This window comes from Salvelinus fontinalis, chromosome 33, assembly GCF_029448725.1.
Source record: "Salvelinus fontinalis isolate EN_2023a chromosome 33, ASM2944872v1, whole genome shotgun sequence".
NCBI classification, from domain to species: domain Eukaryota; kingdom Metazoa; phylum Chordata; class Actinopteri; order Salmoniformes; family Salmonidae; genus Salvelinus; species Salvelinus fontinalis.
Window position 1 is genome coordinate 26,045,570 of NC_074697.1, and position 144,179 is coordinate 26,189,748.

The 144,179-nt window shown below is 43.0% G+C and overlaps 3 protein-coding genes across 7 annotated transcripts; 2 read left to right on the forward strand and 1 right to left on the reverse strand.

Annotated features, from left to right (window-relative positions):
- Positions 1-12,625: 12,625 nt before the first annotated feature.
- Positions 12,626-46,996, forward strand: LOC129831879 (Friend leukemia integration 1 transcription factor-like). 4 transcript variants are annotated; one of them, XM_055895426.1, is made up of 10 exons: positions 12,626-12,763; positions 15,282-15,370; positions 23,369-23,580; positions 23,942-24,096; positions 24,853-25,056; positions 31,952-32,020; positions 40,458-40,517; positions 42,343-42,402; positions 42,550-42,597; positions 44,415-46,996. In XM_055895426.1, exons 2-10 carry the CDS (start codon positions 15,326-15,328, stop codon positions 44,942-44,944), a joined length of 1,383 nt encoding a protein of 460 aa, XP_055751401.1. In that variant the 5' UTR covers positions 12,626-12,763; positions 15,282-15,325; the 3' UTR covers positions 44,945-46,996. The 4 variants fall into 4 exon arrangements, with proteins under 4 accessions (XP_055751401.1, XP_055751400.1, XP_055751403.1 ...); XM_055895425.1 differs by having other exon boundaries at positions 12,627-12,763; positions 23,939-24,096; XM_055895428.1 differs by lacking the exons at positions 12,626-12,763; positions 15,282-15,370 and adding an exon at positions 19,399-19,605.
- A 12,164-nt stretch (positions 46,997-59,160) lies between these two features.
- On the reverse strand, positions 59,161-62,105 carry LOC129831529 (ATP-sensitive inward rectifier potassium channel 1-like). The gene has a single exon (XM_055894893.1). The coding sequence runs from the start codon at positions 62,103-62,105 to the stop codon at positions 61,005-61,007; it is 1,101 nt and encodes a 366-aa protein (XP_055750868.1). The 3' UTR covers positions 59,161-61,004.
- Positions 62,106-75,855: 13,750 nt separating this feature from the next.
- Positions 75,856-113,949, forward strand: LOC129831881 (G protein-activated inward rectifier potassium channel 4-like). Of its 2 annotated transcripts, XM_055895430.1 has the most exons (5): positions 75,856-76,381; positions 87,652-87,734; positions 92,362-93,235; positions 99,069-99,355; positions 112,032-112,121. In XM_055895430.1, exons 2-4 carry the CDS (start codon positions 87,672-87,674, stop codon positions 99,326-99,328), a joined length of 1,197 nt encoding a protein of 398 aa, XP_055751405.1. In that variant the 5' UTR covers positions 75,856-76,381; positions 87,652-87,671; the 3' UTR covers positions 99,329-99,355; positions 112,032-112,121. The 2 variants fall into 2 exon arrangements, with proteins under 2 accessions (XP_055751405.1, XP_055751404.1); XM_055895429.1 differs by lacking the exon at positions 99,069-99,355 and having other exon boundaries at positions 75,994-76,381; positions 112,032-113,949.
- The last annotated feature ends 30,230 nt before the right edge of the window (positions 113,950-144,179 follow it).

Sequence of the window (144,179 nt, forward strand, 5' to 3'; positions counted from 1 at the left end):
GACGGCGGTTCACAGGGCGAAGATCGGGGCGCATTGTTAGAATTTGTCTGCCTCTACCAGCAGTTCTATTGGCCAATGTGCAATAGCTGGAGAATAAACTGGATTAGCTCCGTTCGAGACTATCCTACCAACGGGACATTAAAAACTGTAATTTCTTATGTTTCACCGAGTTGTGGCTGTACGATGGATGACATAGATAATATGCAGTTGGCTGGGTTTTCCGTGCATCAGCAGGACAGAACAGCTATGTCCAGGAAGATGAGGGGTGGTGGTGTTTGTCTATTTGTCAATAACAGCTGGTGAGCGATGCCGAATATTAAGGAAGTCTCAAGGTATTGCTCGCCTGAGGTAGAGTACTTCATGATAAGCTGGAGACCACACAATCTACCAAGAGAGTTTTCTTCTATATTATTATTAGCCGTCTATTTACCACTACAAACCGATGCTGGCATAAAGACTGCACTCAACCAGCTGTATAAGGACATAAGCAAACAAGAAAATGCTCAACCAGAAGCGGTGCTCTAAATCGCCAGGGACTTTAATGCAGGCAAACTTCTATCAGCATGTCACATGTGCAACTAGAAGGGGAAAAAACTAGGCCACCTTCACTCCACGCACAGAGACGCATACAAAGCTCTCCCTCGCCATCAAAATCTGACCATAATTCTATCCTCCTGACTCTTGCTTACAGGCAAAAACTAAATCAGGAAATACCAGTGACTCGCTCAATACGGATGTGGTCAGATGACGCGGATGCTACAGGACTGTTTTGCTTGCCCAAACTGGAATATGGCATTGGCATTGAGGAGTATACCACCACAGTCACCGGCTTCATCAATAAGTACATCGACGACGTCGTCCCCACAGTGACCGTACATACATATCCCAACCAGAAGCTGTGGATTACAGGCAACATCTGCATCGAGCTAAAGGCTAGAGCTACCGCTTTCAAGGAGCGGGACACTGATCCGGACGCTTATAAGAAATCCTGCTATACCCTCCGATGAACCATCAAACAAGCAAAGCGTCATTACAGGTCTAAGATTGAATCCTACTACACCGGCTATGACACTCATTGGATGTGGCAGGACTTGCAAACTATTACGGACTACAAAGGGGAACTCAGCCGCGAGCTGCCCATTGACATGAGCCTACGAGACAGGCTAAATGCCTTTTATGCTGGCTTTGAAGCAAGCAACACTGAATCATGCACAAGAGCAATAGCTGTTCTGGACGACTGTGTGTGATCACTCTCGCCGTAGCCGATTTGAGCAAGACCTTTAAATAAGTCAACATTCACAAGGCCGCGGGGCCAGACGGATTACCAGGATTTGAACTCAGAGCATGCGCGGACCATCTCAATCGCACTCCACACTGCCCTTTCCCACCTGGACAAAAGAAACACCTATGTGAGAATTCTGTTCATTGACTAGAGCTCAGCGTTCAACAACATAGTGCCCACAAAGCTTATCATTAAGCTAAGGACCCTAGGACTAAACACCTCCCTCTGCAACTGTATCCTGGACTTCCTGATGGGCCACCCCCAGGTGGTAAGGGTAGGCAACAACACACCTGCCACGCTGATCCTCAACATGGGGGCCCCTCATGGGTGCATGCTTAGTCCACTCCTGTACTCCCTGTTCACCCACGACTGTGTGGCCAAGCACGACTCCAACACCATCATTAAGTTTGCTGATGACACAACGGTGGTAGGCCTGATCACCGACAACAATGAGACAGCCTATAGATAGGAGGTCAGAGACCTGGCAGTGTGGTGCCAGGACAACAACCTCTCCCTCAACGTGAGCAAGACAAAGGAGATGATCGTGGACTACAGGAAAAGGAGGGCCAAACACACCCCCGTTCACATTGACAGGGCTGTAGTGGAGCGGTGGAGAGTTTCAAGTTCTTTGGAGTCCACATCACCAACAAACTATCATGGTCCAAACATACCAAGAAAGTCGTGAAGTGGGCACGACAATACCTTTTCCCCCTCAGGAGACTGTAAAGATTTGGCATGGGTCGCCAGATGTTCAAAAATTTCTCCAGCTGCACCATCGAGAGCATCCTGACCGGTTGCATCACCACCTTGTATTGCAACTGCTCGGCATCCGACCATAAGGCGCTACAGAGGGTAGTGCGTACAGCCCAGTACATCACTGGGGCCAAGCTTCCTGCCATCCAGGACCTACTGTATATACCAAGCAGTGTCAGAGGAAGGCCCAAAGAATTCTCAATGACTCCAGTTACCCAAGTCAGACTGTTCTCTCTGCTACCGCACAGCAAGGGGTAACGTAGCGCCAAGTCTAGGTCCAAAAGGCTTCTTAACATTTTCTACCCCCAAGCCATAAGACTGCTGAACAATTCATCAAATGGCCACCTAGACTATTTACGTTGACCCCCCCCCCCCCCTCCTCTCCTTTGTTTTTTCACTGCTGCTACTCGCTGTGTATTATCTGTGCATAGTCACTTTACCCCTACCTACATGCACAAATTACCTCGACTAATCTAAACCCTGCACATTAACTCTGTGCTGGTACCCCCTGTACATAGCCTTGTTATTTTATTGTGTTACTTTTGATTTCATTTTTACTCTATTTTATTTAGTAAATATTTTCCTAACTCTATTTCTTGAACTGCATTGTTGGTTAAGGGCTTGTAAGTAAGCATTTCATGGTAAGATCTACACCTGTTGTATTCGGCGCATGTGACTTGATTTGATGGGATGTTAATAGCCTAATTAAATCCAGAACCACACCTGTGGGGGAGTACCTGTTTTCAATATACTTTGTATCCCTCATTTACTCAAGTGTTTCCATTGTTTTAGCAGTTACTTGTATTTTGTAGGTAATTGCCTTGTCGAGTCTTGCCTAGTCTTCTAAATGCTATATTCGCAACTGCATGTATATTCAGTTCCCCATTTCCCAACAGTATGTCATAACACTGACTGTCAAGAACACCTGTGACAGAACTCTCTGGACATGTTTGGTCCTCACCTCTAACCCAATGTCTTTCCTATTGGTATTTGAACAGATCCAGTAAAATTTGATTATTCTCTGCTGTCAATCATATCAGTTGTCAGTTTGCCTAAATTATTCAACGTCTAAATGTTTTGGAAGTTGGTGCGTGTTGAACAAGTTTGATGTTTGTTCCAATTCATTGCAGTCAATTTCTGTATTCCTTTTAATGGTCCTCTGGTTACTAGCTTACTAATGGTGAATAGACTTACATGAGGTTCTCAGTCTGTTCCAAAGCTCAACTGTGCCCTCTATCAGTGGAACACCACACTACAGCCATTTCCCGGCCAGTTCTCTCAGTAGCATGGTAAAGTGCAGGTCGGTTTCAAGTGGCAGATTACATATGAATAAACGTGTTTTTCATAAGACCTGCTCAAGCTGAGATAATGACTTTGATTCAGGCATTTTCTAATTTGGAGTCTATTTATCTTTCCCAAAAACAATTTACACCAAATGACTGAAGTGGATATGTAATCAAGCACTGTGCTGAATACATTGTCTTTACGTACACAAAGCCCATTATAATAACTAGTATGGCCACCTACTGGCTTCAACGTATCCTGCAGTCAGACCCAGAGAACAGCACCATATGTTAACACTTTATTCAACAGATACACATCTGATGACAGTGACACTGTCTCTTTAAGAGGCATTGAGGAATGCAGGGGTTTTGCCCAGGCGTTTGGGGCACTGCCCTTACAATTGCACACAAACACAACCTCTCTATCTCACTCTCAATTCAATTCAAAGGGATTTATTTCCATTGGAAACACATGTTTACATTGCCAAAACAAGTGAAATAGATAATAAACAAAAGTGAAATAAACAGCAAACAACACGCTTAAAAGTATCAAAGGAATAGACATTTCAAATCTTATATTATGGCTATGTACAGTGTTCTAACAATGTGCAAATAGTTGAAGTACAAAAGGGAAAACAAATCTACATAAATATGAGGTTTTTTTACAATGGTGTTTGTTCTTCAATGGTTGCCCTTTTCTTGTGGTAACAGGTCACAAATCTTGCTGCTGTGATGGCACACTGTGGTACTTCGCCTAATGGATATGGCAGTTGATGGGTGTGGGTCTGTGTAATTTGAGGGAAATATGTGTCTCTAATATGGTCATACATTTGGCAGGAGGTTAGGAATTGTAGCTCGGTTTCCACATTATTTTGTGGACAGTGGGCACATAGCTTTCTTCTCTTGAGAGTCTGGCCTGCCTACGGCGGCCTCTCTCAATAGCAAGGCAATACTCATTGAGTCTGTACATAGTCAAAGCTTTCCTTAATTTTGGGTCACAGTTATCAGGTATGCTGCCACTGTGTACTCTCTGTTTAGGATCAAATATCATTCCAGTTTGCTCTGTTTTTTGGTTGAACCTTTTACTGAAGTGGGCTAAATCAGGTTCAATTTTGAGTTTGCATCCCAATATTATACTTTATATACATTATAGAAGATTGAAATATAACAAAACTGTTTGACATAGAAGCACTGGATTTTCAGGCAAACAAAAAATATATAAAACATGTTCCACCCATGAGCCCACTTGGGTCAATCACAGTGGTCAGGTATTCTGCAACTGTGTATTCTCTGTTCAGGGCCATATAGCATTTCAGTTTGCTCTATTCTTTGGTTGGGTCTTTCCAGTGTGTCAAATAACTATCTTTGTGTTGTCTCATGATTTGGTTGGGTCTAATTGTGTTGCTGTCCTGGGGCTCTGTGAGGTATGTTTGTGATCAGAGCCCTAGGACCATCTTGCTGAAAGGACTCTACTCTAGGTCTGTCTCTCCCTATGTGATTGCTTTGTTATGGAAGGTTTTTGAATCGCTTCCCTTTCAGTTGGATGTTGATCATTCCTATCATTCCTGGTTGGTGAGTGGACCCCAGACCTCACAACCATAAAGGGCAATGGGTTCTATAACTGATTTAAGTAATTTTAGCCAGATCTTAATTGGGATGTCAAATTTTATGTTCCTTTTTATGTTTAGAAGGCCTTCTTGCCTTGTCTCTCAGATCGTTCACAGCTTTGTGGAAGTTACCTGTGGTGCTGATGTTTTGGCTGAGGGAGGTGAAGTTTTTGTGTGCTCCAAGGCAACGATGTCTAGATGGAATTTGTATTTCTCTCTCTCTCCTCTTTGAAGTTTTTGAGCCCTGTCCTCTGGAAGGATGTGTGTTGTTGTTGCGGCTGATTTTCATTTCACTCCAGCGTTTTGGAAAAACAATGCCCGGCCCTCTTGTCTGGCTTGGCATCAGTAAACTGCACCGTCTGTTTCCCCGTTCACACTTTTTTTGTGCTGAGAGAGAGAGAGAGAGAGAGAGAGAGAGAGAGAGAGAGGAGAGAGAGAGAGAGAGAGAGAGAGAGAGAGAGAGTGAGAGAGAGAGAGAGAGAGAGAGAGAGAGAGAGGAGAGAGAGAGGAGAGAGGAGAGAGAGAGAGAGAGAGGAGAGAGAGAGAGAGAGGAGAGAGAGAGAGAGAGAGAGAGAGAGAGAGAGAGAGAGAGAGAGAGAGAGAGAGAGAGAGAGAGAGAGAGAGAGAGAGAGAGAGAGAGAGAGAGAGATCAAATACAGTGAGTTATGTTGAAGTTGATTAAGATACCTCATTTCAGCACTTGACTTGTTTTTGTTGTAGAATACATCTCTAAAGAATATGCCAATCGCTACATTGTGATTTCTCAAACAGAAGACGTGTCTGTGTTTTGGGGTATAATAAGTGAAAGGATATAGGCTTAGTAGCTAAGGAAATAATAATGTTTTATCAAGTCTCCTGCAGATCTGCCAATGAAACTAAACATATTGTTCATATATATAAATCTTCTCTTCAACATGCCTTGTAAGATGTTTAAGACACAGAGCTAGCTAAATTGCTCTAGCTTGGACCAGAGAGCCCTCTAGTGGTCTGAGGTTGAATGACTCCTAAAGGAAGGGGATCAATAGTGGGTTCCTTTATTAGATCCAGATTTGACTGTCTGAAGGCACAGATGAATGATTTTTGTAGTCTGGTGAACAGCCCACATCGAGAGAGTTCAGGCTGTCAGACATGTCTGGGGGGGACAGGGGCCTCAAAGTAAATGCCTGAGAATGTATGGCACGGTAAACCTGAGAGCCCTACTGCCTTCAGCCGCCTTCCAGGGAACAACACAAGTCTTATGGAGCAAAGCAGCTAGATCAAAATTAGAGGTGACAGCATATTCATTTCATTCTGTGTTTTTCTTTAAGGGCTTTTTAAATGCTGTTGAATGATGAGCGGTCAGTAGATTTATAGTCCAGGGATGATTTAGGCTTTCTAAATGGCACTACTCTCTACTGCTCGCTCCTTCTTTTTTTCATGGAGTATAGGCATTTTTGAAGGCTTTATTCCATTCCCATGTAGTTTTTACAAGGATGAATCCCCTTGTGTTTTACTATTTTGAGTAAGTGTGTAAAGTGAACAGCACCTTGGTTCCCATGTGCAGTAAGGAAGAATGGCAGCCTTCTTTACACTTTTATACTCACACAGAGAAACATAAACACACAGGGTAAGTACTATTTGATTACAAGTGGGATACACGTTTAAGGTGTGGTGAGACAATGGTAAGGCATGTAATCACCACACACACACACACCCTTTCAGTGATTTTCATTAAAAGCACACCAGAACATATTGTGTATAATGAGAGCATGTATTTTGTTCTCGACACCAAAGCATCATAGGTCCTCTCCCAAAGTGCTGTCTGAAAGATAACCCTCTGGGCAGCAGCCAGCGAGGCCTTCATATAAAGGACTTCTCATTTCTCCATGAGGTCAAAGAGGGTGTATTATTGATACTCTCAGAGCGTGATGAGTGGCAACACATCAGGGATGCCATTACCTTCAGAAATGTTTGCCTCGGGAAAGGACTGCAGCGCTTTAATTTAATACTTCCCCTGCAAATTATTATGACACACGCGAGCGTGTCTCTGATTACACAGGGTGGGATTGATGGGGGCATTTTCCTCTCGTCGTCTATGAATTTATATTACATCCCATGAATCTGGAGCATTGTTCTTCTAGACATTAATCTGTAACAGTCTTTTATGAAAAGAGGATTGATGAGACTTATATAGGCGTTATAGTCTTCTCTACTCATAGTCTATAGGCCCCCCTCCACCCACTCCCTCCTTACCCCCCTCCTAGTACCAGAACTCTCTTCCCCAGAAGTCACGGTTTTAAAGTTTGGGTCTTTGGGTTTAACTACACTGCATCTGGGCTTGACGGGGGCTAGCGTGAAAAGATGTCAAATTCCGCCCTGCCTTGCCGTGCCTGGTGCCACGCTCCAATTTTCTCTGCCCCTGAGGAGTTAGCTCCCATTGCAGCCCTGTTTCTATCTCAATATCCAGATCATCTCTCCTGGTAGCTCCTCCAACTAAATAAATAACGAATTACAGTTCAGAGTCAGTAAGGGGCTTCATTTACTCCAGTCGATGTAATCAGAGATGTCTGTACGACGTTGCTGCCACAAAGTCCTAAATACAACTGTTTTGGTGGAATCCCAGGAGAGGGTGTGGAACTCTGGAACAGCCCATGATGTTAACACCAGTCAGAGGGCCTGCCAGTGGAATGGAGATGTGGCACAGACCTGAATGCATACATGTTTTTTATAGAGCAAGACAGAGAGAATGGCTAGAGCCAAGAGATACAAAGAAAACTAAAGTCTAGCTACGGTAATAATTACAAATATGCAGATCATGTAGCTGTAACACCAAAACTAGCTTACAAGTGAAAATCTAATCAATGGTACCTGTGAGGTTTTTTTCTTTTTTTTTCTTTCTGACGTTAGATTGGAAGGCAGATTGGATGGCATCTCTCTGATTCAGAATCAGATGAGCATTACTATAGGTCTTCTTTTTTGAGAACCATTGCTTTTACTGTGTCACATAGGCAATGCAATCAATCCAAAACAATCCAAATGTTCCCCCTTCTTTCACAACCCCATCCCAAACATACCCCTTACGGCCCCACCCCATCCCCAACCTCGGTCAACACATGAACTCAGCAAAAAAATAAACGTCCCTTCTTCAGGACCCTGTCTTTCAAAGATATTTCGTAAAAATCCAAATAACTTAATGATCTTCATTGTAAAGGGTTTAAACACTGTTTCGCATGCTTGTTCAATGAACCATAAACAATTAATGAACATGCACCTGTGGAACGGTCGTTAAGACACTAACAGCTTACAGACAGTAGGCAATTCAGGTCACAGTTATGAAAAATTAGAACACTAAAGAGGCCTTTCTACTGACTCTGAAAAACATCATAAGAAAGATGCCCAGGGTCCCTGCTCATCTGCATGAACGTGCTTTAGGCACGCTGCAAGGAGGCATGAGGCCTGCAGATGTGGCCAGGGCAATAAATTGCAATGTTCGTACTGTGAGACGCCTAAGACAGCGCTATAAGGAGACAGAACGGACAGCTGATTGTCCTCACAGTGGCAGACCACGTGTAACAACACCTGCACAGGATTGGTACATCCGAACATCACACCTGCAGGACAGGTACAGGTACAGGATGGCAACAACAACTGCTCGAATTACACCAGGAACACACAATCCCTCCATCAGTGCTCAGACTGTCCGCAATAGATTGAGAAAGGCTGGACTGAGGGCTTGTAGGCCTGTTGTAAGGCAGGTCCTCACCAGACATCACCGGCAACAACGTTGCCTATAGGCACAAACCCACCGTCGCTGGATCAAACAGGATTGGCAAAAAGTGCTCTTCACTGATGAGTCGCGGTTTTGTCTCACCAGGGGTGAGGGTCGGATTCGTGTTTATTGTCGAAGGAATGAGCGTTACACCGAGGCCTGTGCTCTGGAGCGGGATCGATTTGGAAGTGGAGGGTCCGTCATGGTCTGGGGCGGTGTGTCACAGCATCATCGGACTGAGCTTGTTGTCATTGCAGTCAATCTCAACTCTGTGCGTTACAGGGAAGACATCCTCCTCCCTCATGTGGTACCCTTCCAGCAGGCTCATCCTAACATGACCCTTCTGCATGACAATGCCACCAGCCATACTGCTCGTTCTGTGTGTGATTTCCTGCAAGACAGGAATGTCAGGGTTCTGCCATGGCCAGCGAAGAGCCCGGAACTCAATCCCATTGAGCAGGTCTGGGACCTGTTGGATCGGAGGGTAAGGGCTAGGGCCATTCCGCCCAGAAATGTCCGGGAACTTGCAGATGCTTTGGTGGAAGAGTGGGGTAACATCTCACAGCAAGAACTGGCAAATCTGGTGCAGTCCATGAGGAGGAGATGCACTGCAGTACTTAATGCAGCTGGTGGCCACAACAGATACTGACTGTTACTTTTGATTTTGACACTCCCCCCCCCCCCCCCCCCCCCCCCCCCCCTTTGTTCAGGGACACATTATTCCATTTCTGTTAGTCACATATCTGTGGAACTTGTTCAGTTTATGTCTCAGTTGTTTGAATCTTATGTTCATACAAATATTCACACATGTTAAGTTTGCTGAAAATAAACTCAGTTGACAGTGAGAGGACGTTTCTTTTTTTGCTGAGTTTAATATAGAAAACACACACAGAAGAAAATTAATTTAAAAAAAATAACAAACCAACACTACAATTAAATAAAAAGTACACACAGTAAGATTTATGGCCAGTATAACAACATCAAGAAAGCAATTTTATCCCACACTTGCACCATCTCAAGGAATTCAGAGATTTCTGAAGCAGAAACTTTCCACGTTTCCAGAATAGTATTTTGGCTTTATGCACGCGGGCAGTGGATAACTCCAACATAACCACATCCTGAAAGTTTACAAACCATTTCCTTATATGAAGGTCATGTGGTGGCAACCAGCGCTGAACAACAGGTCTTTTGACTGCAATCAACCCAGCCAGGCAAACTTCCCATTGTTTCTCATTCAGTTACATACCTGAAACTACATCTCCAGCACCACCCCAACATCAACATACACTGAGTATAACAAACATTAGAAACACCTTCCTAATATTGAGTTGCAGGCTCAATTCTTTGGGCCATGGACTCTACAAGGTGTCTATCTTTTTTACTACAAAACATAGAAACGCACAATTTTCACATATGTTGATGTTAGGGTGGTGCTGGACATGATGAATATGAAGTTGAAAATGTTTGAATTGTCCTTTAAAGTAACAGAGGAATTTGTTCAAGGGTTTCTAATCCCAGAGGTGCAACATTGCGAGATTTTGGGGAACGCTTGTGAAACAGACCAAACAGACCAGGCCTGGGTTTGGGGTTTGAGAAGTCAATGAGAGAAGTGAAAAAAAATTCTTAGTTGTAAATTTTCTCTCTATCTAAAGGCAGAAGCTAGATTCGAGCCAGTGTCTTAAGTAGTTGAGCATGTTATTACTCCAACCTCGTGAAAGAGACAAACTGACACGTTTTCATTTTTGTCAAAAACAACTTTATATTGAAGTAGTGCCTTTGATTTGACAGCCTGCCCATGCGCAGTCAGTCACGAAACGACCGTTACACCTGACGACGTGTTTCTATGCATGAGTTTAGCTAGCTAACTTTACATCGCCCAGAAGTGTGACCTGGGATTTCTATTGGAGAAGCAGTTTTAGCCTATCTTCATACTGTACTGACTTTGTTCATACTGTACTGTCTTTGGTTACAAATGTATCAATCATATCAGAGAGAATAGATCACCTTTTCCTCCAAAATTCATAAACCTCAGGACCATCTCAAATCATATGTTTATATGTGCCAAGTGTCCTGTTGAGGGAAGATAGGTCACAATTTGAGCTTGGAGCCTGTTTTGCATTAAATCTTACCAGTGGTGTCCATTACAACCTATGACAGAGCTTAAAACAAATGAATTGATGATTTGAGTTCTTTGATAAGTGAAATATATTCTTCCAGACATTCTCTCAATCAATAGCCTCTTTATCAATAGCCAAATCCTTTACCCATGTTTTAAAAATTGAAATATCTGTCTGCATTAGTAATTGAAGATGAGAGTAAATAACTGATACAAAACCTCTGGATGGGAATGTAAAAATCCACTCTATCAGAGGGTACCTATTGGTCTTCTAAAAAGGAAAATAAAGTTACCATATTGGCTATAAACTGTCCCGCTATAACAGTAGCATCAGTCATGAATGCCATTACCCATTTCTGTGATTAGGTTGACTTATATTGCAGATTTCAAAATGTCAAAGTTCCTCACCATTTTAACTGGAACTCCTATAGGTAGACTAGTCAGTCCACTGTTTTCATTTCCTGGTGTCCTGCTAGGATGCTCTTGGATGTGTATGCGTCACCAACTTTACAATGTTGAAGTCATGTGTATGTTTTGTGGGCTTCGTTTGTTAATGATCTGTATGGTTCCACACTTCAGTTATCTGTTACAAAATCAACAGATGCTCAACAGATTATCTTAAAAGAAGGCTACTGGAATATGACTGTAGCCTGTCATGGAACAGAAGGAAACAGTATTGAGCAGTTGAGAACATTGTCAGTTAACGGATGTTAGAATTTCCGGTCATTGTTCTGTAGAAGCATAATCATGTAGCAACTGATGCTATTTTTAATAGGAACACCTTGACCACATCAGTGCACACCAGCCATGGTAATACAATAATCTACCAGCTTTGACCCATAGGCCTAGGCTACAACATGTATCCATTACAGAGTATTGATGCATGGGTTAGGTTTTGTGCAAAACTTATGTAGATAACTGAAAGCTTCTCAATTTCACTTTGGTTGTCCTGCGTTAAACGATGACCTTAATGAGGCTGTAAAATCCTATGCTTGGGCAACTTTTCTCACTGTGAATTGCCCAACATCCTTTGAGGGACTCTTGGGTGGAGGATAAGGGCACTGTGTAGGAAATGAAGTTACTGAACTGAGTGGGGTCAACTGAACAGGAAAAACAAACTCACTGGAGACACGTGTCTCTGTCAGGAGGCCACGAAGCGCGGATCCTGCTATGGCTGCAATTATTCATGCGGGAATTATCACAAGAATATCTGCATTGTTGGAGACATTTCAAACTAAAATAAGAGAAATATATATATTTTTTAAAGGTTTTACATTTAATTCAATCGGACTGTACTGTTATAAATACGTAAAGGGAAATATAACTTATTCCATCATTCCATCTGTTATCACTTTCTGTGTTTGAAAATAACACATTATGTTTAACAACAGAAACTGTTTCATATGGTTGATATCAATAATATCTCATTTGTGCTTTCAAGGTTGACATGATATTGCTTTTGATAAAGCATTTTGTTTAAGTTTTGTACAAAAGTTCATTCGATTTCCTGTTGTATTCATAACGTAAACAAAGCCTACATGGACAGGTGTGTAGAAATGCCTATTTATTTTGTCCTAAAAACACTTGGTGGCCGTCAATATCCCACGAAAGGGCTGCAGAAGGACATTAGGCCCTATTATTTTTCCAATTTAAAGGTACCTCTCACTATTTGCCTTTTTTATGGTGCTGTTCCTATTTCCTATAAGATTTCCCTTATTTCATGGTTCATTTGACTTGCAACTCCGGCTCCCTCTCACACTAAACCCAAGGGGAGGTTTTTCACTCACTTCCCATTGGTTGCCGGCTGGCGGCTCTCATCACAGTAACATTCCCATTCATACACCCTGCGCTCCATACACCTTCTCAAAATAACTTACTGTCATCCATGGTAACGACTTTGAATAGACGGGACAAATTATTTAAATTGGGGAATAATTAAACTGAAATAATAGACGACTGACAACATAACGACAGGTGAGTGAGGAAATTACATTTGCAAGATTGCGACTCGTAGGCTATTCTAACCAGCCACAAACCTATGTGTATGCTGTGTGTTTGGTGACCATAAATCAAGTCCACTGTTTTGTTACTAATTCTGGATTAATGTAGCCTGCCTTTTCATAAAACTATCTAATTTATCAAGATTCAATGCCAGTCTGCTTTCCATTTAGATTAAACAAATGTTTTGCAGGCTATCATCTGATAAAAATTAAATTTAGTTTATTTTTCGTTTACAAGTCATGTTTGTTTTCGAAATGTGTTTTAGTTTATCCTAATATAACTCGTTGTCATGGTTGCTTGATGAGTGAAAACTGTGGTTAGAAAAAAAGTGCAAAGATGAGGGGAAATCAGTTCGTTCTCATGTATGATGGATAACAGCAAGCTCTCGTGCAAGGTAATATGCTTAAAATGTAACACTAGAGGCTTCCAGTCCACGGGCTGTCTCAGAGGAAAGTCACTGCAGTTATTCAACAGTCCTCCTGAGCCGCGACTCGGCTAATTGGCTACATATGCGGAATTCTATGCTCTTTCACCATTTAGAAATTGGATGCATTTGGGAAACTTTATGAAGCGAGCCTAACGTTTGCCTACAGGAGCTGAAAATACGAAACATATTGGTCCGCTACAATTATAAATCGTGCCATGATCATAAGCCCCTTGGATAATGTATCAGTATACGTTGCTGAGGCAGAAATTCAATAACCAAAACATTTCAGCCAAACGTGAAAGGATTCTATAAAATATGTGACTGTGGGCCTATAAAATATATGATCAGACACTAGTCAGTCCGTGTGTTTTACATGTATTTATTTGTTTAGAGATTGCTATAACATGAATTCTGGATGTGTAGTGGTCCATTAGTTTTCATCGTATTTCGAAAATGTAATTATTTTGAACATAATGCCGCTGTGGATTTGGGGGCCCTGCACAATGTATTGTAGGCCTATAGTGACAAGTTCTACTTTACAATGACAGTGAATGTCTCCTGTCAGTGGATGTGAGTCGAAATGAATGAGTCTTTGGCCGCAATCTTTGCACTGACAATAAAAAGTTCGTTTTCATTATCCACTCGTTCTGGAGACCAGTGTTTGTCTCAGTGTAATTTGCTTGATGTTAGGAATGTTAAATGCTGCATGTGCCAGCCTTCTTGATAATTGCACACTGAGGGAACTGCTAAAGACACCGTCCTCGAGCTGCCCTTTCACCCTAGACTTTGTAAACTGCACTTATTAAAGCGAAAAGTGTTTCAATATGTGGTAAGCTTTAGGGAGAAACGTGATGGGGGTTGGGGTTGGGGCTCTGCTGCCCTGCTTTCTCCACATGAGTTGTCTATCGAGAAAGTTAAAGTCAGTCAACCATGGTAGTGGTTCTGGCCATCATGAACAGTGGTATCATGCATGAGAATATGTGATTGGTTGTTAGATTATCATTGCGCCACCAAATATGTGACGAAGGAAACAACACGGCAAGGACGGTCACATGTCTGAATGAATCAAGTCTGTGTCCAATAACTTAGTGGGGCCTATGAACCAAATCTGACCCTATTCCTTATTTCAGTGGAAGTGGTTGCACGGAATGGAACGCAATTCACAAAACCGCAAGGTGCTCGTGCGCGCTCCTGAGATCTCTGTCTAGCTGTGGTTATTGAAAATGTTTTCAATAATTTACCCTGATATCACAACAGCATGAACAATAGCAAAAGGCTTCCGAAAGAAAAAAGTTTTCAAATTGTTTATTTAATTGAAACCACAATATGTGGTCTGAGGCTTTGAGTCTTGGCTAAAAGTCTATATAAATAAATAATTTTACATGAGGGCGAATTGAAAAAATATCTAAACAAAACTCATTTGATAACAACCAGAGGGCAGAAAACTGGACTGTTAGCCTGAAGGGAATATTTTCAGGAGATCACAGCCATTGAAAATGCACAAAAGTTTGCATATTTAATTTAACATAAAAAATGAACTAGCAAAAGAGTCAAAGAAGTATGAGTTAATTGATGAATGAAGCTTGAATGCTGGCTGTGTGGATGCTAGTCCATTATGAAGAGAGGTTGTTGATGGTCGAATGCATTGCTGAACGAGTGGGCAGGAAAGTTTGTTATTCCAGTGTTACGTCTAGCCCGCTGTAGCTCTTTTACCAATAGGAAGCGGAGTCGTTCTTCCACCAATCAGACATAGCTATCATAGCTATTTAGACGTGACATATTGGCATGACATAACATGTATTATTTCCCACACTATAGGCTTTATTTGTCATTACATTGTCATTACATAATGAATTATTTTCATATGTATTGAACCACAATTGATGATCAATATGCACAATATTATAAGTATTATTATGCACAATATTAGCATATTATGAATATATTTTACTCATCTATTTATTTGTGTTGTTATAATTATTTTAATGCATTGTTATTTTGGAATATATTTCACTTTTTCAGTTTTTCCCTTTTTTTGTGCTAATATTCCTCTCCTCTCCCCAGAGCCCGTTGAACACTGTTGAAGACCTCTCGGCCCTCTCGGTTCTATGAACATGTTTCAGACCGTGCCTGACACTTCGTCTTACGTCAAGGTAAGACAACATCGTCTCTTCGAGCAGGTCATTTTGGTGGACGTTCTGGGTCGTCCCTAATTTTATATTCATGAGGATATTTTGCGAATAATTTGCATCTGCTTGTCATTTTTAAAATCTCTATCGGTATGCCTACCCTACGCCTAATATGAGAGGTATCAATAGGTATCATATCAATTAAATCTTGGCACAATTGCCTCTCTCTATTCCATTGTTGTTATCATGTTATAACCGTTCTGCAGAATAGTCCTGTATTCAAACATTGTATGGTAGTCTACTGTATAATGTGATTCTGTTAATCTGTCTGGACATCAAGACTGATTTAATCTCTTTGCCTTCAGTGCGGGACCGGTATAGCGCATTATTATATTCGACATCATGCAGTTTTTGTTCTCTCTCCGCCACAGTCTCAAAGAATGTAAACAAAGCAAATAGTGGACATCTGGTTTTCACGTTTAAAACTCTGTGCATTGAATCACATGGTACAGCGTGTAATTCTTGCAAGCGGACAATATATTGGCCTTGGGACGATTTGTTTGAAACGACATATGCATTCCCATTGTTAATCTTATATCCTACATTAAACTGCACAATCTTGGACATGCCATAATCTGACTTTAGGAAACTATCAGTGTACGTGCAGTCGTCATGTTTTATGGGAATGTGTTGTGTGAGTGTATATACCTTGTCATTGTTCTGCCTGTTGAGTGCTCATCATAACACATTAACATTTCCGCAGGCTATTATGTGAGTCAGGCTGTTTTAAAATAATATTGGAAATGTGATGCCATATCTTTCATAGATCATTGGTTGAAGACCAATTGCATATAGGCGGAGCATGTATGCTTATGAAAATGAACAATTGTGCTTAGTCAAGCCATTCATAATATCTTTATAATCCAAATATTCCAAGAGTGACTTGTTATGTTTTGGCGACTTATTTGCCTTTGCATATAAGGGCTCTTTTCATACAGTCATAACGTTTGTAGCGCTCTGCAGAAATACTTAATTTTCACTGGCCACATTGCTTGAGTCCTCTGAACAATCTCCGATTTGTTTTGGGAGACTTGAACAGCAAGGAATGTTTGAGGAGAGAATGTGTTTTGAAATTACCCTTTCTGCTCCCTAAATAAGACAAAACGGCAATGACTAGGAAACCAATCCAAGAACCTGTGCAAAGTACTCTTTGGTTAACCACTGAATGCTTAAGATTCCTTAAGCAACCCACATTTCAGACAAAGTAGGTCAGGTCAATGAATATCGCATTGCCCTCGTTTTAATCGAAACCTTCATTTAATTATTCTGCATTTCGGGGCAAGATATTGGTTAGAATGTGAACCAGGCACGCCTCAAGGCACATTTTAAATAAATATGCTGCTTCATTCAAGCGAATCCATGGTCTAGCATTTGTTTTGTTTGGTTAAGGCCAGGCGAGACTCGAGCTCTCCAATAAAAATAAATCTCAAATTAATTATGGCCCCGAGCAAGGGACCAGACAGTTAGGTCTTGTATGCTGCAGTCCCCGCTTTTCGCCCTGAGTATTTTACTAGTTTTTTTTATTTTTGCCGAGAGAGGGAAGGGGCTTACCAGAACTCTGAAGTCTAATGAACAATCTTACATGGCCTATCCATATCTATGGCTATGCAGGCATAGTGGTTAAAATAATAGGCCAAAAAGGTTTGTCACATAAATTAATTTATAGAAGTGGTTTTTAGTAGGCCTAACGTTAGTTTGTTTGGTCTTTTATGAATTAATATTTGTTCACGAATAATATAAACCAAGGCCTCTTTCAGTAGGCTAATCATCTTGACTAATAATGATGATGATACCTATAATAATACCGGCATAATCATCGCCGTTATAATTTACTCTTGGGTCATTTGGTTACATTATGGAGATGTTTAGGCCTATATAGGCTATTCTTGCGCACTTGTAAGCAAGTGCAGTTGTGAAGTGCTGTAAATTCACGATGAGCAAAAGGGCAACAATTTAAAAACTGAAACTAACCTAAGTAGTATCCACCCACTTCTTGTATTGTCCAATGGAGGAGCTATGGCTTCCCACAGCTCCTGGTAAGAAATGTCTGGCTGTCAAGTTTCAGCGTCAAGCCAGATGTTCTGTGGTTCGCTGTATAAACCAACTTGCATCTGTTTATTGGCCTCCGAAAATGTTTGTTACCACTGTATTCATTATGGCCTTGGCGGGTCCCGGGGTAGCTTTTCTCTCTTAGCATAAACCTGCATGTTTCGTGCGTAATGGCGTGAGTAATTTGATTAGCGATAGCCTAGCTCTTACTTAGTCTTTAGTTTTTTTGTGTGATTTGCCTCGGTTACTGTGCCTCTATGACCAACTCAATCAATATTGCCAGGTGATTTCAGAGTTTGGTCACATTATTCCACAAGTAACCTCAGGTGTCAACAAATCACACAAGATTGTGTTAGCGTTCTACGGGTTATTAGGCATATTGGAAATAGGCCTACTTATATGGTCCATAAAATGACAGTCGTTCACTATTAGGCATACTAGTCAATAGGCTACTTAAAATAATAAACATCTATTATTTTCTAAAAGTTAAGCCGTACCATTGCCCTCTGCTATTGCAAACGGGTCTAACATGGATGGAATCTATAATGAATATTATACCATTACATCATTCGCCCTACTTTTATTTTGAACGAAAATTAACGAAATCCAATACAAAACCAAAACAGTGGAATGTTGAATAAGAAAAAGGTACGGCAACTAAATAGTTAAACAAGGTGTCTCCCTTAATTACACGAAGCTGAACTGGCCTCAGGCAGGAGAAGCCTTGACCCCAAGCAGGATCCAGATGTGGTGGTCTCGAGGGGGCCTCTCCCGCAACAGACCCCCAAGTCGAGAGCAGACAGGCCGGTCCGTCTGTCAGTCGCAGCGGCGCAGGCTCGGTTTGGCCGCTCTGTGGCCTTGCCGCTCCCTCAGGCAGAGCCCTATTGGTCTGGTCACGTTCAGAGCTGGCTCCATGTCTAGCATCTGCGCTGAAATTGTGTCTGAATTGATGAGGGCAATTTCCAAAGGTAGAGGAAAAATGTTTGGGGGTGGGGACAGGGGATGTTTGTCCATGGCTCCAGTAACCTAAGGAAGAAAGTAGTTCAACTATAGCCTAGGCCTAATAATAAATTAATAATAATAATAATAATAATAATAGAAGCCTATGATAATGTAATAACATGTAATAGCAATGTAATAACATCTAATGGGAGTAGGTATACTTCATCATTACATTAATGAAAACCACACACGTTTATTCATGAACTAAACTCCAAACATATTAAGAGAGGGGGTTCCCCTTTGCAATATTTGGAAATATAAGCCTACAATCCATCATAATTCCCTACTGTGTTGGATAGCAGACGCACACGTGTAGAGCGGACCTTGATCTGGGGCGCTGCGTGCTTGGATGTTATTAATGGTGTTTCAGGAAAACGTCACTGAGGCTGGGAAGGCTATAACAAAGAGCATCAACCCTTGCCACAGGTAGTTCAAGTTCGTATTCCTCTTGGTTTGATTTACAGTTCATTTCGTCAGCACTCTCGAGGAAAACATCTGTCTGCTTTGAAAGTGAAACTCTATTTTATGTCTCCATCTCGCAGTGGAAACGCGAATATAAGATGTTAAAAGAGCAGGGGATGAATTAGGCTAAAGTAAAATCAAGAAAAAAATGGACGCATTGCATTAAAAGCAATGAGGAGATTATAAAACATTATGGAATCACATAACAGTCTATACCAGTTTAAATTATTACTTTTTCATTGGCAAATGAATTTAACATAATACATGTATATTGATGGAATTGTTGAAACAAACTCATTCGCCAGTGTCTGTGACGTTTGTATAAAAAATGACACAAATGCAGCCTACATCAACATATGCATAACGCTGGCAACCATTCTGTAAATTTTTCAGAGTAAAAACATTAACAGCGGGGGGAACACGCAATTGTTTTCCCTGCTTATCTCTTTGGGACAAGTATCCTGCTTTTTGGAGCTGCAATGAAGGCAGGGCTTGCAGTGACACACATAGCTTCCTTCTCAAAAGCGGTGACTTCACTTCCCAAATGTAGAGAAAAAAAACCATCCGGTTAACTGTCTCTTTCTCTCTGCGACATATCGGGGGCTGGAATTAATTCAGGAGCGTGTCATGTTTGGAATATTGTTGGGGTTCGCTGAAAATTGCGCAAAATGGACGGAACTATTAAGGTAAGGGTGGAAGACTGGGTGTACGAATTTGTGAGAGCTTTGCTTTTCGGAGTTGCGCCTCCTTTTATCATGAGTTGCTATGTCTGTGAGCAGTAGCCTACAATGTTGGGCAATGAACGGCTTTTTATTTTGCTCCGAAAGCGGTAACCAGATGTCCTTATTTTTTCGTCTTTATCCCGAAGTTGCCCTTTCCTTTAGGAAACTTTGAAAGGGAAAATAAGCTTTGGTTGGATAAGAAACGTTTAGACTCGATATATGCTTTCAATGTTGGAACGAGCGCGTAGATGCACATCTGCAAATCAACAAAGTGCTAATTTTATTCAGTGGAAAGTATGTATTATATAACAAATTGGAGAACAATTATTTGTCTCCAGTTGAAATAGTGTTGGCTAGGGATTACGCAATATGTAGGCGATATATGGCTGTGCGGTTAGATGAACGTGCGTTTCTTTGTAAGGTATGGTGTGTCAAAGATGTGGCTACGCAATTGTGGTGGCACGGTGCCCGGGGATCCTCTCACAGTTCATGGTTGAAAACGTTACTGATGGTGTTTTGGTGGCGTTTATTATTCAGGCTGTACAAGGAAGTAGAATCCATGCGTAAAACCATAGCTTTTTAACGCATATTTTCCGTTGTAAAACGAGTGTTGAACACACATTTTTAATAGCCTTATCAATAGCCAAAATGTAATTTGGAAATATCACGGAGTGATTTAGAAGCGAAAACTGCGCATCTCCTTCTTGTCATTCATGAATAACAAAAGGCTCACAGTCTTACCTGGGTAGTTATACTTAAATTGAACACAAAAGGTCATTCATAATAGGGAGCGCGCATATTTTAGTCTTGAGGGACGGGTATTTAAGCGCGGTCCTCCATGTATTGAATTTCCAGATGCATGGCCATGCAGATGTTTGATGGTTAGGTCACTGCATTTCGCACCACGGTATTGTGTCTGGACTTTGAGTAGACATAGCCGATTGTCAAATATAGTTATTCTGCTCTTATTTCTAACTAACTGGACTATTATAATACCCATGGAAACGTATCGTTCTGCCAATGTGTTTTCTTTGGATGTTAAAATAAGCGGGGTTGTGGGGTTGAAGTGGCGGCTGGGTGTGGTGTAAGTTTTGGAACAGTATAAGCGTTGACTGCACAGAAAAATTGAATTTATATTAAATCATTTTCACCTGATTGGTTTGTGATTGATTGTTTAATACACAAACATGCACAAATAGAAACATTTAGGCCTTGTGAAATGATTGTTAATATTTTGCTAAATTGTGATGATGTATAACAATGATGACTATATAACAATAATATAACAACAATAATGACTATATTATTATGAATGTATCAGGACTGTGCATGTATCCGTGTGTATATTTGATTGACTACAAACTGTATTCAGACTTTACTCATCAAAAGGGGGGGGGGGGGGGGGGGGGGGGGTTATCGAGCCATGAGAGCTTCCTGTTCTGCACAATCTGGTTTCCTGACAGGTTTCCCTTTCCTCCTCAAACAAAGGGCAGGAATGCCTCCTGAATCGCATGCTGATGCGTGTGTGTGGAGGACACAATAGACGTGTGCAGTCTGGATGGAAGTGGTGTACTGGATACTGGCACGCATCGTGAGGCATTTGTGAGCCAGGCCGTTTGGCTGTAAGGCATCTGTGGTGGCCCAGGCACGTGGCAACTTCCACTGTCACAGTTTCCCAAGAAGAGTTTAGGAAGACCTGTTAGTTTATGAATGAGGGTTGTGAACAACACTAACCTATGTTGAGTTGATAATGGCATCATATGGTACCACATAATTATTAATAAGTACTGTAAATCATTTAGGGAATGCAAGACTTGGAGTGCCTTTCTTTTTGTTCCCAGTGAATATTATTTTGTAGGCTACTTGAATAGCCTACGTGGGAAGGGATGTTAGCACAAGATGTTCAGGAGAGAAGAATGTAGATCAATGAATGTAGATAAATGAACTGTATCTCTGTCGCAACCTTACCATTGGCAGTGTGTGTGTTCCACATTGATACAGAACACACATTTCAAATAGACTCAGACTGGTGTGTTATATTGTCTGTTTGGAAGTGCATACACTCACATTATTTTTAAAACCTGTAATCTTGATAGGCACATGCTGATATGTCAGTGTAAATGTAACGTGCAACAGCCATAACAGCAGAGCTGCCCTTATCAGGAGACATTGAGACATTCCCTCACTGCTCTCAACATATCATCCCCAGACCAGGCTAGCTTCTGTATAGACTTCTCTGATAGGGCATATGGCTACCAGACTGCTAGTGTGCAGCTATGATGGTTTGACTGATGAAATCACTGGCACATCTGTCCAACTCTGAGGGCATTATCAGATGCTGTCACAAAGTATCATCCATCCAGCCCTCCCAATTAATGGCCTCAAAAGCTGTCACCTTGGTAAGTTTAGAACCGTTGGCACATCACAGACACATAGTCAGTGTTAGTGAATGTACATTGAAGCATTAGTTTGCTGGAATGCACTGTACTTACTGTATGTGAATATGCTGTATTATTCTGATTAGTGGTGAAGATAGAAATCCCCATCCCGAGATTAGACATCTCAGGAGATGAGTACACAGGCTGTAAACAGCAGACTGGCCACTGCATGTATCACTGCAACTCTGCTTCACTTTTTCACTTGTTAGGACTCATTGGCTCCGGTTAAGGGCTTGTAGTAAGTAAGCATTTCACCTGTTGTATTCGGCGCATGTAACAAATACAATTTGATTCGATTTTTGAAATCTAGCCTTTGTAGCCTTTTTGATCCATGTTTGCTATTTCGTGAACAGTCAGACGTGTTTTGATGCGTACATACAGTACTTTGTTCTTCGACGGTGGAAGAACTGTGCTAATGGCAAATCTTTGTCTTGATCTAGGATGTTATCTTTGAAAATATCTATAATCCCTCAGGATTACAGATATCTGTCTAATCTGTGACATCAGATGCTACCAGATCAGATGTGTGTCAGACATGAGCCTAATCCTTGAAACAGCTTAACTGTAATGACTCTAGATCAGTTTGTCTCTGTTGCTGCTGCTTTGTTTCACTAAAATGTGTCATTGGCAGATCTGAGGCAAGGTAGGCCTCACCAGCTCCTTCATTCATAGTAAACAGAAGTTTTAAAACTGATTTAGCTAAAAGGCTGCCACAGTCTATACAGGCAGAGCCGTTTACCTGTATATCTCATAAATAGTGTACATCTCTTTGGCTCTGTGTATAGGTTGTTGTATGTCAGATCATTGGAATAGCAAGTATTGTATTCCCATTAGCCCATATACATCTCTGGCAATGATAGATCTGATATATTTTCCATGCATCAGTTACCAGACATGAGACAGAACACGTGGACACAGACAGAGGAGAGTTCCAGTGGAGCTACTGTAGAACTGACCCCCTTGCTGTTCCTGTTGATTCTTCAGCTGCTGTTCCTTCTCTGTGGAAGGAAAACGCAGACTAGATCTTGTTGTGCGTAGTAGTCATCAGGACTTTAGTCATGTTTGAAGTCATGGTAACATCAACAGGAAGCTGTAGTTGCTACATGGGCCCAATCACTGTATACACAAACCACTTAGGATGCCAGATTGCGATATGACACATAACTGCACATAATTACTGTAAACAAAATGTATCTACAACAAGTGAGAGATTGAAGTTGTGAGATCACAGGTTCTCTCTGTTGTTCTAGAGGTGCCCCGCTATAACCTGTTCCTCCTTTGACCTGCAGGAGGCACTGTCAGTGGTGAGTGAAGACCAGTCCTTGTTTGAGCCTCCTTACGCTGCTGCTGCCCCTCTACCCAAGACAGACATGACTGCATCTGGCACACAGGACTACGTCCAGCCCCACAAAATCCACCCATTACCCCCTCAGCAAGAGTGGATTAACCAGCCAGTCCGAGTGAGCGTCAAGAGAGAGTATGACCACATCAATGGATCCAGGTATGTTCAGCAGTATGCACAGTCCATCTCACTAGACTCCAGCTCTTATGTCTTGTCGCTGTATATCTTTGTCTCTGCTGATTTGAGTTGATGTTCCCTAGATTAGTCTATATTCAAAAGGATAGTTGATCATAACAATTGCTTGTGCACAGTTAAATATGATTTTTGTCCACCTTCTACAGAAAGTGAGCTGTTCGTCTACCACTAACTCACCTGACACTTAAATTTCATTGGGCTATCTCAAGCTCTGCTCCATTGGCCCTGTGGTTGGTCTATATTGCAAACCATTTTCATCTGCTTAGAGCCAATATAAAGATGTCTTGTCTCTCGCTGACACTGACACTGTGTGTCTGTGCAGCAGGGAGTCCCCAGTGGACTGCAGTGTGGGGGGTAAATGCAATAAGCTGGTGGGTGGCAATGACACATCTCAGATGAGTTACGGAAGCTACATGGACGAGAAGAACGCTCCGCCCCCCAACATGACCACCAATGAGAGGAGAGTCATCGTCCCCGCAGGTAACAATGACTTCTATAATATAAACCACATGGTATTTCTTTATAATGAATGAAAATCACATGTTGTTTTTTCTTTATTTCCGATGTTATTAATTGCTCAATACCTAGACCTATAAGTACTATGACTTTACATTCCAGGCTGTGAGAAAGGTTTATTTCTTAGTCGTTTTTCTTCCTAGTCAAATGGAGGGCCTATAAACATGCTATTAATTGGCATACATTTTCTGATGTTGTAGAGATGTTTTTATTAGCCCCGGATGTATTTAGCTGGGTCACGGGTGAAGGCTCTTTGATGCTTTTGTTAGTAATGTTTTAGCTTGCTCATGGGAGTATGACTAAAACACAAGCAACAGAGGTCTGTTCAGTCAAAGAGCTCTTTACATTGGCAAATTGATTCACATATTACAGAGTATTATTTATGAGGGATAAATGCTTTGGGAAACACTCTCTGTCAGTCTTGGAAGAGATTGATGGTATATCAGATATACTGTAGAATAGATGCAGGTGTATGATTTCACTCCAACAAAGTATTACATAGGCTACACAATCTGGGAAAGGATGGGTCAGATACATTCATTGAAATATGGATGAATGAATAGCTAGATAAATAAACAAGTGAAAATAACGATTGGGTACATTAGCCATAATTTGGAAATAATTATGAGACCAAAACTTGAAATGCATTCTCAATCACAGTGAAAAGAGTAGATTGTCCCGTGCTGTATACACTGCCTCTGTCTTCTTGTATTTCTCCAGATCCGTCGCTGTGGTCTCAGGATCATGTCCGCCAGTGGCTAGAGTGGGCCGTCAAGGAGTACGGCTTGCTGGAGATGGACACGGCCATGTTCCAGAACACAGACGGCAAGGAGCTGTGTAAGATGAGCAAGGACGACTTCCTCCGACTGACCACCATGTACAACGCTGAAGTCCTGCTCTCTCATCTCAATTACCTCAGAGAAAGTAAGTTCTGGCAGCCATTTGAATTGATCTATACAGAACAAAAATATAAACACATCATGCGAAGTGTTGGTCCCATGTTTCAGGAGCTGAAATAAAAGATCAGAGAAATGAACGTATTTCTCTCAAATTTTGTGCACAAATTTGCTAACATCCCTGTTAGCGAGCATTTTTCATTTGCCAAGGTAATCCATCCACCTGACAGGTGTGGCATATCAAGAAGTTGATTAAACAGCATGATCATTACACAGGTGCACCTTTTTCTGGGGACAATGACAGGTCACTCTAAAATGTCCAGTATTGTCACACAACACGATGCTAGAGATGTCGCAAGTTTTGAGGGAACGTGCAATTGGCATGCTTTTTGTCAGAAATGTCCACCAGAGCTGTTGCCAGAGTATTGAATGTTCATTGCTCTACCGTAAGCTGTCTTGTTTTAGAGAATTTGGCAGTATGTCCAATCGGCCTCACATTCGCAGACGTCGTGTGGGCGAGCGTTTTGCTGATGTCAACGTTATGAACAACGTCTTCTCCCAAGTGGCTCAGTGGTCTTAAGGCACTGCATCTCAGTGCTAGAGGCGTCACTACAGACCCTGGTTCAATCCCGGGCTGTTTCACAACCGGCTGTGATCGGGGGGGTTTGGCCGGGGTAGGCCGTCATTGTAAATAAGAATTTGTTCTTAACTGACTTGCCTAGTTAAATAAAGGTTATGTATGTATATATATATATGAGCAGCTTGCCCCATGGTGGGGGTATGGGCAGGAATAAGCTACGGACTATGAACACAATTGTTTTTTATCGATGGCAATTTGAACGCACAGAGATATCGTGATGAGATCCTGACAATGCCTATTGGCATGCCATTCATCTGCTGCCATCACCTCGTTTTACCATGATAATGCACGGCCCCCTGTATATAATTCCTGAAAGCTTCAAATGTCTCAGTTCTTCCATGGCCTGGATACACACCAGACATGTCATCCATTGAGCATGTTTTGGATGTTCTGGATTGACGTGTACGACAGCATGTTCCATTTCCCGCCAATATCCAGCAGCTTCGCACAGCCATTGAAGAGGAGTGGGATAACATTCCACAGGCCACAATCAACAGCCTGATCAACTCTATTCGAAGGAGATGTGTCGCGCTGCATGAGGCAAATGGTGGTCACACCAGATACTGACTGGTTTTCTGATCCACACCCCTACCTTTTTTTAAGGTATTTACAGTATTTACAGATGCATATCTGTATTTCCAGTCATGTGAAATCCATAGGTTACATTGACTGATTTCCTTATATGAACTGTAACTTAGTAAAATATTCGAAATTGTTGCATGTTGCATTCATATATTTTTTCACTATATGTCAGTGATGGATCGTGGAGGTGTAGGACTCTAGTTTCTCAATGATCTTTATTCTCAGTGTGGTAACAAACAATGACAGAACAGAAGTTCTCTGTCTCTTCCATTAGCCAGTTTGTACTGCATTCTGACATTGACATACGTCCAATCTCGTTCACCTGGCCATGTGAGAATGCCAGAAAACGTGGTTTACCCGTTTTGAATGTTTTACATTGGTCTTTTGCCTGGATTGGTTTTTCATAAAGAGTAGAGGAGGCTTAAATAGCACAGACATTTCAGTCTCTGTTTCTCAGCGCATCGCCCCTGCTTTTGGATGTGAACAGAGTATGACGAACCAAGGGGAATTAAATGACTCACTGTGTTTTGTCACCATAGTCATCATGTTACAGTCGCCAGACAATGATACAGCCTTACTGGAAAACTGGACCCCATTTCTCCAAAAAGGGCACCCTGCAGGCCTTGGCACATACAGCCTTTGCAGCCATGAGGACTTAAGATTTTTTCCCTGTAGATAACCATCATCTCTGGACTGTAACCCGCTCTCCCTCCACTTAGGATTGCCTTATTCCACATAGGCCACAGAAAGATGAAGCCCAGGTGCATTGCCTCAGGAATCACACGAGCGAGTGAGGCCTATGTGTTCAGCAGAGCACAGGAAGTTTATCTGTAATATACAATGGAGGCAGCTTTGCTGATTAATTGGAAGGCCTTTTGTACATTACGGCCTAGCATGTTTTGGCAGCGAGACACGACTATAAAGAAACAAGGTTTTGCTGCACCAATATGCAAATGAAATCTATAAGCAAGATACCAGGAGGACACGCAGCATCTGGCATCTCGTACAGATTATCTGGACTGTGTACTGTTCTGTGCTGTAGAGTTCAGGATCTGGCATCTCGTACAGATTATCTGGACTGTGTACCGTTCTGTGCTGTAGAGTTCAGGATCTGGCATCTCGTACAGATTATCTGGACTGTGTACCGTTCTGTGCTGTAGAGTTCATGTTTTATAGACATCCACTGCATTTAATGGAGTTGGTGGATGGCCATCACAAAACATACTAAGCCATAATGTTGGAGGCCATCCATAACATCAGTTATTTCAGTAAACCAGTAAATATTTCCATGGATATCCCACCCTCTATGTATGACAGTTATCCTCTGCTGTTTGCACTGTACTGTATAGCAAGAATAGCAGCTGCAAAACGTCAGGACATGGAGAAGGGTGGAGCCCTAATGGTTGACTAATTTTAAAGTTTCTCCTAAAAATCATGATGGGTCTTGCTGTGATGTAATGGGAACTTTATTCTGTGGGTGTCAACAGTTTTCTCTGTGCTGTGCGTGGCGTCTGGGCCCAGGGAATGGGGATGGCTGCTGTGAGTATAACAGCCCCATTGTGTTACAATGCAGCATGGACTGGAGGCACTGTGTGTCTGACTGACCGCCGCTGGGCCCTCTTACTCTCCGCAGAGCAGTTTTCATTAGGAATGGTTGCCGCGGGACTTAGCCTGGCTTAGGCGTCCGGTACTGCGGCTCTACCCCCGCCACCATTCCTTTGATTTAGTTGTTGTGTGTTTTGGAAACAGAAGAGATGCTTCGGAATCCTCCGCTCGGGTATTGAAATTGCTTTGGACTCCTTCCCAAGCCAGGAGACAAATGCTCTCTCTTCGTCCCGTGCCTGGCTGACCAGTGGCAGGCCTTTTGAGAAATGAGCAGCATTAGGACGTATATTGACGCGGGGCGGTGAGCTCGCGTTGAGGTGGGAGGAACTGTGTTAGTAAATGCACGACGTCGGAAGAGGGTGGGGAGTTTCCAGGGTTTATCCTAACCTCAGGGCCGCAGATTTGAAACTGAAGCCGATCTCTTCCCCCTGCAGCACAAACAAACACAATCACAGACATGGAGCTAGCCCGTCCAGAACGCAGACCTCTGGCTTCACTCACGAGGAGAGGTGGAGCGGGGCTAAGCTCTCGGTTCCGATTCAGACACACATACACAAGGAGAGGGAGAAGCAGGCCCTGGAAGTTTTTAGTGATTACAGGCCGTCTGATGCCTCACCCTCTCCCGTCCACCGCCTCTCCACTCTCCTCCCAACTCCACCACGGTCTGTCCTCGACGAGCTGGAATCATTTCATACACATCTGTTTACATCATGTGTGTTACTTTGGGGTCTGTTTATTGAAACTCTGATTAACATTCTTCAGTGTCATTAAGCTTATTCACTGTAGGCCCGAGCAGGGCAGGGACATTTCCCCTCTCTGCGGCTATACGCTAAGAGTAACAACACATGCCTGTCTGTTATGTCTTAGTCATACATAGGGAGGAATATCATATAGAAGCTCATGCCAGCAAGGCATTCTGCACATATCTGAATCTCTGTCTCCAGCTGCGAACAGTAATAAGGGTGGTTGCCTGTGCATTATTTTGGCCCCATTGTTGGTCACTTATCCAGATTTTCTACGCGATGGCCTCCCATTCTCCAATGTGCTTTCAATTTGGGGCGCAATTTGAGAATTTGTTCAAATTAGTCTGTCAGGGAGGGACTGCGGACTGTTTGCTTTATTGCACCCATGTAGGTCGGTTTGATACCACATGTGCTGGAACGAACCAAGCACAGCACAGTGAAACCTCCAACAAGGAGAGACTGTATCCTCAGACACAGAGACAGGATAAAGGGGGCAGAGAGAGAAAAAGAGAGAATGAAAGAGTGGGAGTTTTTATTGAAGTGCGTGGAAATAGCCTGAAGTGGCTCTGATTGAGTGCCATAGAAGAATAGCTGCATTGCTTTCTTTCCCAGGTGTCCCTGCTCTGGTCTGGTCTGCTCTGTGTGGCTGACTGTGGCTGGAAGGATTTACAGAGTGATAAGTCTGGGCTCCCAGCCTCCCGGGCTGCCTCTGCTCCTGATCCTACTGCTGCTGCTGGTGCAGCCCATTCGAGTGTGGGGACATTCTCAAGCCCTCAATAGTTTATGCAGACCATAAACATCTGGGCTGAAGGCTGCAGAGGAAAAGGAGATCTGGAGTTCTCTCCTTCGCAGCAAGTTACTCCCAATCTCTCTCTCTCTCTCTCTCTCTCTCTCTCTCTCTCTCTCTCTCTCTCTCTCTCTCTCTCTCTCTCTCCTTCTCTTTTTAGGTTTTTATTGAGCTCCTCCTGCATTAGTTATTTCTATTGGCAGATTAGCACTGCAGTGTAGGGATTCAGAGGCCTGGCTGCCTCTGATGTTAGCTGTTAGGTACCATTACACAGCACCTCTGGTTGGTTTGGGTTAGTCAAGGAACTGGGCTAATGTAGTCTAATTACTGGGGTCTCCTAGGCCTCCTTTAAGGGGCAGTGGCCTCACCGCCCGGGTGGGTGCCCTTCAGATTGTTGATGGAGAGAAGGGTATATACATGTTTGAGGCGGTGTGGGACTTGAGAGGGGTTTGTTGATGGAGAAAAGGGTACACATGTGTGAGGGGGTAGCATAGATTTTAGCTTGGTAGGATCAACATCAGGCCAGGGCTCAGCAAAGGTCAATGACGTCTAACCATCTCAGAAGGATGTCTGTCAATATTATGGTGTGTCAAGATGGAGGATGGAGGGGCAGGAAGCGTTTTAGACTCATCATTTATAGAAAAGAAAGAAAACAACTGCTATTGGAGGTATTATGTAATAGAAGTACAGACTTTTGGCAGATGTGGCTCGGTTGGAGGAGGCTGAACATCAGCCAGTCATTCCACTGCGCAGTCAGATTACTGGGATGTGTTTTCGAGGGGGAAGAGCACGTCCAAATAAATACGCGGTTTAGCCAAACCTCCCTCGCCCAAAGTGTCAGTGTTGGCGCTCCCCATTTTCTCTTTCTCCCTCGCTCCCTCTCTCTCTCCCGTCCTTATAATAGCGGTCCCAGTGTTCTCTTTTGAATCTGTTTTCTCAGCAGCTCTGCCTGTCTGGGGCAGCCCCCATGTGGAACCCAGTAGGGCAGTAGTTAACCCTAACCCCGTCTCTCTCTCCCTACTACTTTTTACTATTCTCTCTCTCACCCTGGAGATGGGTCGGTGCCGTGCCTGCCCTTGGCGCTTACACTGAGAGTGTGGAATAATTTTTGTATGGGGAGCTGCGTTTGATTGCTGTGCAGGGACCCTGCCTCACACAATGCTTCCCCTGTTCACCAAGCCCCAGGTCCAAACCAGGGCCAGAGCCTTGGGGGTGGCGTGGGCTGGGGTTGTGCGGGTTGGGGTGGGGGTTAGAATATGTGTGTAAAGCCCCCCGCCTCCCTCCGCCAACCCGCCAAAAAAACAGACCCCAGGTCTGCATTGCTGTGGGCCCCCCCATTCCCCTCACCCTCCAAAATGAGCAAAGGCATCCTGCATTCCCAAGCTGTAGCCTATACTGTTATTCATCTCTCCGTCTCCTGCTCATTCAGAATAGCTCATAGAGTTCCTTCCTAACCAGCAACTCCCAATAGTAGTAGTCTTTGTCTTAAATGTTACACTCCCCATAGTAGTACTAGTACTGGTATTTTCCCAGTGCATTTTTGGTCTGTTTTTCCACTCTGATTTATGCGTCGGGGCAGCTAAAGTTAAGAGAGCATTTTGGTGCCGCCCAGGGTGCCTGTGTAAGCAGAGGAATGCAGAGCACAGTTCTGCTCCATAAGGTAAAATGAAAAGCTAGCCATTATGCTATTATAAATAGTCTTGGTTTCTGGACTTTAATAGTCAGGAGGTTTGTGGTGGAATTGTTGACTCAGCACAGCATTCCGAGTTCAAAGGATTACATATAAAAATATTGCTGGGTCGATTCTTTAATGGATAGAATGGATTGATTGTTTACAATGTACCATGGGCAGTTTTTAAGTATACTTTTAAGAGGCATCTCAAATTAAAGGAAATTGAGATCTACCTACACTAATCAAGGATCTTCTTACTGCCACCTACTGGGTATTGGCCAGTGTTACTACTCACAGTTAATATCATTGTACACTGCACACCAAACATTAGAAACACCTTCCTAATATTGAGTTGACTCCAATGCTTCTCATAGTTGTGTAAAGTTGTCTGGATATCCTTTGCGTGGCGGACCATTCTTGATATACCTTTATTGGAAATTATTGAGCGTGAAAAACCCTGCAGTGTTGCAGTTCTTGATGCACTCAAACCGGTGCGCCTGGCACCTACTGCCATACCCTGTTCAAAGGCACTTAAATCTTTTGTCTTACCCATTCACTCTTTGAATGGCACATATACAATCCATGTCTCAATTGTCTCAAGGCTTAAAACCGTTCTTTAACCTGTCTCATCTACCCTGATTGAAGTGGATTTAACAGGTGACAACAATAAGGGATCATAGCTTTTCACATGGATTCACCTGGTCAATCTATGACATGGAAATGTTTTGTACACTCGCTGTATAATGAATAATGAATCATTAAAATTCGTGACTTGAATTTCTATACTATATAACCTATTAGCCAGTATATTTTATTAATCTTGCCCTATGCACAGATAACTGTAAACTTTGAGATCATACAGCTCTGACGTTGTACCCATCTGGCGTGTTGCAGGTAGCTCCTCATTATCCTACAACACTCCATCTCACACGGACCAGTCTCCACGCCTGGCTGCCAAAGAAGGTAGGACAGCATTATCTTCCAAAACCTTACTGCTAATGTTAAATATGGGCAACAGTTTTCTATTTCAGAGGTGTTTTTATAGAGGACTATGTTTCCTTAATTGAAGAGAGCCAGGTATATTCTGAAAGAGTGAGAGAGAGAGAGCGAAAGAGAGAGAATGTGAGAGAGGACAAGAAAGAGTGTTCTCATTTAGCACGATTATTTAGCCAAAACAATAGAGCTGCAGCACGCGCCGCTCTGTCTGCCAGCCCCTCAGCGCACGGTGGTGTCAGTGTGAGTGCCAGTTCCCTCTCTGCTGCCACAGAGGAGAACCGGCCCAGGTCCTGGCAGCACCAAGTAGAGAGAACAGCTATTGACAGGTGTATCTTTTGTACAGGGGAATAATATCAGGCAGCGCTACCCCAGTCTGTGCTATTCATGGCCTACCTGCACATGGAGGAAAGCGAGGGCCACCTTACAATGGAAGGGAATTAGCAAAACAAAAGGCATGCCGTGGCTAACCTCCCCATCCACAGGGGGAGATAAAGGAGGATAGGGTGGGGGGCTCAGCGAGGTAGCACGTCTAAATAAGGTCATTTTTGTGGAGAGGTTTACTTAAAGGACAGGTGGTTCAGCCACAATGTAAACAGAGAGAAGGAGACAAAAAGGGAAATGAGTTGTTTTTGTTGTCACAACTTTGACTCAATCTAAGAGGGAACACGTGGTGGTAGGGAGGAACGTTTTTTTGCCGGTTGATGTGTGTATTTGTACAGGTTTTGGAGGGCAACTGTTACGCTGAGCGTTATAGGGCACTGTTCATTGTTTTAACATGTAGATTAGCGTTCTGTGTTGCTTGGTGTTGATGAGACATGTTCATTCTCTCTGATCAGATACACTGATCAGTCTGGAAGACAGGTTTTTTTGCAGACAGCTAAAATGTGACTTTATGGTCCATAAATAACTCTGAATGATTTTTACATAACTAGGCAAGTCAGTTAAGATCAAATTCTTATTTACAATGACGACCTACCCCGGCCAAACCCTAACCCAGACAACGCTAGGCCAATTGTGCGCCACCCTATGTGACTCCCAATCACGGCCGGTTGTGATACAGTTTGGAATCGAACCAGGGTCTGTAGTGACGCCTCTAGCACTGAGATGCAGTGCCTTAGACCGCTGTGCCACTCTGAGGAGACACTTTGTCAAAAGAGCATTTGCACTGACATTTATCAAATCAGATTTTATTTGTCACATGCTTCGTAAATGACAGGTGTGGACTAACAGTGAAATGCTTACTTACAGCCCTTCCCAGCAATGCAGAGGGAAAGAAAATTGAGAAATAATAGAAAAGTAAAACACATGATAATAATAAAAGTAATAATAGACACACAACTTGGCTATATACAAGGGGTACCATTACCGAGTCAATGTGCAGGGTTATGAGGTAAGTGAGGTAGATATGTACATGTACAGTGCATTTGGAAAGTATTCAGACCCCTTGACTTTTTCAACATTTTGTTACGTTACAGCCTTATTCTAAAATTGATTAAATAAAAACATGTCCTAATCAATCTACACACAATAGCCCATAATGACATCACAATAGCCCATAATGACATCACAATAGCCCATAATGACATCACAATACCCCATAATGGCAAAGCGAAAACAGGTTTTTAGAAACTTTTGCAAATGTATTACAAATAAAAAACAGAAATACCTTATTTAAGTAAGTATTCAGACCCTTTGCTATGAGACTTGAAATTGAGCTCAGGTGCATCCTGTTTCAATTGATCATCCTTGAGATGTTTCTACAACTTGATTGGAGTCCACCTGTGGTAAATTCAATTGATTGGGCATGATTTGGAAAGGCACACACCTGTCTATATAAGATCCCACAGTGGACAGTGCATGTCAGAGCAAAAACCAAGCCATGAGGTCTTAAATGAAAGAAGTTTGGAACCACCAATACTCTTCCTAGAGCTGTCCATCTGACCAAACTAAGCAATCGGGTGAGAAGGGCCTTGGTCAGGGAGATGACCAAGAACTCAATGGTCCCTCTGTCAGAGCTCCAGAGTTCCTCTGTGGGGATGGGAGAACCTTCCAGAAGAACAACCATCTCTGCAGCTCTACACCAATCAGGCCTTTATGGTAGAGTGGCCAGACGGAAGCCACTCCTCAGTAAAAGGCACATGACAGCTTGGAGTTTGCCAAAAGGCACCTAAAGAACTCTCAGACCTTGAGAATCAAGATTCTCTGGTCTGCTGAAACCAAGATTTAAGTCTTTGGCCTGAATGTCAAGCTTCACATTTGGAGGAAACCTGGCACCATTCCTACGGTGAAGCATGGTGGTGGCAGCATCATGCTGTGGGGATGTTTTTCAGCGGCAGGGACTGGGAGACTAGTCAGGATCGAGGGAAAAATGAACGGAGCAAAGTACAGAGAGAACCTTGATGAAAACCTGCTCCAGAGCGCTCAGGGCCTCAGACTGGGGCAAAGGTTCACCTATCAATAGGACAACGGCCCTAAGCACACAGCCAAGACAACGTAGGAGTGGTTTCGGGAAAAGTCTCAGAATGTTCTTGAGTGGCCCAGCCAGAGCCCAGACTTAAGCCCGATCAAACATCTCTGTAAAGGCCTGAAAATAGCTGTGCGGAGGTGCTCCCCATCCAACCTGACAGAACTTGAGAGGATCTGCAGAGAAGAATGGGAGAAACTCCCCAAATACAGTTGTGCCAAGCTTGTAGCATCATACCAAAAAAGACTTGAAGCTGTAATCGCTGCCAACGATGCTTCAACAAAGTACTGAGTAAAAGGTTGAATACTTATGTAAATGTTATATTTCAGTTTTTTATTTTTAATACATTTGCAAAAATTTCTAAAAACCTGTTTTTGCTTTGTCATTTTGGGGGTAGATTGATGAAGAGAAAAAAAACGATTTAATCAGTTTTAGAATAAGGCTGTAACATAACAAAATGTGGAAGAAGTCAAGGGGTCTGAATACTTTCCTAATGCACTGCAACAAGGAATAAAGTGACAGATAGTGAACAGTAGCAGCAGCATATGTTATGAGTCAAAAAAGTAATTGCAAAAAGGACCAATGCAGAGGTTGCTATTTGGTTAACTATTTAACTACATTTTTTTGCAGTCTTATGGCTTGGGGTAGAAGCTGTTCAGGATCCTGTTGGTTCCAGACTTGGTGTGTCAGACCCACCTAAGCCCGTGTTAGTGTCTGTGAGATGAAGTACATATCCTTTAGATGTGGACTGTGAAGTCACCGCCATATACAGTACATGAGAACAGGTTGCAATAACACTGATAGTCTGGCTCACAGGAAAAGGGCATATCTAGCTGGGAAGAGAGGAAGAGACTAGGCTGAGTTCCACTGTTCTCACCCTGGTTCATATCATCATGGGCGTGCTCGATAAGATACTTTATGTTTCTGTACGATTTTATTTTGGGTTTTCTAGACAATAGACATAGACAAAATACATGATCGATAAGATTCTGCAGTGTCACCTCTGACCCCTTCTTCCTGGTTCTCAGTGGCAGGTATTTGGACTGGCAGATCCAGCAGGTCAACTCCCCTCAACAACATTTCCCCAACACAGAGAAGTGGTTTCTATTATAGGCCACCATAATAACAGTGCTCCTTCTTCTCCTAATACAAACTCAGTCACAGCCCAAATACCATTAAAGCCTTTTGCTTCAAGAAATGCCCGTATTGAGACTTTTATCAACTTTCTATCGCCAGATGTTCACAGTCATATTCCTGTAGAAAAGGGTCACATACCATCTCAGCTCTCTCAGGGTATAGTAAGCACCGTTATTCAGCAGGAGACCTCCAAATCTTTTCCAGACTGTCTGATGTAAAAAGCAATGTTATGAATAAAAGTGAGCATATAAAACATGGAATGCAGCAGCCATGAAAAGTGTGTGTTCATGTGCTTGCTTGCATGTGTGTTGCGCTAAAGGGTACAGGGTGATAGTTTGGAGATTCAGTGATGTACCACATGGCTCCTCAGTGGTCACAGAGAGGGAAGCTTTAGCGATTGATGGGCTATTCTTTGTCTTTTATCTTTCCCTCTATGGCCTCCCAAGTGGAGGACTGCTGATTTACATTGGTTGTATAGCCAAGCATACATACAGTACTCTATCCATTGTATGTACATTGTGTCTGCTAAAGCTTGGCAGCTGCCTCTTCCTCATATAGTCAGCTCTTTTCCTTTCTCACACAGATGGCTTTTAAAGCACCTGTATAAAAAGCCCTGCTTTGTCTGAGTCTGTCTTTGGCTTAGACTGTGGGTTAAAAGCGGTCCATGACTATGCTTCTCTCTCGTTGGTGCTCAGCCCTTGTTTTGAATAGCTGGTCTGCAGTCAGGTCTCCCAGGAGGAGCAAGCATTGCACCACACCCCAGCCCAGAGTGGAAACTGGCTCTACTCAGAGAGGGCCTGGAAAAAGAGGGAGAGAGGCTCCGATGTGCCATACTTCTGGGGTGTCTGTTGAGTTTGCATGGCTGACTGTATTCCTGACGTGGTGTGCTCATCTGGACTCTGGTCGTCCTTCCCAGTCTGTCTGCCTGGCTTCCCCCTTTCCAATCATCTCTTCTCGTTTCCTCTCTTCTCCTTTCGTACCCTCTCCTCCCCTCTCGTCTCCTCTTCTGCCCTTGAGCAAGGCAGTTAACCCCCACAACAACTGCTCCCCGGTCGCAGATGAAGTGGATGTGGATTAAGGCAGCCCCCCGCAACTCTCTTATTCAGAGGGGTCGGGTTAAATGTGGAAGACACATTTAGTTTGAAATCATCCAGTTGACTAAGTATTCCCCTTTCCCTTCCTTCCCTTCCTTCCCTTCCCTCTCATCTCCTCACCTCTCGTCTCCTCTCGTCTACTCTGCTGAATGGTGCCCCACTTAGGTCTCATGTCCACCCCTGTCCTTCTGGTCTGACTCAGACCCTAATCGAATCAGGAATAGGAACTTCCCCACTGTCTATAGTGGTGAACCCTTAATATGAGGATATTTCAGGGATGTGACCCTCTCTCATGTCGAAAGGCTACATAGTGGAGCCGAGTGTAGTCTATCCAACCACCTCCTCCGCTCTTTATCAGACAGTAGCGGGATACAACGCCATTGTTTTCTTTTCACATTCCAACGTTGTGTTTCGTCTGTCTGGGTCTCTTGAGTTTCTCACTCTCTCTCTCTGCCTCTCTCTCTCTCTCTGTATCTGTCTCTCGCACTCTCTCTCTCGCTCCCCCTTCTGTTTGTGACCCTTCTCTTGGAAGGAGGTAGCCCCTGTGTGTTTTTTCACAGAGGAGGGGGGACGGAAGAGGGGAAAAAGGGCTAGTAAAACAAAGAGAGGTTGTCTGCAGGCAAGGCAAGCAGGAAACGCAACTCTCCGAGGACTCTCCCCCAGTCGTTGCTACTTGGCTATCCCACCAGCCCACTGCAGATTGGACCTGACAGCCTCTGCTGAGCGACGGCCGCCCAACTGTTATTCCTCTCTCACTCTCTCTCACTCTGTCTCTCTCTCTCACTCTCTCTTCTCTCACTCTCTCTCTGTCTTCTCTCGTCTCCCTCCCCCTCTTTCTCTACCACTCCACCCAGCTCCCTCCATCCTACCCCAGGCCGATCCGACAGAGAGAGAAAAGAGAGACACACTCTTTGTTTAATTCTTCCAGGTTCAGGCCCATTGAGCCAACTCTGGGGTTAATAGTTTAAAATGCAGAAAGAGTGAGATGTTCATAAGATTTATTTTTAGGGAAATGTTTCTGCTGAAGGACGGTTTTATAAAGCATAAACACACATGAGCAAAAGGAAATAAGTTGAAATAACATCCTGTGAAAGTGTGATTAAATACACCGTTTGTAATTATTTTTTTGCAGATATGTAATTTATGTTAGACAATAAAACATGTTCTAGTGACATTGCTTCTTAGAAAGCCTGATTTTTTTTCTATTACAGCTTTAAATCAAGTTTGTGGTTGAGAAGTACTCAACACTAAAGTAGATGTGCGTTTTGATTTATTCAATGTTGGTTGAAGTAAACCAGTGGAAGGTCTGCATTTCCAAATGTTTGTTTTATAAGAAATTACATGTTTCTGACCACAAGAGGGCAGTGTTGGATAATGTTTTGAGAAGCCATGACATAGCTCTCAACCAGTTGTAGATGCTGAGGTCACTGATGAGTCAGAGGGAGCTAGTGGTGTCAAGACCTCCTGTAATAAGTGGGTATCAGCATCACCACAGTCAAGCATGTTAAGTTCTAGCTGTCCCATCGGCTGCATATGTAGCGTGACAAACACACTATGATTTAGAGCCTTAAGTCTTCACGTTAGACACCTGCTGTGTCTCTTAACTGCATGTTGAGCTCAGCAGGGGCTTATATGAGCACCACTTATGTGACCAAACATAAAAACAGTGGTGACATTAAAAATATTAATGTAGTCATGATGGAAGACTAGTAGGACATTACATCAGCTATATGTAATATTAGTAAGACATTAAGTCAGCTATATGTAATATTAGTAGGACATTATATCAGCAATATGTAATATTAGTAAGACATTATATCAGCTATATGTAATATTAGTAAGACATTATATCAGCTATATGTAATATTAGTAAGACATTATATCAGCTATATGTAATATTAGTTGGACATTATATCAGCTATATGTAATATTAGTAGGAAATTATATCAGCTATATGTAATATTAGTAGGAAATTATATCAGCTATATGTAATATTAGTAAGACATTATATCAGCTATATGTAATATTAGTTGGACATTATATCAGCTATATGTAATATTAGGAAATTATATTAGCTATATGTAATATTAGTAAGACATTATATCAGCTATATGTAATATTAGTAAGACATTATATCAGCTATATGTAATATTAGTAAGACATTATATCAGCTATATGTAATATTAGGAAATTATATTAGCTATATGTAATATTAGTAAGACATTATATCAGCTATATGTAATATTAGTAAGACATTATATCAGCTTATGTAATATTAGTAAGACATTATATCAGTTTATGAATATTAGTAGGAAATTACATCTGTTTAATGTAATGTGTGTCTTGCTTCACTGGCTGTTATACGTCCTCCTGTCTAGTGACTCTCTGCATGTGGTACAGTCTTAGTCGGTAACAAAGCTAAATGTCACGGGTGCTATAGTCGTTGCCAGCCAAATGAAGGTGAAATTGCATCTACTTTCAATTTAGATGGGAATGTGCAGTACTGTTTTTGATGCCTTGATGGAGAAAATATGCATCCTATTTTATCTGCACGTCAATGAGATTGATTACAACTGGTAGCAATCCAGGTACCCAGACTGCATTCAACCAGTTGGGAACCTCACAAACGTAAGGCAATTCTTTCCAGTTGCAGCATCTTACAATCATCAACTACTAGATTGTCTATCGTTCTGTTTGTGTGTCAGTTTGTGTGTATTTTCCCCTCCCGTTTGTGGTCACCATGGTGCAACCTGCTCATGAAACTGTCATTTTATCGAAGACATCTTGTTGGTTCCTCTAGTTTTGAGACATAGTTGTATGTCAGATAAACCCACATCACCGTGGCCAGATATCCTGCTGCACAGGGTTTCTTGGACAGGGCTTGGATAGGCAGGCAAACCTTTTTATAGCCAGCTCTTGGCATCACTCCTCTGCCTTATTTCCGTGACAATCTTGTTGCTTGTTTAAAGCCAAGTTGTGTTCCTGAGATGGGTTCGCTTGAAGGTGGGGAGGTAGAGAGCACAGCCTAGAACATACACAGCCACAAACCAAAAAGAGACACTACCACATTTTATTTCAGGACTAGTGTATATTATGAGATGAAGTGGAGGGTTCATCTTCTCGAGCTAGAAACAGTTTATTTCCCACTCGTGTATAGGCTGCTTGGTTGTTTAACAAAACCGACTTGTGCGCAACCATGGGGCAAAAAAGATTGGGTTGGCCTAGATTGTTGACAACATGTAAACTATATTTAGTCTGCAAGGTTTGGGGGTGGGGGCGGTTTGGGGCGGGAGGGGTGTCGAGGGAGAGGTTGTTGTTTTATTCGGGTGGGGGGGTTTGAATGGTTGAGGGGCAGCTCTCACGGAACTGTAGGGGGATCTTGGATGGTTGATGGCCTGGCGGTTGGTAGCTTGGGCCGGTGACCGATAGGTCGCTGGTGGCTCACTGTTTTTGAAAATAAAAAATTAAACAAGATACACTGAGTTAAAACGAGCCACCTACGATTCACCACATGGCAGCTTCTTGTAACTGTTGCTAGCTATCTGACCATTCAGAGTCATAACACCCTACAGCCTTCTGCCTCATCGATGCGTGAGCATCATTTTTGTATACGATGTCAGCCAACCCATCTATAGGATATTAAATGTTAGGAAGTGCAGTAGAGTGTTTAATGTTGACAAATCTCTCTTTGTCGCTCTCTACTTCTCAGACCCCTCATATGATGCTGTACGACGGACTGGATGGTCGAACAATATGCACAGTGGAAAAGGTAAGCATGCGCTTTGCTTTACTGAGTCGCAGAAAGACTTGTAGCCTAGTCACACAAGGAATTAGGACATGGTCCGACCCATCATGCATCATCACATACAGTGCCTTCGGAAAGTATTGAGACCCCGTTACTTTTTCGTTACAGCCTTACGTTACAGCCTTATTGGATTAAATAAAACAATTTCCACAGCAATCTACACGCAATACCCCATAATGACAAAGGAAAAATACGTTTTTTAAAACTTTTTCTTATGCATTAAAAACAAAAAACAGAAAAACTTTATTAACATAAGTATTCAGACCCTTTGCTATGTGACTCTAAATTGAGCTCAGGTACACCCTGTTTCCATTGATCATCCTTGAGTTGTTTCTACAACTTGATTGGAGTCCACCTGTAGTAAATTCAATGGATTGGACATGATTTGGAAAGGCACAACCCTGTCTATAAGTTGACATCACATGTCAGAGCAAAAGTCCAGCCATGAGGTCGACGGAATTGTACTTAGAGCTCGAGACAGGATTATGTTGAGGCACAGATCTGGGGAAGGGTACCATTTCTGCAGCATTGAAAGTCCCCAAGAACACAGTGGGCTCCATCATTTTTAAATGGAAGAAGTTTGGAACCACCAAGACTTCCTAGAGCTGGCCGCCCGGCCAAACTGAGCAATCGGGGGAGAAGGGCTTTGGTCAGGGAGGTGACCACTCTGACAGAGCTCTACAGTTCCTCTGTGGAGATGGGAGAACCTTCCAGAAGGACAACCATCTCTGCAGCACTACACCAATTAGGCCTGTGTGGTAGAGTGGCCAGACAGAAGCCACTCCTCAGTAAAAAGCACATGACAGCCTGCATGGGGTTTGCCAAAAAGCACCTAAAGACTCTCAGACCATGAGCAACAAGATTCCCTGGTCTGATGAAACCAAGATTTTACTCTTTGGCCTGAATGCCAAGAATCACGTCTGGAGGAGACTTGGCACCATCCCTACGTTGAAGCATCGTGGTGGCAGCATCATGCTATGGGGATGTTTTTTTTAGTGACAGGGACTGGGAGACTAGTCAGGATCGAGGCAAAGATGAATGGAATAAAGTACAGAGAGATCCTTGATGAAAACCTGCTCCAGAGCGCTCAGGACCTCAGACTGGGGCAAAGGTTCACCTTCCAACAGGACAATGACCCTAAGCACACAGCCAATTCAACACAGGAGTGGCTTCGGGAAAAGTCTCTGAATGTCCTTGAGTGGCCCAGCCAAAGCTCGGACTTAAACCCGATCAAACATCTCTGGAGAGAACTGAAAATAGCTGTGCAGCAACTCTCCCCATCAAACCTGACAGAGGTTTAGAGGACCTGCAGAGAAGAATGGGAGAAACTCCCCAAATACAGTTGTGCCAAGCTTGTATTTTATAAATTAGCAAACATTTCTAAAAACTCGTTTTTGCTTTGTCATTATGGGATATTGTGTGTAGATTGATGATATACAATTTAATTTAATCAATTTTAGAAAAAGGCTGTAACCTAACGGAATGTGGAAAAAGTCAAGGGGTCTGAATACTTTCCGAATGCACTTTACATTCTTCCATAGCTCATAGAGAGACGTGTGAGAGCCCACTCAACCCAAGCACGCAAGGCAAACCACCAATGATTAAATCCTCAGTCGTCAACCCTGAAATCTGTGAGCTTTAAGAACTTACCCTAGCCACCAGTTACTGGCCTGTTTTCTTTGGAACGGGGCTGACATGCCATTAAGATGTGTACCGTGGTTTATCCATGACCGCCCAACTGGCTTTCTTCCCTCCTGTTTCTTTCCCCTCCCAACCCCTCCCTCTTCAGGCTCGCCGGTGGTCACACAGAACGTGTCCAAGTCCACTGAACAGCCCAGACCTCAGCCAGGTAATGTATTTCACCCTGCTCATTCCTTCCATCATGTGTGTGTGCTCCACTTAAGACAGCCGCAGTTGGTTACACCCATCTCACTAGGATGAGGATCAGCCTAATGTATAGTGATAGATACAGACTTACAGACCTCTCTCTCCACAGATCCTTACCAGATCCTGGGGCCCACCAGCAGTCGACTGGCCAACCCAGGTAGGTACAGGAGGATGTATGAGACCAATCATATATCAGATGTAAACTAAATTTCCCAACATACATTGCTTCATTATGGCCTTGGTGGATTTCTCTCTCAAAAAAATATTCTGCTGAGAATTGTGCACATTTGAATTCTACTTTACTGCATTATTCAGTAAGTACATTCGTGGCCAAACGTTTTGAGAATGACACAAATATTCATTTTCACAAAGTCTGCTGCCTCAGTTTGTATGATAGCAATTTGCATTTACTCCAGAATGTTATGAAGAGTGATCAGAGGAATTGCAATTAATTGCAAAGTCCCTCTTTGCCATGCAAATGAACTGAATCCCCCAAAAACATTTCCACTGCATTTCAGCCCTGCCACAAAAGGACCAGCTGACAACATGTCAGTGATTCTCTCATTAACACAGGTGTGAGTGTTGATGAGGACAAGGCTGGAGATCCCTCTGTCATGCTGATTGAGTTTGAATAACAGACTGGAAGCTTCAAAAGGAGGTTGGTGCTTGGAATCATTGTTCTTCCTCTGTCAGCCATGGTTACCTACAAGGAAACACGTGCCGTCATCATTGCTTTGCACAAAAAGGGCTTCACAGGCAAGGATATTGCTGCCATTAAGATTGCACCTAAATCAACCATTTATCGGATCATCAAGAACTTCAAGGAGAGCGGTTCAATTGTTGTGAAGAAGGCTTCAGGGCGCCCAAGAAAGTCCAACAAGCGCCAGGACCGTCTCCTAAAGTTGATTCAGCTGCGGGATCGGGTGACCACCAGTACAGAGCTTGCTCAGGAATGGCAGCAGGCAGGTGTGAGTGCATCTGCACGCACAGTGAGGCGAAGACTTTTGGAGGATGGCCTGGTGTCAAGAAGGGCAGCAAAGAAGCCACTTCTCTCCAGGAAAAACATCAGGGACAGACTGATATTCTGCAAAAGGTACAGGGATTGGACTGCTGAGGACTGGGGTAAAGTAATTTTCTCTGATGAATCCCCTTTCCGATTGTTTGGGGCATCCGGAAAAAAGCTTGTCCGGAGAAGACAAGGTGAGCGCTACCATCAGTCCTGTGTCATGCCAACAGTAAAGCATCCTGAGACCATTCATGTGTGGGGTTGCTTTTCAACCAAGGGAGTGGGCTCACTCACAATTTTGCCTAAGAACACAGCCATGAATGAAGAATGGTACCAACACATCCTCCGAGAGCAACTTCTCCCAACCATCCAGGAACAGTTTGGTGACGAACAATGCCTTTTCCAGCATGATGAAGCACCTTGCCATAAGGCAAACGTGATAACTAAGTGGCTCGGGGAACAAAAATTCTATATTTTGGGTCTATGGCCAGGACACTCCCCAGACCTTAATCCCATTGAGAACTTGTGGTCAATCCTCAAGAGGCGGGTGGACAAACAAAAAAAAACAAATTCTGACAAACTCCAAGCATTGATTATGCAAGAATGGGCTGCCATCAGTCAGGATGTTAATTGACAGCCTGCCAGGGTGGATTACAGAGGTCTTGAAAAAGAAGGGTCAACACTGCAAATATTGACTCTTTGCATCAACTTCATGTAATTGTCAATAAAAGCCTTAGACACTAATGAAATGCTTGTTATTATGCTTCAGTATTCCATAGTAATATCAGACAAAAATATCTAAAGACACTGAAGCAGCAAACTTTGTGAAAATTAATATTTGCGTCATTCTCAAAACTTTTGGCCACGACTGTACATAATGAGTTATGGGTGTTTGATCAATAGGCTGTTAGGTGTTCAGGGATAGAACAGCTGTTGATTTGACATATGTGTGTGTGTTTCCTGGTCAGGTTCAGGACAGATCCAGCTGTGGCAGTTCCTGCTGGAGCTCCTGTCAGACAGCACCAATGCCGGCTGCATCACCTGGGAGGGCACCAATGGAGAGTTCAAGATGACTGACCCTGACGAGGTGGCGAGGCGCTGGGGCGAGAGGAAGAGCAAGCCCAACATGAACTACGACAAGCTGAGCCGCGCCCTGCGCTACTACTACGACAAGAACATCATGACCAAGGTGCACGGCAAGCGCTACGCCTACAAGTTTGACTTCCATGGTATCGCTCAGGCCCTTCAGCCCCACCCCACCGAGTCCTCCATGTACAAGTACCCCTCGGACCTGGCATACGTGCCCTCCTACCATGCCCACCAGCAGAAGGTCAACTTCGTGTCCCCACATCCCCCCTCCATGCCCGTCACCTCTTCTAACTTCTTTGGACCCACTGCTCCGTACTGGAGCTCCCCTACAGGGGGCATCTACCCCAACCACAGTGTCCCCCGCCACCCCAACTCCCACGTGCCCTCCCACCTAGGCAGTTACTACTAAACCCCACTGCACCGTGACGTCTTCCCCAACCTTCTCTTCCCCCAACCAAACCCACCAGTGCTGATCTGAAACCACAATGAAACCAAACCAACTAAGACCGAGAGAAAGGGGGATTCTCCGCCTGGACCCAAAGTCTGCTCTTAACTGGCAAAATGAAGAAAGCTAACTGAAGAAAGCTAACTGAAGAAAGCTAACTGAAGAAAGCTAACTGAAGGAATGTTTGAAGGATTAAAAAAACTGGATGATCCAAATGGAGTACTACTTATTTACAAGACAAGAGACTGTTTCCATGTTTGTTTTGTTCAGTTTTTCAGTTTGTCTGTGTTTTTTGTGCCATGTGTCCCTTGAAAGCAGCACCCATGGGCCAGTTCACAGTGTCCCCAAAATCTAGACACGTTACCCACACAGACACAGCCTTATCGAGAGACCATAGAGGCTCTCATACCTACTTTGTGCCTGATCACAGACATGGACCCATTCTCTATGTGTCTCTTTCTACATTACCCTCATATGGTAAAGCTCCTGCCTTGTTCCTCGTTCCAGGCCTGTATGGGGTCTCAGATCAACATCATGTTCGTCTGTCTCATGTTCTGTTATCAGTCCGTCCGTCTGCTTCCGGTGTAGGTAGGGCTGTAGGTAGGGCTTCAAAGAAAAGGACTTCTCAGCACTGAATGAAAATGAAATGTTGGCAACTGGAATACGCCATTGATTCACACTTAACTTATCCTCCAAACTGGAAGTAGGCGAGTTGGAGACCAGAGTTGGAAGTGAAGCGCTGTAGCTATGTTTTCAGGGGGCCACACACCGGTTGGCTGTTGTTATAGGAACTATGCTGTTTGTCCTCTTCAGCCGTTGGTTCGTTGCATTTCCAGATGTTTTGTTGGACCAAGTCATTATTAATGTGAATGCCCTCTGGTCCATGGAACATATCCTCAATTTGACAATCACAGTTGTTTGTCTGTCCAGGCCAGTCAAGTGTCTCTGTGCATTCATACTGCACTGCCATTTCAAAACGTGCATTTTCAGATGTTTAAAGTTTGTTGTATGAAAGAAATAATTGTATTTAAACAGCTGAATATGGACTTGTTTCACTACTTCTTGAAAATAAATGGTTTACTAAATAAAGAACAAAACCAATAAAGTAAGAAAGGATGAAAACAGAGAAATCCTCAGATTCGCGAATGCTGTGCGTTCGTCAGACCTATTTTCTATTATTTTGTAAACATTGGTCAACTAGGCATTAAAGCAACTTACTGTATAAATTATGCAGAGTTATTTTCATATGTGACACAGTTTTAAAAAGTCAAGAGAATTAATACGAGTTGACCTCGGTCAAAAATGCAAACATTGTTAAGTCCGTTACTGATATATAGTATGTTCAACATTTTTAAACGTTTTATATCTGTACATTTGGGCAGTCCATTTTTACATGATTTTTATTTTATTTTATGAAATTCAATTTGTAATGTCCTCAGTGCCTTGGAGTGAACACAAGATTTGTTCTAGCTAGTTATTACCAAAAGCCACAAATGCCTGCTTGAATCATAATCCTATACTTATAGTCAATCTGTTATTCTGTATATACCATGATTATGGTTGCTTTCAATTCTAAAATAGGCCAACAATACTTGTAATGTCTCATATCATTAAGCCAACCACCCAGAAATTGCCAGCTTTTGTCTGTGCCTTTAAATTGGCCAGGTATATTATGCAAAAGAGCACAGACACCCCTTATATTCACAGCAAGCATCTCTATTAAGCTCCATTGCTTTAGATGTGTGAATTAAAGGGAATTTGTTAGATGTAGCATGAAGGTAATAATCTAAAATGTACCCTTTACATCCACCTCTCATAAACAGTCATGTTCAATGAAAGGGGAGCTGTGCTACTTCGTATATGCAATGTATTTTGGATATTAAATATATAAATGTAATTTTGCAGTTAACCATTTTATTATTATTGTAATTCCTGCCATGTATTAAGTACTAACTTTTGAAAAAGGGCTTTTGTATAGGAAAGAAATTTGACAAAATAAAAGTTTTTACTTCTGAACATTTTTACTTCTGTTGGTCCATTTTCTGCCAGAAAGTAGGATACTGTCACGCCCTGACCTTAGTTATCTTTGTTTTCTTTAGTATTTTGGTTAGGTCAGGGTGTGACGAGGGTGGTATGTGTGCTTTTGTCTATGTGATGTTGCATGTCTGCACTCGTTATTATTAGCTTCACGGTCATTTTGTTATTTTGTTAGTTTGTTTAAGTGTTCTTTCTTTATTAAAAGGAAGATGTATTATAATCACGCTGCACCTTGGTCTCCTTCGTATGACGAACGTGACAGATACTGATCTTTAGCTACTAGGCAAAGTTACAGCATCATGAAATCCATAATTTTTATATTTTTCCTTTTATCTCCATCACTATAAGACATCTAGTTAATGTGTCACCCTGTTTCAATCAATACTTAATCATCATTACTAGCAATTTTATCCAAAGTTTAACCCAATTTCATTCATTTTTATAATTTCAGTGTTATACAAAATTATTTGATGAGAAAATACATTTCCTGTGGAGAAGAGATTGTAACAGGAAATACTTTATTGGTTTCTCTGATGTTTCTTATATACTGTATAATGACAACACCCATCGACCCAAGTCCCAGTACCTGTGCTAACAATATCGGATGACTACTGGGCTTACTGGGGTGTTATGTAAGAGCTTCAGAAAAGTATGTTGTGATTTCTTCTCAACTTGAGAGGTACATGGATGGGAGGAGAGACCTTTGTCCTCTTGTTATCATAGAGGATGTCAAATGTGTGTTTATGATAACTGGGTTATTTACAGTAATGTATTCAGTGTACCCCATCAGCCTACGTACAATTGAGTCAAACAAAATGACAAAGCGTGCATGTGTGTGTGTGAGAGAGAGAGAGAGAGAGAGAGAGAGAGAGAGAGAGAGAGAGAGAGAGAGAGAGAGAGAGAGAGAGAGAGAGAGAGAGAGAGAGAGAGAGAGAGAGAGAGAGAGAGGAGAGAAACACTTTCCTATCCTATACTGTCATACTCATTTATCGATGTATCATGTCAGTCGGTCAAGCAACGCAGGGCTCATCAGGCTATAATTTTTTTAATGTGATGTCCATTGAAAGCCTTGATTATTTGCATGGATTTTAAACAGCTGTGAAATATTCTGTGAATGATAAAACATTTATTGTATGCCATTAAACAGAGAAGGCCACATCTATCACATCCATCCCATACCACCTTTAAAATCGACAATTGCAGTCATGCACATCACCACGAGCAAAAACACTTCACTGTCGCCACCATGTGGCTAGTACAGGCCAATGCAATTGACGAAGCAATTCACTGTGTAAATCAGCCTAGAACAGGAGTCTTTTTTTTCACGTCTTGTCTTATCACCAAGTGAATGATAATGTCAGGGAGAAGTAATTAACATTTTAAAGTGAATAGATTTGGTCGATAGTTTTTCATTATTTCCAAGACCCGTACTCGCGGATGCTTTTTCAAAGCCTACGTCAGAGACTCCAGTGAGTGTAATGAGCTCAATATTAGGAGTTGAGAAATAAAGTTAACATCATTAGAAAGAAGATATTCCCCTCTTAACTACTGTAGGTAATTTCATATAAACATACACAAAAATCACTTTTTATATATTTATACAGCACCAGTCAAAGGTTTGGACACACCTACTAATTCCATGGTTTTTCTTTATTTTACTATTTTCTACATTGTAGAATAATAGTAAAGACATCAAAACTATGAAATAACACATATGTATCATCATGTAGTAACCAAAAAAGTGTTAAACAAATCAAAATAAATTGTATATTTAGCCACACTTTGCCTTGATAACAGCTTTATACACTGTTGGCATTCTCTCAACCAACTTCATGAGGTAGTCATTTGGAATGCATTTCAATTAACAGGTGTGCCTTGTTAAAAGTTAAGTCCAATTTGTTTTCTTCTTATTGCGTTTGAGCCAATCCGTTGTGTTGTGACAAGGTAAGGGTGGTATATAGAACATAGCCCTATTTGGTAAAATACCAAGTCCATATTGTATCAAGAATAGTTCAAATAAGAAAAAAGAAACAACAGTCCCTCATTACTTTAAGATATGAAGGTCAGTCAATCTGGAAAATCTCAAGAACTTTTAACGTTTCTTCAAGCGCAGTCGCAAAAACCATCAAGCGCTATGATGAAACTGGCTCTCATGAGGACCGCCACAGGAAAGGAAGACCCAGAGTTACCTCAGTTGCAGAGGATGAATTCATTAGAGTTAACTGCACCTCAAATTGCAGACAAAATAAATGCTTCACGGAGTTCAAGTAACAGACACATCTCAACATCAACTGTTCAGAGGAGACAAATTGCTGCAAAGAGACCACTACTAAAGGACACAAATAATAATAAGAGACTTGCTTGGGCCAAGAAACACGAGCACTGGACATTAGACCGGTGGGAAGCTGTCCTTTTGTCTGATGAGTCCAAATTTGCGATTTTTTTCTTCCAAACACTGTGTCTTTGTGAGACGAAGAGTAGGTGAACGGATGATCTCTGCATGTGTGGTTCCCACCGTGAAGCATGGATGAGGAGGTGTGATAGTGTGGGGGTGCTTTGCTGGTGACACTGTCTGTGATTTATTTAGAATTCAAGACACACTTAACTAGCTTTGCTACCACAGCATTCTGCAGCAATATGCCATCCCATCTGGTTTGCGCTTAGTGGGACTATCATTTGTTTTTCAACAGGACAATGACCCAAAAAACACCTCCAGGCTGTGTAAGGGTTTTTGACCAAGGAGAGTGATGCATCAGATGACCTGGCCTCCACAATCACCCAACCTCAACCCAATTGAGAGGGTTTGGGATGAGTTGGACCAAAGAGTGAAGGAAAAGCAGCCAGCATATGTGGGAACTCCTTCAATACTGTTGGAAAAGCATTCCAAAATGGTGTAGCAGTGCAGACGTGTTTTGTTCGTCCTCTCGTCTACTTTTGTATTTTTCATCCTTTTTTTTGTATATATTTCAATTTTATTTTCAATCCCTTTTCCATTTTAAATCAATTATATCTTCCGGTAACCTGCCTCACCCGATGTGATACGGAACCGCAATTATTTTTTTTATTTTTTTATTTTTTTAGACATTATAGCCAGAACCACCTAGCCATCAAAGCTAACCAGCTAATTAGCTACTCGCCATTTAGTCATTGTTAGCCACTGCTAGCGGCCTTTACCTTCTGCACAGATACCAGCCCTTTCTTTTTTAGCCTGGATAATACTTGCCAGCCTACCAGTATCGGACTGTTTCTCTACTACAACGCCTGACTCCTGCCGTAAACCCTGGACCATTACTCCTGATCTTCACAGCTAGCTAGCTGCCACCGAGTGACCCAGTACCAAAGCTAGCCCTGAGCCAGGCCAGGCCCACCCCCCGGCCTACTCAGTTGTTCACCCGGACTCCACCCAAACATGGCTAGAATCCACTACTCCACCGGATCGTTGCCGTAAGCTCTGGAACTTGGCACCGGATCACCACTGCTATCGAGTGGCTATAGTGACTAAAGCCCCTGCCCCGAAGCTAGCACCAGTTAGCCATGAGCCAGGCGCATCTCCCGGCTAGCAAACTAAATTACCACAACTACAATACCTCTTTCGCCATCTGGCTTGGACCCTTTGTTGACACGGCGCCCCGCCGCACCACCACGACTGGTCTGCCGACGAATACTCCATCTGCTGTGCTTTCATCCGGCCTCTGTCGGACATCGGAGCAGACGCTTCTACTAGCCACGGGCTGCTAACTTTAAACGCTGTGTCGCCCGCATTCTAGCGTAGTAGCGACTACTCTGCGGCTTCCCTTTTCCATCTATTGCTGTCCCCTGGCCCCTATGATCACTTGGCTACATAGCTGATGCCTGCTGGACTGTACATTAATCAAGGTACTCCATTCTGTTTATTTTTGTTTATCTGTCGGCCCCAGCCCCGAACTCAGGCCCTATGTGTAGATAACCGACCCTCTCTGTCCATTCATTGCCATTTTACCTGTTGTTTTTGTCTTAGATGATTAGCTGTTGTTGTCTTACCCGTTGTTGTCTTAGCTAGCTCTCCCAATCAACACCTGTGATTGCTTTATGCCTCGCTTTATGTCTCTCTCAAATGTCAATATGCCTTGTATAATGTTGTTTAGGTTAGTTATCATTGTTTTAGTTTACAATGGAACCCCTAGTTCCACTCATCATACCTCTGATACCTCCTTTGTCCCGCATCCTACACATGCGGTGACCTCACCCAGTATAACCAGCATGTCCAGAGATGCAACCACTCTTATCATCACTCAGTGCCTGGGCCTATCTCCGCTGTACCCGCACCCCACCATACCCTTGTCTGCACATTATGCCCTGATCTATTCTACCACGCCCAGAAATCTGCTCCTTTTATTCTTTGTCCCCAACGCTCTAGACGACCAGTTTTGATAGCTTTTAGCCATATCCTCATCCTACTCATCCTACTCCTCCTCTGTTCCTCGGGTGATGTGGAGGTAAACCCAGGCCCTGCGTGTCCCCAGGCACCCTCATTTGTTGACTTCTGTGATCGAAAAAGCCTTGGTTTCATGCATGTTAACATCAAAAGCCTCCTCCCTAAGTGTGTTTAACTCACTGCTTTAGCACACTCTGCCAACCCTGATGTCCTTGCCGTGTCTGAATCCTGGCTTAGGAAGGCCACCAAAGATTCTGAGATTTCCATACCCAATTACAAAATGATCTGTCAAGATAGAACTGCCAAAATGGGAGGCGTTGCAATCTACTGCAGAGATAGTCTGCAAAGTTATGTCATACTTTCCATGTCTATGCCCAAACAGTTCGAAAGTCAATTTTTTTTAAATTAATCTCTCCAGAAATAAGTCTCTCACTGTTGCCGCCTGTTATTGACCCCCCTCCGCTCCCAGCTGTGCCCTGGACACCATATGTGAATTGATCGCCCACCATCAAGCTTCAGAGTTCATTCTGTTAGGTGACCTAAACTGGGATATGCTTAACTTCTCTGGGATATGTAGGACGGTAGCGTCCCACCTAATCAACAGCCAGTGAAATTGTAGGGCGCCAAATTCAAAACAACAGAAATCTCAAAATTAAAATTCCTCAAACATACAAGTATTGTACACCATTTTAAAGATAAACTTCTCGTTAATCCAGCCAAAGTGTCTGATTTCAAAAACGATTTACGGCGAAAGCACACCTTGCGATTATGTTAGCTCAGTACATAGCCACAGAAAAACAGCAATTTTTCCAGACAAAGAGAGGAGTAACAAAAAGCAGAAATAGAAGTTAAAACGAATCACTAACCTTTGATGATCTTCATCAGATGACACTCATAGGACTTCATGTTATGTTTGGATCGGTAAAGTTCATATTTATATCCAAAAATCGGAGTTTAGGTGGGACGCTACTGTCTCACTTGGCCGAAAGCCAGAGAAAATGCAGCGCGCCAAATTCAAATAAAATACTATAAAAATCAAACTTTCATTAAATCACACATGAAAGATACCAAATTAAAGCTACACATGTTGTGAATCCAGCCGACATGTCTGATTTCAAATAGGCTTTTCGGTGAAAGCACACCAAACGATTATGTTAGGTCAGTACATAGCCACAGAAAAACACAGCCATTTCCCCAGCCAAAGATAGGAGTCACAAAAAGCAGAAATAGAGATAAAATGAATCACTAACCTTTGATGATCTTCATCAGATGACACTCATAGGACATCATGTTACACAATACATGTATGTTTTGTTCGATAATGTGCCTATTTATATCCGCAAATCTCAGTTTACATTGGCGCCATGTTCAGAAATGCCTCCAAAATATCCGGAGAAATTGCAGAGAGCCATGTCAAATAACAGAAATACTCATCATAAACTTTGAAGAAAGATACATGTTTTACATAGAATTAAAGATACACTTGTTCTTAAAACCTTTTCTCAATAGGGGGGCGCCATTTCCACTTTGTAAAAATTTGTTCCCAAATTAAACTGCCTCGTACTCAATTCTTGCTCGTACAATATGCATATTATTATTACTATTGGATAGAAAACACTCTCTAGTTTCTAAAACCGTTTGAATTATATCTGTGAGTAAAACAGAACTCATTTTGCAGCAAATTTCCTGTCAGGAAGTGATAAATCTGAAATCGGGCACTCTGTTCCAGGGTCAGTTTATTAATTTGCATGTAATCTATGGGTCGACATGCACTGCATACGCCTTCCCCTAGATGTCAGTAAGCAGTGAGAATTGGAATGGGGTGTCTAGGTAGATCTGAGGCCGTACAAAAGCTCTTGGAACCGGGTGTGCAGTCTTTCAACGTTCGTCAGGGCGCAAGACAGACCTCAGGATTGCATTCTGAAAAGCTCTCGTTATAGGCGTTAGATATATCCGGCTCTGATTTTATTCGATATAGGTGTTAAAAACATCATAATGTAGTTATTTTAACCTGTCTAGGACTGGGGTGCCGCACCCCCCCCACCCCCACTGAAAAGGCAGAGCCGCGAAATTCAAAAAAAATATATTTTTTAAATATTTAACTTTCACACATTAAAGTCCAATACAGCTAATGAAAGACACAGATCTTGTGAATCCAGCCAACATGTCCGATTTTTAAAATGTTTTACAGGGAAGACACAATATGTAAAGATGTAAATCTATTAGCTAAATACATTAGCATAATCCACCATCTTTTCTTTGTCCACCAACACCAGTAGCTATCACCAATTCGGCTAAACTAAGATATTGATAGCCACTAACCAAGAAAAAAGCTCATCAGATGACAGTCTGATAACATATTTATGGTATAGGATAGGTTTTGTTAGAAAAATGTGCATATTTCAGGTAGATGTCATAGTTTACAATTGCACCCACCGTCACAAATGGACTAGAATAAATACAATGAGCAACGTGTTTACCTAACTACTAATCATCAAACATTTCGTAAAAATACACAGCATACTCTAATCGAAAGACACAGATCCTGTGAATACAGACAATATTTCAGACTTATAGCGAAAACACAATAAATCGTTATATTAGCACAGCACATGTGCAAACATTACACCAGCATTGATTCTAGCCAAAGAGAGCGATAACGTAAACATCGCCAAAATATATTAATTTTTTCACTAACCTTCTCAGAATTCTTCAGATGACACTCCTGTAACATCACATTACAACATACATATACAGTTTGTTCGAAAATGTGCATATTTAGCCACCAAAATCATGGTTAGACAATGAGAAAAGTAGCCCAGCTGGTCAGAAAATGTCCTGCGCCACATTAGACAGTGATCTAGTCGTATACATAAATACTCATAAACGTGACTAAAAAATACAGGGTGGACAGCGATTGATAGACAATTTAATTCTTAATACAATCGCGGAATTACATTTTTTAAATTATCCTTACTTTTCAATACAGTTTGCGCCAAGCGAAGCTACGTCAAACAAGATGGCGTCCTAAGCCATTAACATTTTTCGACAGAAACACGATTTATCATAATAAATTGTTCCTACTTTGAGCTGTTCTTCCATCAGAATCTTGGTCAAAGAATCCTTTCTTGGGTCTAATCGTCTTTTGGTCGAAAGCTGTCCTCTTGCCATGTAGAAATGCCCATTGCGTTCGGCATGAACTGGAAGCGTGCCCAGAGATTCACAGTGTCTCAGAAATAAATGTCCCAAAATCGCACTAAACGGGTATAAATTGCTATAAAACGGTTTAAATTAACTACCTTATGATGTTTTTAACTCCTATAACGAGTAGAAACATGACCTGAGAAATATTACTGGCTCCAATAATGCTTGGAAAAAGAACGGGTCGGTGCCCACCGTGCGTCCGACGCAGCAGGAAAGGAGTGCCTACCTACACGTGTTTTTCATTTATAGTGGCTGTGATTGCGCAATCCACACCATTCAAATCGTCATCACGTAAAGGCATCCAGGGGAAGACGTAAGCAGTGTCCGTATACTCATAGCAATAACAGTGGCCTTTAAACTGACTCCAGAACAGGGGCCAAAATGTGTGAAATCTGACTCCATGTCAGGGAAATTGCTGTAGAATGAGTTCTGTTCCACTCAGAGACAAAATTTCAACGGCTATAGAAACTATAGACTGTTTTCTATCCAATAATAATAATAATATGCATATTGTACGATCAAGAATTTTGTAGGAAGCCGTTTCAAAAATTACACGATTTCCATAAATAGTGACAACAGCACCCCCTAGCCTCAACAGGTTAAACCGAGTTATATCAGTTTATATCAGTATATTGCGATTTTCGGTATTTTATTTGTGCTGCGTTATGGTGAGTTGGACACGTCTTCGCCACATGGCTAATGTTTGCTGCTAATTCCAAAGTTGAAGACGACAATCTACAACCGAGCAACGATTATTCTGGACAAAGGACAACTTGCACAAGATTCTGATGGAAGCTCATCAAATAGTAAGAACTATTTATGATGTTAATTTGTATTTCTGTTGAAAAATGTTAAACTATTATTCCGCCATTTATTTCGGTGCGGTCTCGATTTAACGCACGCTGTATGTCGTAGTAACGTTAATTTTAAAAATCTAACACAGCGGTTGCATTAAGAACTAATGTATTTTTCATTTGCTGTCCAACCTGTATTTTTTTGTCAAGTTTATGATTAGTTATTGATTAGATTAGGAGCCTCTCCCAAGATTTCTCCCGACGTTTTGTTTGCATTTTGGCTACTATTCATATTGTATAACCACGATTTGTGCCGCTAAATATGCACATTTTTGAACAAACCATACATGTATTGTGTAATATGATGTTATAGGACTGTCATCTGAAGAAGTTTGAGAAGGTTAGTGAAAAAATTTATATCTTTTGCTGGTTTATTCGTTATCGCTACTGTTGGCTTGAATCAATGCTGTTGTGTGGTTGGCTATTGTAGTAAGCTAATATAATGCTATATTGTGTTTTCGCTGTAAAACACTTAAAAAATCTGAAATATTGGCTGGATTCACAAGATGTTTGTATTGAATTTGCTGTACACCGTGTATTTTTCATAAATGTTTTATGATGAGTATTTAGGTATTTCATGTTGGTTTCTGTAGTTATTCTAGCTGCTTTGGTGAGACTTGTGATGGTGGCTGCAATGTAAAACTATGATTTATACCTGAAATATGCACATTTTTCTAACAAAACATATGCTATACAATAAATCTTGTTATAGGACTGTCATCTGATGAAGTTGTTTCTTGGTTAGTGACTATTTTTATTTTTATTTGGTCGAATTTGTGATAGCTGCCTATGCAGTAAAAAAATGGTGAAAAAAAAAAGTTGGGTCTTTTGCTATCGTGGTTAGCTAATAGAAATACATCTTGTGTTTTCCCTGTAAAACATTTTAAAAATCAGAAATGATGGCTGGATTCACAAGATGTGTATCTTTCATCTGGTGTCTTGGACTTGTGATTTCATGATATTTAGATGCTGACCCCATAGACACTGTGTATTCGATAGGCCAAGAGTTGAGAAACTACAAACCTCAGATTTCCCACTTCCTGGTTGAATTTTTCTCAGGTTTTTGCCTGCCATATGAGTTCTGTTTTACTCACAGACATCATTCAAACAGTTTTAGAAACTTCAGAGTGTTTCCTATCCAAATCTACTAATAATATGCATATATTAGCAGCTTGGACTGAGTAGCAGGGAGTTTACTCTGGGCATGCTTTTCATCCAAACATGAAAATGCTGCCCCCTATCCCAAACAAGTTACGCCAGAAGAATGAGTGACGGGGAGTCAACTGTGCCCATAATGGATTTAGGCTTCTTCAAAATTGGTCATTTGGGGTATCAGGTTGATTGTGGGGGTCTGCACACTGTGAAATTTAGGGTAATTTAGATTTAAAATGCATTGCGATACCAATCTGTCATTAACATGCAACTCGCAAAAGTGTAGGACGTGGATCAACGGGGGGCCGTGCTGAGAAAAGTTAATGCTGGGAATAAGATGAACATACAGTATATCAACGTTAGTTGTACATGCTGTATATTTATCTCCCGTGTGTAAATTAACATTCTGCCAGCGTCGGTGTGTGCTAAATTTAGGGTCTTACATTCAAATGATAGACTCAACGTGAAGCACTAGGTACTGTAATTCTACATTTGGGTTGGATAATTTACCAATAGGTCTAATTATGATTCGGAAAGGTGAGAAGGAGAGACAGCTGCCCCTAAACTGTGAGGAGAGCACAACGTGAAGGGAGGGTGCACTGCTTATCCTGCAGGTGGTTTTTGAAACTAATTAAGTATTTGTGGGAATCCATTGAGTCTAGGGAGGTTATCAGAAAATCCACTAGATTGTAGCGTGGGCTATCCATAATTGGGATGATGACAGTAGGGGCTTTGTGGTCCTTGCCCCAATCTCAATCTGAATAAGGTTGGTGTGAAACTGTTATAACATGTGTTCTCTCTCTTCCCTGTGAAAGTCAATAAGGTTTCTAGGTCGTGTGAAATGTGAATGATCATTGTTCCAAATGAGGGAAATGGAAACTGACTAATTGACTTGAGCACTATTTTAGTATGTTTATAACGATGTAAGTGGCCAAACAGTAGTAATTATTGGGTTAGATGGAATGATTTATGTGCAAATGTATTTGTGGCCGGTGGCAAAGTACAAAGGGGGGCGTGTCTCTAAATCTAATTGACTGCGGCCACCTTCTACCTGACAAGGAAGACTGGGGAAATGCAGGAGGAAGTTTGTTAGAGCATTCATTTGTGTGGACCCCAGCAGAACAGTGTCCCGAAAGTTAAGGAAGGTGGGAATCGTCATGTTATCAAAATTCGGTTCTTCCTATATATGAATATGCATAGCTTAATGCATTACTACCTGTACCATATTTTGTGTTACCTTTTCCTTTTCAAGTCTTTTGCTATCACTCTCTTACGAACCCGAAGGAGGAAGAGAAAGTCACAAGCTCCAGCTGAAATGTAAGAGGGGTGTAGGCTTGTGAAGGGATGCATACAGCCGTGATGATTACGGATGAGAACTCTCTTGGTAGATAAAAGTGTCTGCAGCTTACTATGAGGTATTCTATATTAGGTGAGCAAAAGCTTGAGATTTCCTTCACACTGGAAGCAACGTTCATGAAGAGAAACAGCCCTCCTCCTTTGGACATACTCTAGGCCACATTTGTCCCATTGTGCCGCTGCATGGAGAAACCATGGAGTGCATGGAGTTCTATGTACAGAGAGTCATCCAGCCACGCAAGGCATATAATATTGCAGCTTTTTAAGTCTCTCGAACGAAGGAGAGGGTCAGAGGGTCAAAGATGGTAATGGAGAGAGGTTAGCAAGTCTTGGGGGTAAGATCTTTGATCCTCTGTAAAGTTGTCACTCATCATTATTCATGATTCATTCAGGATTATCCATAATCATGGTAGCATCCACATCAATGTACAGGGGAAGTGTTTGGAAACATAATCTATTGTTATTTACAATTAACGTCACTCCAAAATGACACAAGACATTATTTACACAAAATATTCGCTAATACACCAAAACACACCAAAACACACCAAAACAAACTGCAAATGCATCCAACAAGTCTGTAGAGTCACAAGCTTCATGTAGTCATTGCGTGCTAGGAATTGGGACCAAATAAAAATCTTATTGGTAACTTATTGAGAAAAAATATATTACTTGTTAAACTGAATCTCTTTCTCTGAGCAGTTGTGGAGATGTATTTATTTGTATTTATTTATTTATAGGGGACAATGCACATTAATAAACATCAATATTACAATAATGAAACATCCATGTAAATGTGCTGGGTTAAGTCAAAAGCTAATTTGCCCCCGTAGTCCCTAGACATGTAAGGGTCTTTACACAGCCACTATACAAATACTCACTAAAGCAATACAAAATACAAATACATTACATCCAATAATATATCATTCTAACAACAACAACACTATCATCAATTGTCGTCTTACGTACGAGGAACCACAGATAACTCATGTGTACAGGTTTGGAAAGATTTGAGCCTTGTTTTAAATTTAAAAAATGTAAAACAATAATCAGTGCAACTCCTCAAGTCCATGGGCATTGCATTCCAGTATACTGTAGCTATAACAGAGAAGGCCGATTGACCGATTTTACTGTGTTGAAAAGAGACAATGGAATCCCCTCTAGTTACTGCCCTTGTTATCCCGAGGTGCTTTCCTTGAGCATGATATGCTGGCATAGGGTTTTTTTCCCCCCAAAAAGTTGGATGCAATAGAGCACAGTTTTTTACTTATTTTATACAGTCAATATTGCTCATCTTAACAACGGTATCTTTAATTTCGGATCCTACTGTATGTATATATACAGTTGAAGTCGGAAGTTTACATACACCTTAGCTAAATACATTTAAACTCAGTTTTTTTTATAATTCCTGACGTTTAATTCCCTGTCTTAGGTCAGTTAGGATCACCACTTTATTTTAAGAATGTGAAATGTCAGAATAATAGTAGAGAGAAAGATTTATTTCAGCTTTTATTTCTTTCATCACATTCCCAGTGGGTCAGAAGTTTACATACTGTACACTCAATTAGTATTTGGTAGCATTGTCTTATTTATTTTTTTACTTGGGTCAAACGTTTCGGGTAGCCTTCCACAAGCTTCCCACAATAAGTTGGGTTAATTTTGGCCCATTCCTCCTGACAGAGCTGGTGTAACTGAGTCAGGTTTGTAGACCTCCTTGCTCGCACACGCTTTTTCAGTTCTGCCCACACATTTTCTATAGGATTGTGGTCAGGGCTTGTGATGGCCACTCCAATACCTTGACTTTGTTGTCCTTAAGCCATTTTGCCACAACTTTGGAAGTATGCTTGGGGTCATTGTCCATTTGGAAGACCCAAGCTTTAACTTCATGACTGATGTCTTGAGATGTTGCTTCAATATGTCCACATAATTTTCCTCCCTCATGATGCCATCTATTTTATGAAGTGCACCAGTCCCTCCTGCAGCAAAGCACCCCCACACCATGATGCTGCCACACCGTGCTTCACGGTTGGGATGTTGTTCTTCGGCTTGCAAGCCTCACCCTTTATCCTCCAAACATAACGGTGGTTATTATGGCCAAACAGTTATATTTTTGTTCCATCAGACCAGAGGACATTTCTCCAAAAAGTATGATCTTTGTCCCCATGTGCAGTTGCAAACCGTAGTCTGGCTTTTTCATGGCGGTTTTTGAGCAGTGGCTTCTTCCTTGCCTGAGCGGCCTTTCAGTTTATGTCGACATAGGACTCGTTTTCCTGTGGATATAGATACTTTTGTACCTGTTTCCTCCAGCATCTTCACAAGGTCCTTTGCTGTTGTTCTGGGATTGATTTGCACTTTTCGCACCAAAGTACGTTCATCTCTAAGAGACACAACACCTCTCCTTCCTGAGCGGTATGACGGCAGAGTGGTCCCATGGTGTTTATACTTGCGTACTATTGTTTGTACAGATGAGCGTGGTACCTTCAGGCGTTTGGAAATTGCTCCCAAGGATGAACCAGACTTGTGGAGGTCTACAATTTTTTTCTGAGGTCTTGGCTGATTAATTTTGATTTTCCCATGATGTCAAGAAAAGAGGCACTGAGTTTGAAGGTAGGCCTTGAAAGACATCCACAGGTACACCTCCACTTGACTCAAATGATATCTATTAGCCTATCAGAAGCTTTTAAAGCCATGACATAATTTTCTGGAATTTTCCGAGCTGTTTAAAGGCACAGTCAACTTAGTGTATGTACACTTCTGACCCACTGGAATTGTGATACAGTGAATTATAAGTGAAATAATCTGTCTGTAAACAATTGTTGGAAAGATTACTTGTGTCATGCACAAAGTAAATGTTCTAACCGACTTACCAAAACTATAGTTTGTTAACAAGACATTTGTGGAGTGTTTGAAAAACAATTTTACATGACTCCAACCTAAGTGTATGTAAAATTCCAACTTCAACTGTACGTATTATACATTTTGCATCCAAAAGTTCACATCGTATAAGTTATTCTAGGATACCAATCACTCCAAATCCACCGTTGTCAATTCCATTAATGGAGGGGAGGTGGTGTCCTACTATGTTGTGGAAGCAGTAGGCACAGTGTGCAGTGGTCACCGCCTCAACCTTGGAGAAGTTGGAGAAGTCCACTCTGTACTTGCCCTCTTTGCTGCGGGAGATGATGGGCAGGAAGTTGTAACCCCACATGATCTCCTGAGGGATGAAGGAAGTCCTGACCTGGCAGGCTGAGCTGGTGGTCTCGGCTGTGCCGTCCAGAAAGACCACCAGCTCAAACTCCTGTTTATGGAAGGTGTCCTCTGCCATGTCAAAGAAAGGGCTAGCCTTGTCAATCACATGGTAGAGTGTGAGAGGGCACACAAAGAAGAGGTTGTCCTTCCCAGCGTCCATCATGAACTCAATGTTCACCTGGTCCATGATGATTGTCTCCCCATCGGGTTTGACGGTTGTCCTCAACAGCTTGCCGTAGATTTGGCTCCCGATCATCAGGGTCTTGCGTAAGTTGGCCACTCTTATTATGAGGCAAAGGAAGTCCTTCTTAGGACAGATGACAGCCATCTCACTGAATGCGATGGTCTTGGCTCTTTTCTTAGGGAGGGATATCTTGGAGACGATGACTCCACATATGAAGCAGTGTATGAGGGCCCCTATGAGAGTCTGGATAATGATGAGGGCTACAGCACCAGGACAGTGAGGGGTAATGACGCGTACACCATACCCGATGGTGGTCTGGGTCTCTAGGGAGAAGAGGAAGGCTGTAGTGAGACCGACGACGTTCCACACACAGGGGGTGTGGTCGTTTGAGGGGTTCTGCCACTTCAGATCCCCGTTGTTCCAGGCAATCCAGAACCACAGCAGGCTGAAGATGAACCAGCTCAGGGTGAAGGAGGTGATGAAGAAGAAGAGGACAAAGCGCCAGCGGAACTCCACGAAGGTTGTCCAGAAGTCCACAAGGAAAGCAAAGTGGTTGCCGTATTTCACGTTGCCAAATTCAATGTTGCAGCGGCCATCTTTGGTCACCAGCCGAGTTCTGCGGATTCTTCTCTCCACCAGGTGGTCCTGGATGAGCTTCTGGATACCAAACACCATTTTCTAGCTCCTGTCGTCTGTTAGAGAGGACAATGTGTTCATTTAAATTTAGTACACACCCAGAAAAATAAATAAAATATCCTTGTCATCCAAGAACTGTTAGATATATACAGACTGAATACTATTAATACAGAATACTGGGGGTTTTCATTAATATGTTTAATCTTCCAAGATTAACCTGCATCCCACCCTGTAACCGATCCCTCCCTCTATGCCAGTTGTTCAAGGCTCTTGGACGCTTTGAACTGAATGGAACAAATATTATGAACCAGAATTCAATGATTAATAATGTCCATATCATTGTTTTTCAGATGAAATAGTTGCCCTTCACAACTTTCATTAATGCGATAATGAAAAACTAAGCATCGGTCTATAAGAGGCTGTAAGAGAGAATGGAGTTGTGTAACATTCACTCTTGGATTCAGACTTGTGAAATAGTTCATGTTTTGCCTTCTTTAATTCTTAAATTCACACATCGTTATTAAACTAATTAGGTAAAACACAAGGTAATAGTCCCACTGACCTTAATTGTCATCAAAATATCATTATTTGAAACAGCTTAGAAGCACAAACGCCTCAGCCAGTCTATGATCAATGAAATGATTTCACAAGCCCCAACCCTCATTCTTATCTAACTGTAAAGTGTTGCTCTAGTTACTAGCAGTTGCTATGCATCACTTGCACATTTTAATCCACACTTAAATCCTGTAATCCTGGGCACATGGAATAGTTAAGACCCCAAGTCATTACAGAAAGAAAGTTATTGTTGAAATATGTCACTCCACTGGCCCAAATCAGTCAGATCCCCATAACCTCCCTAAAACCATTATCATCTAGCCTACTACAACCATATACTGTTGAAGTCGGAAGTTTACATACACTTGTTGGAGTCATAAAAAATTGGTTTTCAACCACTCCACAAATTTCCTGTTAACAAACTATAGTTTTGGCAAGTCAGTTAGGATATCTACCTTGTGCATGACAAAAGTAACTTTTCCAACAATTGTTTACAGACAGATTATTTCACTTATAATTCACTGTATCACAATTCCAGTGGGTCAGAAGTTTAAGTACACTAAGTTGACTGTTCCTTTAAAAAGCTTGGAAAATTCCAGAAAATGATGTCATGGCTTTAGAAGCTAAGAGGCTAAGTGACATGATTCAAGTCCATTGGAGGTGTACCTGTGGATGTATCAAACTCAGTGCCTCTTCGCTTGACATCATAGGAAAATCCAAATTAATCAGCCAAGACCTCAGAAAAAAATTGTAGACCTCCACAATTCTGGTTCATCCTTGGGAGCAATTTCCAAACGCCGGAAGGTACCACACTCATCTGTACAAACAATAGTACGCAAGTATAAACACCATGGGACCACTCAGCCGTCATACCGCTCAGGAAGGAGACGCGTTCTGTCTCCTAGAGATGAATGTACTTTGGTGCGAAAAGTGCAAATCAATCCCAGAACAACAGCAAAGGACCTTGTGAAGATGCTGGAGGAAACAGGTACAAAAGTATCTATATCCATAGTAAAACGAGTCCTATATCGACATAAACTGAAAGGCCGCTCAGCAAGGAAGAAGCCACTGCTCCAAAACCGCCATGAAAAAGCCAGACTACGGTTTGCAACTGCACATGGGGACAAAGATCATACTTTTTGGAGAAATGTCCTCTGGTCTGATGAAACAAAAATAGAACTGTTTGGCCATAATAACCATCGTTATGTTTGGAGGCTTGCAAGGGGGAGGCTTGCAAGCCGAAAAACAACATCCCAACCGTGAAGCACGGTGTGGCAGCATCATGTTGTGGGGGTGCTTTGCTGCAGGGACTGGTGCACTTCACAAAATAGATTGCATCATGAGGCAGGAAAATTATGTGGATATATTGAAGCAACATCTCAAGACATCCGTCAGGAAGTTAAAGCTTGGTCGCAAATGGGTCTTCCAAATCAACAATGACCCCAAGCATACTTCCAAAGTTGTGGCAAAATGGCTTAAGGACAACAAAGTCAAGGTATTGGAGTGGCCATCACAAAGCCCTGACCACAGTCCTATAGAAAATGTGTGGGCAGAACTGAAAAAGTGTGTGCGAGCAAGGAGGCCTACAAACCTGTCTCAGTTACACCAGCTCTGTCAGGAGAAATAGGCCAAAATTCACCTAACTTATTGTGGGAAGCTTGAGGAAGGCTACCTGAAATGTTTGACCCAAGTTTAAAAACAATTAAGACAATGCTACCAAATACTAATTGAGTGTATGTAAACTTCTGACCCACTGGGAATGTGATGAAAGAAATAAAAGCTGAAATAAATCATTCTCTCTACTATTATTCTGATATTTCACATTCTTAAAATAAAGTGGTGATCCTAACTGACCTAAGACAGGGAATTTTTACTTGGATTAAATGCCAGGAATTGTGAAAAACTGAGTTTAAATGTATTTGGCTAAGGTGCATGTAAAATTCCAACTTCAATTGTAGCTGCATATAAACTGGCACTTTCATAGCAATCACTGGTAGGGTATAGCACAGAAGTATTTGATGGATAACCCCTGGCAATATGAAAGGCATAGGAGTTTTCTGAATAAATCGGTCCTGTCCTGCTGCCAAGTTAGGCCAAATACTGATTTGGGTGGTGGTGCGCTTGTTAGGGAGTGTTGTGTACAAAATGTCCAGTGCCGTAAGCTTGTGCGTTTGTTTCTACGCTCAAAGCTTTGAAACATCCTGTATTGTATTTCACAAACAAAAACCCGATAATCACACACCATGCTTTGTTGTGAAGCTTTTCTTGTTTGGGTCACACAAAGCCTTTTACCACTAATCATTATTTATTCCCCATTGTTACTATAACGTGATGTAATGAATGCTGAGCTCATTTTAGGTTTACTTTGATACGATGCTTGGCTGATGCTTTTCAATATTACTCTTTTGAATAGTGATGCTTTTATTAGTATTGTGTGGTTCAGTTGTCATTGTCAGTAATAACTCTTCAACAGGGAATGATTTCCTCAAGGAAATCTTATAATAATTTATTTAGGCGTATTACACACTGTTCTGCAACCAATGCCAAGGTAATAGGGACCATTTCCACCCTTGTAATCATCAGTTTTTGATTAATTGCAATGTTATGACTACACTTATTCAGATGTTAATGTTTGAGCCAATTAGATACTTCACTCAATATTTACACTGATAAATGTAAACACATGTTTTATACTTTGCTTCTACAATGAGAGGTCAGAAAGTTCGCCAATTATTTTACCTTTTGTGAGAAAGACTGTGGCTACTGTAAATATCTTAAATAACAATAACAATAAAAATATATGTATTTTCCCAAGACCATTTCCTTTTAATGTTAAGATCCTCAACAATTTACAAGACGACAAACTAACCTATACATATACCTGCACACAAAGTTAGGAGTGGAGTCAGATCAGTCATACTACATACAATATGCTTACTGGCAGACATGCCACTTTCACTCATAGTGTTTTGGGAAGCAGCGCTTCTTGGAAGGAAGAAGAATATTAGCGGAATGCCGATTTAAAGATATATGCATCACATATTTGTAGGAGAGAGTAGCTCTAACACGACAAGCTCACCCTAGGCTCAAAGTGGGTGCATTTAAACATGATAGATATTATTATTACACTGTTGTTATAACAAGAGAATACCAAGTACTCACTGGATGATAATGGTCCAACTACAGAAAATGAGCTCCTCACTCAAACTGAGTTTTCCTGTGAGTGTGGAAACTGTGTTGCACCCTGGATCACCTTTGTCTCTGTCTCTCTCTCTCAGCCAGTCTCTGATGGTGTGCCCTCTGAACTGTGGTGTCTCAGTGCTACAGCTGTGTGTGCTTTTATAAAGCCTTGTACTGATGGGATTGGAATCACTTCAGGTGATGTTTACACACACACAAACATGAAGTAGGCTACCCGTACAGCCCTCCAGCAGGGCTATTGAGTGTGCATGTGTTTAGCCCACACGGCGCTGGTTCCCACGTCCAGCCTGACTACCCCCTGCTACACCACCCGTGTCTGGGGCAGCGCTCTCAATGTTTAGATCAATAGGAAGCTGTGTGCCACTGTTTACTGTACACACACATACACAATCACACACAATGGGGAAAATAAAGATCTTGAATCGAGGGACAGATTTTCTGATAAGACGTGTGACATAGGATTTGAGTTGTATCTGCTATTGAATTGTCAACCTGAGTCAAACAGTGATGCTCCATTTATGATGCACAGTCGCACAGTCCCAATTCCCCTGATCTTCCTGTAGCTCACAGCTCCCGAAGTGCTGTGACTTGCACTTTCTCCTTTTTTTATTCACAGATTACTGTAATATTTCTAAGGCCTGGTGAGCTCATCCCCATTGTGAATGAAAAGTAAGCCTAGCAACATGCATAGGTTAGACTGACACAGAGAAAGGAGATGAAAGAATGAGACCATGTCCTAGATCAGATAGCAGATAGCTCTCTTGGGTAAAACTGGTATTATCTTTATTCATGATCGTGGAGGATATGTGTGAATGCGTGGGGTAGGGAGTAGACGTGGTGTGAATTGCTGTTTGTGTTGTCTTTCACCTCGTATTGTTTCAAGGACAAAGTGGCGTTTTTATCTTCCAAGTCTACATGTCTGTTGAGACACAAGAAGGGATCATGGCTGACAAAAATTATTACTTAATCTTCCTAGGTATAATGGTTTCCACTAGTTACCACAGCCAAAAAGTCAAAATTGGCTATATCATAAAAATCGTAAAATTGAATTAAAACTAATATTAGCTTTTTGGTCATCATTTCTGGTTAGGGTTAGGCATAAGGTTAGCGGTGAGGTTAAGGTTAGGTTTAGGTTCAAAATCACATTTTCTTAAGAGAAATTAAGAGAAATTAAAGAAATAGGTGATGTTTATGACTTTGTGGCTGGGGTAACTAGGGACAACCAGGTATTTTTTTAGTTTTGTTTATTAAATCGTCCATTTAAAAAAACAAGCACAACTAAAACTTGAAAAAGCCATACATGCACATTAGTAAAATCATTGAGGATAACACACAATAAACTCTGGGACTTATTTACATTGTGGTCCTCTTAAGACAAGATCAAACACAGTTGCACACAGTATGACCTTGAAATAATAAAACATAAAAACAAAGAAGAAGAACGTCTATCTCATCACTGCAGTTACATCGTAGGGTACATTCACTTGGGCACAGAAGACATCAAACAGTTTGGTACTTTATTTTTAAAGCTGCCCAGAGAGGAAATTGTTTTTATGGGCAGAGGCAACTCATTCCACTCTGAGGCTCCAGTACATAAGAAAGTACCTTTCCCAGCATTACTCCTGAAACTGTATAAGCTATAATGCTTTATTACCTGTTATAAGCATGTATGAGTCAGCATTATCTTGATATAAGGTTAATACATGACCAAAAGTATGTGGACACATGCTCGTCGAACATCTCGTTCCATAATCATGGGCATTAATAGGGAGTTGGTCCCCCCTTTGCTGCTATAACAGCCTCCACTCTTCTGGAAAGGCTTTCCACTATATGTTGGAACATTGCTGCGGGGACCACAAGAGCATTAGTGAGGTCGGGCACTGATGTTGGGCGATTAGGCCTGACTCGCAGTCAGTGTTTCAATTCATCCCAAAGGTGTTCGATGGGGTTGAGGTCAGGGCTCTATGCAGGCCAGTCAAATTCTTCCACCCTGATCTCGACAAACCATTTCTGTATGGACCTCGCTTTGTGCACTGGGGCCTTGTCATGCTGAAACAGGAAAGGGCCTTCCCCAAACTGTTGCCACAAAGTTGGAAGCACAGAATCATCTAGAATGTCATTGTATGCTGTACATTTCCCTTCGCTGGAACTAAGGGGCCTAGCCCAAACCATGAAAAACAGCCCCAGACCATTATTCCTCCTCCACCAAACTTTACAGTTGGCAGTATGCATTCTGGCTGTAACGGCTCTCTTTCGGTGAGTGAGTTGACCAAGGCGCAGCGGGTTGTGAATACATAATGAACTTTATTTAACAAGACGAAACTAAACACACGAAGAACACTTGAATAATTTTACAAAACAACAAAACGAACTAGACAGACCTAAACTATGAACTTACATGAAACGAGGAACACATAAACAGGAACGACCGAACGAACGAGACGAGACAGTACCGTGTGGTGCAACAAACACAGACACAGTGACAATCACCCACAAACAAACAGTGAGAACCTCCTACCTTAATATGACTCTCAATTAGAGGAAAACGCAAAACACCTGCCTCTAATTAAGAGCCATACCAGGCAACCCAAAACCAACATAGAAACGGAAAACATAGACTGCCCACCCAAAACTCACGCCCTGACCATCACACACATACAAAACAACAGAAAACAGGTCAGGAACGTGACACTGGCAGGGAGCGTTCTCCTGGCATCCGCCAAACCCAGATTAATCTGTCGGACTGCCAGATGGTGAAGCGTGATTCATCACTCCAGAGAACGCGTTTCCACTGCTCCAGAGTCCAATGGCTACACGATTTAACACTCGGCTGTCCCATTTTGCAATATCACTCAATCAATTAGATTTCCAGCTCTTTTTCATGGAATGTTTAGAAGTTTTAGTCGGAAAATCAGGTCAGAGGAAGTCCACAAAGACTTGCAATTAATTCCAGTTGGATGATAATTTAGGATTCTTAATATGAAATTATTTTCTTTTAATTTATGATTTAAAAAATCTGTTGTCTCACATGATGGTTTTCAGCAAGGGGTCCATTTTTCTACAGGGAAGCTTTCTGCAGAGTCATCATATTGAGGGACATTCATATTCCTCAAACATCCGTCTGCCCCGCAGAGTCTCTGGCAGAATGGTAGGCTGCTACGCTCTCAAATGTCTGACATGTACAATTGGGTCGTACTCAAAAATGATTGGCTGCTTTTGATCACACAAATAATCCTTCAATATGATTTGTTTGGCATGTAGCTGCCTCATTGTCTGTATGCATCGGTGCTCACCTTTAGCTGACAGATGAGAAACATGTAAACATTCAGAGAAGCAAGCTTTTATCAATATGATTGTAGGACAGGGGCATACTGTTGTGATATCTTTGTGTGGATGAGGTGGGTGAGTGTCATGTTCCTGACCTGTTTTCTTTTGTCTTGTATTTATTTAGTTGGTCAGGGCGTGAGTTGGGTGGGTTTGTCTATGTGTGATTTTCTATGTTGGGATTTTGTGTTCGGCCTGGTATGATTCTCAATCAGAGGCAGCTGTCAATCGTTGTCCCTGATTGAGAATCATACTAAGGCAGCCGGGGTTTCACGTGTGTTTTGTGGGTGTTTGTTTCCGTGTCTGTGTTTGTTGCACCACACGGTACTGTATCGGTTTATGCACTTTGTTTATTTGTTTTCTAAGTCAGTTTCAGTTTCGTTATAATAAATCATTATAAACCCTAACCACTCTGCGTATTGGTCCGATCCATGCTCCTCCTCGTCTGAGGAGGAGAACGACTATGACGACCGTTACAGAAACGCGTGCGCGTGTCCTCCTTCACGGTCCGGTTTTTCCGGTGCCATCTCCACGTACCAGTCCTCCGATGGCAGCCCCCCGCACCAGGCTGTCTCTCCGTCTTCTCTCTCCAGTTGCTCCCACCTGTCCAGCGCTATCAGAGCCTTCCTCCTCTCCAGCGCAGCCGCTGTCTGAACTGTCTGCCTGCCCAGCGCTGTCTGAACTGTCTGCCTGCCCAGCGCTGTCTGAACTGTCTGCCTGCCCAGCGCTGTCTGAGCTGCCTGCCTGCACAGCAACGTCAGAGCTGTCCGTCTGTCCCGAGCCGTCAGAGCTGTCCGTCTGTCCCGAGCCGTCAGAGCTGTCCGTCTGTCCCGAGCCGTCAGAGCTGCCCGTCTGTCCCGAGCCGTCAGAGCCGTCCGCCAGACAGGAGCAGCCAGAGCCTTCCGCCAGACAGGACCAGCCAGAGCTGTCTAGCCAGGACCAGCCAGAGCCGTCCAGCCAGGACCAGCCAGAGCCGTCCAGCTAGGACCAGCCAGAGCCGTCCAGCCAGGACCAGCCAGAGCCAGCCAGCCAGGACCAGCCAGAGCCAGCCAGCCAGGATCTGCCAGGGCCGCCAGCCGGCCAGGAGCTGCCAGAGCCAGCCGGCCATGAGCAGCCAGAGCCAGCCGGCCATGAGCAGCCAGAGCAGCCAGCCAGCCATGAGCAACCAGAGTCATCTAGCCATGAGCAGCCAGAGTCATCCAGCCATGAGCAGCCAGAGCCGTCCAGCCATGAGCAGCCAGAGCCGTCCAGCCAGGACCAGCCAGAGCCATCCAGCCAGGACCAGCCAGAGCCGTCCAGCCAGGACCAGCCAGAGCCAGCCAGCCAGGACCCGCCAGAGCCAGCCAGCCAGGATCCGCCAGAGCCAGCCAGCCAGGATCCGCCAGAGCCAGCCAGCCAGGATCCGCCAGAGCCAGCCAGCCAGGATCCGCCAGAGCCAGCCAGCCAGCCAGGATCCGCCAGAGCCAGCCAGCCAGGATCCGTCCCTCAGTCCGGTGTTGCCCCTCAGTCCGGTGTTGCCCCTCAGTCCGGTGTTGTCCCTCAGTCCGGTGTTGCCCCTCAGTCCGGTGCTGCCCCTTAGTCCGGTGCTGCCCCTTAATCTAGTGGGGTTAATTTGGAGGAGGCTACGGAAGAGGGGATTGACTATGGTGGGGTGGGGACCACGACCAGCGCCAGAGCCGCCACCGTGAACAGACGCCCACCCAGACCCTCCCCTAGAGTTTATGCTGGTGCGCCCCGGAGTTCGCACCTTAAGGGGGGGGTTAGGTCACGTTCCTGACCTGTTTTCTTTTGTCTTGTATTTATTTAGTTGGTCAGGGCGTGAGTTGTGTGGGTTTGTCTATGTGTGATTTTCTATGTTGGGATTTTGTGTTCGGCCTGGCATGATTCTCAATCAGAGGCAGCTGTCAATCGTTGTCCCTGATTGAGAATCATACTAAGGCAGCCGGGGTTTCCCGTGTGTTTTGTGGGTGCTTGTTTCCGTGTCTGTGTTTGTTGCACCACACGGTACTGTATCGGTTTATGCACTTCGTTTATTTGTTTTGTAAGTCAGTTTCAGTTTCGTTATAATAAATCATTATGAACCCTAACCACTCTGCGTATTGGTCCGATCCGTCTCGCCTCTCCTCGTCCGAGGAGGAAGAATATGACGATAGCCGTTACAGTGAGGCTGTACATGTCAATGGTACTGTTCCAGTTAGACCTTGATGTGGCTTGCAGGCTTTCCTCAAACACGCTGTGGCTGCAGGTTACCATGCTGGCATCTAACAAGAGCAGGTATAGACTCTCAGCGTCACATGAAGGTGTGGGTGTGTGCGTGCGCGTCTCTTCCTCCCTTGTCTTGGATTACCTAGCTCATGTCCTCCCCTTGCACGTCCTCCCCTCCAAAGACTTCATGACAATTAAGCAGCCGTCTAGCTTGAAGAAAGTAATTACACTGAAGTGAAAGAAAAGGCCTAAATTAAATCTGAGCCTATGAAAAGATGAAAATCTATTATTTTCTCGAGCGGCCTTTCTCATCCTGTTCTGTTCTGTAAGGGGTGCAGTGGCGTGTGTTATGGTATGAGTGCCAATGTAATTTCTTACAGATGTAGGATCTTAATTTGATCACCCTGCTGCAGGAAAACCTGTCGTTTTTTAGGTTTAAAAAGCCTTCTGAAGTTTGTGATTCCCACTGTCTGACTTGATTTTCCCTTACAAAAAAATGTATCTACCCCTAAAAAAAAATCCATTAATAATTATAATCCACAAAACAATTCACATTTCCTGTTGCTGTAGGATTATTTTCCTGCTGTAGCAAACAGGCTCAAATTAAGATCCTACATCTGTAGAATGTTATGTGGCACTAAGAGGTGGAAAGAGCACCATTTGTAAGAGAGAACATTAAGTTAAAGCCCGCTGCAAGCTCTTTCTATTGTCCCCCCTGTCTGGTTTAGTTTCGCCACGTCTGCTGTTGTAGATAACACCGCACCATAGTTAGTTCCCGTTTTATTTACAATTACAGGTACAGTCCTTTACATTTAAGCTTCCATTTCTGGTTGTTGTGAAATAATAGAAACATTGTATGACCACCTTATCCCACTGCTGAACATTTTCTTTCAGCCGGTGTTATTTTTCTCTGTCAGCACTTCACTCCCCTACCTTCACTCCCCTACCACAACACGAGGCTGATTGGGGTCAGAATGAGCCTACAAAGTGGACGTACTGATCCTTCTAACCCCGCCAGGCCTCCCTGAGAACCACAGGGCTGGTCAGCTTGATGAGGTATTACTATCAGACATTGGTGCCAATCCAACACTGTTCCACTTCCAGAGACCAAACACCGACTGGCGTGTTTTTTTCCCTCTGAGCATGACAGGACCTCCCAGCAGACAACATGAACATTTGTATAGACAACACTTTTACAAGAGATGGCTTACAACAAGCCTAAGTCTCCAGCCCAGCCAACAGCCACAGCCTGTCCTGTTGTAGTTATTCACCTCTACAACAACAGTGCAGCGACACTTACACACTGTACATTCACACAGAGAACTGCAGCAGTCAGGGCAATTCTTCAATGGTTTACTGCTACTGCTTCTCTCCACACAGTGTCAGTGTGTCGGGGCTGTCCTTCCCACGCACAACACACCATCGTGTGCAAGTGGTCTAGTCTTCCAGTCGAGTGCATCCTTGCTTCCCTGTTTTGAAGTTGAAATCCAAACCACTTCCAAAGAAATTGTTGCAGTTCTCTCAGTTTAAATATTGTGCTTGATAGGAGGTAGAACGTTGGAGAATCTAACCAGTACTTCAAAAACATTGACAATCTTTTTAACTGCGGTGTCACAGATCAATTGTTCAGCGGTCCTGGAATATTCACTTTTATCTCCCCGTTTGATTTATTTAAGAGCCCCATAGAGGAACTGAAAATGTCCTAAACAATAGGATCAAACCGCATGACATGAGCTTGAGTAGATCTAGATGAGTAATGTATCCACATAAAAGAAGTACGTCCACACACCATAGAATAATTCAGAATTTAAACACTAATAGAAGTTCTCTTTTTTAATAAATTGGTTAGTGCATCAAACATGTGTACCTGTACTGAACAAAAATATAAACTCAAAATGCAGCAATTTCAATGATTTTACTGAGTCACAGTTCATATAAGAAAAACGGTCAATTGAAAAATATTCATAGGCCCTAATCTATGGATTTCACATGACTGGGAATACAGATACTGTATGTACCTGCTGGTAACAGAAAAAAATACAAATTAAGTAGGGGCGTGGATCAGAAAACCAGTCAGTATCTGGTGTGACCACCATTTGCCTCATGCAGCGCGACACATCTCCTTCACATAGAGTTGATCAGGCTGTTGATTGTGGCCTGTGGAATGTTATCCCACTCCTCTTCAATGGCTGTGCGAAGCTGCTGGATATTGGCGGGAAATGGAACATGCTGTCGTACAAGTCAATCCAGAACATCCCAAACATACTCAGTGAGTGAGATGTCTGGTAAGTATACAGGCCATGGAAGAACTGGGACATTTTCAGCTTCCAGGAATTGTGTACAGATCTTTGCCACATGGGACGTGCATTATCATGCTGAAATATGAGGTGATGGAGGCAGATGAATGGCATGAAAATGAACCTCGGGATCTCGTCACTGTATCTCTGTGCATTCAAATTGCAAACCGCTCTCCTACACGATCCCATACACGTGCTGACAAAACTGCACATTTTAGAGTGCCATTTTTATGTCCCCTGCACAAGGTGCATCTGTATAATGATCATGCTGTTTAATCAGCTTCTTAATATACCAAACCTGTCAGGTGAATGGATTATCTTGGCAAAGGAGAAATGCTCACTAACAGGGATGTAACCAAATTTGTGCACATTATTTGAGAAAACAAGCTTTTTGTGCGTATGCACATTTTATTTCAGCTCATGAAACATGGGACCAACACACCATGTTGCATTGATATTGTTGCTCAGTGTATATTGATGGTTGTCTGGTAAATGGATGGTCTAATGATCTACACGATCTGAATGCCAAAATGTTTGCTTTGCTGACAAGGTGATTTATTGAAGTTAAACAAATCGGTCCCAGCACAGACGATAAATTAATCATTTAATCATTTTCTGGCGCCAATTGATATGCTTCATTATGAATATATCATTACCATGCTATTCATGTTGGCCCTCTCTGCTTAATATGAAAATGATAATTTAGTGAAAATGATAAATATTGTAGACATTAACGCAGGGACTGTACCTTAAAAGCAGTTAAAACCTGCTGCACGATTTAGTTAGCCAACAAGGCAGAGTGATTATGGAATACTGTTTCGATTTTTTAAGCAATCCCTCCCTCCCTTACTCTATAGTCCTGTTTCTTCCATGATGAGGAGTTTATTATTGGTGTAAGTCCTTGGCTCGCTCTGATTTCCCTGCTCTGCTCCTGCCTGGTCCTCCTGCCTGGTCCTTCTGCCTGTTCCCCCCGCCTGGTCCTTCTTGTTCTTGGGAGCTGTTAACACTTCAGTTCATTGAGGTGTCAATCACAACTAATGAACTCTGGGACAAGGCAGGGGAATGTAAATGAGGGAGGGAGGAAGGAAGGAAGGAAGGAAGCAAGGAAGGAAGGAAGGAAGCAAGCAAGGAAGGAAGCAAGGAAGGAAGGAAGGAAAGAAGGAAGGAAGGAAGGAAGGAAGGAAGGAAGGAAGGAAGGAAGGAAGGAAGGAAGGAAGGAAGGAAGGAAGGAAGGAAGGAAGGAAGGAAGGAAGGGAAATAAATGACTCACTCATTCAGAATTTTGTGCCTCCTAAGTCTGGGTAATTAACATTTTCCAGGGACACATCCATCAACCCTGTGGCCCAACCTCCCATCAGTCCATGGTAAATGAGGACAAGGCTTGTGTAAAGGGTCAGACAGATGGTCGCTGGTTGTGAAGGAGATGTGTGAAGGACATGTTTGTACTGTATTTTCCTATTTATTATTAGGATCCAATGTAGCTAACAAAAATAGTGCAACTCAATTGTCACCCAGATCACATTTACATAATACCACGGTTCTGGAGTTGGAAAAAAACAGGTCCAAACTTCGCTACCCTGATCCTCCCTTCCCTCTCCTCTGCTCTCCTCTCACTGCACCTACACCTCTTCCTGTTAATTCTCTCTCCCCCCCCTCTCTCTCTCCGTGTCTCTCTCAATTCAATTCAAGGGGCTTTATTGGCATGGGAAACATGTGTTAACATTGCCAAAGCAAGTGAGGTAGATAATCTCTCTCTGTGTCTCTCTCTCTCTGTCTCTCTCTGTCTCTCTCTGTCTCTCTCTCAATGTCTCTGTGTCTCTCTCTCTCTGTGTCTCTTTCTCTCTGTGTCTCTCTCTCTGTGTCTCTCTCTGAGTCTCTCTCTCTCTGTCTCAAGCCCTTCGGGCCTTTTCCTCAACTGCGATTTTAGAGGAATTGATTATACAGCACTTCCCTTCGGCGTATCTCTCTCTCTCCCTCATTCTCTTCCTATCCTCTCTCTCTCTCTCTCTCTCCCTCACTTTCTCCCTAATCTCTCCCCCTATCCTCTTTCTCCCTATCCTCTCTCCCTCACTCTCTCCCTATCCTCTCTCCCTCCCTCACTCTCTCCCTATCCTCTCTCTCTCTCCCTCACTCTCTCCCTATCCTCTCTCTCTCTCTCTCGCAGTATTTTCTCTTCCAAGCTCATTCCTCTATGCCTTTGCCTGCAGAGTGAAACGAGCCATGTGGTAGGCAGGCACACACACACATAGACGCTCTCCGCACACACACACACACACACACACACACACACACACACACACACACACACACACACACACACACACACACACACACACACACACACACACACACACACACACACACACACACACACACACACACACACACACACACACACACACACACAAGCACACACGTAAAGGACAAATCCTGAGAGACAAGAGCTCTGTGTGGAAGTGAGAGAAGAGCAAGGGGGGAGGGGGTGGTTGGGGGAGGAAACACTCACACACATATTCACATGCTCTCCCTCTCTACCTCACACACACTCAAACACACACTCAAACACACACACACACACACACAGGACTAGAGCGGTGAAGAGGAGAAGAGAAGACCTGGGAGGCAGGAGGGCTGCTGAACAAAGCAAGGGAAGGAGAGTGGAGTCCAGGGGAGAGCAGCAGCCGTGAAATGCCTCGACGGGAGCCTGCCAGCTACTCTTGTGGCCACCTAAAGGTAAGTCTCATGCTACACTGAGAAAAGTGGGGAAGACACGGACGGAGCAGAGCGAGAGAGAGGGGTGGAGAAAGTATAGCGCTGATGCAAGCCTAACGCTGTGGTTATAGGGTACCCTCAGGCTGCAGCTGAGCCGTTCGATCTGCCTTTGAATGCAGTGCTGTGCTGTGCTGTCAACACCTTCCGTAATTCTTCACCTTGCCATTGTCCATTTAGCCGCGTGTCAGATCAAAGAGTGTATGTTAATTAAAATCATATAGTATGGCTCTTATGCTCCCCAAGAGAGAGACTGATATGGTGTGTTGTGGTGGAGCTCAGCTGCCTCAGATTCCTCCAGCCTGCTAGCCTGTCTGCCTGCCTGCATGTATGCCTGCCTGCGACCTCTGTCCCGTCACAGCCTGCCTAGGTTCTATATCACTAATGCCACTGCAGTGATAGATCACCCATGCATTTGTTTGCCCTCAATGCGAGGGCTAGGTAATCAAAAAGCAATGGGTTTTCAGCCCTGTCAGACCACTGTGAGAGGCTGCTGATGCTACTGCCTTTGTGTGCCTGCCTAGCTGTCTGGTGTGAGAGGATGCTGTAATTGTCCTATAGTACAATGCAGGAGTTTTACGAGTGCAGCAACCAACAGTGTGGGGGTTTGCTACAGAGGGTGGCAGCACAACACAGTCCACACATTCAATGACAGAAGGAACGGTGGAGAGAGAGATAGAGAGAGAGGCCATTATCTGTTTGCTGTAGCTTTTCGCTGGAATATCAGAGACTATCTAAGAATTTAGACCAAATCATTTGTATTGATTCCATTGATGTGTCTCTGAGCCGGGCATTAGAGAGTCTGATTTCAGTGCCATTGTGACGTACTATTGTCTGCTGATTCCGTAAGCTCTCCTGTTATAGGCTGTCCTGGAAGAGTGTACCCTGCACAAAACATCTTGAGAGTTGTCACTGTAAAACTTTCATGACAATCATGTCTGTGGCCATGGACAACAAGATTTTTTTTCTTACGCAATGTTCCCGGGAATGTCCTCAGCAGGGAATGCAGAGGTGGTGTAGTAGCGTTCAGTATTCATGCAGAATGTGTACGTGATCATACATTTCCCCTTGAGCAGTGTAAAGGCAGGGCTAACAGGGAAATGCTATAGGAGAAGGATGGTGCAGACCAGTAGCACATTGCACATATTTTATTCTATGCTCACCTTTTGACCTTTTGATGCAATGAGCAGTTTTTTTTCTCTCAGTCTATCCATATAGGAATCACTTCATTCTGACCAGTCCATCCATCTTTACAGGTGGTAGACATGGATAAGTTAAAAAGCAGCCCATCCCCCTTATATTATACAGTGCATTTGGAAAGTATTCAGACCCCTTGACTTTTTCCACATTTTGTTACATTACAGCCTTATTCTAAAATGGATAAAAAATAAATACAAGAAATCTCATCAATCTACACACAATGCCCCATAATGACAAAGCAAAAACTGTTTTTTTGCATTTCTTTGCAAATTTATAATGAAAAAAAAACTGAAATATGACATTTACATAAGTATTCAGACGCTTTACTCAGTACTTTGTTGAAGCACCTTTGGCAGCAATTACAGCCTTGAGTCTTCTTGGGTATGACGCTACAAGCTTGGCACATCTGTATTTGGGGAGTTTCTCCCATTCTTCTCTGCAGATCCTCTCAATCTCTGTCAGGTTGGATGGGGAGCGTTGCTGCACAGCTATTTTCATGTCTCTCCAGAGATGTTTAATCGGGTTTAAGTCCGGGCTCTGGCTGGGCCACTCAAGGACATTCAGAGACTTGTCCCGAAGCTACTCCTGTGTTGTCTTGGCTGTGTGCTTTGTGTCGTTGTCCTGTTGCAAGGTGAACCTTCACCCCAGTCTGAGGTCCTGAGCACTCCAGAACAGGTTATCATCAAGGATCTCTCTGTACTTTGCTCTGTTCATCTACCCCTCAATCCTGATTAGTCTCCCAGTCCCTGCCACTGAAAAACATCCCCACAGCATGATGCTTTCACCATCCTGCTTCACCGTAGGGATGGTGCCAGGTTTCCTTCAGACGTGACACTTGGCATTCAGGCCAAAGAATTCAATCTTGGTATCATCAGACCAGAGAATCTTGTTTCTCATGGTCTGAGAGTCTTTATGTGCCATTTGGCAAACTCCAAGCAGGCTGTCATGTGCCTTTTACTGAGGAGTGGCTTTTGTCTGGCCACTCTACCATAAAGGCATGATTGGTGGAGTGCTGCAGAGATGGTTGTCCATCTGGAAGGTTCTCCCATCTCAACAGAGGAACTCTGGAGCTCTGTCAGAGTGACCATCGGATTCTTGGTCACCTCCCTGACCGAGGCTCTTCACCCCCTATTGCTCCGTTTGGCCAGCCGGCCAGCTCTAGGACGCGTCTTGTTGATTCCAAACTTCTTCCTTTTAAGAATGATGGAGGCCACTGTGGTCTTGGGGACCTTCAATGCTGCAGACAGATTTTGGTACCCTTCCCCAGATCTGTGCCTTGATACAATCCTGTCTCGGATCTCTACAGACAATTCCTTTGACCTCATGGCTTGGTTTTTGCTCTGACATGCATTGTCAACTGCGGGACCTAATATAGACAGGTGTGTGCCTTTCCAAATCATGTCCAATCAATTGAGTTTATCACAGGTGGACTCCAATCAAGTTAAAGAAACATCTCAAGGATGATCAATGGAAACAGTATGCACCTGAGCTCAATTTCTAGTCTCATAGCAAAGGGTCTGAATACTTATGTAAATAAGGTATTTCTGTTTTACATTTTTTATAAATTAGCACAGAAAAAATGTAAACCTGTTTTCGCTTTGTGAAAATGGTGTATTGTGTGTAGAGTGATGAGGATGTATTTATTTTGAATCTATTTTAGAATAAGGCTGCAATGTAACAAAATGTGGAAAAAGTCAAGGGGTCTGAATACATTGCACTGTAGCAATGCATCTGTGTCAGGAGCTTAGCCAAGCGTGAACAATTCTTTGTATTAAACTGTGTGTCTTTATGATTAGAATAGAAAGCTATACTATATATTATATATTGTGTAATGGTCAACTGTGGATGAAAGGAGTGCTCTCTTCTGATACCTGCTGTGCTGTTGAATTAGTTAGCGGAATTAAAAAGTAATCTACTGTAGAATTTCTCTAGCCTATAGCATGTTATATCATTGAAATATATAGTCGACACTGAGCTCTGTTCTGTTCAAATACAATTCCAAATCCTGCACGGGAAGAAAATGATTGAGTGTCCCGTGTGGTTCAGTTGGTAGAGCATGAGCATGATGCTCGGCTATTGGAAATGGAACGAGCTCTGTGTTTATACTGTATTTAAAAGTGACATCGTACATGTTTAATGTAGGCGATTTTTCCTTGTAAAAGTATATATGCTCTGTCTATTGCTATTGCCTGGTTCTGTCAAAACATAAAGTTGATACATGGAAGTCCACACTGCTTGTAAGCAGATCAAACGCACTTCCAGCAGCCTGTAAACAGATGCTGGTCGGGCAGCTGCAGGGATCACATTTTTGTGATCGCCTCTCTGTCACAGCCAGACCTCCTCGTACAGCAGAGACAGAGCTAGCAGATCACCTTCAGTCTCTACTACCGTGTCTGGCAGTGTAGTACAATAATGTTCTCCTTCCCTGTAAAGCAACTCACCTAGACGGAATGGAAGGGCATTCCTTGTCCAGGTTAATTGGCCGTTACCGAGGTGGATGTGGGAGGAGAGTAATAATTGGCCATGCTCTAATCTGTCCAGTGTCATCGACAGGAGGACAATCTGGGATGACACTGAGGTTTTAGAGACAGAGCTCCTTGTAAAAGCAGTGATGTCCTTTATCCCTAACTAGCACCATTGGAATATCCAAAGTCAAACCATTTACCACGGGCATTACGATTGGGTTGCGTGCAGCTGCACTCCGAATTGATGATTACTTGTGTGCTGCCAGCTGTGGGCATGTGCGCAGGATTGAAACAAACCCAAGCTGTTTTACGTTCAAAAGTCTGTTTTGTATCCAACTGACTGTATGACCAAAATTATCCTATTTACACTTTGTAATCAATTTTGACAGTAAAATAAATGTTTCGGACTCATATCGATGCCACATAGTCTGTTTTCTAAATGTGAAGTTGGATTTTAGTGGCAGTTGCTCCTTAACCCTGATGAAGGCATTCTAGAGGAGATTCCACGATACTGTTCCTTAGCTCCACTGGCCAGCTGGTTAACATGCAGGTCAAGTCAATTGAACATTATCTTTCAGGGTGAGACTGGCGCATCAATCTTTTCTCAGTACGTGTTCACCGTAAGTCTGTTTGGATAAAACCATTTTATTATTATCTACTTCGGAACATCTTTGATGACGTTCAAATCCTTAAGGGTCGATAGACACACGTGTTCAACAATCTAGCTGACATAATTAGACTTTTAGAGGATAATGACAATAGTCTTCACTTTCCTTTCATATGACAATAATAATGTATTATTTATTTTATAATATGACGGTGGTATAAAGCAGTAGTCGTGTCTATGCTGGAGAATCAAAATTACTACCCAAGCTATCATTAAGGTGAAATAACGGAACATGTTGTTAACTTAACCATCTCCAGAGGAGCTTTTCTTTGCGTACACCTCTATCTATGGAGGCAAGCGTGATTATTCTTCACCCAGGGGACAAGTTGCCCTCAGTCATAGCCCACTAACACAGAGAAAAGAGACATATGTTTAATATAACAGGCTCAAGGCCTATTGAGTGACACCATGGATGTTCTGATGTGGTATGGTGGTGGCGAGTGGAACGGCCTCCTGATAGGACTGGTGCAGGGACAGAGCGAGGTGCCGCAGGAATTCTAATTAGGTCTGTGTGACCTTTGGCTCTTCCTGCATGCACTTCGCACCCCCTCCTCTCTTCATCTCCTGCTCTCTACATCCTCTCGTCCATCCATCCCTCACTCTCTCACTCCTACAGAGATGGAGCTGTGAGAGAGGGAATGTGGGGCCTGGGCTGTAAATCATGACAAGAGGCTGACGAGCCACCTGATAAAAGCGGGACAGGGTGTTGCAGGGTGTTGGTGCTCCTTTCCTCTCTTTAACCCCCATCCCCCGCCACATTCATTCCTGTAGGACTGGTCTGGTCCAGTAGAGTGGGTGTTTTTGGCTTGGCCTGGTGCTCAGTCCGTCCAGCATCACTCAACAGTGTTGGGGAGTCTGGGGCATCACTTTTATAAATACACGTAACCTTGGCGCAGGGGCGCGAGAGGACGAGATTGGAGCAAGCAGCAGAGACTCAACTTGCGACAGCTATTCCTGGCTGAGGCTGTGTAGTGTTTGATTTGTCTTTTGTCATTTCATTAGACTAATAGTCTCCAGTGTGGGCAGGACGTCTAGCTGAGGCAGTGTCTATTGCTCTGTAGAAGGTGATCCGTGAGAGATGTACTGTATATACTCAAGGCCGGCTATCAGCCATGGGGAGGGGAATAAGCAGTCTGGGCCTGGAGCCAAGCTGGCTGGTATCCGCAGGCTTTGGAGACGTTTTTAGTCATTTGCCCTGACCGACCTCAAAGTGTCAAAGAGATAGGAACGAAGCGCTGCACTGTGGGCCACTTGTCTTAGCCTGAGACGAACGCACGCATGAGAACCTGGTAACCATGACGCTGCTGAGAGAAAGTTACGGTACGCTCCCAATGCTGGGCTACAGAGATGAAAGAGACATTGGAGCAAATTATTCCACTAGAGGAGATACCTATCTTTTGCACTGATTGTGCAGATCCTTCCAGTGCAGATACTGTTTAAGACTCAGCTCTCTCTCTCTCCTCTCTGCCAGATCTGTGCTCTGTTTTGATGACTCCTCAGAATGGCCTTTCAGTGGAAAACGGGAAGTTTCTATATGGATGATTGCCCCCTAATAGCAGAATTTGTATTGTAAACCAAAGGTTTACTGCGGAATTAGCAGTTTCTCACTGCAATCATCATTCTCTGAGGAATGGACAGTACGGTGGTATATTGTAGCTTGTTCACAGATCTATCTTGAAACAATTTGCAAAACATGCACGTCTCATGGATATTTTTAGGCAGAAAATGTGTTTGTTTCCCAGACTCCCTAAACTTGCTCTTTTAAAGAGCTTTGATTACCTTCAAATTATGAGAAAATGTAAGCTAATTGAGAAAATAAAGTGATCCAAACCCAGTTATCTTGTTGATGAAGTTCTTTGTCTTCTCAGGCAGAGTAATGATTAGGGGGTACTACGGTCCTCCAGAGGCCGGTTTAACTCTGCTGGGCGACGGCCGTGTTATTGGAGCAGTAATTAGTATTGATACAAGCCCCATCCTGGCCTGGCCACCTGGCTCCTCACGGCTAGCCCTCGCCTTCCCAAACTGCACTGAGGGCTGACAACGACTACATTTTAGAAGTGCCTTTAATTAAGATAATTAAACCTTACAATAGCTGTTTGTGTAACTCAAACAAAGACTTGGACTGTCCTCAAAAAACATAATGTGAAAGTATACAGGTGGAAACACTACAGAAGCCTGACACAGCTGCTGTAGTGAGAGACAGAGAAAGATAGAGAGAGAGAGAGAGAGAGAGAGAGAGAGAGAGAGAGAGAGAGAGAGAGAGAGAGAGAGAGAGAGAGAGAGAGAGAGAGAGAGAGAGAGAGAGAGAGAGAGAGAGAGAGAGAGAGAGAGAGAGAGAGAGAGAGAGAGAGAGGGGGGAAAGCAGGTTTACTTCTCTGCCACTGTCACCCTGCCTCTAAACACGACAGATGAGCGCTGACGCTATCAGAGCCTAAACACAATTTACCCAAAGCATCCTGTCGCTCTCCAAGTAACAAGATAAACGCTTGTTACCCTCTTAAAGATAAAACACTGAGCTGGAATCTGTGTTCGCACAACCGCTGGTGAGTCTGCAGCGAGAGCAAAGCAGCAATCAAACGCAGGCAGAGGATGCACACAGGTCCTGGGTTCACCAGTCACTGGGGAGATGTTTAATGCATGAAAGCCTAAACTGACTTGGGAAGCAGGACCTGGTAACACTATAATGCATTCACCCAGGGTTCTTCTGGGGCTTTGTGTGTCTTCTATTCCTCTGTCTGTCTGTCTTTCTACATCTCAGATGCCTGTCACGTCACTCTGCCCTTTGCTTTAAACCCGTCAATGTCAACACTGTATTCCTGCGTGGATCTCCTGTGTGACGTGAGCCCTCATTCCTCCACCCTGCTTTGCAATTTCTCTCCATGATGCCTTGCCTTCCATCTCACTGATCAAAACAGAGCAATGTCAGAGCAGGATGACAGAGACAAATCAGATGGTGTTGTAGAAGCAATCTGGTGATTGTTCTCTGATTGACAGAGGTGGGATCAAGTCACTATTATTTTAGTCACAAGCAAGTCTCAAGTCACAAGGTCCGAGTCTCAAGTTGAGTCCCAAGTAGAATGGGGCGGCAGGTAGCCTAGTGGTTAGAGCGCTGTAACCGAAAGGTTGCAAGATCCCCGAGCTGGTAAAAATCTATGTTCTGTCGCTGAACAAGGCAGTTAACCCACTGCTCCTCGGCCGTCATTGAAAATAAGAATTTGTTCTTAACTGACTTGCCTGGTACAATAAAATAATAATGGGTTGAGTCTCGACTCAAGTCCAATCATACATTCTAAGAGCAAATCGTTTTGTCAAGTAAAGAAAAAGCTATACATGCAATGAGTTGTTCAACTACACATCTTTGTCTATTTATTGAGACTACCAGATAGCTCTTTTTATTATTTTGTCTAAAACATATTTCGATTATGTAAAAATTCATTTTAACAACAAATTCCAAATGCAAGCTTCATAAGTAAATTCTAAATTTCAAGAAATGTTTGACTCACCAAAAGACCAGTAGGCCTATGCTAGTAATTGTTGCTTGATGCCCCATTGCTGGTGAGCTTGCAAAGTAAACAGTGAATATCACCAAACATTTTTTGGAGCTGCATATTTATTTATGGCCATCCTCTCCATAAAATGTGATGTTTGCACTGCACCCGATCCTATAGCTGTATAGCAAATCAGAAATCTGTTCGCTAGCTCAATGGCTCTCAAAATGTTTGACCCTTGACCCCCAAAAAGCAGTGGTTAAAAGCTTGTGACCCCGTGCACGCACGTACATGCGCGCACAATAGCTGCGCAAACGTAGCCTGCCACTACCTCCATAAACGGCACTGCGTTTTCAAAACTATAAACTATATTTTACACCTGCATTTTGAGCTGAAAGTCATTCATCTTAGCAGCCAATATCAAGAAGGCATATCATGTCACTTCTCTGGAGGCCAGAGCAAGCAGAATCATGCGGCCTACCTACCTGTATGCAGTAGCAGGTGCAGGATCGGATGGAAAGCATGGTCAGTCTACACCAAACACTATCACTTTCAAGGTCTGCTAGTCTCCAGAATACTCGTTGCCAATTGGGTAGCCCTTTTCTTCCTCACAAATACTGTATTTAATTCACCAGAATATGTTCAATATTCATCCCATAATATTGAAGGCAGGGAGATGTTACAGCTATCCTTAGACATGAAGCCAGTAGCCACCAAACTATCTGAAATATGCAAGTCACCGCAGCAATGTTCCAACATCTAGTGGAAAGCCTTCCCAGAAGAGTGGAGGCTTTTATAGCAGCAAAGGGGGGACCAACTACATATTAATGATCATGATTTTGGACGAGAATTATTACAATATGGCAAATATTTGTAAATTCTTGGATTCTATCCATGCTGGCTTTTGCGACCTACCTGAGACATGAAACAGATAGGTGGGAGGGCATACAGCCTGTCACCATCTGGCAGTCCGACGGACGAATCTGGGTTTGGTGGATGCTAGGACAACACTACCAGCCCCAATGCATAGTGCCAACTGTAAAGTTTGGTGGAGGAGGAATAATTGTCTGGGGCTGTTTTTCATGGTTTGGGCTAGGCCCCTTAGTTCCAGCGAAGGGAAATCTTAACTCTACAGCATACAATGACATTCTAGACGATTCTGTGCTTCCAACTTTTTGCCAATAGTTTGGGGAAGGCCCTTTCCTGTTTCAGCATGACAATGCCCCCGTGCATAAAGCAAGGTCCATACAGAAATGGTTTGTCGAGATCGGTGTGGAAGAACTTGACTGTCCTGCACAGAGTCCTGACCTAAACTCCATCGAACACCTTTGGGATGAATTGGAACGCCGACAGCGAGCCAGGCCTAATCGCCCAACATCAGTGCCCGACCTCACTAATGCTCTTATGGCTGAATGGAAACAAGTCCCTGCAGAAATGTTCCAACATCTAGCGGAAAGCCTTCCCAGAAGAGTGGAGGCTTTTATAGCTGCAAAGGGGGGACCAACTACATGTTAATGATCATGATTTTTGAATGAGATGTTCAAGGAGCAGGTGTCCACATACTTCTGGTCATGTAGTGTATATAAATTCAAATGGTAGGCTATATGTAACCTATTAAAATATGTCTGAAAAATATGTATTTTCCCATTCAGTTTCACACTCGCAACCCCCCAAAACCTTCTCCCCAATTTGAGAACCATTGCGCTAGCTCACCCAGCCTGTGTTGATTGACAGTTTTCTGGTCCAATCAGAGGGCTGAACATGCATTTCACTAGCCAATCTGTTGCAGTTTTTTTTGGTTTTGCAAATGCATGCTGCAGCTACGGTCTCTGACTGTGTGGAGAGTAATCCATGGAGACTCTGTGCCACAAAATGAGTGACAAAACGTGGCTAGATAATTTCAAGTCCACAGTCTCAAGTCAAAGTCAGGTCCCGAGTCTTGAGGCTCCAAGTCCAAGTCAAATCTCAAGTTATTTTTTTTCTATCAAATCGAGTCTCAAGTCATCGAATTTGTGACTCGAGACAGACTTGAGTCCAAGTCATGCGACTCAAGTCCACACGTCTTCTGATTGGTGATTAGGGAACACACAGTTCATACTCCCTGTCACTCTATTGGTTTATTTTCAAACACCAGTGACCCTATCAGTTATTATGCTTTTATATAACTGAAAAGGTGTTGTTATGAAATTGCTGCTAAAATTAGTCCTTATCGATGTGCCCTCTCCGCCTCTCATATCTGTAGTGCTGACTTCCTGTATGTGTTATTTCATCCTATTGCCAAAATATTTTTTCTTCTGTTTTTCCCTCTGTCATTTTGAGTCATTGTAGTTGATGTTTAAAAATAAAATTTCCAGCACTTTAAAATCAGATCACAGATACTGCAGTCTGTCACTAGATCACTGTATTACACCAACATACCTAAAATAGCAACAAAGAAACCACATTTAGTGTTCGAAAGAAGTCTTTGAAACTACATCAAATCACCTTTCATAGTGTTACTTTATTTTAAAACGCCAAAGAGCTATTATTGTAGTCACACGGGAAGTTTAAACAAAGAAATGAAGATTTTAAAATGTGCTGTGGACAGAATGTGAAAGGTCCAGGCTGGTGTTCGTTGTGATTCAAGTAATGGTCAGCGTGTCCGTGCAGCATCAGGGCTTTTAACAGTTGGGTTGGTGTTCAGCCCAGGCAGCGTACTGGCACTGATGTGTTCTCCTCCACTCCTCCTCGGGGGGATAACAAAGGTTGAACACGGTAGCTACAGACAGCTGAGACTGCTTCATTCAGAGATTACAAATTAGCTAACAGAGTGATGCACATTTTGAACAGAGTCCCATTTCCCATGTGAGTTCAGAGATAATCCACACATTAGCATTCTGTGTTGGTGAGAAAGGTCTGTCTTATTATGATGAACTGAGGCTCTGTTCTAATGTCCTCACTACTGACTTTACTGTCCTCACATACCACCTACTGTAGCATGGAGTAATGAATGAATTAATGTACTGGCTATGCATTCTATTTGGCATGCTAGTATGGTTGTTGGAACATAGTGTTTTAGCCTAGATTTAACATTAAAATGGAGACCTGAGCATGCATTGTTAAGAATCAGGCTCGCTGTTAGTAGTGGCTCCTATTCAAACAGATGACTGGCATAGTAGTATTGATTTCATTAAAGTGATTGACATGATATGTGTAGAAATCTATTTATTGGGGGGTTATCAATCAATGTAGTATTGACTACGCAGAATTTTCCTGATCCCGGATTTTTCCTGGGTGATCTTATGGGATGTTTTGTGAAAAATCATCCATTGTTGAGAGTTGATTGATGCATAATTCTGAACATTAATGAAAGTGAAATGCTGACTGTAGTGGAGATTCAGTTTGCTGAACCTCCACCTCCCTCTCTCCCCACAGGTGGTGAGCTCCACCTGAGGATGGCAGGAGATTCTCAAGTCCATATGGACCACGACATGGAGATAGGAGTCACACCCACAGCGGTAAGAACATGTTTTCCATATGCACATACAGTCCTCCCCCTCCCCCAATTGTCCTGTGCAACACTGCTGGGAGGTAGAGAGAGAGAGAGGGGGCAGAGCAAGGAAGCGGGAAAGAAAGAGGGGATGGTGAAAGATGGAAGTGTCTGGTGTAAGGGAAAATATAAGGGGACGAGAGAGAACCATTGTGGATCATGAGTTTCCTATAAGACGGGTGATCATGTGTGTGTGCCTGTCTGTCTCTGCAGAAGAGGATGGATGGATGGTTCAGCCCACTACTATGGAGAGGATTGTGAGAAAACGACTCACACGTCCTGATAATGGATGGTGAAATAGTCCAGGTTATTTGTCTTCATTCCAGAGACGATTGAATTTATTCTTCCTAACCGAGTGTGGGGAGGCAAACCAATTGTGGAAAAACACCAGCACACAGCAATTGCTAATGAATCTGTTGGAGTGTCAGCACTGCGGACATCATTGACTCTGGGATGGCCAAACGTGGGCTCGCTGAACTACTGTAGCACTGTCTGTGATGGCTTCATCAATCACTCAATTAGAAATTTCTTCAACACTCTCAAATAGAAACAAAAAGGTCCATTGTCAGGAGAACTTGCAATGCAGGACATTTAAAACCTGTAGTGTGTTGAAGGTTTAAAAATGTCCATTCTAATCCACATAATAATTCACATTTCCTGTTGCTGCAGGATTATTTTCCTGCTGTAGCAAACTGTTTCAAATTAAGATCCGACATCTGTACAATTAAAGGCCTTGAGGAAACATAAACTGATTTTGTTGTAGGAGGGGGTCTAAAAGCTACCTTTTCCCAAGGAAATACATGTTGAAGTGACCCATGTGTTCTCCCAAACACAGGTCAAAGATCCCAATGTCATTGAGTGACTAATTGCTGTAATTGTCAATGGGTGTTGTCTTTCACTTCACCGTCAAACCTCTCATTACCGTATAATCTAGAGAAAGATCAATATGTAAATAAATAAAGCAACATCTGATACATGGAATACTCTCCTAATGTGTGTGTACATAGAACTACAATGAAGAGACCCTAGCTAGAATTTCACAGCAGCTATGTTTCCATTAACTTGTCCAGTGATTTTTTTGTCGACATTTAGAACATTTTCATCGAAAACAGATTCAACAATTGCCTGCTATCTTGTGTCGATAAAAACAGCTGTCTGAAATGACGTCACAACTAAGAAAAAAACAACTGTGTTGAATACAAATTAAGTGGTTGATATGTTTACATTACCCATTTAGGCAAATTGCGGATGAATAAATTGGTGACAGGCTGTATGCTCTCCCACCTATCTGTTTCATGTCTCAGGTAGGCCGCAAAAGCCAGCATGGATAGAATCCAAGAATTTACAAATATTTGCCATATTGTAATAATTGTCGTGTCAATGTATTGTCACAGTCCATGCCATGGTGAAACTTACACTCCTGTAGATCTGACATAATTGGATAGGGAAACTTGCGTCCAGCAAATCAGAAAGCAAGTCGAAGAAAATCAGCCATTGTTGAAAGTCAGGACAAGGATCCTGCAAACAAACGTTATTTTTATACCTGAAAAAAAGATTTAGCAGGCAGTAGGCATATAGAAATAAATGTGGAGTGGAGCTTCATAGTTATGTGTTGATATCACGTGCCCTGCATATTAGTCAATCATAATTTATTTTAAAAAACACTGTTTCTATCATAATTTGTCTCGATAAATAAACTTTGACAAAAGAAAAATCCACCCTTTGAATGGATAAATTCATAGATTTTTTTTTAAACAATATTTCCCCAATATCTGCTGTTTCCATTACACGTTGCAAAGATTTCTTTTGAGCATTGCTTTTGTCGAATAAACTTGGGTCAAAGGAAACCTGCCTACAGTATTCAGATCTTTATTTAAATCATTTGCAAGACTATAGCATGTATTTTGAAGGTTGTGTCTTTAATTTGAATTCCTTCAATCGGGAGCCATTATTTCAGTTTTGGACCTGGAGCGGAATAATATTCAACACAGGTTGCAAAAAAAAAAGAGTCGTGTGGCAGTTTCGGAGGTGTCTGATTAACACCCTGATCTTCAGAGGGCACAGGAGGAGCAACACCACTACGGCAATACCACATTTCAATTAACAACTGAGCTCGTTGTCTCCAACGATCAGGATACAGAGTGCCAATATACCCTTGGCCTGTGTGTGTTGGGGGATAGAGTAGGAGCTGAGAGGGACGGGACAGTGGGGTGTTCCTATGTTCCTATCCAGACCTGCCAGTGTCCCATAGGGGGTGATGTACAGCACTAGGGACAGGGGAGGCACAGCTGTGGAGCCAGATCGCCTGGCTGGAGCTAGGCCAGCAGTGAGGAAGGAAGGCCCTGTACCCTTATGTTCTCTCTCTCCTTTTCTTCCCTTTTTTCCCTTTCTTCTTCCTCCCACAGTGATGGCGCACCATGTGCTTGGAGAAACACTCTCTCACACAATGTTATGGGAGCAGTGCAGCTACAGTATCAGGGCCCTTAATTTAATTTAACAAGAGCATCGTATGCAGTCCTCGCCCAGCACTGTTGTAGCAGAGATACAGTTGTTTAAATACACTTAGGTTGGAGTCATTAAAAGTTGTTTTTCAATCACTCCACAAATGTATTGTTAACAAACTATAGTTTTGGCAAGTCAGTTAGGACATCTATTTTGTGCATGACACAAGTATATTTTTTATTGTTTACAGACAGATTATTTCACTGTATCACAATTCCAGTGGGTCAGAAGTTTACATACACCACGTTGACTGCCTTTAAACAATTTGGAAAATTCCAGAAAATGATGTCATGGCATTAGAAGCTTTTGATAGGCTAATTGAAATAATTTGAGTCAATTGGAGGTGTACCTGTGGATGTATTTCAAGGCCTAACTTCAAACTTAGTGCCTCTTCGCTTGACATCATGGGAAAAGCCCAAAAAATCAGCAAAGACCTCAGAAAAAAATTGTAGACCTCCACAAGTCTGGTTCATCCTTGGGAGCAATTTCCAAACATCTGAAGGTACCACGTTCATCTGTACAAACAATAGTACGCAAGTATAAACACCATGGGACCACGCGGCCGTCATACCGCTCAGGAAGGAGACGCATTCTGTCTCCTAGAGATGAATGTACTTTGGTGCGAAAAGTGCAAATCAATCCCAGAACAACAGCAAAGGACCTTGTGATGATGCTGGAGGAAACAGGTACAAAAGTATCTATATCCACAGTAAAATGAGTCCTATGTCGTTATTACCTGAAAGGCCGCTCAGCAACACAGAAGCCACTGCTCCAAAACCGCCATGAAAATGCCAGACTACGGTTTGCAACTGCACATGGGGACAAAGATCGTACTTTTTTGAGAAATGTCCTCTGGTCTGATGATACAAAAATAGAACTGTTTGGCCATAATGACCATTGTTATGTTTGGAGGAAAAAGGGGGATGCTTGCAAGCCGAAGAACACCAATTCAAACGTAAGGGACGGGGGTGGCAGCATCATGGTGTGGGGGTGCTTTGCTGCAGGAGAGACTGGTGCCCTTCACAAAATAGAGGGAGACAAATTATGTGGATATATTGAAGCAACATCTCAAGACATCAGTCAGGAAGTTAAAGCTTGGTCGCAAAATAGGTATTCCAAATGGACAATAACCCCAAGCATACTTCCAAAGTTGTGGCAAAATGGCTTAAGGACAACAAAGTCAAGGTATTGGAGTGGCCCTTACAAAGCCCTGACCACAATCCTATAGAAAATTTGTGGGCAGAATAAAAAAGTTTGTGTGAGCAAGGAGGCCTACAAAGCTGACTCAGTTGCACCAGCTCTGTCAGGAGGAATGGGCCAAAATTCACCCAACTTATTGTGGGAAGCTTGTGGAAGGCTACCTGAAAAGTTTGGCCCAAGTTAAACAATGTAAAGGCAATACTACCAAATACTAATTGAGTGTATGTAAACTTCTGACCCACTGGGAATGTGATGAAAGAAATAAAAACTTAAATAAATAATTCTCTCTACTATTATTGCGACATTTCACATTCTTAAAATAAAGTTGTGATCCTAACTGACCTAAAACAGGGAACTGAGGGAACTTTAAAACTGAGTTTAAATGTATTTGGCTAAGGTGTATGTAAACATTCGACTTCAACTGTATCTGTAGCATTGATTTACAGTTTATTTATGTTCAACGAGGGTAGCAGTTGAAGGTGGTTGAGGATGAAAGCAAAGAAATTACTTAAAAGGTTGAGAATGTGTATTTTCTCATATTATAATGCACACATTGTAGCAGCAAGGGTAATATGAGGACATTTCACACATTTTAGCAACAAGGGTAATATGAGGAAATGTCACACATTGTAACAACAAGGGTAAAATGAGGACATTTCACACATTGTAGTAACAAGGGTAATATGAGGACATTGCACATGAATAGAGGCATACGTTTTTGTTGACCTTTTGACCTGACCAGGAAAACAATGGCCTCTAGCAATAGACTGAAACGAGAGCACAGAGTGTTTCCTGAACAGGTCACTACTGTCTACACACATGAACTTCTGAAGACAATGATAATGTGACCAACGTCTCAGCAGAACTGTCTCTATTCCTCTCTGTCTCTCCAGGTGAAAAAGCTTCCCAAACACATGCGGGAGGCCCAGATCTCCACTGAGCGCACCCACCTCATCGCCGACCCCATCAAGAAGCCCCGACAACGCTACGTCCAGAAGGACGGCAAATGCAACGTTCACCACGGCAATGTGCAGGAAACCTACCGTTACCTTAGCGACCTGTTTACCACCCTGGTGGACCTGCGCTGGCGCTTCAGCCTCTTCATCTTCACTTTGGTGTACGTGGTCAACTGGCTGTTCTTCGGCCTGCTGTGGTACATCATCGCCCTGATCCGAGGGGATCTGTGGCACAGCGACGAGGAGGGCTGGACCCCCTGCGTAGAGAACCTCAACAGCTTCGTCTCTGCCTTCCTCTTCTCCATCGAGACGGAGACCACCATCGGCTACGGCTACCGCGTCATCACAGAGAAGTGCCCTGAGGGCATCATCCTGCTGTTGATCCAGGCCATCCTGGGCTCCATCGTCAACGCCATGATGGTGGGCTGCATGTTCGTGAAGATCTCGCAGCCAAAGAACCGTGCCGAGACGCTCATGTTCTCCCACAAGGCGGTGATCTCTGTGCGGGACAACAAGCTGTGTCTGATGTTCAGAGTCGGGGACCTGCGCAACTCCCACATCGTGGAGGCCTCGATCCGGGCCAAGCTGATCCGCTCACAGCAGACCAAGGAGGGGGAGTTCATCCCTCTCAACCAGACGGACATCAACATCGGTTTTGACACGGGAGACGACCGGCTCTTCCTGGTGTCCCCACTCATAATCTCCCACGAGATCAACGAGAAGAGCCCCTTTTGGGAGCTGTCCCAGGCCCAAATGGACAAGGAGGAGTTTGAGATCGTGGTCATCCTGGAGGGCATGGTTGAAGCTACAGGTACGTCCTCTTGAAACAAGGCTAATAGGTCAGCAGGACCCCTAGCCCATAGACCCTTCATGTAGACCTGAAATAACTAGATAGGCATAAGCAATATGGTAGTAGCTCCACCTTGTCTTCTGATAGGCTTGGTGGAATTGTCCAATCGTTTTGCAACTACACAAATGCGTAGGGAGTAGGGGCTAGCTAGGGGTTGTTTCTGGATTGGGCCTTGGTCAATTCCATTTCAATTCTTGTGTGTTCAGTTAATCCATTGAGGTTCTTCATATTAATTGATAATGTAATATATTTCATTCAACAAACCAGACAATTTCAAACCCATACAAACACAATTTCTAGAGGCAACGTGGTACAGATCTGCATATAATAAATATACACTGCTCAAAAAAATAAAGGGAACACTTAAACAGCACAATGTAACTCCAAGTCAATCACACTTCTGTGAAATCAAACTGTCCACTTAGGAAGCAACACTGATTGACAATACATTTCACATGCTGTTGTGCAAATGGAATAGACAAAAGGTGGAAATTATAGCCAATTAGCAAGACACCCCCAAAAAAGGAATGATTCTGCAGGTGGTGACCACAGACCACTTCTCAGTTCCTATGCTTCCTGGCTGATGTTTTGGTCACTTTTGAATGCTGGCGGTGCTCTCACTCTAGTGGTAGCATGAGACGGAGTCTACAACCCACACAAGTGGCTCAGGTAGTGCAGTTCATCCAGGATGGCACATCAATGCGAGCTGTGGCAAAAAGGTTTGCTGTGTCTGTCACCGTAGTGTCCAGAGCATGGAGGCGCTACCAGGAGACAGGCCAGTACATCAGGAGACGTGGAGGAGGCCGTAGGAGGGCAACAACCCAGCAGCAGGACCGCTACTTCCGCCTTTGTGCAAGGAGGTGCACTGCCAGAGCCCTGCAAAATGACCTCCAGCAGGCCACAAATGTGCATGTGTCAGCATATGGTCTCACAAGGGGTATGAGGATCTCATCTCGGTACCTATTGGCAGTCAGGCTACCTCTGGCGAGCACATGGAGGGCTGTGCGGCCCCACAAAGAAATGCCACCCCACACCATGACTGACCCATCGCCAAACCGGTCATGCTGGAGGATGTTGCAGGCAGCAGAACGTTCTCCACGGCGTCTCCAGACTCTGTCACGTCTGTCACATGTGCTCATGTGCTCAGTGTGAACCTGCTTTCATCTGTGAAGAGCACAGGGCGCCAGTGGCGAATTTGCCAATCTTGGTGTTCTCTGGCAAATGCCAAACATCCTGCACGGTGTTGGGCTGTAAGCACAACCCCCACCTGTGGACGTCGGGCCCTCATACCACCCTCATGGAGTCTGTTTCTGACCGTTTGAGTAGACACATGCACATTTGTGGCCTGCTGGAGGTCATTTTGCAGGGCGCTGGCAGTGCACCTCCTTGCACAAAGGTGGAGGTAGCGGTCCTGCTGCTGGGTTGTTGCCCTCCTACGACCTCCTCCACGTCTCCTGATGTACTGGCCTGTCTCCTGGTAGCGCCTCCATGCTCTGGACACTACGCTGACAGACACAGCAAACCTTTTTGCCACAGCTCGCATTGATGTGCCATCCTGGATGAACTGCACTACCTGAGCCACTTGTGTGGGTTGTAGACTCCGTCTCATGCTACCACTAGAGTGAGAGCACCGCCAGCTTTCAAAAGTGACCAAAACATCAGCCAGGAAGCATAGGAACTGAGAAGTGGTCTGTGGTCACCACCTGCAGAATCATTCCTTTTTTGGGGGTGTCTTGCTAATTGGCTATAATTTCCACCTTTTGTCTATTCCATTTGCACAACAGCATGTGAAATGTATTGTCAATCAGTGTTGCTTCCTAAGTGGACAGTTTGATTTCACAGAAGTGTGATTGACTTGGAGTTACATTGTGTTGTTTAAGTGTTCCCTTTATTTTTTTGAGCAGTGTATTTACCAACTCAGGTAAATATGGCTTTTAAAAGAGCATTAAAAAGATAGAAACAACACTTTTTGAGAGCATAGGTGTCACGTTGGTATAAAGGGTCGGCAGAGAGGCGCAGGAATGCGTAATAGGGTTTTTTATTTACCCAAATTACAGCGTGCCATGTACAGGCACGGGGACAAAGACCAAACAAACACTATATAAAATGCAGGGTTGAGACCCAAACAAAAGAGCAAGGAGTACCTCGAGTAAATATACAATCGCACAATGATTATCACACGGGACGAGACCCGTAATCATCTGCACAATACACGTGGCACGAAAGCCAAAACAACACAGCACAGGTACTCACACGACCAACGGACCTTGGAACTATAATCGACAGGACAATGGTGAACAAAGGGCACACTTATACCATCAAATGGGAATAGGGACCAGGTGTGCGTAATGACATTTCCGGAGGGATCCATGACAATAGGTTATATCTTGTTGCCATCACCATCCTTGTAATTTTCCACAAAGACAAATGACCAACAAAAAGAAACAGTGGGTAGGGTCTTTATTAGGAAGGTTGTTACAGTTATGCATATGCTTCCACATCCATACTTAGGCCCACATCTCCCCTATGTTGGTGCATCAGAGAGGCCTCTTTGAGATGTTTGTTCCAAAAAGGAAAGAATATTAGCTGCCCATGCTGGTCTGTGTTTGGGGAGAGGCGGTCTGTATTTGGGGAGAGGCAGTGCAATGATGAAAGCAATCGCTCCAGGGGGGTTTCAGACAGTACTGGCCTGGCCAAAGCATTATCAACGCCTTCTCTTCTCTGGAAAGTTACCAAAAACACAAAACCACCTTTTTATACAGATGTATAAGGATAAGAAGATTTCACTTTTTTTCTCTCGCAACATTTAAATTCAAGCTGTAAAAGACCTGTCCTGTGCCTAATGAGGGGCAGATGCCGAAGTTGCATCCCAGAGACTTTTTAATTAATTGCATTCACGAGATCCCCCAGCTAGCTTCCTGATAGCCTTGGAAATCCTTGTATGGAATATTGCTTGAGGAAATCTGCTTATTTATCACAGTAGCACAGGGAATGTACACACTTGTAGAGCCCTGGCTTCCTTATTTGCTTGTCCTAATATGTTCCTGTGGTGTATTATTTCACTCAGGTAAACATTGTACGTGCAAGCCTTACGCATCGTATACTGGCCTTTGTTCAAGGAAAGGTTATAATGCACCAATCTAAATACCAATACGATGCATTATACAGGTCACTTGCTTACTTTATTCAGTAGGGTCATGTTTTTTCTTCTTCCTCGTGAATGTTAATGTTTTTAAAAAGAAAGGAGAAACAAGGCACTCTTCATGTAATTACAATGCCTTTATTTGCATTGCATGTTCAATGGAATAAGGCTCCTGAACAGGTACTATTTGCAATGTGTCCCCCCCCCCCAACCGCTCATTTGCGTTGCTGCTACTCTCTGTTTATCATCATGCATAGTTACTTTAACTATACATTCATGTACATATTACCTCAATTAGCCCGACTAACCGGTTTCCCCGCACATTGGCTACCAGGACTATTTGCAATGTGTCCTACCACCCCCCACCCGCCAGCTCCCTCTTTTACGCTGCTGCTACTCTCTGTTAATGATCTATGCATAGTCATTTTAACTATACCTACATGTACATATTACCTCAATTAGCCCAACTAACCGGTGCCCCCGCACATTGACTCTGTACCGGTACCACCTGTATATAGCCTCTGTTATTTTCACTGTCATTTAAAAAAAAAATATCTGTTGTTATCTGTTGTTTACCTAATACCTATTTTTTTACTTAAAAATTGCACTGTTGGTTAGGGCTTGTAAGTAAGCGTTTCACTGTAAGGTGTAGTAGACCTGTTGTATTTGGTGCACATGACAAATAAACTATGATTTGATTTGAACAAATATTTTTAAACTCTGACATGTTTCGGCAGTATGGCCTTCGTCAGGGAGTACAAAGTTACAATGATACAATGATATTTTTGTACTACTTGATGAAGGCTTTGCCAAAAGGCCTGCAGATGGCGATATTGAGTCGTTTCATCTTACCGTCCAAAGGAAATTAATGCAGCCTGCTATACATTCGTATCCCCATGGACCAGTTTGTATATAAAACATTCTCCATTCAGGCTGCAAAGGTGTCGATTTCCTCATTAACTCGATATAATGGAGAGAAGGTGAAAAAAAAGTTGGAAAATATCATTTAAAAAAAAACATTTAACTTGTTTAGTATAATCTGTTTATAACTCCACTCACTACTTGTAGTTGTATAGTCTGTTTGCTTGTGTTGTTGATCTTGGCTAGCTTAATGTTCCGGTCGGTAGCTAGCTAGCTAGCACTCACTCAGGTGGCTGCTAGCACCTTAATGAAAAGGGACATGAGGGAAGCTCTACGATATCGTGTTTTTCTAAGTAGAGAGAACTCTCGGGAGCAGGCAATGTTGAAAGTAATATTTAGACATGTACTTTTCTTAAATATAGTTTTGTAATTAGCAAAAACAATCAGACAACGAGAAAATTGTGTTTGAAAAAGGCTAAGTTTAGCTGTGAGACAATTTCTGTAACCTAGGTAACCACATGTAACCACAAGAGGACAACTACATTAGTGGCTAGTTTCTTCAACAGTGAATAGGTGACTCCAGGATGCTGGCCCTCTAGGCAGAGTTGCAAAGAAAAAGCCATATCTCAGACTGGACAATAAAAAGAAAAAATTAAGATGGGCAAAAGAACACAGAGGAACTCTGAGACTGGTGTTTTGCGGGTACTATTTAATGAAGCTGCCAGTTGAGGACTTGTGAAGCGTCTGTTTCTCAAACTAGACACTAATGTACTTTTCATCTTGCTCAGTTGTGCACTGGGGTCTCCCACTCCTCTTTCTATTCTGGTTAGAGCCAGATGTGCATGCGCCGTTCTGTGGAGGGAGTTGTATACAGCGTTGTACGAGATCTTCAGTTTCTTGGCAATTTCTCGCATGGAATAGCCTTCATTTCTCAGAACAAGAATAGATTGCCGAGTTTCAGAAGAAAGTGCTTTGTTTCTAGCCATTTTGAGCCTGTAATTGAACCCACAAATGCTGATGCTCCAGATACTCAACTAGTCTAAAAAAGGCCAGCTTTATTGCTTCTTTAATCAAAACAACCATTTTCAGCTGTGCTAACATAATTGCAAAACGGTTTTATAATGATCAATTAGCCTTTTAAAATGGTAAACTTTGATTAGCTAACACAACGTTCCATTGGAACACAGGAGTGACGGCTGCTGATAATGGGTCTCTGTACACCTGTGTAAATATTCCATTAAAAATCTGCCGTTTCCAGCTACAATAGTTGTTTACAACATTAACAATGTCAACACTGTATTTCTGATACATTTTATGTTATTTTAATGGACAAAATATGTGTTTTCCTTTCAAAAACAAGGGCATTTCTAAGTGACCCTAAACTTTTGAACGGTAGTGTGCATATTAATATTCTTATGTACAGTAGAAAGAGGATGGGAGCTGTGCTACAAGATGTCTTTAAAAAAAATGTAAAGATAAACATGCTTTTTGCCTGAGTAACCTCTTGCGGCAGAGCATTTCACGATGGCATGGCTCTATAAATAACTGAGCAACTCATTAAATCTGGTTTTGGTTTGGGTACCGTGAAGAAACCCGTTGTGGTATGTCTGTTTGAAGTGTATGCAGGTAGCCTAGTGTTTAAGAGGTTTGGGCCAGTAACTAAAAATCGTTGGTTTGAATCCCTGAGCAGACTAGGTGGAAAATGTGTTGATGTGTCCTTGAGCAAGACTCTTAACTATCACGTCCTGATCTGTTTCACCTGTCTTTGTGCTTGTCTCCACCCCCTTCCAGGTGTCGCCCATTATCCCGTGTACTTATACCTGTGTTCTCTATTTGTCTGTTGCCAGTTTGTCTTGTTTGTCAAGCTTACCAGCGTTTGTCCTGTCAACTCCTGTTTTTCCCAGCCTCTCTTTTTCTCCCCCTCCTGGTTTTTGACCCTTGCCTGTCCTGACCCTGAACCCGCCCGCCTGACCACTCTGCCTGCCCCTGATCCTGAGCCAGACTGCCGTCCTGTACCTTTACCCCTATCTGGATTTCTGAACTCTGCCTGACCTGACCCTGGGCCTGCCTGCCGTCCGGTACCTTAGCTCTGTTGTTGTAATTAACATTGTTACTTCAACATGGTCTGCATCTGGGTCTTACCTTATCCTGATAATAACCCTAATTGCTGCTGTAAGCTGCTCTGGATAAGAGTGTCTGCTAAATGATTAAAATGTATGCAAATACATTATACAAGTGAGTAAGCATTTTTAACATACAAATGTTTCTCAAAAAGAGAAGTGGTCAATCTCTCCTCAACCAGGAAAGAATATCATGCATGTTGTTGATGTTCGTTTTGTGTGTGCAATTAAGGACAAGGAGTGCTGCTCTGTTTTGAGCCAGCTGCAGCTTTCGAAGGTCTTTATTTGTTGCACCTGATCATATTACCGGACAGTAATCACGATGGGCAAGACCAGAGCGTGAACAACTAGTGCAGTTGATCTTTGTCAAAAACGCAGAACATTTTTTTATTACTGACATACAGGACCTTTGGAAAGTACCCAGACTCCTTGACTTTTTCAACATTTTGTTACGTTACAGCCTTACTCAAAAAAAAAAAAACAATTATCCTCAGCAATCTACACACAATAGCCCATAATGACAGTGAAAACCTTATTTACTTAAGTATTCAACCCTTTGCTATGAGACTCGAAATTGAGCTCATGTGCATCCTGTTTGCAATGAGAACCCTTGAGTTGTTTCTACAACTTGATTGGAGTCCACCTGTGGTAAATTCAATTGATCGGATGTTTTGGAAAGGCACACACTTGTCTATATAATGTCCCGCAGTTGACAGTGCATGTCAGAGCAAAAACTAAGTCATGAGGTCAAAGGAATTGTCCGTAGAGCTCCCAGACAGGATTGTGTCGAGGCACAGATCTGAGGAAGGGTAAAAAAAACAATTCTGCAGCATTGAAAGGTCCCCAAGAACACAGTGGCCTCCATCATTCTTAAATGGAAGAGGTTTGGAACCACCAAGAATCTTCCTAGAGCTGTCCGCCCAGTCAAACTGAGCAAATGGGGGACAAGGGCCTTGGTCAGGGAGGTGACTAAGAACCTGATGGTCACTCTGACAGAGCTCTAGAGTCCTTCTGTGGAGATGGGAGCAAAGTACAGGGAAATCTTTGATGAAAACCTGTTCCAGAGTGCTCAGGACCTCAGACTGGGATGAAGGTTCACCTTCCAACAGGACAATGACACTAAGCACACAGCCAAGACAACGCAGGAGTGACTTCGGGACAAGTCTATGAATGTCCTTAAGTGGCCCAGCTAGAGCCCGGACTTGAACCTGATCAAACATCTCGATCAAACATCTCTAGAAAGACCTGAAAATAGCTGTGCATCCAACTTGACAGAGCTAGAGAGGATTTGCAGAGAAGAATGGGAGAAACTCCCCAAATACAGCTGTGCCAAGCTTGTAGCATCATACCTAATAAGACTTGAGGCTGTAATCGTTGCCAAAGGTGCTTCAACAAAGTACTGAGTAAAGGGTCTGAATACTTATGTAAATATGATATATCCGGGTTTTTTTTTTAATACATTTGCAAAAATGTCTAAAAAACTGTTGTTGCTTCGTCATTATTGGTTATTGTGTGTAGATTGATGAGGGGAAAAAAACAATTTGATCAAATTTAGAATCATGTTGTAATGTAACAACGTGGAAAAAGTCAAGAGGTCTGAATACTTTTTGAATGTGCAGTATCTCTCCCCATCTTGTAAATACAGTGTAAATGCAGTGACTACAAGAAATACATAGTAGCATAATTAGGAATATTTTCATCGGTGGACAGAGGATTTTCAGTTTACGTTTCATCTTCCCCTATTTTTAAAATACAGAAATCTCCAACCTCTAATTTGATCTGGCATGGCTTTTCATGCATCTGAACATTTCTGCTCTAGTTCTTTTAGGATTTGTATTTATTTCATTTTTCTTTCCATACCACCAGTAGTCAACCCTCACACTCACACCATGCCTGATGCCTAGACTCAGGCAGTAAATCACATCGCTTTCCTCTTGACCAGTAGGAGCATGGCATGCTTGGCACATGTCGTCATGTCAATCACTGATTGCTGAGTAATCCCTCCTCCACTATGTCATGATACTAAAGGGGTCTTACACAAGCAATCACAAGCTTTTCTCCCAGGAATTAACAGAAGGACCTCTCCTGACCTGGGAATTGTGGCCTTCAACCATTTTGCATTAAATGTTGTTCATCTGCAGGGGAGGAAATCAATATGGTCGGCTCTTGCTAATGACATTGATTTTGTGGACTTTGTGTAAATTACAAAGTACTGCATCTGACGAATGGCCCAAGTGATCAGTCATCTTGGTGTCGGCTATAAGCCAGAGAAAGCCGAAGCCTACAACTCTTACTGTTGGATCGAAGCCCACAGTACCTGGACTGGGTAATGATAGCTCACTTTCGATTCGTTACTCAGAGTTAACAACCAGTGGATGTATTATAAGGTCAAAGACACCATTACAGTAACCCCCATGCTGCAGCAACTTTTGAATATATGTCCACACTTGTCATTATAAATGTATGATTTTGTTATTCTGCTCTATTATGGATAGATAGCTTCTAGATGGGGTACATTCTCTGCTGTAGTGCTAAATTACTAGGCTTGTACTGTAGTTAATGTGCTGTTGACAAAATCCTAATGATTTTCAGATTAATAGTGGAATCATGTGCATGGTTCGTGGGATCCATTCCTATAGCCAGGCCGAGGGCATGCTAAACAGCCCCAATGCAAAACACATCTCCATCTCTTGAAGTACAGTAAACTGCCCTTTTCATGTACAATTTTTGCACCGTGGACATGTATAGCCCTGCAGCAAGCATCTGATTGCATAAGCATAATCTCATTGACAAAAATAAAATCTGACATTTGCTTATATCACTGACAACCTATCACCCTGAAGATAAAAAAAACACTGAGTCAGCCACTTATTCCACTGACAAATGTCATTTCTCTCACCTTGAGCATTTCAGATAATTAGAAAACAAGATGATGATTTATCTTGTCAAAGAACATTATATCCATGTCTTTGTCAATGCAACAGCAACAGTTATAAAGGGAATACATCAAATGGTCTTGTAAGATACTCTGATTATCATTCTCTCAGCACATTATTAATATGTCAGTACACTGTTTATTAGAACCTGCTTCAAATACTATATCACAAATCAACATCTTATGAGACCCTCTACCATTTACAATTCAAGCCTAGCTAAGCGAATAAGCTTACTTTTTAATCCTCCTTGACAAACTGAACAGAAAACACACATCAGCAGGTATTCAAATCAAATCAAATCAAGGTTTATTTGTCACGTGCGCCGAATACAACAGGTGTAGACCTTACAGTGAAATGCTTACTTACCAATGGTGCGGAAAAAAATGTATGTGTGTGTGTGTGTGTAGTTAAGTAAAGAAATAAAACAACAGTAAAAAGACATTTGAAAAAAGAGTAGCAAGGCTATATACAGACACCTGTTAGTCAGGCTTATTGAGGTAGTATGTACATGTAGGTATCGTTAAAGTGACTACGCATATATGATGAACAGAGAGTAGCAGAAGCGTAAAAAGAGGGGTTGGCGGGTGGTGGGACACAATGCAGATTGCCCGGTTAGCCAATGTGCTGGAGCACTGGGTGGTCAGACCAATTTAGGTAGTATGTACATGAATGTATAGTTAAAGTGACTATGCATATATGATAAACGGAGAGTAGCAGCAGTGTAAAAGAGGGGTTGGGGGGGCACACAATGCAAATGCCAGCAGCATACCACCCTGCATACCACTGCTGGCTTGCTTCTGAAGCTAAGCAGGGTTGGTCCTGGTCAGTCCCTGGATGGGAGACCAGATGCTGCTGGAAGTGGTGTTGGAGGGCCAGTAGGAGGCACTCTTTCCTCTGGTCTAAAAAAAAATATCCCAATGCCCCAGGGCAGTGATTGGGGACACTGCCCTGTGTAGGGTGCCGTCTTTCGGATGGGACGTTAAACGGGTGTCCTGACTCTCTGAGGTCATTAAAGATCCCATGGCACTTATCGTAAGAGTAGGGGTGTTAACCCCGGTGTCCTGGCTAAATTCCCAATCTGGCCCTCAAACCATCATGGTCACCTAATAATCCCCAGTTTACAATTGGCTCATTCATCCCCCTCCTCTCCCCTGTAACTATTCCCCAGGTCGTTGCTGCAAATGAGAACGTGTTCTCAGTCAACTTACCTGGTAAAATAACGGTAAAATAATTAAAAAAAAAATAATAATAATAATAAATTGTCCGGGTAACCATATGGTTACCTGTTCAGGAGTCTTATGGCTTGGGGGTAAAAACTGTTGAGAAGCCTTTTTGTCCTAGACTTGGCACTCCGGAACTGCTGGCCATGCGGTAGTAGAGAGAACAGTCTATGACTAGGGTGGCTGGGGTCACCCCAGGGTACGCACTACCCTCTGAAGTGCCTTGCGGTCGGAGGCCAATCAACTGCCGTACCAGGCAGTGATGCAACCGGTCAGGTTGCTCTCGATGTTGCAGCTGTAGAATCTTTTGAGGATCTCAGGACCCATGCCAAATCTTTTTAGTTTCCGGAGGGGGAATAGGCTTTGTCGTGCCCTCTTCACGACTGTCTTGGTGTGTTTGGACCAATCTAGTTTGTTGTTGATGTGGACACCAAGGAATTTGAAGCTCTCGACCTGCTACACTGCAGCCCCGTCGATGAGAATGGGGACGTGCTCGGTGCTCCTTTTCCTGTAGTCCACAATCATCTCCTTAGTCTTGGTTACATTGAGGGATAGCTTGTTATTCTGGCACCACCCGACCAGGTCTCTGACCTCCTCCCTACAAGCTGTCTCGTCGTTGTCGGTGATACCACTGTTGTGTCGTCAGCAAAATTAATGATGGTGTTGGAGTCGTGCCTGGCCATGCAGTCATGGGTGAACAGGGAGTACAGGAGGGGACTGAGCATGCACCCCTGGGGAGCTCCAGTGTTGAGGATCAGCGTGGCAGATGCGTTGCAACCTACCCTCACCACCTGGGGGCGGCCTGTCAGGATGGCCAGGATCCAGTTGCAGAGGGAGGTGTTTAGTCTCAGGTTCCTTAGCTTGGTGATGAGCTTTGAGGGTACTACGGTGTTGAATGCTGAGCTGTAGTCCATGAACAGCGTTCTCACATAGGTGTTCTTTTAGTCCAGGTGGGAAAGGGCAGTGTGGATAGTGCAATAGAGATGGCATCATCTGTGGATCTGTTTGGGCAGTATGCAAATTGGAGTGGGTCTAGGGTTTCTGGGATAATAGTGTTGATGTGAGCCATTACCAGCCTTTCAAAGCACTTCATGGCTACAGACGGGAGTGCTACGGGTCTGTAATCATTTAGACAGGTTGCCTTTGTGTTCTTGGGCACAGGGACTATGGTGGTCTGCTTGAAGCATGTTGGTATTATAGACTCAATCAGGGACATGTTGAAAATGTCAGTGAAGACACCAGCCAGTTGGCCCAGAGCACACGTCCTGGTAATCCGTCTGGCCCCGCAGCCTTGTGTATGTTGACCTGTTTAAAGGTCTTACTCACGTCGGCTACAGAGAGCGTGCTCACACAGTTGTCCGGAACAGCTGATGCTCTCATGCATGCCTCAGTGTTGCTTGCCTCGGAGCGAGCATAGAAGTGATTTAGCTCGTCTGGTAGGCTTGTGTCACTGGGCAGCTCGCGGCTGTGCTTCCCTTTGTAGTCTGTAATAGTTTGCAAGCCCTGCCACATCCGACGAGCGTCGGCGCCGGTGTAGTATGATTCAATCTTAGTCCTGTATTGACGCTTTGCCTGTTTGATGGTTCGTCGCAGGGCATAGCGGGATTTCTTGTAGGCTTCCGGGTTAGAGTCCCGCACCTTGAAAGCGGCAGCTCTACACTTTAGCTCAGTGCGAATGTTGCCTGTAATCCATGGCTTCTGGTTGGGGTATGTACACGTACAGTCACTGTGGGGACGACGTCCTCAATGCACTTATTGATAAAGCCAGTGACTGATGTGGTGTATTCCTCAATGTCATCGGAAGAATCCCGGAACATGTTCCAGTCTGTGATAGCAAAGCAGTCCTGTAGATTAGCATCTGCTTCATCTGACCATTTATTTATAGACCGTGTCACTGGTGCTTCCTGCTTTAATTTTTGCTTTTAAGCAGGAATCAGGAGGATAGAGTTGTGGTCGGATTTACCGAATGGAGGGCGAGGGAGAGCTGTGTACGTGTCTCTGTGTGTGGAGTACAGGTGATCTAGAATTTTTTTCCCTCTGGTTGCACATTTAACATGTTGATAGAGATTTGGTAGAACTGATTTAAGTTTCCCTGGATTAAAGTCTACGGCCACTAGGAGCGCCGCCTCTGGGTGTGTGGTTTCCTGTTTGCTTATTTCCTTATACAGCTGACTGAGTGCGGTCTTAGTGCCAGCATCTGTCTGTGGTGGTAAATAAACAGCCACGAAAAGTATAGCTGAGAACTCTCTAGGCAAGTAGTGTGGCATGCAATTTATCCCAATTTACTCTACTTCAGGCGAGCAAAATCTACAGACTTCCTTAGATTAGGTATTGCAATGTACAAGAGAAAACAGGGTGTTTTGTGTCACCGTGCAGCCTGCATCGTGTTACCAGCCGTCATTCTGTGTGTGTGGGTGCATGTGTTACTGTCGTACCGAACACCCCCGCAGCCCCTGCACGGCAAGGGGGCCCACGAGCCTATCATCGATGTCTATTATTATTTTGTTTTTTAAATAATTTTGATAGTAACCCTCCAAGAAGTCATTCATAAAACGTTTTAATATCCATATGTACTAGAAAGCTAAGTGTTTGTTTCTTGGGCTTCAGGAATGTGACTGGAAAAGTGCCTCAGGCCTTGAAAGTGATTTTTTTCATTCTCAGACTGAGAGCCTAATGCTTCTTAGGTAGTTCTTTATGAGTTTTTGTTTAGAAAACAATCTCTGTAGAAGTTACAGGGATGGTAAAAACAGCTGGATTGCAGTAGCACCATCAGGGAAACTGGGTAGAAGGGAGTTGTGCTTCAAATACAGCAGTTTTGCAACATCTTTAATTGAGCATCTCATTCTCTTTAATTGCTGGCCTCAACACGTTATGGAAAGAGATTAACTGTATAGGAAGCTCTGGGGACAGGTCGTCTGGACACGGGACAGCCAATAAATTAGCAGATGCAAGGAGGTTATCATACCTAGCGGACAACAGTTCTTGAGGGCTTGATTTCATTCATACTGGTGAACCAGTTTTTGAAGTGTGTGGTTGCAAATATCAATAGTCCCTTATCTCTGTTATATCTTGGAATGCATTATTCAACACTAAGTTTAAATTGTGTGCAGCGCAATGGACATAGGCCTATAACGTTTCAGGAAAGACTCTCTGGGTTGCTAATACTCAGTATAGAAAACAGTCTTTTTCACAACCTGGACCTTTAACCGGTGGTGAAAATATTTGCACACAAAACAGCAAGTTGGATTTAATTTGATGTAATTTAATTTACCTTGATTCTTGCAGCCCATTTGTGTAGGCTATTAGCCAGACAAAACCCGCTAAATTCAACGATAAATAGTGGTTGAAAATATCATCAAGCCGACTACTTTTTTCCACATTGTTAGGCTATTTGATGTGTAATTTGTATAAAAAGTTTATAAATAGCAGCTAAATATGGTGTATATAGTAGCTATAGATAGTACACTTTATAATGAAACAATCCCTAGTAAGCTAGTGTTTTGAGGGTGGACTGACTATATTATTTGATCCAGAGAAACTGTGTTACCCAGTGCTGTGTGTGCATGTGTGCCCGCGTACGAGCGTTCCATTGTGTCAGCTGAACTCACTGCAGCACACACACAGCTCTCTAGATAAAAATAGCCAGAGGAACCCTGGCCTTGAGGTGATGGCCAGTGTTTTTAAGGGGCCAGAAACACATTCCAGTGTTCTATTGACTCCCAGCCTTAAGAGGGATCCAGGTCCAGTGTGTGGGTGAATGGGCTCCGTTGTGCTGCTGCTGGATGCTAAATGAATGTTGCAGAGGTGACATCTCTCTCCCACACATGCCTCTTCAAGCTTGATGGCCCTGAGAAGTGACTGTGGATGGGGATGGAGAGGAGGGGTGAGAGGGGTGTGTAGAGACCCCCGTGGCGTAGTGTTATAAAAGTCCATGGATTGTTCCAATCCCAACTCTGAGAAGAGCTGTTGAAAAATGGTGGTGAACAACATGCACTGATTTACTTCAAAGTCATTTTTTAAAATGTGGAATATACAGTATTTTTGTGTTTAATCACAAATAAGAATGCCCTGCTGATAATGATGTAGCTAGTGGAGCTGCTACGCCCAAAGACCCTAGTCATCAAAGAGCTTCCTGTTGTGTTTATTGTTGCCTACATGCACTGCTGTTGTTTTTAATGTTTTCAGAAGAGTTGGGGGATGAAACAATTTCCCCTTATTTATAGACCAAATGTGTCTGTTTTATTCCTTTATCCAACGTCTTTGTTGTTGTGTAAATGTTGAAATCTATATAGAGATGTCCTTGGGTATGCATCGCTTTAAAAGAGAGAAGAAACTTAGTCCTAGGCATATGAAAGGGAGGGAGGGTTGGGAGAGAGATAAAATACAGTTTTGTCTGATTACTGAACGTTCTTCCCCAAAATCTCTCCTTCTGTGCGATTTCAAAGAAGAGCGCGTCAAACTTAAAACAGAATTACTAACAGATTCATGAATATGTTAAATATAGTATATTGTTGTATTATGTAAAAAAAAACATTTGCATGATATAATCACATAGAGTTTACTTGTGTAGTCCAGACACATTTGTATAATGCACACTCAGCCCACATATAATTCACATGTTAACCTAGATTTTGAAATAGTATGGAAAACATCCATTGTACATTATAAAGTGGGTTTATTGCTTAATTTGAAACATGAACAAACACTGGTTTCAGAGTCAACCAACCAGGTTACAGAGCATTTTGTATTATTCTGTACGTAATTTGTGGATGTCCACCACACATTTCATATGATATGTCACAAGTCACAATCCATATTATACAGCATATTACAAATTTACTAAACGTACAATATGTAACAATTTTGCAAAACGTATAATATGGTATAGACAGTATATAGTATGTGCATAGTCACTTTACACCTACCTGCATGTACAAATTACCTCGACTAACCTATACCCCCGCACATTGACTCGGTACCGGTACCCCCTGTATATGCAGTTGAAGTCATAAGTTTAAATACACTTAGGTTGGAGTCATTAAAACTCGTTTTTCAACCACTCCATACATTTCTTGTTAACAAACTACAGTTTTGGCAAGTCGGTTAGGACATCTACTTTGTGCATGACACAAGTCATTTTTCCAACAATTGTTTACAGACAGATTATTTCACTTAAAATTCACTGTATCACAATTCCAGTAGGTCAGAAGTTTACATACACTAAATTGATTGTGCCTTTAAACAGCTTGTAAAATTCCAGAAAATTATGTCATGGCTTTAGAAGCTTCCGATAGGCTAATTGACAGGCGACAGGTGACAGGTAGCCTAATGGTTAGAGCGTTGGACTAGTAACCAAAAGGTTGCAAGATTAAATCCCCAAGCTGACAAGGTAAAAATCTGTCGTTCTGCCCCTGAACAAGGCAGTTAACCCACTGTTCCTAGACCGTCATTGCAAATTAGAATTTGTTCATAACTGACTTGCCTAGTTAAATAAAGGTAAAATAAAATATAAAACATTTGAGTCAATTGGAGGTGTACCTGTGGATGTATTTCCAGGCCTACCTTCAAACTCACTGCCTCTTTGCTTGACATCAAGGGAAAATCTAAATAAATCAGCCAAGACCTCAGAAAAAAAAATTGTAGACCTCCACAAGTCTGGTTCATCCTTGGGAGAAATGTCCAAATACCTGAAGGTACCACGTTCATCTGAACAAACAATAGTACGCAACTATAGACACCATGGGACCACGCAACGGTCATACCGCTCAGGAAGGAGACGTGTTGTGTCTCCTAGAGATGAACGTACTTTGGTGCGAAAAGTGCAAATCAATCCCAGAACAACAGCAAACGACCTTGTGAAGATGCTGGAGGAAACCGGTACAAAGGTATCTATATCCACAGGTAAACGAGTCCTATATCGACATAACCTGAAAGGCCGCTCAGGCAAGAAGAAGCCACTGCTCCAAAACCGCCGTAAAAAAAGCCAGACTACGGTTTGCAACTGCACATGGGGACAAAGATCGTACTTTTTGGAGAAATGCCCTCTGGTCTGATGAAACAAAAATAGAACTGTTTGGCAATGTTGACCATTGATTTGTTTGCAAGCCGTAGAACACCTTCCCAACCGTGAAGCACGGTGTGGCCACATCATGTTGTGGGGGTGCTTTGCTGCAGGAGGGACTGGTGCACTTCACAAAATAGATGGCATCATGAAGCAGGAAAATTATGTGGATATATTGAAGCAACATCTCAAGACATCAGTCAGGAAGTTAAAGCTTGGTCGCAAATGGGTCTTCCAAATGGACAATGACCCCAAGCGTACTTCCAAAGTTGTGGCAAAATGGCTTAAGGACAACAAAGTCAAGGTATTGGAGTGGCCATCACAAAGCCCTGACCTCAATCCCATATAAATGTGTGGGCAGAACTGAAAAAGCGTGTGTGAGCAAGGAGGCCTACAAACCTCATTCTGTTACACCAGCTCTGTCAGGAGGAATGGGCCAAAATTCACCCAAATTATTGTGGGAAGCTTGTGGAAGCTTACCTGAAACGTTTGACCCAAGTTAAACAATTTAAAGGCAATGTTACCAAATACTAATTGAGTGTATGTAAACTTCTGACCCACTGTGAATGTGATGAAAGAAATAAAAGCTGAAATAAACCATTCTCTATACTATTATTCTGACATTTCACATTCTAAAAATAAAGTGGTGATCCTAACTGACCTAAGACAGGGAATTTTTACTCAGATTAAATGTCAGGAATTGTGAAAAAAATGTGTTTAAATGTATTTGGCTAAGGTGTATGTAAACTTCCGACTTCAACTGTAGCCTCGTTATTGTTATTTTATTTAGTTTTATTTTTACTTTAGTTTATTTAGTAAATATTTTATTAATTCTATTTCTTGAACTGCATTGTTGGTTAAGGGTAAGTAAGTATTTCCTGTTGTATTCGGCGCATGTGACAAATAACATTTGATTTGATGGTTCAAATTTGCTAAATGTATGTATGATATGTTACGAATTCTAGCTAGGTGGCTAGGTGGCTAAAGTTAGCAGCCTTTGTTTTGCCTTAAGTAATCATCTGTCTTATGTAACCATACCAAACGTAGCATATCAGACTAATTTGAGTGTCCCGGATTTACCTTTACTATGTTACTTCTTGTCTATAAGACCAGGCTGAGTCAACTGGACCATATCGCATCTTTCTATCTCTTCCCATAGAATAGATAGTGTTTGTCTTCTTCTTCCCACTCAGAGTAATGGATTTACTATGCCCTGATGTAATCACAGCAGGAGTGTAGCAGGCTCCTGAAGATGCTGTTATTTAGCTCTAGATCACAGCAGATAGGTGGGTCTTTGTTTTTCCCAACAGACCAAGAGATGTTTATTCAGTGATTCACCAAGAAAAAATGATCCTATGCCAGTTCCCTAAAGAAGCAGTTGGCTTTGCAGATCAATTGATTGTTTAAGACGCTGTGTGCTGTCAATTACCACGAGGAACCTCCAGTGTTCGCCCCTACCAAAGAAAAGAGCAGCTAATTGAGTGGAACTGATAAAAATGGCTTTCAAGTTTTTTTATTGTCCAACCAAATTAGTTGTAGGCAGATCACTGGATATGTGATTATTTGTTGTCTTATTTTTTATTCATATTGACCCTGACCTCTGACATGACCTTTGACCTTGGTACACCCACTGGAATACATTTCTATTACAATTTTTTTTACACAAACTTGTGTTCATGGATTTATTTGTATATGTCTGTCAGTTTCATATAGTTTGATACTTGTAACAGCAAAGAACAATCAATACTGCCAAGGTAAACCATAGACACTGCAGCCCAAAGCTCGGTGAAACCAAGGTAAAAGGCAGTAACTGACGTAAGTGATGAGCCCCCCCCCCCCCCCCCATTTTCTCCATAACACAACACAATGGAGGCAGGATATTTGTCCACATGATAAAGCATGTATTAAATGTATAAAAATGTTTTTTTGACCAAATGTGCAGCTACTGCCCTTTTGCTTGGTAGGGCAATACAGTATATGCTACATTCTCAATTTGGATAGATACTGTATTCCCCATCAATTAAGTTGGACACTACAGCAGGCTGAATGGTTAGTAAGATCTAACTTACAATGCTTTGTAGAGCACACTTTGGATTTCTATCAGGTTATGAGACAGATTCTCCAGAGGTATGGACATTAGCATAGACACACAGAGAATCCCAGGTGGAATATATCTTCTTGGACCTCTCAGTCCTGATGCTCCTCATATCTTATTCTCACTGATCCTCTCTGTTTGTTGATCCTGAGACCTCAGACCGTTATTGACTCTGGAGTGTTGTTTGTGAATAATTTACTATTCCTCTTCCTCCCTCCATCTGGCTCTCCTTTTCTGTGTTTGTGTGTGTGTGTGTGTATTTCTGTGTGTGCATGTGCGTTTGTGTGTATGCACGTGTGATCGCATCTGTGTGTGTTAACAGGGATGACCTGCCAGGCCCGGAGCTCTTATCTGGACAAAGAGGTGTTGTGGGGCTGGCGTTTCACCCCAGTCCTGTCTCTGGAGAAGGGCTTCTACGAGGTGGACTACAACAGCTTCCACGACATCTACGAGACCAACACGCCGTCATGCAGTGCTAAAGAGCTAGCCGCTACACTACGAGAGGGCCAGCTGCTCCCCACGCTCTCTTCGCTGACGCCCGAGCCCACCAAACCCTACACCCTGGAACCTCTGTCCACCCACAACCCACTCACCAAAGAGGTGGACAAGGGGGAGGAAGGGGAGAGGGGAGAGATCAACGGCTCGGCTGCAGCTCTGGAAGACCAGCCCGGACTGGACTGACTACTTCAGATAAGCCAAACCAGAGACAAAGTTACTAAAGACTATGCCTCATTTAGTCAATGGCCAGCTTGTTCCATTGCATTGCTTGGAGATAAAAGATCCCCCCCCCCCCCCCTTCATGCAATAATTCTCTAGAGTGTCAATCTGTAGTATATATTTGTTTTGCAGACACAAATACACACAAACAAACACACACACACACAATTATACTAACACATAATATGCTCCAGATTGGTCGTATTGTCTTTTTATATTTGAGGCGACCACATATTTCCATTACAGTAGTAATAGCTCAAGTGATATACTGTATAACCTGAAGTGGAACAGGTAGCCATGACGAACGAATATCACAGCTTACAAATTATCCAATATCCTAAATTTAGAGATTGTTGATTCCGCTTCCGACAGAATATGTACGGACCAGATCATTATCTTCAATCCCATCACGCTTTTTTATTACAGTACTCCACTATGGAAACTCTTAACTGAAGGCAATATATACGCAGCCGCGCTTTAGCCCTCCTTCGTACCTGTAGGCAGGAAGTGGAGCTCAGCTCAGTTCAGCTCGCCGCCCGCTATAGATCAAGCGCTGTCTCTTTGTCCAATCACCCTCGTATTTTGTCCAATCTCCCTTGCGGTTCCACTGTCATGCTTAATCGCATTACGTGTGACAAATATACTAGAGCAAAACACAGGACCCAGAGAGTCCCTCAGTATTGGACCCAGGGGAACGGGCAGTACCTCATTTTGATATTCATGATACATAAGCACAAGTCCTGTGACCCTGATATGCCCCCCTTCCCTCCATCCCTGTCCCCCCTCCTGCCCCTGACTGGTGCATATTTTAGTGCATGGTGTTGAGTATAGGCTACTGATGATACAAGCAGGTTTATAATGATATGTACGCTCATAAGTATTTCTTCCCCGCACTGTGACATAATACAAGCTATTTGTGCTATTCGTCTTACTTCACCTTTGGTTAGTTCTGTTTAAATCAACTCTAAATAAAATGCAATTGTATTGGTCGCGTACACATATTTTGCAGATGTCCAGATTCAGTTTTATTCTACCCATAGTCCTGGTCTGGACTCAGCTAGCTACTGTTGTCTCTGCTTAAGAGCGTGTATGACTCTGTCACTTGTCCTGTGTGTCACATTTTCTACAGTTTTCTTTTGAGGATGTGTATGGCAGAGCTTGCATGATAATAAACTGTCCCCTCGACATAGCAAGTTTAATACACTACTAATAATACAGGGTATTTTCTAGGCATGCAAACTACAATGAACAATTTCTACAGATATTGTAAACCAATATGTTGATGATAGCTAAGATGACAAATCTCTTAAATTGAACCCTTCTCCCCCCTTCTATAACATTTATTTGCATTTCTCCAAACACTTTTTCCATCAATGTATTTTATTTCACTGTGACATTGTAGCATCATATTTATGCCATTTGCATAAAGCTCCTTTATCATTAGAGAAAATAACTTCTCCCATAGGTGGAATGTCATCTGTTTTATGTGTGTTCTCATGGGAATAAACCTAATATGGCCAAAAGCACAGTACAGTATGTTTCTGTTAGAGAACCGTGTGTGTGCGTTTGTTAGTTTGTTAATTGATTTAGTCCTCTGTAAGTATGTGTGGTTAGGAGTTATTTTCCTAACAGAGAGAGCTAGTGGAAGTGAGAGTACACAGCACAAGCTGCTGCGCGAGCAAGTCCTGATTTCACCCAAGGCTCTGTAAAATAGTTGACATTTTTACACATGCTACCTAACAACTGGATTAGAGGTGCATCGAATCATGAGAAACAGACTTAAGCAACCATTTGTAATTGGTGTGGAACAATCTCATCTTGCACAGAAGCTCTGGGCACAAACACACTACTAAGCACAGGCAGCTGGTAGAGAATAATGATACAGTGCAAACAAGAAATAGAAATCCAAGGCAATGTATGAATTTAGTACCGTCTGTACTGTAAATACAGCATGCATTGAACCACAATTTCTTGTATGACTGCCAAGAACTATGTGGGTGATACAGTTCTTCTGTTATCATTATTAACTGAAAACATAATGTCATAGGGTACCAGGGAAAGGAGACAAATCCTGGCTGTATTATTCCAAGCTTCTTCACTGTTGCCTTTCTAAATGATTTCTGATTGAGTAAGAATCCCTGGTAACAGAAATAGCTATACTCACCACCCAGCAGTGTAACACCATCTCTGAGTCAGCTTCTTCGGTGTATTGGGAGATTGTTTTCCCCTGAAATGGCCTGCCGAGCGATTATGAAGATATATATCACAGCTATTAACAGTGAACAGACCCATCACAAAAGTCACTGACATAATCAAATTTCTGCTTTATAAAATTTCTGCTTGGGTTAAAAGCAAACACTAGGCCAATCAGATCAAGCTACCAGGAATAGTAAACACCCGCATAGAGGATTTTTTGGCAGGTTGGAGCTGTCAAATCGGTGAGCAGCTGCTGTTGCAATCATTGTCATGAAGCAACATCCGCCCCACTGGTGTTAGATGTTCAGAACAAGAAAGTGTAGGCTTTATAGAAATAATTACACAAAAATAATCATGAGGATATCATCCTAATCAAGGTGTAGATTGCATCTCATATTCCAGTGTTCCAGTGTTCGAACTTGTAAACAAGGCTGCATGATTTAATCTTGGGTCCCATAGAAATGCATGACAGTTCATTGCCAAGGCTGTTCATGGATTGGGATTTTTAATAATTCAGAACCTTGAATTTCAAATATCTGCTGGCCTCCAATATGACTTTGAATAACCTGAAATGATGACAAAACAAAGGTTTCATGAAATGATGAATTACTGATTATTTGAAACTGTGTGTGTGTGTTTGTCTGTGTGTGTTTGTGTGTGTATATTTTTTCCTACATTATCAGGAACAAAAAGTCCTGACCAGTCACCAGAATGTCTTGACAAGGTTGGAAAATAAGAACATTTTTGAAAAGGGTTAGTGTTAGGGTTAGAATTAGGTTTAGGGTTAGGGTTAGGAGCTAGGGTTAGTTTTAGGGTTAGGAGCTAGGTTTAGGTTTAGGGTTATGGTTAGGTTTTTGGGTTAAGGTTAGGGTTAGGGTTAAGGGTAAATAGGATTTTGAATGGGACTGAATTGAGTGTCCCCAAAGGTTAGCTGTACAAGACTGTGTGTGTGTGTGTGTGTGTGTGTGTGTGTGTGTGTGTGTGTGTGTGTGTGTGTGTGTGTGTGTGTGTGTGTGTGTGTGTGTGTGTGTGTGTGTGTGTGTGTGTGTGTGTGTGTGTGTGTGTGTGCTTGTGGACACACTCACTGTAGAAATGAGGCAAAGGTCTCTTGGACTCTTGGACGGTATACCTGGACTAAGGGGCAAGACAGGCTCATTAAGAACATAAGTGCAGCATCCATTAACAAACATGGAACCAGAACAGAACATACTGTTTAAGCAAGAGAGTTTAACTTAGGGAAAAGAAAGTGGGAGGAATTCACTTGGCATCTGTTCCAAAACAATGGAGTGGGCCGACGCTATCTCTGACCCCACTGAACAACACCCACGCACTACGGAACACACGCACACACTCCACTTTTAGAGATAGCCTGTACCTGTCAATGTATTCGTTTCGAATTGGTAGACATATTGTCTTGTGTTATTTTTCTCTGATCTAAATATCTACAGTCATCCCCATAACCTCCTACAATGAGGCTTGTTATATTTAGACCATAACCAGAGAGAAGAGCATCACTAAGCTTGATTTGCTTTAGGTAACTGTGTCTACCCATAGCAATCAGATCATTCCCTTCCTCCAACCTCCCTCCCAGACCTGGCTGGTGTAAAGGCTGTGTAGATGTCATGTGAATGTGTTGATCCAACCTCCCCCCATACCTGGCTAGTGTAAAGGCTGTGTAGATGTAATGTGAATGTGTTTGATCCAACCTCCCTCCCAGACCTGGCTAGTGTAAAGGCTGTGTAGATGTAATGTGAATGTGTTTGATCCAACCTCCCTCCCATACCTGGCTGGCGAAAAGGCTGTGTAGATGTCATGTGAATGTGTTTGATTTCCCTCTTTGAGCCCCTGGTTTCAATGTTCTCTTCCAAGTGTTGCGGTGCACCACCGGTGGATGTGATTATCGCTCCATCATACAGGCCTGTGACTTCACCCAGGGGCCACGGAGGCGAGAGAGAGGCTGGGTCTGGCTCTTTGATGTGTCAGGGAGATGGGCTTTGATGGGATGTCACAGCCCCCTTCTCCTAGCAGTGGGAGCCATCTCATACAGAGCTGTCGTGAGGCGCGGGTCACCTGCTGTGCTACATGACCGTACATCCCCAGGAACATGATAATATATGGAACTACAAGCTCTACAATCAACCCACAGGTAGGGATTTCGGCCACTGGGGTAAAGGGCAATGTGAGATGATATTTTTCATGTGAGAAGGACTTCTTTATCTGTTTCGGTGGGGATTGAATCCTCATGGCAGGGTTGAAGTCTTCTTGGGGCTGGTGGTATTTCATTTTTTGACTCAGACTTGAGAATTAGATACATTTTTGCAGAGGGAGGACATTGTATATAAACAGCAAACTTGTCTTGGGCTCTGTGGCTTTTTCAGTACTTCTCTGAGCATGAGCTGCTCGCCTCCCTACCACTGAGGAAGTACAGTTCCCGCTCAGCCCAGTCAAAACTGTTCGCTGCTCTGGCACCCCAATGGTGGAACAAACTCCCTCACGACGCCAGGACAGCGGAGTCAATCACCACCTTCCGGAGACACCTGAAACCCCACCTCTTCAAGGAATACCTAGGATAGGATAAAGCAATCCTTCTGCCCCCCCCCCCCCCCTTAAAAGATGTAGATGCACTATTGTAAAGTGGCTGTTCCACTGGATGTCATTAGGTGAATGCACCAATTTGTAAGTCGCTCTGGATAAGAGCGTCTGCTAAATGACTTAAATGTAAATGTAAATGAGCTCAAACTCTGAAAGACAGATCATGAGCTTATTTAGATTAACCTTGAGCCTGGAACATTATTGATGTGGTGGGGAGGTACAGTAGCTAGGCATTATTAACTACACTCGAAAAGATGTGAGGTGCTTATGGGTAGTGAAATGCAGGGGCGCAACTTTGGTTTTAGAAGTGGGGGAGGGACATCTTTTTTTATTTTTTATTATCCAGTCGAGTAAGCACTCCAAACAGCCTACCCGACCGCTCGGAGGTGTCCGCATGGTCCTGAAGCACACCATTGCCCTGTTTTGTATCACATTCCAATGATAAAACTGGAGGGAATGCAATTTCAGAATGTGGGGGGGACATGTCCTCCCCGTTTCCAGTAAAAATTGTGCCCCTGATGAAATGCGTCCCTTTCTGCTTGGAACACAAATAGTTACATTTTGAATCATAATGTATGTAGTTTATGTCTGCAGAGTTTGAGTGACGCTTTCGCTGACAGCCGGCAATTTTTGTTTGTTAGACAGGAAAGAATAAAGGACCGTCTGCTAGTACCTTCTGTCTTGGAGCTTTTCAGTCTCATAACATGTAGTTAAGGAAAAGGGCATCCAGATGGTTATTGGAGAAAAGACTACATCTCCCTAATGATTTGGATATCTTTAGTGAAGGAACATTTAAATGAGGATGAAGCAAAACATGTTAAACATGTCCTTATGAGCTTGAAGTCGAAGGATAAAAACGATGGTAAATAAAACAGGAGCTGCTGCTTTCTTTCCAGTTTGATTTGTGTACATTTATAGAATTATGTTGAATATAATAATAAACTACATTCATCAATCTGACTCCATTATTTTGTGAATAAATGCAACAGGCCTTGTGCGTCTCTGGAGGATCTAGTCAAGGTAGCAAGCCTCTCAGTATGACTATAATGAACATGTGTCACCGTTTTGCAATCATTAAGAGGCTAGATACACATAGCTAATCCTGGCGACCAATGTTCTAGCATTAATTTATAGAGTCAAGTAGACCAGGAATATCAAAGTGGAACCCAAGCCTACTGTACTATGTGTAGTATAAATAATATTTACCAATAGATTCACTAAATTCTGAGCATATAGTCAATCAAATTATTATTCTGAACATGGAGGAATGCATTTACTCAATTCAACTAATGGAATTTATTAGTCATGAAAGAATTAACACTCAAACAATTACAGTGTACATTAAATACATGATACATTACAGAATACCCAGAGTAAATGACTATCAACTAAATAAGACTTGATGTGGTCATACGTGTTTTCAGTTCAGAATAATCTCTAAAACAAAAAACGATGTAAGTCTGATACACACAGGAACTTGGAAGCAAGTTATCCAAGTATGAGCGAATTCACTGCCCATTTAACCAAATTCAAGTAGAAACTCACTCTAAACCAGAATGAACATTTCTTTGCACTTTGCTAATTTAAACAAAAGGCAGAAACAACACACTCAGATTCTAATCGAATCAACTCAATTAAAATGATAGGAGTCCACTCCTGTGTTGATACCTCTTTTGAACTATCCACCGTCCGACGAACAAAATAACACCATTTCCCTGTAACAATAAATCCATAGCGCTTACAGTACAATAAAACATCAAACAAATTGTAGCTCTTTATGAACTCTTAAAACAAACCAAACATGACAATTTCATTCACACAGTAACATTCATTTTGTCGATTAAACCTCTCTGCCTGGCATCAGTGACCCCAGGACATCTGTGGGAACGTCTCTTCCCCTGAGATTTTGACAGCTATAGTGGGGCTCTCTCCTGTGAGATGCAAATATACAGCCATCCATCCAAACAATTTATTGAGTCTTCATGCTGTGCTCCCACACCAGCCAGTTGCTAGTCGCAAGTATCACCTTCTCTCATTTTTCCACTACACATTTGGAATGATGTATGGGATAGAACTCTCTTCTTTTCGTCATATGAGGCCTCTTCTGATTCAAGAGGGAGTGTTCTGTTCGAGGTGAGAACCTACATCAATGGTGCTGGTAAATCAATAGGCCCAAACAATGGCTCCAAGTAGAGGTCTCAGTTAGTTGTGTCTTGAAGCTCTATCGTCAAAAGATACTTTGTGGTAACAAAGTTCTGAGCTTCTGCAGGGCTTGATTCTGCGCCGAGACAGTTTTCTATACCAATATTAAAACTTTACAATCAGTTGGGATGCAACTTTCTTGTTCAGCGGAATCTGATAAACAGACTTCAAAAGGTAGGCAAATGGTTCTGGGCTACTTAAGATTTGATTCAGAAACATCAAAACACCCACCACAGTATACAGTAGGACTGAGTCAGTAGTTGTACCTGTAGTAAGGCTTCTACAGTAGAATAATGTCCACTGTGTCCACAAATATTCTGATTAGCTATCTGCAAAGAAAACTTGAATAACTTGTTGACAAAATACCAACTTGGCACAGACGTCAATTCAACGTCTTTTCCACATTGGTTCAACGTAATTTCATTGAACAGATGTGGAAACGACATTGATTCAATCAGTGTGTGCCCAGTGGGTATGCCTTGAGGTACCATTTTCATGGCCAGTTTTAATTGTAAAATAATATGTACTGCCTACTTTGCAATTAGCTTCTTATTGGTATTAAATAACTGCAGGGACAAAATGACATGTGACCATATGAGCCACACTTTTGTTGCTCTATTATTTGTTTACTAGTGTTCCCTTACTGTTCTTCACCTTGACTATGTGTTCCCCACTTCCACCTACACACTAAAACACAGTGTAAAACACAAGAGGTATACTGTCCTCACTCTCACTACAGTCGTGACGCATCGCTGGATGACTAAACAGTTTTTCCTCCTACTGACTCACTTACACTCTACACTACTGCAGGAGTTTAACAGTATTCCCTTTTCTTTTCCATACAAAATGACACCTACCGTCCCTCATAAATAGAATATATTTCATTTAAATTACAACATTAAGCTTGATATATTCTGCATAAGGCAAAAACCACTCCATAAGTTATTTTATTAAGCGCAATATCTTGTCTACTTGTGCCACTCTATTGGGGCACATATCCATACAGCTACATTGTCTGTTAACTTTTAGGGTTACGGATATTCTGGACCGGTTCCCGGATTCTGCCAATTACAGTACTAAAATTGGCCCTTTATGTTCACTGGAGTTTCATACCATTATTACATAGTTGCAGGATATCTCGATTTTGCGAAACATTGGTGGGTAAAGTCAGGCCAGGTTAAAGGCTATTGAAGTTAAAGTTAGTGTAACCAGGGAGGAAAAACTCTAGTGAAAGTTCAGTGATTACTCATCCGATCCAAATGAAATCCTCAGTGAGTAAACCCTGGCTGACTCCTCTGGCTATAAACCTCAAGCTGGAGTTGCATTTGGATTATAAGGGAAGCGCCGGATGACAAGGAACAAATTTAGAACAACCAGAACCATCATTTTCCTTAGCCACTGCAATTTATCAATTTACTGTATGCATGTACTGTATTGACTGCGTACGTATGAGTATTGCCTAGTCCCTTTACATAAATACTCTTGTATAGAAGCATGCTGCAAGGTCCCGCTGGATGTCATCCTTCAATCGTCAGCAATAGTATAGTAAATTGTACTTACACATACATAGCTAAGATGGAAGAGAAATTGCTCACAATATTGTCACTGCTCTATACAACTAAACAAAAGAGGTTGTAAGCCTCAGTCTCAACCACACTTTATTTTTCTCTAACGTGAGTTCCTTCTCCATTGCTGTTCATCTCAAACAGAGAAAGTACAGGCTTGTGACCTTTCCACAGATTCCCCTGACATCCTCCAGCCTGCAGCCATGGTTCTCAGTCACAGCCTCACTGCAGCATACTTAATGCTTCTCACAGAGTCATATGTTAAGTGTCAGAAAACGCCTTGGATTTCATGTCCATAGTTAATGTTTTAGTAGTAATAATGAAACGTTGTATGTGTAAGTGCATCTGTAATTGCACTGTGCACTGTGATTTGTTTGTCTACCCTTCGGCATTGGATTAAGACTACAGTATATTTGGCCCTTTCGATCATGGTAATGAGCACCTTGCTACTGGAAGGCATTTATGTTAATGATAGCTTCCACTGTTCCTTGCCAAGTCCACAGTCTTATTCCCACATCCACTTCACTTTACCTTTAGCTTCCTGTTGTGTTGTGATCCTATTGTTTAGCCTACACGCTCTAGGATCAGACAACACTGGATGTCTGATTAACATGGACTTGGGTTAGAAAAGTAAGCTCTGTTAACACGTAGTGCACACAGCATCGTCTAATTGAAACCCAGGCCTCTCTGGAGACATAAAACGAGGCACTTGCATTGTGCTCCATGAGGAAGACAGAGGCAGACCCTCTTGGGATGTTTTGGTACTGCACTGTTCTTGCTGTCCTGACTAAACCTGGTATGTATGGAGAGTGTGTGTTCAGTTATGCAACCATATGCAGAGGGGCTTAGTTTGGCATTGTTACAGTTGATTCATGTTTTGACAGGATCATTTTCAATGGCGTTCTTTTAAACCTGGAATCATTTATGCAGATGGCTGTATTGACTGCTTGAATTTGCTCAATGCAGTATGCAGCATTTCCAAGGTCCCCCTAAGTACTGTACCACACCACACTGGAGGTGAGAACTTATAATAGGTTTTTCTGAAAAATGGTGCAAAAACCATCTTTAATTAGGCAGTGAATTAATATTTATACCATGAGGTGGTGGCGTAGGGGAAAGTTTTCTCCAAAAAGTTGTTTGTTTTGTTTTGTTACTGGATGTCTATTATACAAGAAAATAACTTACACAAGAGGACTTTTAATGTCAATTCCTTCAAAATCTTTTTTCAAAGTTTGTACAAAAGATTCAAAAGAACCTCCATTTGAAACCATGGAAGATCCAAGTTGAAACCCAAGTATTTCAACACTGAATGGACTTTGATGTCAATCGTTAGTGACACCTGACAATTCAATCTCCTGCTGTTGTCACTCATAGTGACTCACTTCCACCATTCAGTGCCAGGACATATCATTTTAACCCAAAATGATATTTTATAATGTTGTGTTATTTACTTTACGCCCACTGTTTTATACTTTTCTTTGGGAAGTGTGTCTTTGAATGTGTAATAATTGTTGTCCATTGGCTTTGCGATTGGACTTGGCCAGTGTGGTTCCTTCCTCATGAGAGTGACTGAGAAGGAATGAGCTTTTAATGCCTCTTTATTTACAGTTGGACGGCTCCCTGTATGCTGGCTGTTCTCTGCTGGTACAGCCTCTCTCTCCTCAGAGACACAACCAAGGCACGGGAAGGCTGTAGAGTGGAGATGGATGGACATTTGACTATTGGGTTGTTCAATTAAACTATGCTGAATCCTCCAAGGAAGATGGCCCAGCTCAAGTCATTTATTAAAGTGTGTATTATATTTCTAAGGACATTGAAAACAGCTTGTATTACTCCAAAAAAGAACATTAAGAAATTATGATTTTTCTATTAGAAATTATTTGCTCCAAACTACTGCTTTTGGCTTGTGCAATTTATCAAGATGGTGAAGATATTACTATTTGACAACCAGAGATATTGACATCACACAATCAATGTATAGTGTGTTACCCTACTAATTTGTAGTACATCAATTTATAGTGTGTTACCCTACTAATGTGTAGTACATCAATTTATAGTGTGTTACCCTACTAATGTGTAGTACATCAATTTATAGTGTGTTACCCTACTAATGTGTAGTACATCAATTTATAGTGTGTTACCCTACTAATGTGTAGTACATCAATTTATAGTGTGTTACCCTACTAATGTGTAGTACATCAATTTATAGTGTGTTACCCTACTAATGTGTAGTATATCAATTTATAGTGTGTTACCCTACTAATGTGTAGTATATCAATGCTCCAATTCATGTCTGTGTCATTCTTAATCCAAGAATATTCCCAGTGGGGAGCTTCCTGTCATGTGTTATTATATGGGCCAAGGTACAGCGAGCCATCTGCAGCATGACAAAATCCTCATGTCAGGAGATGAGATCATGTGGAAGCCTGGTGACTAGGACACATTGTGCAGCATGTCAGTATGTCATACATCAACTGGGTATGACAGGCACCACCTGTGTTTTTGGATGAGTAGCGTTTAAACACACATTTAGTTACTCTGTGACATTTCCAGTTGTATTTTTAAGATTTTTTCATTAGTTTCTTCATAAACTGGTGAAGGAGGAGTGGAGGGGACATAAAACACCAAGCTATGTGTATGAAACCACTGCTGACACAGCCATTGTAGGAGATTTACACTGGCTTCTGGCCAGGAGCCTTGACACCAGCAACTCTCACAGTGGCAAAGTATTTCTCCCTTTCCAAGAGTCCTGAGTCCTCGATACAGTCCACCTCACTCTGCTGTGTCCGCTTCCAGTCAATCCATTCCCTCTCAAATCCTTCACGTTATGTGACTGCTGCCTTCTGTTTCACAGACAATTGGTTGCTTGGCTCAGTTTAATCACAGTACCCCCTTGCAAACAGAAGTGCTGTCGACACATCCCCAATACCCACTATGTCTCATCCATTTTCATCATGGCCCAGGAGTCAAATTAAATCAAATCAAATGTTCTGTCACATTTACCACATGCGCTGAATACAACAGGTGTAGACCTTACCGTGAAATGCTTACTTACAAGCCCTTAACCAACAATGCAGTTTAAGAAATAGAGTTAAGAAAATATTTACTAAATAAACTAAAGTAAAACAATTGAATATAGAGTAACACAATAAAATAACAATAAACAGCAAGTAGCAGCAGAGTAAAAACAATGAGTGGGTGGCCATTTTGGACCTAGACTTGACACTCCGGTACCGCTTGCCGTGCGGTAGCAGAGAGAACAGCCTATGACTTGGGTGACAGGAATCTTTGACAATTTTGGGTCATTCCTCTGACACCGCCTAGTATATAGTTCCTGGATGGCAGGAAGCTTGGCCCCAGTGATGTACTGGACCGTACGCACTGCACTCTGAATTTTGTCCCATTCCTCCTGACAGAGCTGGTGTAACTGAGTCAGATTTGTAGGCCTCCTTTGCTCGCACACGCTTTTTCAGTTTTGACCACAAATTTTCTATGGGATTGAGGTTAAGGCTTTGTGATGACCACTCCAATACCTTGACTTTGTTGTCCTTGAGCCATTTTGCCACAACTTTGGAAGTATGCTTGGGGTCATTGTCCATTTGGAAGACCCATTTGTGACCAAGCTTTAACTTCCTGACTGATGTCTTGAGATGTTGCTTCAATATATCCACAAAATGTTCCTGCCTCACGATGCTATCTATTTTGTGAAGTGCACCAGTCCCTCCTGCAGCAAAGCACCCCCACAACATGATGCTGCCACCCCCGTGCTTCACGGTTGGGATGGTATTCTTCAGCTTGCAAGCCTCCCCCTTTTTCCTCCAAACATAACAATGGTCATTGTGGCCAAACAGTTATATTTTTGTTTCATCAGACCAGAGGATATTTCTCAAAGAAGTACGATCTTTGTCCCCATGTGCAGTTGCAAACCGTAGTCTGGCTTTTTCATGGTGGTTTTGGAGCAGTGGCTTCTTCCTTGCTGAGCGGCCTTTCAGGTTATGTTGATATAGGACTCGTTTTACTGTGGATATAGATACTTTTGTACCTGTTTCCTCCAGCATCTTCACAAGGTCCTTTGCTGTTGTTCTGGGATTGATTTGCACTTTTCGCACCAAAGTACGTTCATCTCTAAGAGACACAACACCTCTCCTTCCTGAGCGGTATAACGGCAGATTGGTCCCATGGTGTTTATACTTGCGTACTATTGTTTGTACAGATGAACATGGTACCTTCAGGCATTTGGAAATTGCTCCCAAGGATCAACCAGACTTGTGGAGGTCTTGGCTGATTTATTTTTATTTTCCCATGATGTCAAGCAAAGAGGCACTGAGTTTGAAGATAGGCCTTGAAATACATCCACAGGTACACCTCCAATTGACTCAAATGATGTCAATTAGCCTATCAGAAGCTTCTAAAGTCATGACATAATTTTCTGGAATTTTCCGAGCTGTTTAAAGGCACAGTCACTTTAGTGTATGTAAACTTCTGACCCACTGGAATTGTGATACAGTGAATTATAAGTGAAATAATCTGTCTGTAAACAATTGTTGGAAAAATGACTTGTGTCATGCACAAAGTAGATGTTCTAACCGGCGTGCCAAAATGATAGTTTGTTCACAAGAAATTTGTGGATTGGTTGAAAAACGAGTTCTAATGTCTCCAACCTAAGTGTATTTAAACTACCAACTTCAACTGTAAGTCCCTATGACAATATCAATATCTGAACCTGAGCCCATTGGTTCTCTTTGTTTTATACTTGAAAATGAGTCGGTGGCTCTAAACACTATAGCTTAAATTTGCTTCCACAAAGAGAATCCATCAGAATCTTAACGTTTGTGTTATCTACGTCCAGCTAGCCCACAATTTGGGGTCTTGTCCCGACACCTACCATCTCTGGACAATAAACAGTGACTCTAGATTGGTAGGTAAATGAACGTTATTAGATTGAGCGTTTGTGATTGCTGGGTGCAACCATCTCATTTGCTGCTGTGGTTGGTATCATTGATTGGGTGTGATCGGGGTCTAATATACCTACTAAATGTGTTCCTGTGGTGGAGTTTTGATAGGTTATAATATATTCCATATGTTCAATATGAAAAATAAAGTAATGTCCAGACACAGATGTAGAAGTGTTGCATGGCTCACACACTCACATTCAGTGGTTGACTGACTACCATAAACTGTAGCACAATGGATCCACCATGAGGTGTCATATTAAGTTAGTATTGTCGTAAACAATTATCAGATTTGCTGCATTGTTGTGCCTCAACATTACAGTTAATGTTCTAATTTGGCCTCATCTCGGGCTATATTCCTCCATGCTGTAGCAGAGAGGCTCATCTGTGGCCTCTTCCATCCACAGGGAGTCAGTCTAATAGCTCAGTCTCCACTTTCGTTCCATCCCTAATCTTCAATGTTTAATCTTTTAATGGCTGCTCATGGCCTTCTTTCCTCCATTTCCTCCTTCCCTCCCTTTTCTTTGTCTCCCACGCTACAGAGATTTCCCATCATCCCTTGTGGTGGCTCCAGAGAACAGCTGCCAGTCACCTGTGGAGACGGTATAATGAGCTCCGACAGAACAAGACTGGGCCTCAAAATGGTGCCGCTTTAAATGTCCCTCCCAGTCGCAGTCAGCTTCCTTTGAAATCTGCATACTAGGAGAAGCTGAAATATTAAAGTGGGGGGTAAGACTGAATCAGTTGCAATGAACATTGTTGGAATCAGTGTGGAATGAAGATTACAATTAATTCCCAGTTTTTTCTTTACTATCCTTCACTGCCAAGATGAGCTTGGTCAGGTCCAAGAAGCAAAGAATTGGCTGCCGGATATTCTGCTGATCCATGGCTTCATACAGCATTTTTTTTACAGGACAGAGACTGTTGCATTGCTGCCAGAGATGTAAAAAAATAAATTCTGCTAGGATGAGGACACCACACGGACACATATTGTCAGTCTGTGAGAGGGAAGTGCCAAATGAAAGCTAGGAGCTGAGTCACCACAGAAAGGAGGGTTGTTTGATGGTTCGTGCCAACATGTCCATTACCACAGGGATGTGTCCTGGTATTAACTCCTGCACTTATGTCTTGCTATATCATGGTTTCTAAAGACCACCATGCTAATGGGGAAGACGATACAGAAATCAAATGTCACTACAGGATATAAATCAATTGGTGGAACATTTTAACATTTTGTTTGTGAGACAGATATTTACTAGAGCTGTCTAAATGTCAAAGTGGGGTTGCGTGCTTTTCTTTCCAGTAACTGGCATTCTGGCCCCACAGGCCTCAATGCGATCCAGAGGCTATTCAATCTTGTGTGTGTCCGCACATGCATGCGCGCGTGTCTGTGTGAGACCATGCTAACTGGGACAGCAGCCAAGGGAGAGTTGCTCTCCAGCTGCTCCTCCCTGCCTGCCTCTGTACCCCAGGGTCATCTCTCTCCTCTGGGACGTCACCACACAGAACACATCCAGCTCCCTTAGTGTCACAATGTGGCTGAAGGGAAGAGAGAGAGTGGTGGGGGTTAGAAGAGGCTAAATGAGCTCCTGACAGACTAGCCTGGTGCTTGTCACAGTCTTATTGAGAATCCAGCCCTCAGGCTCCTTTTTCTCAGAATACAGTTATAATACTCTTGCTTGAATCATTCGTGTCAATATATTTAAACCTACAAGTGACACTTCAATTAGTTGTTTGTAGACACAAACAACTCCGTAAGGCCAGCTAACCAGATGCAAGAATACAAGGGATATTTTTATTGTATGATGCTCATTTGGTTGTCAAATCAAATCAAATTGTATTTGTCACATGCGCCGAATACAACCTTACAGTGAAACGATTACTTACAAGCCCTTAACCAACAATACAGTTTTAAGAAAAATACCTAAAAAATATATATATAAAAGTAACAAATAATTAAAGAGCAGCAGTAAAATAACAATAGCGAGAATATATACAGGGGTTACCGGTACTGTAAGCATAGGAACTGAGAAGTTGTCTGTGGTCACCACCTGCAAACCCATTCCTTTTTTGGGGGTGTCTTACTAATTGCCTATAATTTCCACCTTTTGTCTATTCCATTTGCACAACAGCATGTGCAATTTATTGTCAATCAGTGTTGCTTCCTAAGTGGACAGTTTGATTTCACAGAAGTGTGATTGACTTGGAGTTACATTGCGTTGTTTAAGTGTTCCCTTTATTTTTTTGAGCAGTGTGATTCTCAATTAGGGACAACGATTGACAGCTGTCTCTGATTGAGAACCATATTAGGCTGAACACAGAAACAGACGAACTAGACACACAACATAGAATTCCCACCCAGCTCACGTCCTGACCAACACTAAACAAGCAAAACACATAAGAACTCTGGTCAGGACGTTACAGTACCCCCCGCCTGAGGTGCGGACTCCGAACGCACCCCTAAAACTCAAGAGGAGGGCCTGGGTGGGCATCTGTCCGCGGTGGCGGCTCCGGCGCAGGACGAGGACACCACTCCACCACTGTCTTTGTCCCCCTCCTTAGCGTCCTTTGAGTGGCGACCCTCGCCCACGACCTCGGCCTAAGAATCCTCCCCAGGGCCCCCACATGATTTAGGAGGTAGCTCAGGACAGAGAGGTAGCTCAGGACAGAGAGGTAGCTCAGGACAGAGAGGTAGCTCAGGACAGAGAGGTAGCTCAGGACAGAGAGGTAGCTCAAGACAGAGAGGTAGCTCAAGACAGAGGGGCAACTCCGGACAGAGAGGCAACTCTGGACTAATGGCAGAACCGGACTGAATGGCAGCTCATGACTGAATGGCAGCTCCGGACTGAATGGCAGCTCCGGACTGAATGGCAGCTCCGGACTGAATGGCAGATCCGGACTGAATGGCAGCTCCGGACTGGGTGGCAGCTCCGGACTGAGTGGCAGCTCCGGACTAAGTGGCAGCTCCGGACTGAGTGGCAGCTCCGGACTGAGTGGCAACTCCGGACTGAGTGGCAGCTCATGACTGTAGGGCAGCTCATGACTGTAGGGCAGCTCATGACTGTAGGGCAGCTCATGACTGTAGGGCAGCTCATGACTGTAGGGCAGCTCATGGCTGTAGGGCAGCTCATGACTGTAGGGCAGCTCATGACTGGAAGGCAGCTCATGACTGGAAGGCAAAACATGACTGGAAGGCAGCTCATGACTGGAGGGCAGCTCATGACTGGAGGGCTGCTCATGACTGGAGTGCAGCTCATGACTGGAGGGCGGCTCATGACTGGAGGGCGGCTCTGGCAGCTCCTGACTGGCTGGCGGCTCTGGCAGCTCCTGACTGGCTGGCGGCTCTGGCAGCTCCTGACTGGCTGGCGGCTCTGGCAGCTCCTGACTGGCTGGCGGCTCTGGCAGCTCCTGACTGGCTGGCGGCTCTGGCAGCTCCTGACTGGCTGGCGGCTCTGGCAACTCCTGACTGGCTGGCGGCTCTGGCAGCTCCTGACTGGCTGGCGGCTCTGGCAGCTCCTGACTGGCTGGCGGCTCTGGCAGCTCCTGACTGACGGACGGCTCTAGCGGCTCCTGACTGGCGGACGGCTCTGATGGCTCAGATGGCGCTGGGCAGACGGATGGCTGAGATGGCGCTGGGCAGACGGATGGCTCAGATGGCACTGGACAGACGGATGGCTCAGATGGCGCTGGGCAGACGAGCAGTGCAGGCAGCTCAGACGGCGCTGGGCAGACGAGCAGTGCAGGCAGCTCAGACGGCGCTGGGCAGACGAGCAGTGCAGGCAGCTCAGACGGCGCTGGGCAGACGAGCAGTGCAGGCGGCGTTGGGCAGGCAGGCAGTACAGACGGTGCTGGGCAGACGAGCAGTGCAGGCGGCGTTGGGCAGACGGCCGACTCTGACCTGCTGAGGCGCACAGTAGGCCTGGTGCGTGGTGCCGGAACTGGTGGTACCGGACTGGAGACACGCACCTCAAAGCTAGTGCGGGGAACAGGAACAGGGCACACTGGACTCTCGAGGCGCACTATAGGCCCGGTGCGTGGTACCGGAACTGAAGGTACCGGGCTGAGGGCACGCACCTCAGGGCGAGTGCGGGGAGAAGGAACAGTGCGTACAGGGCTCTGGAGACGCACAGGAGGCTTGGTGCGTGGTGCCGGAACTGGAGGTACCGGGCTGGAGACACGCACCTCAAGGCTAGTGCGGGGAGCAGGAACAGGGCTCTGGAGACGCACTGGAAGCCTGGTGCGTGGTGTAGGCACTGGTGGTACCGGGCTGGGGCGGGAAGGGGGCGCCGGATATACCGGACCATGCAGGCGTACTGGCTCCCTTGAGCACCGAGCCTGCCTAACCTTACCTGGTTGTATGCTCCCCGTAGCCCGACCAGTGCGGGGAGGTGGAATAACCCGCACTGGGCTGTGTAGGCGAACCGGGGACACCATGCGTAAGGCTGGTGCCATGTACACCGGCCCAAGGAGACGTACTGGAGGCCAGATATGATGAGCCGGCTTCATAGCACTTGGCTCAATGCTCAATCTAGCCCTGCCAGTGCTGGGAGGTGGAATAACCCGCACCGGGCTATGTACACGTACAGGAGACACCGTGCACTCTACTGCATAACACGGTGTCTGCCCGTACTCTCGCTCTCCACGGTAAGCTCGGGAGTTGGCGCAGGTCTCCTACCTGACTTCGCCACACTCCCTTTTAGCCCCCCCCCCCCCCCAAGAAATTTTGGGGCTTGACTCTCCGGCTTACGTGCTGCCTCCTCATACCACCGCTCCTGGGCTTTAGCTGCCTCCTTCTCCTCCCGAGAGCGGCGATTCTCTCCAACCTTAGCCCAGGGTCCTTTTCCCTCCAAAATTTCCTCTCATGTCCAGGAGTCCTGTGTAATTGGCTGCTGCTGTCGCTGCTGCCCGTTACCCCGCTGCTTGATCCTTTGTTGGTGGGTGGTTCTGTAACTTTTTTATTTTTTGGGGGGGGGATGAAGGAGAGGACCAAAATGCAGCGCGGCTAGTGTTAAACATAATTTAATAAAGAATGTGAGAACACTACAAACAACAAAACAATAAATGTGAAAACCGAAAACAGTCCTATCTGGTGCAGAACACAAAGACAGGAAACAACCACCCACAATCCCCAACACAAAACAAGCCACCTATATATGATTCTCAATCAGGGACAACGATTGACAGCTGTCTCTGATTGAGAACCATATTAGGCTGAACACAGAAACAGACGAACTAGACACACAACATAGAATTCCCACCCAGCTCACGTCCTGACCTACACTAAACAAGCAAAACACATAAGAACTCTGGTCAGGACGTTACAGGTACAGAGTCAATGTGAGTCAACAGGTTAGTCGAGGTAATTGAGGTAATATGTACATGTAGGTAGAATTATTAAAGTGACTATGCATAGATAATAACAGAGAGTAGCAGCAGCATACAAGGGGGTGGGGGCAATGCAAGTAGTCTGAGTAGCCATTGGATTAGATGTTCAGCAGTCTTATGGCTTGGGGGTAGAAGCTGTTTAGAAGCGTCTTGGACCTAGTCTTGGCACACCGGTACCGCTTGCCATGCGGTAGCATAGAGACCAGTCTATGACTAGGGTGGCTGGATTCTTTGACCATTTTTAGGGCCTTCCTCTGACACCGCCTGGTATAGAGGTCCTAGATGGCAGGAAGCTCGGGCCCAGTGATGTACTCTGCCGTACACACTACACTCTGTAGTGCCTTGAGGTCGGAGGCCGAGCAATTGCCATACAATCAAATTTAATCAATCAACCAAATGTATTTATAAAGCCTTTTTTACATCAGCCTATGTCACAAAGTGCTGTACAGAACCACAGCCTAAAACCCCAAACAGCAAGCAATGCAGATGTACGGTGGCTAGGAAAAACTCCCTAGAAAGGCCAGAACCTAGGAGGAAACCTAGAGAGGAACCAGGCTCTGAGGAGTGGCCAGTCCTCTTCTGGCTGTGCCAGGTGGAGATTATAACAGAACACGGCCAAGATGTTCAAACATTCATAGATGACCAGCAGGGTCAGATAATAATAATCAGTGGTTGTAGAGGGTGCAACAGGAGTAAGTGCAACCTCAGGAGTAAATGTCAGTTGGCTTTTCATAGCCGATCATTCAGAGTTAGAGACAGCAGGTGCGGTAGAGAGAGAGTCCAAAACAGCATGTCCGGGACAAGGTAGCACGTCCAATGAACAGGTCAGGTTTCCATAGCCGCAGGCAGAACATTTGAAACTGGAGCAGCTGCATGACCAAGTGCACTGGTGACAGCAAGGAGTCATCAGGCCAGGTAGTCCTGAGGCATGGTCCTAGGGCTCAGGTCCTCCGAGAGAAGAGAGAGAGAAAGAGGGAGAGAGAGAGAAAGAGAGAGAATTAGAGAGAGCATACTTAAATTCACACAGGACAAAGGATAAGACATGGGAAATACTCCAGATATAACAGACTGACCCTAGCCCCATGACACAAACTATTGCAGCATAAATGCTGGAGGCTGGGACAGGAGAGGTCGGGAGACACTGTGGCCCTGTCCGACGATACCCCCGGACAGGGCCCAACAGGCAGGATATAACCCCACCCACTTTGCCAAGGCACAGCCCCCACACCACTAGAGGGATATCTTCAACCACCAACCTACTACCCTGAGAAGCCAGTAAGCCAGTGACTCAGCACCCATAATAGGGTTAGAACAGGCAGTGATGCAACCAGGATGCTCTCGATGGTGCCCTCTTCATGACTGTCTTGGTGTGCTTGGACCATGTTAGTTTGTTGGTGATGTGGACGTATACAGCTCATTGAGTGAGATCTTAGTGCCAGCATCGGATTGTGGTGGTACATAGACAGCTATGAAGAATATAGATGAGAACTCTCTTGGTAGATAGTGTGGTCTACAGCTTATCATGAGATACTCTACCTCGGGCGAGCAAAACCTTGAGACTTCCTTAGATATCGTACACCAGCTGTTGTTTGCAAATATACATACACCGCCACCCCTTGTCTAACCAGAGGCTGCTGTTCTATCCTGCCAATACAGTGTATAACCTGCCAGCTGTATGTTATTCATGTTGTCGTTCAGCCATGACTTGGTGAAACATAAGATATTGTGTTTTTTTTGTGAGATAACCTTAAAAGTGTAATGTTTGCCAAACTTGTCCAACAATGTTCAGTCAAGCACAACCGCTCAGAAATGATCAGAGTCAAAGGGAAAGCTATTATTCGTGTCATAATTAGATCAAGGAATTCCCCCTGGAGTTCTGGGAACATTGTTTGACAGTTCCTTTGGGACAAACATTCTTGGAACACTGAAAAGAAAACAGACAATTTAAGGTTACTTAATTACTTGCTGCTATTCACTTCCTGTGAAGCATAAGGCTGCAACTAGCTCCATGACTGCAAGATGGCATGAGCTTAGTATTGTCTCTAACCATGTAATGGGAACCAAAACTAGTTTACTGGTAGACACCCAGAACATTATGTATTGTTTGCAGGCCTTTGACAATGGTTGCAGGGGACATAAACATTGCACTGGGACCCTTTGAACTCTGGTGGCCAGGAGTGTTTCTTTTTGTGGCCACTGAGATGTAGAGCTGTGCTGGCTCAAGGTAATATTCAATTTGGTGCTCAGAGATAAGGCTCAGATATATAGATCCTACTGGTTCGACTCTGTAGCACACAGTCTCCCATAAAAGCACCAAGCAGAGAGTCTTCACTGGAGCCCTTTGCAGCCACAAAGCAGCTTTAGCATGAGGTCAGCTTATCAATGTCCCCCTCATTTGCTGATTGAAGCACTTTTTCTCCAGAAATCTATTCAGGTCTGTCAGATATGGTCTTGTTTTGAAAGAATAAGTCACACAGAAGAAAATGTATTACTTGTTCAAACGCAGAGTCTGCTCTTCGCTTTTTCTTTTGCATTTAGGCTGCCTACTGTTCCTCGACTCTCCCTCAATCATGCTTGGCAAAAATCTGTTTTTCTTAAAGCCTCTTAATATAATAATATTTAGTTAACGGCTCTCACTGAGATTATAGCACTGACTGAGGTCTCTCATCCAATATCAGACCCCCACTGCAGTTTTTTTTTCACCTTTATTTAACTAGGCAAGTCAGTTAAGAACAAATTCTTATTTACAATGACGGCATCCCGGGGAACAGTGGGTTAACTGCCCCCGAGTTCTCAAGTGCCTGGTTAGGGAGGAGTTAAATGCAAGGAAGAGAGCCAGTCAGTGGGACCATACATGGTTGAGCTCCACTGATTCTAATGACATCATCATATATCACTGTCATTTAAGGGCTCTTTGAAAAGAAGGCTTGGATCACCTACAATTCAGTTCCACACTGCAGAGGTGAAGTCATTCTGTACATGTTTTCAATCAGCTCACTGTCTTTAGTGGCATAGATAGACCTACATACATGTTAATGTTGTGAAATACATCTCATACACATGAAATTAGTAAAAGTGCATGCAACGGTTGTGACAAAAAGTCATAGTACTATTTACAGTAAACAGGTACTGACAAACCTACTGTAGAAGTCCTCAACATTATTTCAGAATGCCATGGGATCCATTTTCCTCTCCAAGAGCTGGAATGAATATTATCAGGGAAGGGAAAACACTGCTTTGAGGGTTATGAAACAGTCTACTTACCACTGTATTTTTACATTGTTTTCTAGGATTATTATTCAAGCCTTTCTGTATTGGGCAGACGGAGAGAGACGAAGATGACCTCTTCATCGCGTGGGTGGGTGTTACCACATCAAGAGCCGGTCGACAAGAGCATGGAGTTTTACTTTGCTCAAATCATTTCAATTGCATTATATATTTTTTTCAGATTTAGGAAAAAGTGACATTGCAATATTATGGAAGCATATTCATAACCGCATATTTCCTTTGGTGGCTAAATTGTTTTGAATAGATATTTTTGAGCAACTAACTTTGCAATGCAACATTTCTATTGGGGTTGTATTCTTGTCTTTCAGCAAATGTCAAAGGCTGGTGCTGTCAATGATTAAGTTCTCTGACATATGCTCTGGGTTTACAGTAAACACTGCGTGTTGAGTGACATGCTACCATTTATCAGCAAACACACTTATTTCTAGGACAAAATGTGCACTCCACGTGATGCCATAAATGGACAGCGTACATAAGGGAGTGTGTGTATTTTCTGCTGGTCTCACCAATTTATATTTCCAATGACAAGGCGCACATTTCATGATGCTGCACAAAATGTCATTTGGAGATCAGAATTGACAGATCTTCAAATGCTAACAAATGAAATGTGGTGTCTTATCATTTTACTTTACACAAAAACCTATGCTAAATCTTAACAGCAAAAGATATTCACCAGACCTGAATAAGACAAAACAGTCAATAAATACAAAGTAAAGTGTTTACACAGAAAGTGTGTCTGGGATGTTGTGGGTCAGGCAAGGCATGCAGAGCAGACCTGCAGGTAGGCAGCTGGGCGGTGGGAGGGGCTTGGCGAAGCCCCCATGTGACATGTCACTTAATCCATTTGTTCCCAAATTGTTCCCAGACATGCCACCATGCAAATCTTATACTATTAGCAACCGTAACATGTAATCCATATTGCTTTATATATACTGTATATGTTGATGTTCTCTGACATGTGCTCTGGGTTTGCCTATAAGAAAATGAACAGACATTTATTTAGCCCTATTCCTCAACCCCAATATCTATATACCTCAGCCCACTTATCAACACACCTAAACCCAATTACCCACACACCCCAGCCCTGTTACCCCCTATTCCCTGACCCTAACACCCACATGCCAATACCCTAATACTGATACAATCAAGTACCGATACACCTATATCCTAGGTCTAAATGCCCTATTTGTTACTCATAGACCACAGTTCCTTTGCCAATACACTTCATCCCTGTTACTCGCTCATCTCAACCCTGTTACCCACTTTCCTTAGCCCTGTATTCCCCAAGTCACCAACAGTAACCTATATCCAGCTATTCGCTGCACAATCGAACCCTGTTATTTGCATATCTTAGTCCTGTGACCACTGACCTGTATACACTAATCATTCCACAGATACATTTATAGTACAGTGCCATAACAAATATGCCCCAGACCCATTAACTTTTTCCTACCACAAACTTGTTGCCAGAAAGGATATGAATGGGAAAAAGATGTCCATCCAAACCCATTACCTGTATGAGCCTTGTGTATCCCTAAACCACATTACTCATATAAACCAGGTACATCCATGGGGATACTCATATAAAACAGGTCTACCCCAGTGCCCAAGCCTCAACATGTATACAAACGAGGTCTATACTTATACTTCAGACCCAATATTCCTACAGAACAGGTCAACACCAGTACTTCAGCTCCAATTTACATACCTACAAAGTCTGCACCTGTGCTTGAACCCAATTAGTTAACTAAGCCAAGTCTAAATGTGCCGAGGCCTGAAAACGTATAAACTGTAAACTAGGTCTACCCCTGCACCTCAGTTCCAGTATTCCTAAAAACCAGGTCTACCCCTGCACCTCAGCTCCAGTATTTCTAAAAACCAGGTCTACCCCTGCACCTCAGCTCCAGTATTTCTAAAAACCAGGTCTACCCCTGCACCTCAGCTCCAGTATTTCTAAAAACCAGGTCTACCCCTGCACCTCAGTTCCAGTATTTCTAAAAACCAGGTCTACCCCTGCACCTCAGTTCCAGTATTCCTAAAAAACAGGTCTACCCCTGCACCTCAGCTCCAGTACTCCTAAAAACAGTTATACGTCTGCACCTCAGCTCCAGTACTCCTAAAAACCAGGTCTACACCATTGACTGACTCCCAATACTAATATAAACCAGATCTACACCTGCATATATCAGCCCAAATATCCATACAAACCAGGTATCAGGCAATCCCCTCAACAATAATATGATAAACCAGGTCTAATCTTTTGACTATTCAGCAAAATGCACATGAACCAAGTCTACCATTGTGCATGAGACACTGAACAAACCTATTGACATTCAAAATGTTTTCAGTTATTACATTAATTCAGTTTATGGGTCTATACATGGACAATTCCCCCTGAAATAACTAAATATGACATCCCTTATTTAAACATATTTAAAGGCTAATGCATAAATGGTAAAATCATCTGTAAAATAACATTGATCAAGTATATCCATTACCCAACTCAAATTTAATATACAGTAAAAATGTATAATCTGCTATGATTAAATATATTCAGTTGAAGTCGGAAGTTTACATACACTTAGGTTGGAGACATTAGGTTAAAACTCGTTTTTCAACCCCTCCACAAATTTATTGTTAGCAAACTATAGTTTTGGCAAGTCGGTTAGGACATCTACTTTGTGCATGACCAAGTAATTTTTCCGACAATTGTTGACAGACAGATTATTTCACTTATAATTCACTGTAGCACAATTCCAGTGGGTCAGAAGTTTACATACACGAAGGTGACTGTGCCTTTAAACAGCTCTGAAAATTCCAGAAAATTATGTCATGGCTTTAGAAGCTTCTGATAGGCTAATTGACATAATTTGAGTCAATTGGAGGTGTACCTGTGGATGTATTTCAAGGCCTACCTTCAAACTCAGTGCCTCTTTGCTTGACATCATGGGAAAATAAAAATAAATCAGCCAAGACCTCCACAAGTCTGGTTGATCCTTGGGAGCAATTTCCAAATGCCTGAAGGTACCACGTTCATCTGTACAAACAATAGTACGCAAGTATAAACACCATGGGACCACGCAGCTGTCATACCGCTCAGGAAGGATACACAATCTGTCTCCTAGAGATGAATGTACTTTGGTGCGAAAAGTGCAAATCAATCCCAGAACAACAGCAAAGGACCTTGTGAAGATGCTGGAGGAAACAGGTACAAAAGTATCTATATCCACAGTAAAAACGAGTCCTATATCAACATAACCTGAAAGGCCGCTCAGCAAGGAAGAAGCCACTACTCCAAAACCACCATGAAAAAGCCAGACTATGGTTTGCATCTGCACATGGGGACAAAGATCGTACTTTTTGGAGAAATGTCCTCTGGTCTGATGAAACAAAAATATAACTTATTTGGCTATAATGACCATTGTTATGTTTGGAGGAAAAAGGGGGAGGCTTGCAACCCGAAGAACACCATCCCAACCATGAAGCACGGGGGTGGCAGCATCATGTTGTGGTGGTGCTTTGCTGCAGGAGGGACTGGTGGCATCATGAGGCAGGAAAATTATGTGGATATATTGAAGCAACATCTGAAGACATCAGTCAGGAAGTTAAAGCTTGGTCGCAAATGGGTCTTCCAAATGGACAATGACCCCAAGCATACTTCCAAAGTTGTGGCAAAATGGCTTAAAGACAACAAAGTCAAGGTATTGGAGTGGCCATCACAAAGCCCTGACCTCAATCCTAAAGAACATTTGTAAGCAGAACTGAAAAGTGTGTGCGAGCAAGGAGACCTACAAACCTGACTCAGTTACACCAGCTCTGTCAGGAGGAATGGGCCAAAATTCACCCAACTTATTGTGGGAGCTTGTGGAAGGCTACCCGAAACGTTTGACTAAAGTTAAACAATTTAAAGGCAATGCTACCAAATACTAATTGTATGTCAACTTCTGACCCACTGGGCATGTGATGAAAGAAATAAAAGCTGAAATAAATCATTCTCTCTACTATTATTCTGACATTTCACATTCTTAATATAAAGTGGTAATCCTAACTGACCTAAAACAGGGAATGTTTACTAGGATTAAATGTCAGGAATTGTGAAAAACTGAGTTTAAATGTATTTGGCTAAGGTGTATGTAAACTTCCGACTACAACTGTATATAATAAGTTAGAGCCACTGTATTTTCCCATTGGTCACAAATGTGACCGCTAAGATATTTTTGTATGCCACGGGCATAATGGATTCAATGTATTGAAAATGAAGGCACATATGTAAACTTGACCCTTTAAACATATTTACAAATTAAATATACACTGCTCAAAAAAATAAAGGGAACACTTAAACAACACAATGTAACTCCAAGTCAATCACACTTCTGTGAAATCAAACTGTCCGCTTAGGAAGAAACACTGATTGACAATAAATGTCACATACTGTTGTGCAAATGGAATAGACAAAATGTGGAAATTATAGGCAATTAGCAAGACACCCCTAAAAAAGGAGTGATTCTGCAGGTGGTGACCACAGACCACTTCTCAGTTCCTATGCTTCCTGGCTGATGTTTTGGTCACTTTTGAATGCTGGCGGTGCTCTCACTCTAGTGGTAGCATGAGACGGAGTCTACAACCCACACAAGCGGCTCAGGTAGTGCAGTTCATCCAGGATGGCACATCAATGCGAGCTGTGGGAAAAAGTTTTGCTGTGTCTGTCAGCGTAGTGTCCAGAGCATGGAGGCGCTACCAGGAGACAGGCCAGTACATCAGGAGACGTGGAGGAGGCCGTAGGAGGGCAACAACCCAGCAGCAGGACCGCTACCTCCGCCTTTGTGCAAGGAGGTGCACTGCCAGCGCCCTGCAAAATGACCTCCAGCAAGCCACAAATGTGCATGTGTCTGCTCAAACGGTCAGAAACAGACTCCATGAGGGTGGTATGAGGGACCGACGTCCACAGGTGGGGGTTGTGCTTACAGCCCAACACCGTGCAGGACGTTTGGCATTTGCCAGAGAACACCAAGATTGGCAAATTCCTGTGCTCTTCACAGATGAAAGCAGGTTCACACTGGGCACATGAGCACATGTGACAGACGTGACAGAGTCTGGAGACGCCGTGGAGAACGTTCTGCTGCCTGCAACATCCTCCAGCATGACCGGTTTGGCGATGGGTCAGTCATGGTGTGGGGTGGCATTTCTTTGTGGGGCCGCACAGCCCTCCATGTGCTCGCCAGAGGTAGCCTGACTGCCATTAGGTACCGAGATGAGATCCTCAGACCCCTTGTGAGACCATATGCTGACACATGCACATTTGTGGCCTGCTGGAGGTCATTTTGCAGGGCTCTGGCAGTGCACCTCCTTGCACAAAGGCGGAGGTAGCGGTCCTGCTGCTGGGTTGTTGCCCTCCTACGGCCTCCTCCACGTCTCCTGATGTACTGGCCTGTCTCCTGGTAGCGCCTCCATGCTCTGGACACTACGCTGACAGACACAGCAAACCTTTTTGCCTCAGCTCGCATTGATGTGCCATCCTGGATGAACTGCACTACCTGAGCCACTTGTGTGGGTTGTAGACTCCGTCTCATGCTACCACTAGAGTGAGAGCAACGCCAGAATTCAAAAGTGACCAAAACATCAGCCAGGAAGCATAGGAACTGAGATGGTGGTCTGTGGTCACCACCTGCAGAATCACTCCTTTTTTGGGGGTGTCTTGGTAATTGCCTATAATTTCCACATTTTGTCAGTTCCATTTGCACAACAGCATGAGAAATTTATTGTCAATCAGTGTTGCTTCCTAAGTGGACAGTTTGATTTCACAGAAGTGTGATTGACTTGGAGTTACATTGTGTTGTTTAAGTGTTCCCTTTATTTTTTTGAGCAGTGTATTTAAACGTCAACAATGTATTTGTTTTTTAAGCTGTAGAAGTACACCTTGGAAATGTATGTTTGAGAAATCATATAACACTTCTCTGAATCATACTAGCCACCTTAATAATGCATACTATATGACTTCTTTGTTGATAAGTACAACTTTATGTTTTTTGTGAGAGAGGGGATTAAATGGGTCAAGCCTGGTTCAAACTGGCAGTTTGAAGTGACACAAATCAAAAAAAAATATTCGATTTGAATCTGTTATTTTTCCTATTTCAAATCACATTTCAAACCACGTACATAGGTAGTTTGAAATCAGATACAAATATGATTCCTGGCAACGTGATTTGTATCTGAACAGTTAAATCTGATTTCTTTGCCCTCAAGTGGGTTTTCGAATGTTATTTGGCGTATCATGTTGCTTGCTAGATACTCTGTTGACAGTTTGACAAAAACATATGGTAGCTAACTAGCTTGTTAATTGTTTACAAACATATTAGTGAATGTTCTAGAAAAGTTGGATCATCTTATCCTTTGAGGCTGTCATAGTGATCTTACACTATGATTTCGAACACTCAAAGCAACTGGGAAACTTCCATGGCAGGCATTGTTGTCACATTAGCTTGCTACTTAACTTCTGAGTGATAGGAAGCATAAGCACCACCACCAATCAGCCTCCACAACTGCACACACACCCAACATTACCATGACAACTAGCGTAGCCATGTCAGCAAATGACTACAGTCTGAACACACACAAATCTGATTTGGTCACTTGTAACTTGCTATTTGGACAGTAAGTATTCCAAAATGGATTTGAAAAACAAAACTGATTTGAGCATTTTAAGGCCTCCAGTGTGAATAAAGCTTGAATGTCACACTTGCTTACCTGTCCCTAGTCAGTCAGATGGAACACTACAGTGTCGTTGTTTATAGAAGCATGGTGCCATGCAGACAGTCTTGTGACACTTTGTCCTGGCTTTAGCTGCTGGGGGACAGGAGGAGAGGATGACATACAGATAAAACTGACATAAAATCAAATGTTATTGGTCACATACACATGGTTAGCAGATGTTAATGTGAGTGTAGCGAAATGCTTGTGCTTCTAGTTCCGACAGTGCAGTAATATCTAACAAGTAATCTCACAAATCCACAATGACTACGTCATACACACAAATGTAAAGGTATGAATAAGAATACGTACATATAAATAAATATATAGATGAGCGATGGCCGTGCGGCATAGGCAAGAGCAGTAGATGGCATAGAATAGAGTATATGCACACGAGATGAGTAATGTAGGATATGTAAGCATTATTAAAGTGGCATTATTTGAAGTGACTGGTGATACCTTTTTTTTAATCCATGTATTAAATGTATTAAAGTGGCCAGAGATTTGAGTCAGTATGTTGGCAGCAGCCACTCAATGTTAGTGAAGGCTGTTTAACAGTCTGATGGCCTTGAGATCGAAGCTGTTTTTCAGTCTCTCGGTCCCACCTTTGATGCACCTGTACTGACCTCGCCTTCTGGATGATAGCGAGGTGAACAGGCAGTGGCTCTGGTGGTTGATGTCCTTGAAGATCTTTTTGGCCTTCTTGTGACATCGGGTGGTGTAGGTGTCCTGGAGGGCAGGTAGTTTGCCCCTGGTGATGCGTTGTGCAGACCTCACTACCCTCTGGAGAGCCTTGCGGTTGTAGGCGGACCATTTGCCATACCAGGTGGGGATACAGCCCAACAGGATGCTCTCGATTGTGCATCTGTAAAAGTTTGTGAGTGTTTTTTGTGACAAGCCAAATTTCTCGACCCTCCTGAGTTTGAGGAGGCGCTGTTGCGCCTTCTTCACCATGCTGTCTGTGTGGGTGGACCATTTCAGTTTGTCCGTGATGTGTACGCCGAGGAACTTAAAACTTTCCACCTTCTCCACTACTCTCCCGTCGATGTGGATAGGGGGGCTGCTCTCTCTGCTGATTCCTGAAGTCCACGATCATCTCCTTTGTTTTGTTGACGTTGAGTGAGGTTATTTTCCTGACACCACACTCCGAGTGCCCTTACCTCCTCCCTGTAGGCCGTCTCATCGTTGTTGGTAATCAAGCCTACCACTGTAGTGTCGTCTGCAAACTTGATGACTGATTTGGAGGCGTGCATGGCCATGCAGTCATGGGTGACCCACGATTACAGGAGAGGGCTGAGAACGCACCCTTGTGTGGCCCCAGTGCTGAGGATCAGCGGGGTGGAGATGTTGTTTCCCACCCTCACCACCTGGGGGCGGCCCGTCAGAAAGTCCAGGACGCAGTTGCACAGGGCGGGGTCGAGACCCAGGGTCTCAAGCTTAATGACGAGTTTGGAGGGTACTATGGTGTTAAATGTTTCTGTAGTCAATGAACAGCATTCTTACATAGGTATTCCTCTTGTCCAGATGGGATAGGGCAGTGTGCAGTGTGATGGTAATTGTGTCGTCTGTGAACCTATTGGAGCGGTAAGCAAATTGGAGTGGGTCTAGGGTATCAGGTAGGGTGGAGGTGATATGATCCTTGACTAGTCTCTCAAAGCACTTCATGATGACAGAAGTGAGTTCTACGGAGCGAAAGTAATTTAGTTAATTTACCTTAGCTTTCTTGGGAACAGGAACAATGGTGGCCATCTTGAAGCATGTGAGCACAGCAGACTGGGATAGGGATTAATTGAATATGCCTGTAAACACACCAGCCACCAGGCAGCCTTGCGAGGGTTAACATGTTAAAATGTTTTACACCGTGAAGGAGAGCACACAGGCTTTGGTAGCGGATTGTGTCAGTGGCACTGTATTGTCCTCAAAGCAAGCAAAGAAGTTGTTTGATTTGTCTAGGAGCAAGACCTCGATGTCCGCGACGGGGCTGGTTTTCTTTTTGTAATCCGCGATTGACTGTGGACCCTGCCACATACGTCTTGTGTTTGAGCCATTGAACTGCGACTCCACTTTGTCTCTATACTGACGCTTTGCTTGTTTGATTGCCTTGCGGAGGGAGTATACACTGTTTGTATTCGGACAGTCACACTGACAGCGGGCACACGGACAGACAGACAGAGCGGTGCCTGGCAGAAATCCCACCCACATGCCACACAAAATGGCCAGAGAGAGTCTCAGTGAATGAGGCGAGACCAACATCCCGAGGGTACTGCAGGGGTAAACAACCGAGAGCTGCAATCTGATCTGCAATCAGACCCTGGATCAATCACCACACACACACATTCAGCATTAGCAGTCAAGGTTTATTATTTACACAGTATGCCTGTTACCCCCTGTGATCCTGTCCACCATAACAGCCAGCCTCTAACTGTAGGGCTGCTCAATAATGCTAACTATTTTTGGCCACAACACCACAGTTTATGAGAAATTGGCAGCCTGTAAGGCTTTCAATTATCCAGGACAACTGATTTTTGTTGGTTGTCAGGGAAATTAATTGCTCCTCTTGGCATAAAACCATGGTAAATTAGGTGAATGTCTCTTGAAGCAATGGTGTTAAAATGTTGGACTATAAACTTTTATGAATAGGATTTCAGCAAATGTACTTCAACTAATGTAGTTCAACAAGCACGCCAGGTTTTCCTTGAATCAGTGAAAATAACCATTCCACCTGTCCTTGACAGCTGCCCTTTTTATCCAAGCTGAAATTGTTCATTACAATTGTGAGCTGTCTTCCTTTCTACCTGAAGCTCTGCAGTAATAGAGAAAATCAAA

What these genes read in the sequence shown, in the direction of transcription:
- LOC129831879 (XM_055895425.1), top strand. Translation starts at nt 15,326, where the DNA reads ATGAACATGTTTCAGACCGTGCCTGACACTTCGTCTTACGTCAAG. An exon ending in GACCACATCAATGGATCCAG is followed by an intron (nt 23,581 to 23,938) that starts GTATGTTCAGCA and finishes GTGTCTGTGCAG; the next exon opens with CAGGGAGTCCCCAGTGGACT. An exon ending in GAGAGTCATCGTCCCCGCAG is followed by an intron (nt 24,097 to 24,852) that starts GTAACAATGACT and finishes GTATTTCTCCAG; the next exon opens with ATCCGTCGCTGTGGTCTCAG.
- LOC129831529 (XM_055894893.1), bottom strand. Translation starts at nt 62,105, where the DNA reads ATGGTGTTTGGTATCCAGAAGCTCATCCAGGACCACCTGGTGGAGAGA.
- LOC129831881 (XM_055895429.1), top strand. Translation starts at nt 87,672, where the DNA reads ATGGCAGGAGATTCTCAAGTCCATATGGACCACGACATGGAGATAGGA. An exon ending in TAGGAGTCACACCCACAGCG is followed by an intron (nt 87,735 to 92,361) that starts GTAAGAACATGT and finishes CTGTCTCTCCAG; the next exon opens with GTGAAAAAGCTTCCCAAACA. An exon ending in GGGCATGGTTGAAGCTACAG is followed by an intron (nt 93,236 to 112,031) that starts GTACGTCCTCTT and finishes GTGTGTTAACAG; the next exon opens with GGATGACCTGCCAGGCCCGG.